This window comes from Poromitra crassiceps (assembly GCF_964638095.1).
Source record: "Poromitra crassiceps genome assembly, chromosome: 3".
In the NCBI taxonomy this organism is placed as follows: Eukaryota; Metazoa; Chordata; class Actinopteri; order Beryciformes; family Melamphaidae; genus Poromitra; species Poromitra crassiceps.
In genome coordinates, this window is record NC_139625.1 from 18,841,096 (window position 1) to 18,985,274 (window position 144,179).

General features: G+C 43.8%; 1 pseudogene across 1 annotated transcript; it reads left to right on the forward strand.

The window, feature by feature from the left end:
• The first annotated feature begins 409 nt into the window (after positions 1-409).
• LOC310773008 (alpha-1,6-mannosyl-glycoprotein 4-beta-N-acetylglucosaminyltransferase pseudogene) lies at positions 410-116,354 on the forward strand (annotated as a pseudogene). The gene is made up of 3 exons: positions 410-505; positions 115,759-115,956; positions 116,029-116,354. The product of its transcript is annotated as an alpha-1,6-mannosyl-glycoprotein 4-beta-N-acetylglucosaminyltransferase pseudogene (transcript).
• The last annotated feature ends 27,825 nt before the right edge of the window (positions 116,355-144,179 follow it).

Below are 144,179 nucleotides of genomic sequence, written 5' to 3' on the forward strand. Positions count from 1 at the left end.
ATTAAATATGCATAGGTACTGTAGGGCAATACAACCTCCCACATTATAAACAAGAGTCACACTCATTCTCCTTGCGGTTATCAAACTCCAAGCTGTGATGGCAACGGGGTGTTGCACTCTACAGTTTGTCTGTGAGACCGCTATAGCTTTCTATGCAGAATGTGAACTATATTTCCAGGTGAAAACTGCCCCCGTGAACAATTCTCACTACCTACATTTCGTCGGAAGGTTTTATTGCTTGCGGGGGCGTTTATTTTATCGCCGTCCCAAAAGGGGGAAGTTCAACTCGCAGAGTTCCAGCGACGTCTTTAAAAAGTGCAAACACATTCTTGGCAAATCCGCCCAAGATTTGTGGATAATTACAGTCCCATAGGCGACATACGGGCTCGCCTCTCCTCTGTGAGAAATGATGGGTAATGCCTACCTTGTGTCTCCCCCGCTGGCAGAGGATCAGACAGATAATCTAAGTGAGGCACAGAGGCAGACTGAAGTGGGGGGAACGGAGGTGAACCTATTGTACTCCCACAGTCGCCACTTTCCATGATGCTTGTGGGCAGCTAGGGTTCTATCATCAAGGGCTATTTGGGCTCACAGAGCACACGCTGCCGGGCGCCCCGACGACGCTCGCGCATTATCAGGAAAACGCATTGCGCCCGACGCACCTCTCAGTTCTGATATTGCAAGAGAACTTGAACCCATTTTTTTTCGTCAGCCCCCTCGCCACCCGCTCTCGTGTGCCTGCTGCTGCCTTTGCAGGATAATCAATATATCCTGTGTCCTGCAGCAACAGGCCTCATCACAGGCATAATAAGCCTGGGTGAACCTGTAGTAAAGCGCTGTCTGCGTCTCACGAGGAGATGAATGTTTCAGCGAAAGGGGGCGTGGTTGTTAACCTGGGGTGGTGGGGGGGGTGGGGTGGGGGCTGGGGCACAAGTCATGCCTAAGACAAAAGGCTTCCCTTGGTTAAAAACCCAGCTGCCATCTTTGTTTTTGCCACTCGATTTTCCAAGTGGGATGGAAATGTGCAGCGGAGGCATTCATTGACGAGTGCGTCGGGGAAGAGAGAGAGAGTGATTGAAGGAGGGGAGTGAAGAGCACTACAGAAAGTGCAAGGCGTGCACCATCATGCCACAGAACATGTTGACCCATTTGTTCCAGAAGATGTTGGAGAAACCCACTGATTATGCGTTTGCGTTCGTAATTGATTCCCTTTGAGAAGCAGGACCAGGCTGTAGAGCAGTGGTCTTCAACAGGGGGTCCGTGACCCCCAGGGGTTCTGCAGATGTACTGCAGGAGCTCTGCCATTTTTTTTGTCAATGTAGTTTGTGAAAAAAAAAATATATATGTATATTAGACAAAAAATAATGTTGAGTAAACTTAATAGGCAATGATAATGATAATCTACTTTTGACAAAAAGATCTACAAAGTGGATCTGATGAAGCAATATGTGAAATATTATCTCTCCCTCTTGCTTTTTTTTAAATGTAATTATTAAATAAAAAGACATGTCAACCCTGATATCCTGGTAGGGGTCCATGCTCTGTTTTTCTATCAGCCAAGGGGTCCTGGGCTGAAAAATAAATTTGTAATTCTATTAAACATCATAAAGGGACACAGATTTCAAGCAAAATAAATTCCCATTACCGGGGCATCTGGGTAATGTAGAAGCAAAAGTACTGGCCTTCCACCGCGGAGACCTGGGTTCAAATGCTGGCACCGGTACTTGGTCAGACATTCCTACAGACACGAGCCGGTGGGGTATGAGTCCTGGTCGCTGCGTGGGATCCTGCGTGGGAGGAGGTGGAGCCACGACCGGGACAGCAGGAGGAATTGGCCAAGTACAATTGGGAGAAAATGGGGTGGTGGGGTGGGTTGGGGGTGGGACGAGAGAAAAAGTTGATAAAAAAAAACATAGATCAGCAGTGTGGTCCTTTCTCCTAAGATAGATCAGCACTGTGGTCCTCTCTCCTAACATCGATCAGCACTGTGGTCCTCTCTCCTCCTAACATCGATCAGCACTGTGGTCCTCTCTCCTCCTAACATCGAGCAGCACTGTGGTCCTCTCTCCTCCTAACATAGATTAGCAGTGTGGTCCTCTCTCCTCCTAACATAGATCAGCAGTGTGGTCCTCTCTCCTAACATAGATTAGCACTGTGGTCCTCTCTCCTAACATAGATCAGCACTGTGGTCCTCTCTCCTCCTAACATAGATCAGCACTGTGGTCCTCTCTCCTAACATAGATCAGCAGAGTGGTCCTCTCTCCTCCTAACATTGGTCAGCAGTGTGGTCCTCTCTCCTCCTAACATTGATCAGCAGTGTGGTCCTCTCTCCTCCTAACATTGATCAGCAGTGTGGTCTTCTCTCCTAACATAGATCAGCAGTGTGGTCCTCTCTCCTAACATAGATCAGCAGTGTGGTCCTCTCTCCTAACATTGATCAGCAGTGTGGTTCTCTCTCCTAACATTGATCAGCAGTGTGGTCTTCTCTCCTAACATAGATCAGCAGTGTGGTCCTCTCTCCTAACATTGATCAGCAGTGTGGTCTTCTCTCCTAACATAGATCAGCAGTGTGGTCCTCTCTCCTAACATAGATCAGCAGTGTGGTCCTGTCTCCTCCTAACATAGATCAGCAGTGTGGTCCTCTCTCCTAACATAGATCAGCAGTGTGGTCCTGTCTCCTCCTAACATAGATCAGCAGTGTGGTCCTCTCTCCTCCTAACATTGATCAGCAGTGTGGTCCTCTCTCATCCTAACATAGATCAGCAGTGTGGTCCTCTCTCATCCTAACATAGATCAGCACTGTGGTCCTCTCTCCTAACATAGATCAGCACTGTGGTCCTCTCTCCTCCTAACATAGATCAGCACTCTGGTCCTCTCTCCTCCTAACAGATCAGCACTGTGGTCCTCTCTCCTCCTAACACAGATCAGCAGTGTGGTCCTCTCTCCTAACATAGATCAGCACTGTGGTCCTCTCTCCTAACATAGATCAGCACTGTGGTCCTCTCTCCTCCTAACATAGATCAGCACTCTGGTCCTCTCTCCTCCTAACAGATCAGCACTGTGGTCCTCTCTCCTCCTAACGCTGGGGACATACCAGAGGCGAAAATTGCGCGCATGCGCCGCGCAGCGCACCTCCGCGCAGAAGTCGCTTAAAGTGTCCACACAGAGAGCGCAGCTCTCTTTGCGCGCTCTGCTCGTCCACTATATATTTTGCCCCAGATCTCCTGTCTTCCTTATCATGGCCAAGTAAATGATGACATAAATATCTAAAGTAATATGTTTGGGATAACAGTTAATGGCTACCTTCATTATAAAATGCAATTGCATCATTTGTCTGTTCTCCTCCCGTTTTCCCAGTGCCTGCTGTTGTAGAGAGAAGGCGAGTCCTAGCTCTCTACTTGTTGCTCCGCAGGCAATGAGCCCCTAGAAGCCGCTCCCCCTCTCCCACTGCTCTTTCTCTCTTTTCACACTTCCAAAGGGGCAATCAACAACGTAAATAAACATTATTTCACTTTGAAATTGGTTTTATTTGACGAATGTCCGGTTTCGGAGTTCCTGTCTGCCCTTATCTGATCTGTTCAACTTGACAGAGTCGCTCACAGGCGCAGACGGCCGCGCAGGAAAATAGAACTCCAGGCTGAGCTGAGCGGCCCTGAGCGTCCGCGGAGCTGAGCTGAGCGGCGCGCTGCGCGCAATTCAGTGTGGACTGACAGATCTGTTAACATGGTGTCCTAATGAAAACTGGCTGCGCACAAGGTCGCAAATGGTCGCGCAGCGCAGCTTACGTGCAGGAGACGCGTGCAGTGTGTTTTCACCGTAACATAGATCAGCACTGTGGTCCTCTCTCCTCCTAACATAGATCAGCACTCTGGTCCTCTCTCCTCCTAACATAGATCAGCAGTGTGGTCCTCTCTCCTCCTAACATAGATCAGCAGTGTGGTCCTCTCTCCTCCCCTTCAGAAGCCAGCTAAACTCAGAATGCGTAATTGGTCCACTAGCCCTGTTACACCTCAAAAGGCTTACCATCATTACTGCCAAGCAGAGGAACGAGAAGAAACGGTGAGCAGGATTCCCGACAATTATCTTTCCCTGGTGAGCGGGGCCTGCAAGAAGAACTAACGGGAAGGCATGGAGAGTAGGAGGCATATCAAAGAGACCCGTGGTGCTTTTTTCGTCATGCAAATGTGCCGTCGTTTTGCAGCCGAAGAGGGAGAGCCTGGGAGAGATGCTGGTTGCTGGGTGGGAGAGGAGGAGTTGCATCACCATGTTGTCTGGGGGAACAAAGGCTTTCTTTCATGCAGCAGCAAAACTGTGTTTGTTTACGGAAAAAATGCTTTGTGGTGTGAAACTTTGGGAGGTGTTACTACAGCGTCTGTGCAAGGCTGCTGTACAGCACTGCAACTCACAAATGCTGCACTCTCTCCGGTCAGAGGTTGAGAAATTCTTTCCTTTTTGTTAATCCACTTCCCCCAGGTCGTTGCTCCACTCCCTCTGCCGATTTGGGGTGAGTCCTAGACTATGCTTCTGCTGATACATGTGCAGTCGCCAGCCGCTTCTTTTCACCTGACAGCGAGGAGTTTCACCAGCAGGACATGGGAGGATCACGCTATTCACCGCAGTTCCAATCCCCATCCCCTCCAGAGGCGGCACTAGTGCAGCGACCAGCAGCAGGAATCAGAATCAGAATCAGAATGATCCCCGGGGGGAAATTGGGACAAGTTGCAGTTGCTCGCACTCAGGCATGAAATATCCACATAACACAGCATAACACAGTCTCACACAGTATCTCCCTAAACATAAAAAACAGTCAATAAAATACAATAAAATAAAATGGGGTCAACGGGATAGTAAAAGTAAGTAGAATTGTAGAATAGCATTCAATAAGTAGTTACAGTTACAATCTATGTACAGTACGTGTCAAATTGCAGTTATTGCACACTGGAATTAAATTAAATCAAATTGCACATTATCTGTGACGTAACTAAGGCACAGCTAACCTATCGGCTGACTCAGTCTCAGAGAGACTGAGTGTCTCCGAGGTGCTCTTCTTAGTGAGGCGTTAAAGAGTCCAATGGCCACAGGCAGGAATGATTTCTGTGCCTCTCTGTGGTGCATCTGGGTGGGATCAGCCTCTCACTGAACGTGCTCCTGTGTTTGACCAGCACGCCGTGGAGTGGGTGAGAGTCACACCCTTAATCCGGCTTCCCACCTGCAGACACGGCCAATTGTGCCTGTATGGACGCCCGACCAAGCCGGAGTTAACATGGGGGTCGAACCTACAACCCTCGTGTTGGTATAGGCAGGGAATGCACCACTGTACCATCCAGACGCCTTTTTTATGTCTTTTGTTCGGGAAGCTGGGTGCGGTGGGTGCTGCAGCCCCTGGTGGCAAGAGATGTAACTTTTTTTTTTTTTTACAGTGCACCTGAACGCAACATGCAAAATACCCGCTGAATAAGTGTCCAAATGTTCATGTAATTCTGGCCAATACTCCACTTCTGTTATAACATTTCAGTCTGGAAGATATAATCTTTATGACTAAAAGGCTAAATGAATAGCTTAGAAAATTAATAGCCCCGGGGGCCCATGGTACTATTAATCCGGCCCTGGATATATGGGAGGAATAGCAGGTAGGCCATCACTGTCCCTGATTCCTGAGGGTAAATTGAGTAATGCTGCAGAGAAGAGGAGAAGACACTGAATAATGACATCACAACAGTATAATCCTAATGTTAATTTAAAATTTAATATTCCTCTAAATATGGCTAAAAGTCCAAAAAGGGTAGGAGAGAGAATGAGGATTCCGACACAGCAGTGGGAGCAAGTGGTGACATGGAGGTGAGTGAGAAAAGGTGACTGAATAATGACACAACAGTCTAATCTTAATGTTAATATTACTCTAATCTGGCGACAAAGTGGCCAACTTTTTGGTCGCCGCCAAATTTTCCGGCAGCCGTCCCCCCCAATATTGAATCAGTGGCTACGGCCTTGCAGCACCCCCTACCTAAAAGTACTTCCAGCGCCACTGCAAGCAGTATGCAGCAGCTTTGAAATGTTAGCACCATAATAATCCATGATCAATCAAGCACAGACAGTGCCTAACAATAAAGCCACCTGTACTTCATGTTGTCACCTGTGTTCTATATTCCCTTTCATATGATAAATCATTAGCCATTAATTCTATGTATCTAAGATCAGTTTCATTTCCATAAGCCATTGTGCAAAGTGGGGTGACAATTCATCATTAAACCTCAGCAGAGGATTACCCTAAAATGATTAATTTTATGTAATTCTCTGGTGCCTCTCTTTACTGTTTTTGTTTAGGTCAGGTGAAAGTAGATCGTCGTATTGAGGGATGACACAGGGAAACAAATGCAACCCACACATGTTTTATGCATGAAAGTGCAGTGCCACTCATTTTAAAAATTCACATATGTTACATGGCCTGCGGCGGACCTGTCAGGATGTGAGAGCATGAAAGAGTGTCTCCAGGCGCTGAGCCTCTGATCTGTGATGTCAGCCCAATGCACAGCCCAGAGCACTTCTGCAAAAACACTGGAGATAGGGGAAAATGTCAAAATTAAGTAATTACACATTTTCCCAAGATGCTTTCTGTCATTATAGTTCTTATCACGCTGATGTATGTTCAAGTGCTTTTTTTTTTTAACTTGTTATTTGACAATATAAGCTGGGACAGCCACTCTCAAACCTCCATCAGAGGGCGGGACAGCTAGGGGAGGGGGCACAGACTCCGTTTACAAATAACGTCACACAAGCAAGATTGCAGTTCATGGAAACAATATAGTTTAGCTTCACTTTTGCGTAGCAGGAATGCGTCATCCATACAGTCAATAGCTTATGCTGAAATTCTCGTGTTTATTAGACAAATATAAATAGTGAAGTTGATGTCTACATCTGAATATCTTTACAAACCCTTTGCCTTTCCATCAAGGCAAAGGGCGTCTACTTGGTCAGTTCATAGTTTTGATGTCTTTACTGTTATTATGAAATGTGGAATATAGTAGAAAACTATTGACTGGTAGTGAATACATCCCCCCCCCCCCCCCCCCCCCTTCCCCATTTTTATCCCCCCATTAGTGCTAATTTTAATTTATTTATCCTGGTTGCTGCTCCACCCTCTGCCGATCTGGGGAGAGCCGAAACTGGCTCCATGCTTCCTCCGAGACATGGGCAGTTAGCCAGCCGCTTCTTTTCACCTGACAGGGGAAGCTTCACTGTTAGGACATAGCACGTGGGAGGTTCACGCTATTCCAACCAGTTCCGCTCCCTCCGAACAGGCGCCCCTAACGACTAGAGGAGGCACCACATCAGCAACCAGGATATTGCATGTTTTGGTGAGGGGTTCCTATATGAAGGAAACCCCCAGGGGGCATGGGGAGAACATGCAAACTCCACACAGAAAGGCCCTTTTGACGAACCCACCCGGGCGGTGGGCACTCGAGGACATGCGGATAGGCACGCACTCCTTCTAATATAACATGAATGTACCAGACAAAAGTAGCTTAACTTCATACATGATACATTTGTTTTAGCTTTCATGGTAAATGCTAAATGGACTTACTGAGTATGTAGCGCTTTTATCGAAAGCGCTATACAATATGCCTACATTCACCCATTCATACACTGATGGCAGCAAGCTACCACACAGGGTGCAGGTGCAACCATCGGGAGCAATTTGGGGTTCAATATATTGCCAAAGGACACTTCGGCATCTGGCCTGATGGAGGCGGGCATCGAACCACCGACCTCCTTTATCCAAAGTGGTTAGTCGACAACCTACTGTACCTCCTGAGCCACAGCAGCCCCTGTATCATATCTAGTCAATTGTTTATTGATAACAGAATTTAAATATTAATAGTCCAATCGGAAGCCATTCCTTACACCCCCCAAAGAAATTCATTCAGATATGAAGTCTCCATTTAATTCAAGAGTTCAGTCTTTGGTAAAAATCAAGACAAGCAATTTAGCACTTTCTCATAAGCGATCTGGACTGATTGAAGCATCTGCAACCAAATTGTAAGTGTGTCTCAGAAAAAGGGGCGGGCTTAGCATCCCGCACACAGCTGAGACAGTTGCGTACACAGTCTTCACTCCCACAATTAGAGGTTATTTGGAGATTTTCGAGGAGGGGATCAATTCCAGTGTGGACTATCCACTCTGCAGTATGTCAGTGTGTCATGCTGTGATGGGGAAACCATTACATGTTGTCCCCTATCTCTTTGGGGGCTAAAAGAAAAAGAAATCTGAGGAGTTTCTCTTCAAGTGGTTCTGAGCCCTAAGAGGCTTTCCACACACGCACACGCGCACACACACACACACACACACACACACACACACACACACACACACACACACACACACGTGTGTGGATGGGCCAGAGGACAGAGGGTCTAAACACCACTGAGCGAGAGTCAGCGCTTTAGAGGCTTGATACTTTAGAGTTGAATTTCAGCTTATGCTCAACTTGACACACGCTTCTGACTATATACTGTATACACTTATGCTTGGTTCACACCAGCAGCGCTCCACAGAAGCTTTGAGCAGGAGCCATGTCATTCACAGCAGAAACACACTGTTATGTCCACGCCTCGCTCTGTTTTGCCCGACGCTGACCTGCCCCCGCTCACAACAACCTGCATCCACTTCATGCCTGGCTGCTCGAGTGCAGCGCACCGCACGCTTGAAAAATAGAACGGAAGCTGAAACTATCGCATGCAGCGTCGCTTCAGCGTGGTGCGCGGCGAGGCAAAGCGCTGCGGCTGGTGTGATCGGCATCGCCTGTTAACAAGGACGCCGAAGTGAAGATGCCTCCGTTGCTACAGCGTAGGATTGACGTATGGTGTTCGGCCCTAGTCTGCGCCCTCATCCATCTATACCAGTATCTGTTTCCCCCCCCTCCGATCCACCCATCGTGCATCCCTCCCATGGCTTCCCTCCCTCCATCCAGCCACTCATCCATCCGGACCAGGCTCGGAAAAAGTAGGACACACTTTTTAACTGCCACCACTTTACCGCCCCGGCTTAATCAAGTGGAAAACATGCACGTTGCCTGCTCATCCCCAAATTAATTAGCAGAAAAATACCTGTCGTGCATATTATAATTACCGGCCAGTCACTCTGCCACAGGCTGCCTCTGGCATGCACGGTTGACTAAGAGACGGGCGGGGGACGGCCTTGAAGTCGAGGACCAAGTCGGGGGGGGGGGGGGGGGGGGGGTGCTGTCATCATCATTGACTCATGATGTACAGTCTTTTGCATCTTCTTTTTCTTTCTCCTTTAGCACGAGGAAGGGGGGGGGGACACGTCATCATTTGTGTTAACAAGGAGGTTGATGATCGCCCACCCACCCAGTCTCCCAATATAAAATCCAAAACAGCGTTTCTAAAACACCCGCAGGCTTCCGTCCCTCGGGACCCCGCCGTATTATTCACTGACTTGATAGCCGGGCATTATATTACTATATCTCAGTAAACACGGGCCTGCGGAAGAGAAGTCAAAGACGCTGCGGCGCTTGACTCTAATATTGATATATTGAGTATAATGTACGGCTGCCTCGGTCGAGAAATAGTTTAGAATTCAGAGCAATCTATTATGAATTAATTGTACTACTAAAAAGCCACCGAAAATGTTCTGAACATTGTGCGATATAAGCTCAAACGAATGGTGTAAATAATATGCTGCAATCATAGCCGCTAATAAATCTGCCCCAATGTGCTATTCGTCGAATCGCCTTCAGTCAGTAGATATAGGATGCATCTGGCTCGACACTGGAGCTCACACACGCACTCTTCTTCTTCACACACAGCGGCTGGTTATATATAGTGACACTGATCGGGAATGATTAAAACATAACGGAGTCCCTCCCTCCCTCGCACCAATCTATTCCTCCCGCCCATCCTTCTCATCTCATCTATGCTCCGGCAGTCACATATTCTTTGAAGGAGAGCTTTAATTGGATCTCCACAGAAGGTGCTGTCGGATTAACCATGCAGAAAAACAGAGTTTGGCTGGTCATGCTTCTATCGGGGGCCTCGGATTGCTTCCGACAAGACAGTGATCCCAATAATCCCACTGCTACACGAGAAAGGGGCCAGAGATATTGGATCAAAAAGCAGATGTGCATTTTTCACCGCGCTTGGAGTGCGTGCGTGCGTGGAGGGCCGACGACGAGATAAGTTTGCGGTAATTGTATGTGGCTGCAGAGTCGCACGCCTCGATGTGAAACGTGAAATCCGATGGGCTGCGGTGGTTATTGTCTCTTTTCGTCGTGTTACTACCGCGGATTGTGCTACTGAATGGGGAAATTGCAAACAAATGGCTGAAACAAGAACATTGCATTCTACTGAAGTATAGATTGTGTTTCCGAGAGAGAGGACGTACATACAATATGTCGCTTTTGAATGAAGCGAGCGCCCTATTGTTAGACCAAGTGCCATCCCTGCTTGGCGTTCTATTCATTCTCATTTTCATAGATTTCCACCGTGCTGTCGAAGTGGTTATCTCCTTTACAGCAGTGGTTATCAAAGTGGGGTCCGGGGTCCCCAGGAAAAAAGGGGGTAATTATTTTCACTATAATTCCATCCATAAGTAGCACTATGGCAGAATGTATGACTATTTTGGTCGTGGGTTTCATACACTTTCTGTAATAAAACATCTAAAAGCAACAATCTTACCAGATGGAGGACGATGGGACAAAATCGTATCAAATGGGAGTCCATGATCTAAATTGTGTCAGTTTATGGGTCCTTAAATGTGAAAAAGTTTGAGAACCACTTTGTTTGCTCCCATGTTGTTTCTGGGTCGGCTGTATGTACATCCATGGAAAATGGCCTGTTGCCATGGGGACAGTACAGAAGCTTTGTATGGCCAATAGGAAACGTTGACAGATCTAAGAGACATGATCCATATGCGCCCCAGTCTGGTTCCCCCTGTTGAAGTGATGGTGCCCCGCTAACGGCTTGTTAACATTTTGAGTTATTGGATTGAACGCATTCCTTTTTCTGTTTTCAAAGAAAGTAAGTGGAAGTAACTGAGCTATTAAAACAGTAAGCCCTGGTTCACATAGGCATCTCAGAAGCAGCGCTTCACGGAAGCTTCGAGCAGGAGCCTTGCTATTCGCACCAGAAGCACTGTGTTTTGTCCACGCCCCGCTCTGTTTTGCCCGGCGCTGCCCTCCCTCTGCTCACAGCTTGCATTGACTTCATGCCTGGCGAGCCTGGCTGCTCGGGTGCAGCACTACACGCTGCACACTTGAAAAATAGACCAGAAGCTGAACACGCATGCAGAGTAGATTTAGCGTGGCGGCTGGTGTGATCAGTCTCACCTGTTAACAAAGACGCTGAAATGAAACTGCCCCTGCGTTGCATTGCTTCAGCGTATGGTGTGTTCGGACTGTAAGTGATTGCGTGTGGCAGCTAAGCTGAAGCCACACATGTATTTTTGAGGATGCAGGTTGGGTTAATTAATAGTGTATAAACGTACCACTGAAAAGTTTCAAATTTTCTGTCAGACTTGTCTGTGTGCGGTAAGTGCACAGATATTTTCAGGATTGGGCCTTTAAGTTTAGTTCTAAGATACTTTTTTTATGACTACATTTTCATGCAACTATTGTGATTTTTTTGACTGTGAATTTATGAAGTCACTTGTTTGCTTCATGGACAGGGTTTTGCATACAAAACTGTGCCTAAAAGCTTCAGGTCAACCAGGTATTAATTGAAACACGCTTATCCCCTTATCCTACAGGCTAATTCACAGAAGATATTATATTTCATACCGTACTTTTGTACTTTTGAAACACAAAATTGCATTTAAGAGTAAATAATTTGAAGCTTTCACAATCATTTGAAGCTTTCACTGGCTAACATGGAGGCCTACTGTAGTTTTAGCTGAGTACTATATTTCTACATTAAATTGGCTATACTTTCTAATATTTTAACCTATTATCTCAACATCACATGACCAATCAGCTAGATATCTGTTCTAGTTCCATTACTGCTGCCCGTCTACCACTGGACTAAGGTTTGTAAAAACTGGCAGGGCGGATATGTTTGGCAATGAAGTCTCCAGTTCTCATGTCATTTGATTGGGCCTGCTCACTGCTCACTGCCACCCTGGTCTGGGGAGCGCTTTGGTGTGCCCGGGCATGGAACACTTGCGAGTGGGAAAGCCAACCGTTCCGAAACACATAGACAACACACGGGCGAGGATAATCTCCAGGCATAGTTGATGACGCAAGTGCACTCTGATCGGGGGAGGGGGGGGGCAATCGTTCCCGGTGGGGTGCGGAACGGAACAAAAGCAATCATTCCCAGTGAGAAAGCACAGGGCTCATAATATGAGCATATTATGGTCACAGGGACTGTGGGAAAAACAAAGAACATTCCATAAGAAGCTCTACTTTCACAGCTATAGCATTTGTTTTGATGGAGTAGATGCTGCCACTTTCTTTCAAATGGTAAACACAAAGAACGACATGGCCATGGCCATGTCCATGGCCATGTCCATGGCCATGTCCATGGCCACACGCAACACACACTTGTATGTGTTTATTTACACGTGCGTGTGTGTGTTTGCTTTCACATGCGATTCTATTAAAAGCTTAACACTAGAAGTCCCGGAATTCTATAACTACTAAAACTCCCATAGGCAGTCATTCTGACTGCCATACATTATTTGTAGATCATTTCAATAATCATTTAAAATTCAAGAATAAATGGATCTGTAATGTTAGGATAGGTACTGTATAATAATCAATATCAGGAAACACAAATATAAATTCTAGTGAACGTGCAAATGTATTAGTTCATCAAACCACAGAACCAGCTATAATTACAGATATACAAATTCGAATTAGATCAATATTTTTTCAATTTCTTTGGAAAATAGAAATGTAATTAATCAATTAATCCTTCTAACAATAACTCATAAAAGCATAACCAATGTGCATTTCAATTCACAGCAAAAACATTTTTGGACACATGAAAAGAATACACCTCAAAATGGCCAAAACCGTCAATCTGACGGGCAAAGGAAAATACTTGCTAAACTTTTGTAAAAGAGAGAGAGAAGAGTCTTGTTTGCCAGACTACCGGTATCTCCCTAGAGAGAGAGAGGTGAGTGTATATAAAGTGCATTGGAGAGGGGTAGAGAAAGAGAGAGAGACCTGAAAGAGAGAGAGAGACCTGTACCATCCATGTTGGTGCGTGGCCTATTGCAGAATCCTGCTGATGTGGCCACTGTCCATTAGGGCTGCTCGATAAATCGATTTTGAATCGTAATCGAATTAATTAGTTAGGACAATGTTAAAAAAATTAAAATCGTAAAAACTAGGGTAATTACATTATGGCGGGGCGGCTCTCTGTCATGTACGCGTGCTGTAGCAGCACACGTAAAGTCTCTCTGGAGGCTGTGACTACTGAACTTATTTCAATCCCTCCAAAAACCACAGTGTGTGAGCACTGAGCAGTGTGTTGCACTGCGGGGCGGGCTGTGCAATATAACGATTACCACAACACACACACACGCGCGCACGAACAAAGGCGTTATCACTGGACGCTGAAATGTTGCTTTTAGTTCACATAACACGTGAGGCCAACGAGTAACGTTAGGACTCACCTCCAAAAGCGCAAATCCACCAGTGTCAAGTGACTGCAGGTTAGCAAGCAACAGCCAGGAAGTTAGGCATAGCAAGTTGGGTTAAAACAGGAAGTTGGCTTCTTCTGCCTTCAGAGTAAAAGCGTAATTTGTCACTAATGAAAAAAAGAGGAAAAAAAGAGCTCTACAAGGCAACAAATGTTTCGAGAAGTATAATAGTATAAAAAAAATCTAAATCGATACCGGGTTGTTTCTGCCTAGTGTTTTATTTGTTCTTAGTTTTGTAACAGCCTAAAACATAGAAAAAACTGTTGTTAGGCAACAGTGATGCAGAGTATCAGGAGCGGGAAAAAGTAGCAACCACTGAAATTATAGTCTCTACACCGTCATTTACAATATCTGACCTTCCTGTTCAAAAGTTAGGCCTACATTTTCACTACTGGATGGTGGCCATGCTGGATTTCTTGCTCAAAATTATGTCATAACGTCAAACTGATGTTAGAATCGGAATCCTTGTGGTCAACGTGCATGAAAAAGTGTCTTCATACATGATTCTAGGTGCTCTGGTTCAAAGTTCACTTTTCAAGTCGGTGTCAGTGGCCATCTTGAATTTTTGAGTGAAAATGATGTCAGAATTTGATTCAATTTTTCAACTCTGCGCGAGTGGCCATCTTGGATTTCTGGGTCAAAATGATGTAACATCAAACTGATGTTGGAACCAGAATCCTTGTGGTCAAATTACATGGAAAAGTGTCTTCATACATGATTCTAGGTGCTCTGGTTCAAAAGTTAATTTTTCAATTTGGGAGCTAATGTTTTATAAAGGTCCATAGAAGTGAAATCAATCATCAAAACATGTTAACCAGAGAACGGTCAATATAGACCTATAAGGCAGGCAGTCAATATGACTGCTATGGGAGTTCTAGGTAGAAATACTCTTTTGTGTCTTGTAATTTTGATAAAATAACAATGTTAGGCCCAATCCCAATTCTTTTCTTAACCCTCAATCTTAACCCTCCAGCTCAACCCTCAATCTTAGTAGCCCTCAAAACTAAGTGTTAAGGGCTATCTTGCGACTTTAAAATGGGACAGCCCTTAAAGGCAGATACGTCTTCAGACTGTGGGGGGCAGCAATATGCCAAAGCTCCGGATCCAGTCTGTCAATTCAAAAGAAGAGGAAAAAAGCATCCTTACAAATATTTCCTTGATAATATAGATGTAGAAATTACGATAACCATTGTATTATCTTAGTTTAAATGTCATTTTATGGATTTCCGTTTTGGAGCCTAACACATTTGTTGTTGCTAACTATCGATAGCCAGTAGCCGTGCTGGTCAAGCCATATTATTATTATTATATTATAACATTGTTAACGTTGTTATGAAATGCCATAATTCTCGGTGGTAATGTCGTTGTTGAGTTGTTTTTATCAAGATACAGCCTACGTGTAATGCTACGCACCACTCGTTAGCAACAACAATGTTGTTAGGATTCCAAAACGGAAATCCATAAAGTGACATTAAACTAAGCTAATACAATGGTTATCGTAATTTTTACATCGCTATTAACAAGGAAATACTTAACTTTGTAGGGCTCCTTTTTTCCTCCTTCGCCGCCATCTTCCATCTGAATGGATCTAGCTGATGACACGCAAGGCATTCTGGGATCGCACTCACCGCCAAGTGTGGTCGTGGAAAATCTCAAAACTGAGGGCCGTAGACCCCTCAAACTCGACCCTTAACTTAACAAAGTGAGAATCGGGACAGCACTAGCACTTCGCGGAGTGCGCATTTTTGAGACTGAGGGTTAAGATTGAGGGTTAACTCATTGAGTGCCAGCCACTTTTGGAGAACGGACGCTCCCAGTGCCAGAGTTTCAGAGCTTTTTACAGTGATTTCTCGAGGCCCACAGAATATTGTGTGATATTACTATGTAAACACTGAACACGCAAAAAGAACGATGAGACTCTCTTCTATCATCAGCAAAAACAGGTTTATTGATATAATTTTCCGTTCTTTAGTTATCAGCCGGAGAAGATAGCTTGATTTAACCAAAAACAGCCGTTTTTTTCTAGAAGCTGAGATAATGACCCTTTTGTGAAATTAAACATTTCAAACACATCACTGACTCTGAAGCTAATTTTCTGATGTAGTCACACCTCAAAAATAATTTCCTTCAATAAAACAGTGAAGGCCAGGGAATTTTGTTTGGCAGAATAATATTTTTTAGCTGCAACCAGCAGCGCTGGCCCCTGCGTGCGCTGCTGGTTGCAGCTTCTTGCTGGTCTTGATTTGCTGCTGGTGGGCATCGGATATTCTGGCTTGCGTTTGCCAATCCTGTCCTGCTGTCTGGGTCTGTCTGGGTCAGTGTTGTGTGCTGCTCTGCGTGCCCCCCCTACCCCTCCCACCCCTCAACTGCACACTCCTCCTCCGTATGGGAGTGTCTCTGGTGGCTCTCTGCTGAGTTTGCTGTGCACAGTGAAGGGTGCGCGACATCCAGCTTTTTTACAGCGTTCCGCGTGTGTTTGTCACCGGCTCCTATGCTTCCAGTTGAGAATAATAACAACTCCACGGCTGATCATGCGGATGGGCTGTCGCAGCGGACACGGAGGAGCTCAATTGTGGGAGCAGATTGGCTGCTGCAGGCACAGCTAACGTTAGAGCTTCATGCATATCGATGCATACGGATGCGATGCGATTTCCGTTTCCCCAACGACTTCTTCTCTGTTTTTCTCTGCCTTTCTGTAATCTGGAGAGCACTGTCGCCACCTAAGGGTTCTGTAAAATAGGTTATAGACCTCCAATAGCTACAATATTTGTACAGGAGATGCAGAAGGCTTTGATCGACGTCCCACCGTCAAAAAACGCATTGGACGTCGAAAGACGTCCTTGGCACTCTACGTCACTATTTAATTGGACGTCGAAAGACGTCCTTGGCACTCAATGAGTTAAGATAGGAATTGGGATTGGGCCTTTCAATAGAATATACACACATTTAAGAAAAGTCAGGGTCCTATAGTTACATGGGGTTTATCTCAACAAAGTTATTGCATTGCAAAATTTGAAAGCAGTCAAAATAACTGCCTTGGGAGTTCTAGTGTTAAGGGTTGTCTGACAATGAATAATACATAGCGATGATTTGCCCTCAGGATGTTATGGAAATTGCATTTTCATCAGGGATGTGTATGTATGAGTAGCATGCAAAATATTTGTGTCCTCGTCTCCACTCATATGTGTGGGTTATAATGTGATGATGATTGGGAACGACGCTATAGATTACCAAAGTGGTAGACAAATGTCTGTTGACAGTGATATCCCACCCTACTGATTAAGCAGAGATTACAAAAGTGCCTATACAGTACATACTTGAGATTCAAACAATTACATATAGTTTCCTAAATGGGTTGGGATTGACAGTGGGATGGAGTGCTACTTGTGGAGGGTGCCCATGTCTTTGGGATATCAATAGCAAAGGACTGCATGGAGATTTCCACAGTAATTAACCAAACCATCCCTGCCTAAAGTGAATTGTTCTGGTGTGTAAACTGACATATGTGGAGGAGAATTAAATTCTTTAAAGTGGCAGGTTGGCCACTTCACACGTTGTCGGCTGTAATAGCAGCGGGAAGTGGAGTATGCGTGTGAAGATTTTGAACATCAATACCCGGGAATGATGGAACGTGATGGCAGTGAAGGGCACACGGCACGCTCATGTTTGGTCTGTGATTATTTTAAACCTGTATGGTGGATCAGGGGGCGTCCGGGCAGTGCAGCGTTAGATTTCCCGCCTACCAACATGAGGGTCGCAGGTTTGAGTCCCCGTGTTACCTCTGGCTTGATCGGGCATCCCCTCAGCTGTACGAACCCTGATCCCCTGTGGCCGACACAGCCACAATTAGGGCTGCGGCACTACTCCAGCGCAAAACGGGCACCAACGCAGAATTACCGCCTTTGCGACGATAGAGCCCCTGGTGTTTGACTTGTCTTTGTGTGCATTTATGTACTGTATGTACAGTATTGTTGATAAGGGAGATAGATTATGTTTCATTCAGAGCTTATAATGTACTGTACCGAAACCAAATACCACCAAGCTGGTTGTGTGGCAATAAAGTGTATTGTATCTTATTCACTTAAAGCAGCTACGAGCAAGATTTTTCGATTGTTATTAAACAGTCTAAATGTAATATTGATGCATCACATCTTACCTATAATAGTAGCTGAGACCAAAGCCGTGTGAATCGGAGATTGCTCTCTTAATATCGAGTCTGTGTCTGTCTTCCGGCGGGCCGGATAGACCAGGAAGTGAAACGAAAAAGTTTACGGCAGCTGCCTGCCTTCAACCATTTCGCTCTGCCTAGCAACAGACCATAAACAAGGAGAACGCCATGCTCGCTACATCCAGGGGCTTGCTACTCTCACGAACATCTCTCGTTATATTCTAACAGTTTGTTTGGAAGTTATTTTGTTATTTTGTGGTAATGGCCGAAGTGGCTGCCGCAAACCGTTTCATTTCACTTCCTGATCTGCCCCGGCCGCAGACAGACTAATCATCAAGACAACACTGGCCGATTCACTCGGGGTTCAAGCGAGACTACTCAGCATTTTTCCGTCTACTATTGGAGGTAAGATGTGAGGCATCGATATTAAATTTAGACTGTTTAATAACAATCGAAAATCTCGCTCGTAGCTGCTTTAAGGTGAGTTTTGTCCATTGATCCCTCTGGGTTGTGACCTGACGCTCCCAGATGGTATGTTCTCACATAACCATCTGGGAACAAATCGCTTGGGAAACCATTTCAAAGTAGGGATGTTCATCAATTATCGAAAATCGATAATTGATCGTTAAGGATTGGAATCGATCCTGTGGCATTTGGATCGATTTTTTATAAAAAAAAAATTTATTTTTTATTTTTTTTGGACTAGGTTTGGGTGGAATTCGTTCCTCCTCGCACCACTCCATTGCACAGCCGACTAACGTGAGGTGGAGCTTCATATAGTCTCTAGTTTTCTGGCTGGGCACGGGCCTTTGTGCCAACAAAACTGTTTTAAACATGGGAAATTCACACCGGCATGCGCCGGGGACAGCAGTGTTGGAGAGGAGACACATTGAAATAAAGAGTTCATTGAGGAGAACACGTTGTCTTTCGTATTTTCTGCCATAGGCATTCATTTTGTAACAAAAAAAAAATATATATAGAAAATTTTCTAAGTATTAATATGATCGATAATCGATAATTGATCGTTAATTTTCACCAATTATCGATTTGGGAAAATTTTCAAAATGAACATCCCTATTTCAAAGCGCAGGCACTTAAAAAAAAATACCAGGCAGGTGATTGGATGAACTATAGTCTTGTCATAGGCTCGCTCTCAGTAGCATCACACCAATGATTTGTGCGAAGTGCGGTGGTTCGGATTCAAACCAATAGATTGAGGCATTGCAAGATGGATTTGTCATGCGATGGTGATCTCATGATCTGGCGTGAATCCAGCTGCCTCGCAAAGTTATCTGGGTCTATAAAGTGAAACTGAATGCATATGTGACTAACTACAATTTAAATGTAGCCTATATTATATAAAATGTATCATGTCATTGTGTATGTCCACAATTGATAGTAAGCTACAATTCATGGCCTCGGTCTGCTGTACCGCCATGCAATTTTTCTTAGGCAGACTATATAAGCTGCTGTAAGATATGGTGAACTTTACTGTCTGAGGGGTGAATTTGATTTTGCAGTCGTCAAATATGAACAAAGTACATTAGCATTAAAGCAAACAAATAAAACAACCAACCAAACATCAAATTTTGATTTTACTGGTTGCAATATAGCCTATGTACTGCAGCCAAACAACTCTTGAGGGAAAACCCATTACATTATTTATCATAGCTTTCAATCACCCACATAATAGCACGCTAATTAACCTTTTCACTGGCTTAGATGCACGGCCAATTACCCAACTGGATTGGCACAGACCGTTGATCACCAAAGATGTAAAATGGGGAAAAGTGATAACGGCGCGTGGCAGAGCTGAAGTGATGGGTTTGTTGCTGCCCAGTGTTCATCAACAAAAACACCAGCCGTCACTCCCGTCACTCCTCACGCCACGATGTTGACCAGGCTCCAGCGCCCTGATACAGTTCATCTATGAGAAATACTACGAGAAATAACTCATGAACCCTGTCAGCCAATGGTGTATTATGCATAGGGTCCTTACGGAGTATGATAAACCCCCTGTTGGAAATTACTTTTGATAAAGGTCATATGGTTAAAGACTTGCTGGATGCCGCTCTCATATTTAATTTTCTGGCTGCTGCCTCTGCTGCTGCTGCTGCTGTACTCTGCTTGGCATGTGGATTGTCAAAGTTAAAGAGAACTCATAACTATTTGCAAGAATGTCGAAATTTCTGCAGCAAAAGTCATTCAGTCCCATATTCAGTTTACAAATCTTAAAAGTAAAACAACTTGATCATTTAAAATTATGACCATAACCCCCCGGTTCTATGATTAATATGAGCGAGGTGCCTGTGTTTTAGTGCTGAGTTTTATAGAAATTAGTGTCAATACCTTGAAACCAGTCATAGGACGGCAGATCACGGCACTATTATGAAGAAAAACACTTGATTCTACAACATTCATGAAAGGTTGTATTTGCATAGGAAACAAATAATGCTTTTTTAAGCGGCGCAGCCACTTCTATAAGTGACTGTGTGTTTGAGCACGAGATTTAGCCTAGGCCCCTCCCACAAGGAAGTGAGAGTGGAGACAGAAGGCACCGTGGCTCCAAACACAAGCCGGTGAAAGATGGACGCATGCATGGGACCTGCAAAACCTGCTCCGCTTACTTCAACACCTGCATGTGATTTTTTTCACTTTAAAAAAAATTATGATTTTAGGACTCAATAATAGACCGATTTATTCAAACAAGCCATTCTTGAAACTAGTGGAATATAGCAGATCACTGTATGAGGGATCAGCCGAGCAGCATTTTGGTAAACAAACCGCGTTTCCGGAGAAAAATGGCTATGGGACCCTATGGAGCCAGCCTTGGGTGCTCACACTAGCCCCAGCTATGTTGTATACATTTTAAAAACTATGACAGTTCACACAAATTTAACATGACATGCATAAACTATACATCAGACTCTTGAGCTGCTTCTGCTCTCACTCATGTCAAATTAGAAGTGATGTCATGTATAGTTTTTGAGATATGAACGTTTGTTTGGCACAACTCATAGGCTGCTAATTAACTGCTGCTCTTCTGGGGGATTTGCGGTGTCATGACGTCACGCTGATTCCGTGTGCATCAAGATGTCCCATGATAATTCTTGACTTATTTTTTTCAGAAATATACGATTTTTACACTCAATACTAAATGACGAGTTCAGATGAAATGTGTTGCAGCGATACATGTATGCACTCAGCAAGCACTTTATTGGGAACACATAGCAGTGTAACATTCACATCAAATATCAGAAAGGGGGAAAATGTGACCTCAGTGACTTTGACCGTGGCATGCTTATTGGTGCCGGACAGGCTGGTTTGAGTATCAGAATGCAGCACATTGAACCTTGAGGCAGATATCCCTTTGGTCGCCGCTTGACAGTGAGCTGAAAGTACCCAGTATTAGTAAAGTCTTCCCAATAAAGTGCTCGAAATAGTGATATTTCCCTAATCCCTCTATTACTTACAGTATACTACTTCAAGGTCATGGAGCCATCTACTGGTAATTTTCCCAAATCCTGTGACAAAATGTGACTTTGTGTGGGGCCGACTCATGACATCCAACAACATTGATTATTCTGCATGGACCCCCTTCCCTGCTGGGCTCCATGCCTGGGACAACAGTGATAGCAGCCCCCCATCCAGATGGTCCCCCTTTATTATGAGTCTGCGGCATGTAGGGAGGCCAACTCTCAATCCCACGTATGCAACTCCTCCCTGCGGACCCACTGACACTCTGTGCTTTGATCTCCGAGACCCTTTCTCATGTCGACAAGAGGCGAAAACGCACAAGAAGGGGGGGAAATACAGACGTATCCTTTCATACGACTCAGCGGGTGGGGGCCCGATTCATCTTTGTGCCTGTGCCTTGTTTCCTAATCAGCCTGTGAAGTTGCAATGCACTGCGCCCGTTTGTGAATGGCGCCGACAACAGAGGCTACTTGGCCCATCGTTCGCTCCATCTGCCAAGATGGACGGCGCCAGATTCGAGGCGCTTCCTGGGTTTTCTCCACATGTCCATGTTCTCTCTAGGCGACTGCGGTCCACACGAAAAATCACTTGTCAGTGTTGTATCACAGAAAAAAAACACTACTTTGCCGTTTAAATTTTTCAGTATGCATGGATAATTATTCAGTAGTTAATCAGTAGTAGTAGTAGTAGTAGTAGTAGTAGTAGTAGTTCACTCCATGTTTCCTCAGCTTTTCAATGACACTTTACTAACGCCACTAAGCGAGTTTTATATCAATTCAGATTGTGCCTTCTTAACATAGTGACTACGGTACATCCCTACATGCACAGTATTCCACTATTATTCAGAAAATGACAATATTCGGAATTTGATAGCTGTCATGTAAACAGTATACCGTATTCCGGTTGGATTTTCCGAATTTGACCTTTTCGCCAATTTGAAAATTTCCGAGCAAACGTGGGGATATGCCGATATTATTCAGGTTTTATGAGGATCCTTTGACCATGTATACAGCGCATTCGGAATTATGCATCTCAATTGACGTTTTTACCACAGTTTGTGACGCACGGACATCTTGTCTGTTTGTGGTCAGCTGCATGATGCTTTTTTTTTTGCACAAATATGGCAACGCCAAACTTTTCAGCTGCAAGCCCAGATGACGTTGGTAAGAATTACGGACAAAAGACAACTAGGTAGCTAGCTGGCTCGTTTAGCTGTTTGTAAATGGTGTGTATTTAGGGTTGCACGGTATACCGAAATTTCAATACTTTTTATTTAAAACGGTTCGGTATTGGAAGTTCCCAAAGTTCGGTACCATCACTTTAACTGGTCGTTGCTGTGCTTTTAAAATTAAGTTGCGGGATGCCTCCTTTAATTAACGTTACACGCGACGCAACAAATAAACACACATTTCCCAGTGTCTCTGCATCACACTGGACATCAACACTAGGCTAGCGGGAGACTTCTCCCCCTCCATATACACAAATGTTATGCGTAACGAACATGAATCTTACCGAGAGGGAGAGAGCTAAGCTAAAGTAGCTAACAGCTAAGCTAAGTATAACTAGCGTGTTAGCGTTAGCTAGCCGATCGGAAAAGCATGTAAACAGCGGTGAGATTAGTGAGAGTCGGTAAAAGGAGGAGAGACAGTGTTGCCAGATGGCAAATGTTGAATTATCGTACCAGAGGGTCAAAATTATCGTTTTTGGAGTGAAATTATTGTACGCCCCCTCCCCAGCGCGGCGCGCCTATAGCTTGTGGCATACTCTTCGCGCCCAGCCAAGCGTATAGGGCGCACGGCGATTATGACGTCATCGCACAGGGCGTGTCGGGGGGCGAGGCCTGAGCGCAGCGCGGCGCGTCCATGGAGATTTTTCTATCAGCGCGTCGGGTTTTGCTGCCTGTGCCTGTGAGATCTCCGTGGTAGGCTATCAGCGGATATCTGCTGTGATTGAGTCCTCACCGTCGTAAAGTTGCCTTTGAAGCATGGCGTTCGATTATAACGAACTAGTTGTGTGGCTTAGCCTTCCCAAATGTTGAGGGTCGTTTTTTATAATTTAATACATAGAATTGGGAACGTTACATTCAATTTCATTCAGACTGCCTGGAGCCTGGAGCTGCGCACTGAGTATGTTCTGTTTTGGCCTGCGCAGAGTGCGCGCGCCCTCCTCGGAGCCCCGCCTCCAGCGCGTGCGCGAAGAGTATGCCAGAAGCTTATGTCCGGGGGGCTGCGGCTGATCACAGGCTACTTTTTGGACTTGGCATGATTTTTCAACACTGTGATCTCAGCCTGCGTTGCAACAACAACAAAACACCCTGCAACAGCTTTGAGCCAGCCAGTGAATAAAGCGTTGCTTTCCCATTCAGTCAGGGTACATTTGTTTTCTGTGCTTACTTTGTATAAACAGATAGAGTGATAGACGTAGGATTCGACTGAGTGTCACAAAATGATGAAATTATCGTACATTTGGGGGATTTGGGGATTATTGATCGTACATCGTACAGAGGTCGAAATTATCGTACAAATACGATAATTATCGTACGTCTGGCAACGCTGAGGAGAGACCCGCGAGTGCTTGTGCAGAACTAGTGGACGTTGTGTACAGCGGGTAATGAGCCGCTGTTATGAAGATTAAAGCGAGATTCATGGAGTTGAGAGCAGACAAACACTTGCGGCTGCATCATCCTCTCCAGTCAGCCTCCTGCACATGACGCCTTCAGGACCCGTCGGTAAAGCACGCGAGTGTGGCCTTTGAGTGACATCTGTAATGTATCACAACAAAAGAAATAACCTGGGTTACCCTTACTATGTTATCGTGTGTTACTGGACAGACACACTAATAACTTTTCAGTCTGAGCCATCTTACATAGCCTACAGTGTGCTGTGCCAGTGCTGCAGTTCATATTTTTCTATTGTGTTTCTATTTTCAATGAGACAGGCAAAGGACCTGTCTCAAACTTTGACTGATATCACAGGATTGTGAAGAGTGCAATGTACATGGCTATATAATTTGTAAAGAGTGTAAAGAGAAATATTGTATTAAGAGATGCATAGAGATAGCCTACATCAGTGGTTTCCAAACTTTTTGTGCCCAAGGCACACCAATGGCACGACAAAATCTCAAGGCACACCTATATAGCCTAAGTCTATCGGTGCAAAATAGCCTCTATTACTCTTAGCACTCTAAATGTTTTTTTATTTACTAATGTCAAATAAAATTTGACAAAATATATTACTCTAGGAATTAATGTGAAACTTTGCAAAATTACTACATCAAAGCAGCAACACACCCACTTTTTGTATAGCTTAAACTTTTAGGCTACATTTGCAATTGCAATAATGCAAAATCCCAAGGCACACCAGTGTGCCTAGGCACACCATTTGGGAACCACTGGCCTACATTATGGCGTTGTTCTAACATAGAGAGACATTCAGTTAATATGGCGTTATTCTTCTAACACAGAAACATTCAGTTAGTTATTCTTCTAATACAGAAACATTCAGTTAATATGGTGGTCTTCTAACACCAGAGAGGCACATTTCAAAAGGTGTCCTTCAATCCCACAGTCATAGTTAAGGGTGTTACTAAACCTTGAATTTGTGAATGTGATCAACCTTGTGGACATTATGTTTCTTAGGTATCGAGTATCGTATCTGTATCGAGTATCGTATCAGTATCGAGTATCGTGATACTAAACTTGGTATCGGTATCGAGGTCAAAATTTTGGTATTGTGACAACCCTAGTGTGTATAGCTTCATGCACCATAAAAGCCATCGGGGGACAGATTAAGAATATGGGTGAGTGAATGGATGAATGGAGCAAATGTAATGCACTTCTTCCTAGTTGCGACTCCAGGCAGCTGGATTTGCGAGATCATGATCACATTAGAGTAATCTAATGTATGTATGAACATGTAAACAAGAATATTTGTGGATTATTAATTTTCATTAGACATGTAAACAGCATAGTCGGAATATTGTCTTTTTCGGATTAAAGGCAAAACCAGGAATATTGTGCGCATGTAACCATAGTCAGTTGCCCTTTTCCCACATGCGTACCGGAAAATTACCTGTAAGTCAATATCGGACATTTCCCTGAATTTCCCTTCACACCTCGGTCGGCAAAACTTCACTCAGTCCTCCGTACTTATTCGCAGCAGCCTGACACAGGACAGACGCAGCGAGAATGGCAGAGGCTTGCAAGGCAAGCTGCCCAACGCTTGTAGCCTATGTATGTAGAGAAAGCAAATGCACTAAGCGAAATGTGGAAGTAGTTTGCTTTGATGTGCGCGAATGATTAGATGATGCACTTTGAAGAAGTTGGGATCCGTGTCTGAGAGAAATAGTTGCTGGTTCGATGTTTATCCGTTCACCTGCGTCGCGTTGAAGCACTTTTTACAGACTGGCTTCGTTTGATGTGTCCGGGGTTGCCTTCGGAAATCAGCAAGCTGACATACTGCTCTTATTAGGCTATCACAAGATCATTTCGCCAGTTTGCTTTAATGTGCGCGAATGATTAGATTATGCCCGCTGGAACATTAAGCAACGTGTGTAGGCTACACTTCGCCCATGATTGAAGGACCGCTGTCGCGGAAAATGACTGGACCTGTTTCCACTTGCGTCCCCTTAAGAGCATACCGCTCTTCTGACTGGCTCGAAACTGGTGAAATGTCGGGGACGACGGGGTCGCGCTTATACCGGCACGGCGCCTTTCCCACATGCAGGCATTACACCACGTTCCGGTCATTTTGCGGTACAAAGCGCATGTGGGAAAAGGGCTAGTGTGTCCCAGAACAAAGGCACACTGGAAGAGAATGCTGACTCCTGCTTCACTAGTCACATATGTATCTACTGATGATGAGACCTACACAGTGACAGTAATGTTAGTATACATTTTATAGTACAAATTCCAAAGCACCTGCCATCATGCAACACATTCTCATTCATGTTTTGTCACATGCCTTGTGCATTGGATGTTACATTACATTACATTACATCATTTGGCAGACGCTTTTATCCAAAGCGACTTACAATAACAAATTTTTGTCAGCAATAGAGCGATCAACTATGCAACACAGTCTATGACAACTACAACATCTGAAGGAATAGTGGTAAAGTATTTATTTATTTATTTTAAGAGAGAGAAAGAAGTTAGTTCAAGAAGGGCCCAGATGGAGCATGAAAAGGTGTGTCTTTAGTCTTTTCTGAAAGATCGGCAGTGATTCAGCCGTCCTGACTGAAGGTGGAAGCTCATTCCACCATTGAGGTGCCAGGGACGAGAAGAGTCGCGATCGGGATGAGCGACTTTTTAGCCCCCGTAGCAAAGGAGGGGCGAGGCGTCCTGCGCTAGTGGAAGAGCGAAGGGAGCGCTGAGAGGTTTGGAACCTGACCATAGATTGCAGGTACAGAGGAGCTGTCTGGTGTACTGCCCTGTGTGTTGTTGATGTTGATGCACGCACACAGACACACCTGGATGGCACAGTGGCTCAGTGGTTAGCGTTGTTGCCTCACAGCAAGAAGGTCCCGGGTTCGAACCCCAGTCTGTCCCACGTCCTTTCTGTGTGGAGTTTGCATATTCTCCCCGTGTATGTGTGCATTTTCTCCGGGTTCTCCGGTTTCCTCCCACCATTAAAGACATGTATGTTAGGGTTAATATACTCCTGTCAGTGCCCCTGACCAAGGCACTGGCAAAATAACTGCAGTTGGTCCCCGGGCACTGCACTTCGGCTGCCCACTGCTCCTAGTTCTAGGAAGGTTCCTAGTAGAGGATGGGTCAAATGCAGAGGATGAATTTCCCCATGGGGACAAATAAAGGATAACTTGACTTAACCAGAATGAATCAACAAGGATCAATACCCAGGAGTAATGATTCAATACCCAGGAGCAGTCCTCTCTTTCAATTTCAATTCAGATGGGCACGAAAAAGTAGGAAATGCAGTAAACTAAAACACTCATTTCATGAAAGATGGTTGAATTTGAGATTAAAGATGAGGAATGCCATACTGTATGAAGGGATGATATGAAAAGCTTCTGGAGGAAGAAATTGGGCTGGGGTGCTATTTCCTACATGGTTTTGGTCAAAAAGAGATGGCTTTGAAAGCTGCCGCCATCCTTGATCCTCACTCCTCCTTGAACAGTTTAGAGAGTTCACTGCAGGGGCAGTGAGACATTATGGCTTTTAGGTGCTATCCTACATGGCTTTCATCTGAAGAAATGGCTTAGAAGGCTGGGAGTAAAAATATAGGGACTTAAAATGGCCAAGTCTGTTTTACCTATTACTGTAATAAAACAAGTCGGGGTGGAAGAGGGGAATTTGGATATGTTCCACATGATTTCAAAATAGATTGATTTGAATGCTGGGATCACAGTTCTGGCAGTGTCAGTTTATTTAAGCATATTGGATATTGGAAATAACTTCAGCTATCAGTGTAACCTTGAGGAGTCTGTTTGTGCCGGTCCCTTTAGTATGACACAAAACAACATTTTTCAATTTAGACGTTTTCAATTTACCCTCGAGCATAATTTAAGTGGTAATCAACTTGGCAAATTGTGATTTTTCTTCTTAGGTCATGTTCTGCTCTGAAGCGCTATATGTGCCACCCAACTAAATTATGGCGGTACTAAAATTGACAGAGGAGGTGAGAGTTGTCAACTTCCGTCTAAAAAGCCATGTTTCAGTCTGAATCCTAACCCTTGGTTCACACCAGGCGCTATGCAGAAGCAGCGCTTTAACAGAAGCTGAGTGACCCGCTAAACCGGTCACACCAAAAGCACTCGCCTTTCCTCAGCACCTCGGTTGGCTCGCCCTCCCCCCGGTCAAAACTTGCATTGACTTGATGCCTGGCAGCTCGGGGAACAGAAGCTGAAACTGTCACTGCGGCGTGGCGTGCAGCTGGTGTGAACGGTCTCGCCTGTTAACAAGGACGCCGAAATGAAACTACCACAGCGCTGCGTAGCTTCAGCGTGGGATTGGCGTATGGTGTGAACGAGGGCTAACAAAGTGCACCGCAGTTTGCTTGGAAGGGGACTGAGACTGGCATTCTCAGGCCGGCTCACTGCGATTAATTGGTCCTACCCAAGTTCGAAAGTTCGCAATTGCACCTGTTCACCTGTAAATAAACTGTTCCAAAATGTGCTTGGTGTGAACACACCCCAAGGCAGATTAAAGAAACTCTTGACAGCAGCGTTTGTGGCTCCTATAAAGTGACTTTATTGTGTTGTCTTGGCAGTTATCTGGAGAGTTAATAGGTAATTAACATGTCTTGGTAAATGAGGTTGCCACGTCGGAGGTAGGGTAATGGCAAATAGAAAATGCAGGGGGATTCATTTTCAACCAAATAAGTGATTTCTTTTTAAAGCAGGCAGGGAGATAAGGCAGGATTTAAACATTTTAAACATGAAATCACCCTAAGAGTTAATTGGAATTATAGTCAAAAGTAATTATTGCTGATGCTCATTGATAACTCCCACCCACAGTATCCAGCGTGTTCACTGATGCATTACGTTGATGTTCAGTCGAGTGGATAAGCTTGAAAATGTGTTCTCTCCCCAAAAATGGGATAACTACTTTGCTATGTAAATGATGCTACTGGACCGCCACTTGCAGGATGTGTTACATCGCTGCTAATTTATCTACGTTATTCATGATGCATGGAGTATAGTGCTGACGCTGACCCGAGAAAAGTTTCTCTATTGACTTTTGTATGAGAACTCTGATTCTCAAACAGTTAGAATTTGAACTAAGTGGCCATTCATTCATCCACCCATATCACATCACATCATCATCATCACACAGCTGCATATGTAATCGGCGTCAACACCAAAACGTTTCATTAATTTCAACCACAGTGTACTGTGTGCACACACAACAGAAACATGTCATACATGTCACATAAATGACTCAAGACATGCATATTTCAACGGTGGGCAGATTCAAATGACTCACTCTCCAAACACAACAGCTTGTCTGATCTAAATTTAACTCATTCGGATTCATTTATCCGATGTCTGCTCTCCCGCGCCCCCACCCCCTTCCGCGGAGACTGAAGTGAGTTTTATTTCCTCATTCATATGAACAAGATGGGAAAATGTTGAATATTCCAAAGAAATAATCATTTACTGACAGAGAATTGGTTTAATGTTAATCAAGACATGTGCAATAAAGCATTATGAAGACATTCATCTGAGGGGAGTTGGAGCTTACTGTCAAGCGCACGTCACACTTACTAAGCTTATGACAAACAAAACAAAATGCAACCCTCAGTTACACGTCTGTCTATTGGCTGAATGAGCCATGTGTTGAGCGCTCGACTCAAGGACTTTCCAATGCAGTCATAACTCACACAGCTAGACACAACGCTCCCAGCTGCTTCAATTGACTAGACACCCCCCTAATGTTGCCCAATTACTGGCTCACAGACCTCAGCTAGACATGAAAGGCGACAGGGATAAGCTGCAGTTTAAGTGTTATTCATCTGAGGTTAACAGTGTGCTGCTGCTGCGAGGCTCAATGGCAAAGTGAACAGAACCAAATGACCGAGTCAAGGAATTTGCAAAGCCCTTTGTGAAACAGCGATGGTTCTGTCAATTTCATTTCAATTATTATTTTCTTTATAAGGAACACGACATGAGCAAATTATCTACTGTATAATAAAATTGCCCAAGCGGGCGGGCGGTGTCTGTTAGTCACCATTTTGGAGGTGTCTTTCAGTCACGAACGTGATGTGAATCGTGACATCATCAGTGAGCTCATGAATCCCACAACATGTTGCGCCCATGGTGCATCGTCTCCAGAGTCTCCACCCTAGAATTGCTAGTATAGAGTACATGTCCATGCTTTACTTGCAGTCAGTGGCCTAGGTATTGGGCAAGTGAATGACTTTTTGTTGTTTTTGTTGCCTCTGACTGTTGCACCAGTTCAGCTTCATGTGAGGAGATCTTAGTTTGTGTGCAAGAGTTCCTCCTTGATAGCATTAAGGGTGGATGTATCATTTATCATTTACATTTTCCTCTGGGCATTGTGAAGCTCTTGGTGATACATATGCAAATAAACATGACTTAAGACTACTTGAGTTCACATTCATCAGTTACCTGGTAATTGTACCACCGCCGCCCGCCACCGCCGCCCGCCCACTTAACTCATTTTTGTGGCTCCAACGACTACAGGCCGGTAGCTTTGACATCCCACATCATGAAGACCCTGGAGAAACTCGTCCTGGAGCAGCTCAGGCCTATGGTCAAACCATCCCTTGACCCCCTCCAGTTCGCCTACCAGCCCCGACTGGGAGTGGAGGACGCGGTCATCTACTTGACCAACCGTGCCTACGCCCACCTTGACAACCCTGCCAGCACGGTGAGAGTCATGTTCTTTGACTTCTCCAGTGCGTTCAACACCATCAGGCCGGCTCTACTGGGTGAGAAGCTGATGGCGATGCGAGTGGATGCCCCCCTGGTGGCCTGGATTGTGGACTACCTGTCTGGCAGACCACGGTATGTTCGCCTGCAGAACTGTGTGTCAGACAGAGTGGTCAGCAATACGGGAGCACCACAGGGGACGGTCTTCTCTCCCTTCTTCTTCACCATCTACACCACGGACTTCACCTACCAGACAGAGACTTGCCACCTTCAGAAGTTCTCTGATGACTCTGCGATAGTGGGATGTATCAAAGATGGTAACGATGATGAGTATCGGGATGTGGTGGCCAACTTTGTCACATGGTGTGAGCAGAACCACCTGCAGCTCAACGTGTCAAAGACAAAGGAGCTGGTGGTGGACCTAAGGAGGGTCAAGGCTCCGGTGACCCCTGTTTCAATCCACGGGGTCAGTGTTGACATAGTGGAGGATTACAAGTACCTGGGCGTGTACATTGACAATAAACTAGACTGGGCTAAGAACTCTGATGCACTCTACAAGAAGGGGCAAAGCCGTCTCTACTTTCTGAGACGGCTGAGGTCCTTCAACGTCTGCCGGACCATGCTGAGGATGTTCTATGAGTCGGTAGTGGCTAGTGCCTTCCTCTATGCTATTGTGTGCTGGGGCAGCAGGCTGAAGGCAGCGGATGCCAACAGACTTAACAAATTGATCCGTAAAGCCAGGGACATTGTGGGGCTGGACCTGGGCTCTCTGACTGCGGTGTCAGAGAAGAGAACTTTATCCAGGCTACGCTCCATCATGAGCAATGACTCGCACCCACTCCACGGCGTGCTAGTCAAACACAGGAGTACATTCAGTGAGAGACTGATTCCACCCAGATGCAACACGGAGAGGCACAGGAAGTCATTCCTGCCTGTGGCCATTGGTCTATTTAATGCCTCTCTTAAAAGAGCACCTCGGAGACGCTCAGTCTCCCTGAGACTGAGCCAGCCGATAGGCTAACTGGAAAAGTGCCTGGCTGAGCCACGTGTAACGTATAGGGCAAGCCGAATAATATAACTTCAGTGTGCAATAAAGATAGGCTAACTGGAAAAGTGCATGGGTGAGCCACGTGTAACGTATGGGGCAGGCCGAATAATAATATAAGTTCAGTGTGCAATAATGACAATTGGCACGTAAGGTATACTTACTCTACGTATTGCTTACTTAGACGTACTCCACTTTTTTTGCTTTTTTTGCTCCTATTGCATTTAATACTGTTTACTGTTTATACTGTTATACTGTTTATTCCATGCTATGTTGTGTTCTTTCTTCTTCTCATTCTGCTTATTTTACTATCGCATTACTACTGTGTATTTTATTTTATTTTATTTTATGCTATCTGTGTTATGTGAACGAGCAACTGTAACTTGTCCCAATTTCCCCCCGGGGATCATTAAAGTCTTTCTGATTCTGATTCTGATTCTGATTAACTAAGACAAGCATACTCTACCCATGTGACCAAGTAACCAAATATCTTTCCTTCAATGACTTTCTTGGGTTAGGGTTTGATTTCTACTGTAAATGTGTTATATTCATTTTCTTGTCAGATATTGAAATTGGAGAAGTTATCTTGTCCCTTCAGGGCTCGACGTTAACTTTTAAAAGTGGTTGCCGGAGTGGCAACCATATTTTGAGTAATTAAGATACTATGCAGTCATAAGCCGGCTTAATAATGACGATGTGACAGAAAAGTAAGTATAATAGTCTATAGTACAGTATATACATATACATATACAATACATATATGTATTTGTAACAGTTATTGTTCATATTGTGCTTAACTTATTAATTAAAAGCGTTATTGATAATTAAGTAGCCTACGCCTCCTCATGTTCATTCAGGGATACTATGATGACAGTGGTTTGGGGCCCCCACTCTAAGATGTCGCATAGGGCCCCAAAAGGCCCAGAAGCGGCCTTGGCCCGCCCTGTCCCCCCTGCGCTCCATCTCTCTCTCACCCCCTATGTGACAGGCAGACGAGGCATTCCTCATTTCTCAGCACATATACGTGGTGGTAAAACATTTTTGAAGGATGTCCTGGTCGAGGTGTATGCTTGTTGTAGGCTACATGCTTTGCAGTATAGCATTAGTTTTCCGTCCCGTTCAAAGACGCAGGGGTACCTCGATGACTTGACAAATAATTTCCTCGTCCTTTGTTTCTGTGCAGGCGGACGCGGTTCTTGTTCATTGAATTATCATCTTGCAGCTCGATTTGTGATCTCGATGCTGACGCAAGGTTAGCGACAGTGTTATAGAGAGCCCCGAGGGATGATGTATTTTTGTAGTCGGAACGCGGAAGTCCCGGACTTCCGGGTTCTTCACTGTTTCTGCCTATGGGATTTTTGAATGGGTTTTTGGCGCGATGCTTCAAATAAGGTCTCTGGGCAACGCAAGCTTAATCAAACACGAACCAGTGTTCAGCGGGATCATCTTCACACATGAGGACCACTTTCATGAGTTTTGTAGCGTAAATGCGAGCCCTAGAAGTAAAATGCTCGTGCTAAGCTAATCCAGAACTACACACAGTGTCGCATAGGCTTCCACGTCACGTCACCGCTCAACCTGGAGTGTTGTTGATGTGTGCACTGCTGTGCACTGATTACCCCGGGCTGAACCAGGTGAGGGAAAGAGAATGTCCGTGTTGTCCTTTGAAGTGATGACGTTATTGACGTATAATATCCCCGTCGTCTCAACAGTGTAGTCTCATTTAGCCGTTTGCTAGCTAGCCGCCCTTTTAACGGCACGTAAAAGCTTAAACACTCATAAAAGTGGTCCTCATGTGTGAAGATTATCCCGCTGAACACTGGTTCGCGTTTGATTAAGCTTGCGTTGCCCAGAGACCTTCGCGTCAAAAACCCATTCAAAAATCCCATAGGCAAAAACAGTGAAGAACCCGGAAGTGTTAGCATCGATGTTTTCCGGACTCATTCCTGGGGGCTCTCTATTAGTCGGGGCTTGGACCCATGCAGCCAGACTTCATCTGCTTTTGACATCTTCACGGTGCGTCTTGCAGCCGCTGTGATTGTGTGCGAGCAGCCACCTGTCCGAGTCAGTATACTCGTTAAACACACCGCACGTGCAGCATGCATCACGTAGGTTCCGACTGGATTAGTAACATCGTTCCGATTGGAACAGCAATAAAATGTCAGATATATGTCACTCACAAGTATTAAAACATATTTATTTGGTGTATATTTTGCTGTTTGCTGCTGTAGGCTACATATTTTTTTGCATGTAGCAACCAAAGGCCAAGAAATGGTTTCCTTTTTTTTTGTGGTTGCCCGGGGCAACCGGACATCCGTTAATGTCGAGCCCTGCCCTTGTTTTTCTTGCATCAGTGCTGCCAGAAACGGTTCGTGTTAGTGTTTTAATGCAAGCGTGGGACAAGTATTTTATAAAATTTGTATAAGGGTCAAAATGATACAGGGTTTAACTGAATGCAATTGTCTTCTGTGTACAGTAAAGTATAGCACAACATTATACAGTATATACATGGTCCACCAAACATAGCTGCTTTATGCATGGGCCTGTTAAAGATGACCTCAGCTTGGTAGATAACCTTATTGTTAACTCCAGAGTCCTGGTAAGACCTACTGCCAACGTCTTCTCTCACAAACCCCTGCTGCACTTGAATAAAACATAAAGGTCATAAATCACTGAATCCATTTTTAATGCCACAAAACAGAGTGGGCAAGAGAAATATGATTAGATGTTGTTTCTGCCTGACATAACTCAAATAACACTCTTTGGAATATTTCAACACTTGGGCAGTTTTTGCAACCCCTGTTGTGGTAAAGCCGATGTTCACGTTCAAAATCAAATGTTGACCCCATCCGAGAGAAGGAGTCAGTCACGGTTAGTTATCTTTAATATTTTCATAACTGAATTATAAACTCCTCAAAAAAAGTTTGGAAACCTTATTTCGGTTCACGGAACACACCCAACATTTTGGGAGATTCACATATTTGCCATAGTCCCGATAGTAAAACGAGAAGATAGATGTCCTTCGCCTCTGTACGTGTGCAACCAGATGAATGTGAGTCCCAAGTTAAGGTAGCCATAGAGAGCCGCAGGAATGAGTCCGGAAGTATACTTCCGGGTTCTTCAGTGGAAAATGCGTAAATGCGTTTTTTCTTTTAACGCGATATTTATAAAACCCTTCAAAAGGCATAAAAGTTATTCAGTTTGTGAAGAGTATCATGCTGAACCCAAATTCGTGTTTCCATAACCCTTTGTTAACCACAGACCTTATTCGATGCATTTAAGTGAAATCCCCATTCTAAAACGCCATAGACTTTTCCACTGAAAAACCAAATGGCAGGGATTTTTGGATAAAGCCTACAAAAATACGTCATCCCTGCACATAGGCGACGATTTATGTTTCTGCCAGTGGGTGCACATGCCAACACAAGCCACATGCCAAACCCCTCCCCGCTGATCTAATCTCATCATGCAACACGTTCTCATTCCGAGTGCGTAGCATATTGACGCTTTGTCCCGTCCCTTGTGCGTCGCTTGTTACTAACACGGTACCCTTGAGCGACCCATGAAACGACTTGGGCTTTCCGACTAAACTCCAATGTAAACCCATGGAAGTCATCTTTGACGCTCATGGCAACTGCTCCCCCATTAGTCAACTGCTCCCCCATTAGGGTCTGGGGGGAGGTTAGGTTTAGGCGTGGGGGGTGGGAGAGGTTAGGTTTAGGGTTAGGGTCTGGGGGAGGTTAGGTTTAGGCATGGGGGGTGGGAGAGGTTAGGGTCTGGGGGAGGTTAGGTTTAGGCGTGGGGGCTGGGAGAGGTTAGCTCCTCCCCCCAGACCCTATAATGGGGGAGCAGTTGCCATGAACGTCAAAGATTACTTCCATGGGTTTACATTGGAGTTTAGTCGGAAAGCCCAAGTCGTTTCATGGGTCGCTCAAGGGTACCATGTTAGTAACAAGCGACGCACAAGGGACGGGACAAAGCGTCAATATGCTACGCGCTCGGAGTGAGAATGGGTTGCATCATGACATACAGGGAAATATATTTTGGTAACGATGTGTTTGAGAGCATTCTCACTTTATTTTGCTATAGTGTAGCATTATATTTGACATGCTTGCTATTACACTGCAGTGAGATTTGTTCGTGGAGCATGGAGACAGACACGGGGATGAAAAAAGGGGCTGCGCAGAGACAGAGGGGATCATGGATGTATGGCTGAGAGAGCTGAGAGCGTGTCTGGTGCCTCTATAGTGCGTGTTCAGCAGTTTAAAACAACAGGTGCACTTCAAAACGCCAGCATCAGACGCTTCCAATGCGTTTGGCAACTGCGCTGACATCTTGACAGGACCCAGCCACAGGCACATGCAGTAGGCATATAAATTCTCTCTCTCTCGCTCCCCCCATTTCCCCCGTGGGTGCTCGGCTCTTTCCATGGGTGCTCGGGCCCCGCGGGGCCCACGGTTTCGGCCCCGGTTTCCTATGTCCCTGCAGCACTCTATCACTGGTAGTGAGCGAGAATGGCTAGTCTACCACCGTTAAGTCACCAAATACACATTCGAACAGCGCCAAAACACTCATATTATGTACATGTTGTGACTCATGTACTCACGTTATTAAATAATAATGTAAAATTACGAGACATTGTAATTTTCCAAGCAAATACATAGCCGGAACTGCTTTCCTGACAGAAGTTCTGGCTTATCTAGTTACTGCCTTTTGATCATTTTGTCAATTATGCAAACATCTGTTTAATGTATAAAACTATCCATGATATTGCTTCTCCTCCTCTGAAAGACTTTGTTTCACTGTGTTCTGACAACATCAGACACCAGAGGAAATTGTGCAGTATGAGATGCACTGAATTTGGCCGATCGGCTTTTTCCATCAGAGCTACAGTACAAACATCAACAACATAACCTTACAAGTTTTACACACCAACTGAAATCATGACTGAAATCCAAACAATCATGTAGTCATTAACACCCAATACAAAGCAGTGCACCCATGCCTGTACCGACCATTGAGATCACAGAGGTCTGGACCTCGGTATTTTTTCTGACCTAAAAAATAACTTAACAAATATTCATGTTTAAGAATGAAAGAATGTAGTGTTGAAGGCAGAGAGACATGATATGAGAAGGAGCAGGTTATGGGAAGCAGATACAATTACTCCCCCCCCCCCTCCCCCCCCTTTTTTTTTTTTACAATTACAGTACAGATTTGAACTTGTTACAGTAAATGTTCCTTGTTTCCTCAAATGTTTTACATTGTAGGAGGAAGTGCGTCTCTGTCTCTGGTCTAGCTGCACGACCCACATTTTTCCTTAGTCATTATCTCGCGACCCAAATGTACGTTTTTTTTACGACTATTTAAACAAGTTTAAACTGATGGGGCTCATCAAGTTTCAAGAATCTAAATTGAACTTTATGAAATAAAAAGGCAGACTTTACTTGAATCAAAGGTAGCCCATATTATGCTTTTTAAACAAGTTAAACTGGTGATGCTCTTTTCTGAATGGTCTTCTGAATGGTCTAGGTTTCTAGTTTGTGGTTGTAAAGTTCAATGAGGCTGTGATGAGGTTTAAAAGTGAGCCCGCCAGCCTCTGAAAGACAGAAATCTCGACCGTGTATATATATCTATATATATATAGATATATATACATATAGATTAGGGATGTCAATTTTCGGTTAATTTCACTTTCGATTAACCGACGCTAATAATCGATTAACCTATCGGTTAATTCATAATTTTTTATATATATATATATATTTTTTTTTTTTTTTTTTTTTGTCTATTTACTCAATGAACTCATGCCCAAACAAGGCGTGTCTATTTAGATGCTGAAATGTTAATGCTTTTTGTGTTAGAATTTCTAACACAAAAAGCATTAACAAGCATTAACAAAAAGCATCAACATTTCAACACAAATTCTTTTTGTGTTAGAATTTGTAACACAAAAAGCATTAACATTTCAGCATCTAAATAGACACGCCTTGTTTGGGCATGAGCTCATTGAGTAAATAGACCAAAAAAAAAAAATTTTTTTTTTTTTTTTTTTTTTTTTTTAAATATTAACTGATAGACCGACAGCAATAACCGAACAACGACGTTAGCGACGGTTAATCGATTAACGGTTAACCGTTGACATCCCTAATATAGATATATATATATATACCGTATATATATATATATATACACTCCATATAGTCATGGACACATCTGCCACCCACTCAAAATGGCTGGCACCCCCCCCCCCCCCCCCGTCTCTCTTGCTCTCATTCCTGCAGAATTCAATGCTTTCCTCTGGCAAACAGCTCAAGCTGGTGCTGAATACGCAGAGGCAGAACACTTTCTTAACTCCCTTCGCCTTCCTCCTCCATTGGAGGCCCTGATGTATTTGAGGCGGACCACCTTGTTATCAGAGTTTCCATGCATCCACACGTCCAAAACACTTGTTTCCTTTCAATTAAAGGCCTTTTGGACTGCAGCAGAAAGCCCGCTCGCCTGTTTCACAGCCTTTTCCTGTCGGTCTTTCTGCTTTGCCTGCAGCCGCTCTGTCAGTCTGTCACTATCTGTCTGATTTGGCCTTCTTTGAGTTTCTCTGGCAGTATGTCTGTCTGCCCACTGTATCTGTTAGTCGACACGTCTGTCTCTTCAGTTTGTCTATAGCACTCTGTATGTATATGACAACATCCATCACAGAAATGGCCAATCATGCATTAATAATGGAGGCGCATCTGTACACATCGTAGTCAATCTTCATGCAGCTATGCATGCATAGCAATAAGTGTGACTATCTGTCAGTATGCATACAAAGAATGTCTGTTCGCCTGTATTTCTGTCTGCATGCTTTCAGGTGGCATAAATCAGCCATAGTGGAAAAGATTGGCTCTTGTTGAAACAGTGCCTATGAATAGCTGGTCAGTGTTGCCACGTCTATTTTCCAAAGAATGCCATCAAACAGTTGTGAGAAGTCCCCCAGATGGACGCTATCCACCTTATTTCTAGCTGCCATGATGTGACGTGGGTGCTTCTTCCGGTGCCCGCCCCCCGTTACGTTGCTGACAGCCTGACGCATAGCAAGTGCCCGTCTGTAAACGACAGCTGCAGGCGAACGGAGCAAATCACGTCCAGCTTGGCACAAATCTCGTCGATCAATATCCCGAGTTGTTGAAAGAGCAACAGAAATAGCGGATGTGATAGTTAAAATTATTACATTTCCCCAAATAAGTCGTCAAACAAGTGACAAGCAACTTCCCCCCCCCCAGCGTCGGAGTTTTGACGAGGAAATGGCAAGCTGCGACAATCAGTCACCTTCAGACCGGGCCTTGCACCCATCATTATTTTACAGCAGGGCATTCAAAAATAAGGTGGATAGGTACATATTTTGCACGTCAATATTCTAAGCAAAGAGAGGGGCTTCTATGGGAAGCACGATCATCATAAGATCTATCTTGATTAGACGAGCAATTACTGCAAATCAGGATCAACTGTGCAGCTTTTGTGCCAAATGAATACTGCTCATGGTCAGAAGAAGTCGCTACATTTGTTGCTAGTTGCAAGAGGAAGTCGCCATGGTGAAAAGTTGGTTGATCGTCTCAACAGAATCCAACACACATGGTTAATTATATGTCATTTTTGATGGGAGTAGGAGCTGGTGGTAGTGGCTAGTAGTTGTGTTAACGTTATCATTGTTTGCGTGACTAAATTAGCCTGCTGGGTATCTACATTATAAACAAAAACGCTTTGTGTACCTCTCAGCTGCAGGTGCGCTGCTTTCCAATATACATGCACAAGGCCAATGCAAAGTCCAGAGTCTCACCCGTGTGTTACAGTACCTTACCTGGCTCTAGGTTGGAAAAAAGGTGGATCCACACAATTAAACATTTATTCAAAGTAAAAAAAAAAAGAAAAAAGAATCCCACCCAGGTGTCAGCTCGTACACACACACATCTCATGCTCACATCCCGTGTTCAAACACACAGTCACTTAGAAACGGCTGCATATAGCGGATAAAAATAATAATAATAAAAATAAGTTTTGGTCCGAGTGAAATGTTATATGGTCTCACCTGATTCTAAATATTGCTGAATTGCTTGGTTTGACCTAGTAAAACTATTGTATAAGCATTTTACAAAATGTCTATGGAAAAAAGAATGGCGGGTGAAATCCCTATGCCTAAACCGGAAGGGGGCGTGGCTTTGGCTCTCTATTTCACAGAAAGACAGTTCAAATCCGCTCTGGGATTTCCCGCGGATCACGAAATCCAAATTTCATTCAACAGCGATTATTTACAACAGGCCCGGCTCCAGCATGAAGGAAAATGGCCATACAGTACCAGTTTTCCCATCGCTAAAATTGACCATTATTAGCATTATTGCACTCCCTTCCCGACAAGCTAGCATATATGGTACCATATTATCAGTGTTGGGGGTAACTCATTACAAAAGTAACATATTACATGTACCGGTAATATATTACTTTTAGCAGTAACTCAGTAATATAACTTATTACTTATAGGATTTCTGTAATATTATACCAGTTACTTTGTCAAGTAACTCAAGTTACAAATTGAGTTACATTTTATTAAATCAAAGCACATATTTAAAAAAGATACAATCATTTCCTAATCAAACTGTGTTTTTATGCAAATAACCACTATAGATGACAATAACAAAGGAAAATAATAACATTTAGAATTTTGGATTATTTACACTGACTTCAAGTTGAAATGATCTTTCAGGATGTTCCAGAGCGGTTATGTCATTCTGCTGCTGCTGTTGTTTTAGTAAAAGTAATGCAAAAGTAGGTTAATAAGTAGCGAGTTACTCTACACAGAAAGTAATATTGTAAAGTAACTTATTACTTTCAAATGAAAGTAACTAGTACTATGTAATATATTACATTTTGAAAGTAACTTGCCCAACACTGCATATTATGCACAGGCACAGCGACAGTGTAAGGTTATATGGTACCATATTGTGCACAGGCACAGCAACAGTGGAAGGTTATTCAATCATGGTAACGTTACCGTCGACCAGTCAGTCAGGATTGTCAGCCTGGGCAGCTCCGCATCGAGATACATTACTTGCCCAGACCAGACGGACAGCTGCCATGATGAGGCAATCCTCTTCAACCGTCCACAGACTTCAGTTGGCCCGGGCAACTTGATGTCGAGACCTAGCACTGTGTGTGTGTGTGCGTGCATGCATGCGTTCGTGTGTGCATGTTTCACTGGCTTTGTGCCTTCTGTCTCCCGTCACTATCGACGCTCCTCTCTGGAGGCGGGGCGCTGATCGCCACAACATGGTTCCATGTGTGTTGGCTACGATCTCGTGACCAAATCCCAAACTACATCCTGTCCACATCCCGTGCTACGAGCGGATGGCCAGGCACACATGTCACGTTTATAGGCGCCTGCACCGCTAAAAATAGTAGTAGATTGTGGTGGTCTGTAGAAGTGGTGTGAAGGTGCTGATGTGTGGAAGTAGGACTGTGAAGTGTTGTGCGGGTGGAACATGAGCCATGTTGCTAGCCTGCTGTCCAGCCGAAGAGGGAGGGAGAGGAGCAGCTCACATGCAGCCGCTACAGTCTAACGAGCCCCACGCACTCTACCCCAGCCTACCTGCTGACACAAACATGTATTGTAGTGGACGGCACGGTGGCTCAGTGGTTAGCACTGTTGCCTCACAGCAAGAAGGACCCGGGTTCGAACCCCGGTCCATCCCAGGATCTTTCTGTGTGGAGTTTGCATGTTCTCCCCCTGTTTGTGTGGGTTTGCTCCGGGTTCCTCCCACCACCAATACATACAGTATATGTTAGGGTTAATATTCCTGTCAGTGCCCCTGACCAAGGCAATGGCAAAAGAACTGGAGTTGGTCCCCGGGCGCTGCACTGCGGCTGCCCACTGCTCCTAGTTCTAGGAAGGTTCCTAGTAGAGTAATTTTAATTTATTTATCCTGGTTGCTGCTCCACCCTCTGCTGATCTGGGGAGAGCCAAAACTGGCTCCATGCTTCCTCCGAGACATGGGCAGTGGCCAGCCGCTTCTTTTCACCTGACAGGGGAAGCTTCACCGGTAGGACATAGCACGTGGGAGGATCACGCTATTACGAGTTCCCCTCCCTCCAAACAGGCGCCCTGAACGACCAGAGGAGGCACCACTTGAACTTGAACTTGGAAATGATTGAACCCAGGACCTTCTAGCTGTGAGGCCACTGCGCTACCACTGCGCCACTGTTCCCCCTGTGTTGCTGTAGAGCATTTTAACTTGTTGTTCCATTGCCTGGTATTTTCCATTGTCAGTGATTAATAAATACAAGTTGCATAAGATAGTCAATGGGCTCTATCGTTGCATCGGCGCAGTTTCTAGGCCGAGCGGCAGGCGCAGATCAAAGCAGTGGGCGTGGAAAGGCGCACTTGATATCGTCGTGCTGGCGCTAGATGCAGCCCAAAGCATTACAACCACGCCTTTTAGGCGTAAAATTATGCACCGTCATGCTCATTGGATAAGTGCAATAAACGAATCGCACGCTTGCCTTTTTAGCTCCAATTCCAGTGATCCCGCAAAACCAGACGAAAGCCAAACGCTCTGCCCCCCCCCCCCCCTCCCTTCATCCAGCCTGTCTGTCTGCATTATAGGCTATTATTCCATATTATTATGCTTCTCAAACCAATCTAACTGCAGTTTCAATACTGCAAGCATGTAAATACGCTACACTATAGCAAGATCAAAGTGAAAATAATGTACTAAACACATCAGCTAGAAAAATATAGCCTATTAGATTGGTGAAAGTTTGTCCAGAAAGATATCGTTTTCTCTCCCCTGCTGCAGGTAGAATGATGCACATAAATATACCCTACATTATGTAAAGTCATTGCATAAATGTGTTTTTATTGTAAAACTAAATGTGGAGTAGGGCGAAGTTATTGGAGCGCACATCACAGTATAGCAGATGACAGTAGAAGCTTCCGAAGCGCGTTCCGCTGTCACTTACCTAAATCACGTTAAATCCACACAGGGTATATATAGGCTCAAGAGGACATATATGTTTCACATAGGGTGGTGTTTCATTTCATGTTTTATTTGGTCCAATATTGAAATGTTCGACAATTGCAGGTTGTCTTACCATTACACATTATTTTAGATCTACCTTTTATATCTATTTCGGCTCATTTAGTTGCTATTTAGTAGCGAAATGGAGGACCCAATTGCATGCTGGGAGTGGACATTCACAGGCAGTAAACTTACAACTGCTATTTCCTATGGGAAGCTGGGTGCTGCTATGTGTTGTGTCTGTTTGAGCGAGGGAGTCAGAGAGAGAGAGAGAAGGGTGACTCAGAGGCAGAAGAGCACTGGCGCACTGAATAGGCCTGGTTTCAGAGAGAGACAGAGAAGGGTGACAGGGGAGAGGCACAAGTGCACTGGCGCAGTGAATAGGCCTGGTTTTCAAAGGCGCAAAGCGCTAAATTTAAGGCAGGTGCCAAGATATCAGTACGCCGAGATTTAAGGCCGACACGCCCACTTTGGCGCATTCAGGGACTCCGCCACGCCCATTCGGCCTAAAGCGCATTTGGCAGCCTAAAGCCTATTGATATTTTCCCGAAACAGGCGCAAGGCACGTTTTTTTGCGTTTAAGGCCCGTTTTAGCGCCGAAGGCCTGTGGGAGAATAGGGACCTATGGTCCCTATCGTTGCATCGGCGCAGTTTCTAGGCCGAGCGGCAGGCGCAGATCAAAGCAGTGGGCGTGGAAAGGCGCACTTGATATCGTTGTGCTGGCGCTAGATGCAGCCCAAAGCATTACAACCACGCCTTTTAGGCGTAAAATTATGCACCGTCATGCTCATTGGATAAGTGCAATAAACGAATCGCACGCTTGCCTTTTTAGCTCCAATTCCAGTGATCCCGCAAAACCAGATGAAAGCCAAACGCTCTGCCCCCCCCCCCCCTCCCTTCATCCAGCCTGTCTGTCTGCATTATAGGCTATTATTCCATATTATTATGCTTCTCAAAGCAATCTAACTGCAGTTTCAATACTGCAAGCATGTAAATACGCTACACTATAGCAAGATCAAAGTGAAAATAATGTTCTATGCATCAGCTAGAAAAATATAGCCTATTAGATTGGTGAAAGTTTGTCCAGAAAGATATCATTTTCTCTCGCCTGCTGCAGGAAGGATGATGCACATAAATATACCCTACATTATGTCAAGTCATTGCATAAATGTGTTTTTATTGTAAAACTAAATGTGAAATAGGGCCAAGTTATTGGAGGAACATCACAGTATAGCAGATGCCATTAGAAGCGCGTTCCGCTGTTACTTCTCTAAATCACGTTAACTCGACAAGGGGTATATATATGCCCAGGAGGACATATATGTTTCACATAGGGTGGTGTTTTCATTTCGAGGTTTTATTTGGTCCAATATTGAAATGTTGACAATGGCAGGCTGTGTTACCATTACACATTAATTTAGAACTACCTTTTATATCTATTTTGGCTCATTTGGTGGCTATTTAGTAGCGAAATGAAGAAACACAATGCATGCTGGGAACTCAGAGAGAGAGAGAGAGAAGGGTGACAGAGAAGAAGCAGTGAAGGCACAGAATAGGCCTGCTTTACAAAAGCGCAAAGCGCTAAATGTAGGCCAGCTCCCAAGATATAACTAGGCTGGTATTTAGCGCCGACACGCCCACTTTGGGACTGCGCCACGCCCATTCGGCCTAAAGCGCATTTGGCAGCCTAAAGCCTATTGCTATCTTGCCGAAACAGGCGCAAGGCACGTTTTTTTGCGGTTAAGGCCCGTAATAGCGCCGATGGCCTGTGGGAGAATAGAGCCCAATATGTCCAGTAAGTTGTTATGAAAAATCTAAAATAAAATATGGGAAAAAAATATGTCCAGTAAGATGGCAGGACAGCAGCAGAGTTGCATTATGATGATCTGTCAGTCTTGAGTGGTGAGGAAAGGACAAATAATTAGCAGTGACATATCATACCCCTTATTTGGAGAACTAGGAGCTGTTAGCATCCGGCAGGCAGACGGCATAGGATTGTCGTCCCTCCGAACCAGCCGAGCTCACAGATGAAGCAAAGCTGAACCTCTGTGTGTGACGCTGCTGCACCTCATTATAGAGAAGCTGAGTGATATGTCTGTACGTATGTAGGTTTGTGATTATTGTGATGATGCTGTCTGTTGATACCATATCTATCCATCTTTCATGAGTGGCAATTGTTAGCAATAATGTGTGTGCTGCTAGCTCAGATATGTCCCACTTGGTGTCCACAATTGTGGAAGTGTTTCAACACAAGCAGTAGAAAAATAGCAAAAGAATGCACCAATGTTGGCAAGGTAATATACATCTGAATTCTCTGTGATATTCACACTAATACAATGAATCCCAAACATCTGCTGCAGTTCATTTATGCTTGATTTCAAATTCATAAATACAAATGATTTTGGATGTGGGCGTTCGAACGAGTAAAATGCATAAAGAACGCTCTCAAGCTGTAGCAGTGAAATCCTGTTCTTTCGCATCTTCCGGATTGACATGAATGCAGCAGAAGACCGGCAGCTGAAGGAAGTGAGCAATGCCAATAAAGTATATGGACTATTATAACTGAAATGTACGACACATGTTCAATCAGAGCTATTTACATTTAGATGTGCAATTGCAGCGTGAGCGCTATATTGTGTAGAAACTAAAAGGCATGTTTTATTTGGTTTCCGGGGGTGGGGGGGGCACTGCCTGTATGAAGCTCTACACTAAGTGATGCGATTTTAAACAATCAATCGTCATGATGGCAAAAACCAGGGAAATAAGGCCCGTTGAAAACGCAACACAGTCGCTATGGTACAATTTCGGCTCCAAAATTGTATGGTAACGTTTTTTTCAATGGGTTGAGGGGTGGGAGAGGTTAGGTTTAGGGTTAGGGTCTTGGGGATAGTTTAGGGTTAGGGTCTGGGAGAGGTTAGAGGGGTCCGTGGGGTCGGAGACCCCCGGGAAAAAAACGATACCATTTTACAATTTAGGAGCCGAAATTGTAACATAGCAACGTTGGTCCAAAACATTAGTATTTTACAATTTTTTGGCGATCAGGTTGCGAAAATAACCAGCCCGATCTCCCCCAAAAAAGATAAGTAAAATAGCAACTTTATAATAGCAGGTAAAATAGCAACTTTTTCTGCAAAATTTCGGCTCCGAAATTGTAAAATGATAACGTAGGGTTTAGGGTGGGCGTGGTTTGCGGAGATTATCGGTTTTCTAACCTCTCCCAGACCCTAACTCTAAACCTAAACCTCTCCCCAGATCCTAAACCTAACCTCTCTCCAGACTCTAACCCTAAACCTAAAATCTACGGAAACCACAAATTGTAACATAGCTGTTGGTCCAAAACGTTGCTATTTTACAATAGTCTGTGAGACTGTGCTGAAAATAACATCTCCTTTAACAATCTCCGTGCATCTACCTTCCTCACTCTCATCTCTCCCCTCCGTTAGTTCCCAAAAATCCAGGCAACATTTATGAGTCGGAAGCTGCAAGCATAACAAACGTCATAAATCAACATTAAACACCATCTCCAGTGCACTTCCGTAACTATTTTGCCGGGGTCATTTGTGATCATGTAATTACACAGTGTCCTGCGCATCAACTTTTAAGAATGATTTACAGTGTGGGGTTCATCTGGGCGCATTAATCATTCTCAAGTTAATAGGTTCCAGTGCTGATTGTCTTTTGCAGGGCCCAGGGTGAGCAGAGGGAGATATCGCACAGCTCCAAATGAATCGTGAACTTTCGCATGCCCATTACTCACTGAAGACTGTATTGTCAATGTGGCGCTTGATTGTGAGCAAAATTAAAATGAAACGTAGTCATGTAAAGGCCATTATGCTATGTATGCATAATTTATGCATCATATCATACTACAGTATGCTGGGCACAAAGAATGGGTTGTTTTCATCCGGTGTGGTTTTGGTCCACTCGCCCCGTAGAAGAAAATGTCAATCCCATTCATTTTACAGTAATGATTTATATTTATATATATATATATATATATATATATATATATATATATATATATATATATAATGATAGCAGTGAAAACTCACAATCTCACATGTTAAGTTGTTATCATTTCTGATACCTCTTGAACATTTTGACCTTGTGGATTCATAGTCTCAAGACAGTGTCCATTGAGAGATATAGTACAGTAGAAGAAATCACAATGTTCACCACAATCATTATGTTTATGTGTTAAGATTTTGCCTAGCTTTCTTAGAGATTGATCATGGTGCTGGTAAAGACCCAAAAATATTCCCTATGGTGTGAATGTCAATGTCTCATTTGTTTGAACCATACCCGATCGATATATATATATTTTTTATATATATATAAGCATTGTAACCAATTTTAAATCATATCATTTGAAACCACTTTTTTTTCTGCACCACTATTGATTTTTTGCAATTTGTCCAAAAAGAGCAACACTCCACAGACATAGATAGAAAATAAAAGCTCTATGTAACTGAAAGGGACACTGAATGCAGTGTTTTAATATCAAATTGATTTTAATATTCTAAAATCTTTTAATCAACAATGTTTCACTGCATGCTTTCCAATAAAAAACAGGGGTTCTCTACAATTTCTCGGGGCAGAAACACTTCTTTTAATTTAAGATTACATGCGTTTTCAATGGGCTTCCTGAGCCTGAAGGTCATGTGGTTCATATTTTTTATTATGACAATAGCATTTCATGTGCATACTCAGTGTTTCCCACAGGGTTTTGAGTATTTGTGGTGGGGGACCGCAGACCCCCTAGGGGGGTGCGGGGGCATGCCCCCCCGGGAGATTTTTTAAAACATTTTAAAGTAAAATGCATGAATTTGGTGTACTTTGAGAAAGCTTAAGAGCAAAGTTAAAAGGCTAGATCTATGAAGAACATGTCATCATTACTGTGCTGTGGGTTTACAATGATAAACTAAATTTCTCCCTATAGGTCAGGGATACTCAACTTGCTTTGCCACTTTCGTGAAATGATAGAAGGCGAGGGGCCAGTTAATAAACAAACAATATACATTTTTCTGTAGCGGATTGTAGGTTTTTGGGGTGTCAGCCGGAGTTTAGGCTGACAGTGTTGTGCACACCGGATAGTTAGTTAGGTTGAGTTAGTTAGGTTAAGTACATACCGGTACATAAGTGCCTGGGTAGTGAGCAGATGGCAGTATTTGACAATTTAGCAGCTAAATCATAGATTATTGAAAAATATTCCATATTCCAGACTGAAATGCTATAACAGAAGTATTGGCCAGAATGACATGAACATTTATTGGACACTTATTCAGCGGATAATGATATCTTGCATGTTGCGTTCAGGTGCACTGTAAAAAAAATATATATATATATTTTTTTTTTTGGTCAACATCTTATTGTGGCGGTCAAAATATTATTGTGGCGGCCCGCCACAAATTCCTTTATGTATGGGAAACACTGGCATACTGTACCACTTTAAATTGAGATTACAGTTAATACTCCTATCTTGGCCCATCTAATTGTAATAGCAAGCTATAGAAGTGGCAGTTGCATGAGATCTGACAGATGTTTTGGTCACGGCAGGTTTTTATGTAAAAGTCCAGCCATGTTATCAGCTTAAATCACAACTTCTGTGTAATGGAATTACAGAAATGTGTAATATGATTACAGTCATGTGTAATATGATTACAGTAACAACTGCCAACGTTTGTGGAGCCCAATTCACACAGTAGGGGAACTGGCCTGTGGTCTCCTGTGTCAAACCTGTAGCAAAACGGGTTTAACTCATTCAGTCTGTCCATGTTCTCCTCCACCGTTTGGCCCGGCCAATAATCTCCCTCACCCCACTGCACATCTCTTTCACACTGTTGCCTTTGAAGTTTCAATTTTCTCTCCGTCCATTATCTTCTTCTTCAGCTCTGTGCCTCCAAGCCTCTGAAACCACACTCACAGTCCTGGAGGCAGTGTGCCCCCGGTGGACAATTGGCACATACCTGAATGCCAGACGGATAAGGTTGTGTTCTAATCTGGCGAGGAGGGAGGGTGGCGGAGCTTTGTGCAGCCATTTGCATAGAGCAGGGCCAGTGTCTTGTTCTCCCAAGTCACTTGGCACACTTGGCATATTGGGAGAGGCTGAACAGGGTGGAGGATGAAGAGGCATGATAGAAGTAAGTAAGTAAGTAAGTAACTCTTTATTTATATAGCACCTTTTAAAACACAAGGTTACAAAGTGCTTTACACATGGACAAAGTAAACAGTACAATACAACATAATACAGTACAATGATAAAGAGCAAAAACAAAATGATCAAAGAAAATATTTATAAAAAGGCTTGCCTATAAAGATGAGTTTTTAGAAATTGCTTAAAACAGCCCAAAGATTGAGCAGATCTAACAGATTGGGGGAGTTGATTCCAGAGGGTTGGGGCTAAAACAGAAAAGGCACGGTCACCTTTAGTTCTAAAGTTGGACGATGGAACGGATAAAAGGCCGAGGTTTGAGGAGCGGAGTGGTCGAGAGGTGGAATAAGGAACAATGAGTTCTGAAATATAATTAGGGGCGAGGTCATGCAGGGCTTTAAAAGTAAACAGGAGGATCTTGAATTGAATTCTGAATTTTACAGGGAGCCAGTGAAGAGAAGCAAGGACAGGGGTGATGTGGGACCTACGGTTTGTTCTGGTTAATAACCTGGCAGCTGCATTCTGAACCAGCTGTAACCGGTTCAGGGCAGCTTGACTGAGGCATGAGTAGAGGGAGTTACAGTAGTCTAATCTAGAGAAAATGAAGGTATGAATTAGGCGTTCAAGGTCTGAGAGAGATAACATGTGTCTAATTTTGGTAATGTTTCTTAACTGGAGGAAGCAGGACTGGACAAGTTTAGTGACATGATGGTTGAAATTTAAGTGTTGATCGAAGATGACTCCAAGATTCTTAGCAGTCGGACTGATATTTGGCTGAAGTGGGCCGATAAAAGGATTGACTGTGTTAACAAAGTTATCTGGGCCAATTAAAATGACTTCCGTTTTGTCAGGGTTGAGATGAAGGAAGTTAATGGACATCCACTCTTTAATGGAGGCTAGGCAGTCATGGAGGGAGGACAGATGGTTCACGTCATTAGAATTGGCAGAAAAATAAATCTGAGTGTCGTCAGCATAACAATGGTAAGAAATATTTACAAAGCGGCTGAATAAAATACCCAAAGGAAGCATATAAAGTGCAAAGAGTATTGGTCCAAGGACCGACCCTTGAGGCACTCCACACAGCAGGGGAGCTAAAGAGGACACAAGATTATTAATACAAACATTAAAAAATCGATTTGATAAGTAAGAACGAAACCAATTAAGAGCTGTACCAGAGATGCCAACCCAATTTTGCAGCCTATCAAGTAAAATGGCATGGTCAATGGTATCAAAGGCAGCAGTTAAGTCAAGTAAAATAAGGATAGAATATTCACCTTTGTCAGCATGCATAAGAATATCATTGGTTACTCTAAGTAATGCAGTCTCGGTACTATGTCTCTTTCGGAAACCAGATTGAAACTTATCAAAAATATTGTGACCTTCTACCAAATTTAGGAGCTGATCTGCAACGACCTTCTCCAGGACTTTAGAAATGAAAGGAAGCTTCGAGATTGGTCTGTAGTTCTCCAGCTTGGAGGGATCAAGCGTGGGTTTTTTAAGGAGTGGCTGAATACTAGCAGTTTTAAAATAATCAGGAACAGATCCAGATGAGAGTGAGAGGTTGATTATAGAAAGCAGACTAGTACCGAGAACAGGAAATACGGATTTGAGAAATTTAGTGGGAACTGTATCACAGGGGCTGGATGAGGGACGCATATGTGATACAATATTGGAAAGGGACTGAAGGGAGAGTGGTGTAAATTCAGAGAGTAAGGATGGACGGCTGAGTGTGACAGGAGTTAAGACAGTCTGGGGAAACTTAGACCTCAGATTATGGATCTTATCAACAAAGAAGGAAACAAATGTGTCACAGTCACCAGAGGAAGAGACAGGAATGGCAGGAAGAACAGGATTAATAAGTTTGTTGATGGTGCTGAACAGAAACCGAGGATTAGATTTGTTACTGTTAATTAGGTTAGAGAAGTAGGCGGCTCGTGCATCCCTAATAATGCTGTTCAAATTTAACAGTGACTCCTTCATAAACAGATGGTGCACTAAGAGTTTTGATTTCTTCCAATTTCGTTCGGCTTTCCTATATAGCCTTCTTTGCTGCCTGATATTTTCATTTATCCAAGGGGTTCTGTTAATAGCTGTGACAGTTTTGGAAGAGTATGGAGCACAAACATTAAGGGCTGAAGAACACGAACCATTAAACCAATTAACTAAATCATTAATATTTGTAGAATCAGGAGGGCAGTTAGCAAGACCAGAGAAGTAACTGGAGAACGTGGCTGCAGACTGGTCATTGAAGGTGCGAGAGTAAAATGAACGTTTCTGGGCCACAGTAGTAGGCACTAGGCCTGCATTAAACACAATACATTTATGATCAGAGACAAAATCAAACATATTTAAAGAGTTAAGAGGCATGTTCAGAGTAAAAACTAAATCAAGAGTATGGCCAAGAGTATGAGTGGGCCCAGAGACATGTTGCACAAGGTTAAATGAATTACAAAGTGTTAAAAAATCAGTGGCAAAAGAGTTAGAGGGATTGTCAACATGGATGTTAAAGTCGCCAACTAATATGGCCCTGTCAAATTTAAGTACCAGAGAGGACAGTAATTCTGAAAACTCAGTGAGAAAGCCCGTATTTGACTTTGGAGGTCGGTAAAGGGTTACACAACAAATTGGATTATCACACACAATTTTAAAATTTAAGATTTCAAAACTGTTAAAAGAACCCAAACTAAAAGAAGTACAGATGAAAAGGTTCTTGAAAACAGCTGCGATACCCCCACCGCGGCCTGTCAACCTAGGTGCATTAAGAAAATTATAGTTGGGTGGGCAAAGCTCCACTAGGGGGGAGCATTCACCAGGTTTAAGCCAAGTCTCAGTAACAAGTAGGAAATCAAGCTTGTGGGTTACAATCAAATCATTAATAATAAAAGTTTTATTGGACACAGACTGAGAGTTTAAAAGAGCAAAGGTAGGTGGAACGAGGGGTTTAACTGAACAGGGAATATTACAGCCGACCGTAATCAAATTATTTAATGGTGATCGACAGGCAACTAAATATTGTGGGGGTCTGTAATTAATGATGGTAGGGATGGGATGGACGAGAGGATGAGTAGGCTCAGCCAGAGTGGAAAAGGGCTGAGCCCTGGGGGAGAGAGCAGCAGGACCCAAGGAGAGCTGTTCAACAGAGGAGGTGCAGTCTGGAATAGGGTCATGCTGGGGACTGTATCATTCAGAGTTGAAGGCAATGTGCTGGATGAAGTTATTTGTTAGGAGTTTTGCACCTTTGGCATTAGGGTGGATGCCATCCTGTTTATAGAGGTCTGGTCTACACCAGAAATAGTCAAAGTGGCCAATAAAACCCAACCCAGTAGCAGTGCAGAAATTTTTCTGCCATTCATGAAGGCCAAACAGACGGCTAAAACGTTCGGGACCATGTGAGACTGAGGGAATGGGCCCGGAAAAGACACAGTTTTTGCCTAGGCTCTGGATTGTGACAGAAAGAGATTCAAGATTGTTACGGAGTGTGACAGCTTGTTTATAGCTGACGTCATTGGTGCCCACGTGAACAATGAGTGTGTGAGCTGAGGTATGTAGGTCAATGAGCGCTGGAGTCAGACTGATAATGTCCTCAACTTTGCTACCTGGGAGACAGTAGGTGATGGCGCCTGGGAGTTCAACAGATCTGAGAATGGAATCGCCAATAATGAGGATTTCTGGTTCTCTGTCCTTACAGCCCCCATTGAAGACAGTGAGTTTGGGGTGATTGAGAGTAAACAGGTTGCTATTAGCGTTATTGGGAGCAGCTGGGAACAGAGAGGCAGAGGCGTTGGTTGTGACGTCACCACTAGCCATAGCAGAGTCCAGTGGTGTGTGGAACAGGTGGGTCACGGGCTGGAGGCTCAGAGGAGAGCACACGGAGTTGGAACTTGGGTTGGTGGGAGATGGAGGGGACGCGAAACGAGAACGTTTTCCATGTGATATTGGAGGGGACGTCTGGTGAATACGACGCTTCCTCGTTGCCTTGGAGTGGACCCGGATCGGGGCAGGCTGATTCGGGGAAAGCTGCGAGTTAATGCTCGCGTTAGTAGCATTAGCGCTAGCCGCTAGCTCAGTTAGCTGCACAAGTGGAGTATAGAAATTTGATAGTGGGATAGAATCATCGTCGTCGCTGGGGGAAAACAACGGGAGAGAGAGCCTTCTCCCCTTCTTCACCACATCTGCCCAGGATGGGCCAGGAGTGGGACCGCCAACCGGACTCCCAGGGTCGGAGGTAGCGTCCCTTTGCAGACCAGCCAGGCGGATGGAGAGTACGGATTGCCGCTGGAGAACATCGTGGAGGAGTGACTCAATTGATTGGATTTCGGATCTCACGCAGGATAACTCCGATCCAGCTAAGGTAAGTGGAGGCATGCTGTGGATAGAGAAAATAAATGCCAGTACACAGAACTATGGGCAATAGGCAATGTTGTTGTTGGTATAGCAGACTACTAGCAGGAAGCTAGCAGCTGTTAGCAACTAGCTTAGCGGCTCAGCTACGGCACTTACTCGCGAGGGCTCCGTTAGGAGCCCACTGCGATGATCGGTCTAGTAGTGGTATTTGTGCACAGATGTAGAACTTCATAGGTTTAAAACATACCGGCACGGGCCCAGAACTGGGCCCGCTGCAGAGGTTAGGTGTCGCAGTAGAGTGCTGATGGTAGATGAAACCGGGGGGATGTTGATCCAACGTAATCGTCCAGTCCCGGGCTTGTGTGTTGACGTGAGCTAGCTCTTGGTAGCTTGGCCCAGTTAGCTTAGCTCGGTCAACGATATGGGGTTGAGTCCGCTGCCCTACCTGGGGCAGTAGGACTGGGCTGAGGGCAAGCCCTGCCACAGCCCAAGGCAGACACACAGGTTTAGAGTGTTCAAGGCTCTGGAAGATTCAGAGATTTCCTTGCTCTGGTAGGATAGGTCCTGCCTGGGAGAAACCCGTTGAATCAGCTAGCTCCGGCTCGCTAGCGTACTCAGTAATTGGCGGCTGAGTCAAAGAATATAAAATCGAAAAATGCAATCACTAAAACAGCACGCCCGATTTGGGTATCTGGTACAACACAACAAGATGGTTCAAAATGAAGCGTAAAATTGTTGCTTAAAACCAGATTAAAAGCTGAAACAACGCAGGGCAAGACAGAGCTTTTGGCGGCGACATCCAGCATCGACGCATGCGCAGTGTTATGACAATAGGGCAGAAGTCACCATAGCAACCCAGTCTCACAAAGAATTGTGACATACTGTAGTAACGTTGGTCCACACACCCCAAATATGTACCGTAAATTCCGGACTATAAGCCGCGGCTTTTTCCCCGTTTTTTGGCCCCTGCGGCTTATATAACGGTGCGGCTTATCTATGGATTTTTTCAGCAAAAAATAAAATAAAAAACGGAATTCTCTCTTCTTTAGCACTCTTTCTAACTATAAATCCACTTCTGTTTTAATTTCCTCTCTTGCCCTCTTTTCACCACACCGCGGACACTGTGTGCACTGTAAAAAAAAACACAGGTGGTGTTGTGTTATGTTGTTTTGTTGAAATGTTAATAAATGGGAGCTTCCTCAAACAGCCATCTCTTTCCCGACAATCCCCTCTGTGCACGAACCCTTACATATGGTAATTAAACATTAAAACACAATAAAAAAAATAAAAAAAAACATTAAAACACCCGCGGCTTATAGTCCGGTGCGGCTTATATATGTAACAAACAGGCAATTTTGCTGCTGCGGCTTATACTCCGGTGCGGCTTATAGTACGGAGATTACGGTAGTTTCACAAAACATAATTTTTATTTTATTTCTTATAGAAGGTTGCTAGAAGGTTTGGCCTTTTTCATATCAAGAACCCCACATAGCCAACATTAGAGCCACAGACCCCATTTTGTGTATCTGATCCAAATCTGATAATATTTATATTTCCAGATATGATTTTGTCCAGAGTTCCATGACTATCTGTATTGTATAGAGAGATAAGAGAGAAACTATCATCAAAACACTAATACGTCAGACATTAATACAATCCTATAATTGTGTTCACTTTGTGTAAATGAAATAATGGTGAAGTTGCTGGGGACCCCTAGAACCCCCTTAAGGACCCCTGGTGGTCCGCAGACCCCACGTTGAGAACCACTGCACTAGAGGACCTCCTGCGGTCAGTTAACGTAATGACAGGTTGATATTAGCTGATGCATAATTAAGGGTCAAGGGGTGGGATGGGCAAAGAGGCAGTGTCCTCGACTTACAACTTTGTTGTCACGAGAGACCCGGTTCAAGTCCCAACGTCCCGTTTTTAACCCCAAACCATAACCTTAACCAAGTTGTTTTAGTTGCCTAAACTTAACCGCCGACTCGCTTGGTCATGCTTAACCAGGAAGTAGCGGTGGACTGAGCTGTCGACACGCTGGACCGAGGCAAAGCGTGACGTTGTTCACATTCAACAATGTAAAGCCATTACTGTGAAACATGGCGTGGACCATAGATTTCCATGAAGGTTTTCTTTTTTCTCTCTCTGCTCACACCAGTTGAAAGCGACGGTGGAGTTCAGAGCACAGTTGAAGCTATATGTCTCAGTGAAACATTAAGCTGCGCTGCCGATATTCCCAACGTGCCCTGGCCAATACAGAGAGCTCATCCATCTTGTTATCCAGCGATTTCACATTCTCTGTGATAACAGATGGAAGCTAGGGTCTTCTCCTTTGCGTCTCTCTCACCTGCACCCCCCTCCCTCTCTGATGAGCCAGGCGGTAGAGTCTTTGGACCGGGGGGCAGCTGCTGGCCTCAGGGATCAGATCCCGAGCTGTTGGCGAGTGTATGACAACAACACAGCGTATAGTCCAGCTGTGCCGTAGAACGGTGGTAAAAGAAGGTGAAAATGTGCTAAAAATAGCAGTAAACGCAAAGCAAAGCAAAGCAGAAGTACTTTTAAAGGAACAGTTCACCCAAAAAACTAAATTCAGTCACTAGGCTATCTGCTCACCCTCAAGCCGGGCAGGGGCGGGTTTAGCCCCTTTTTGGGTGCTGAGATAGTCTCAGCCCACCCTGGAAGATAGAGGGTAATATATATATATATTTTTTTTTTTACAAAAATAAGAATAGCTGGCCCTCCTCTATTCATCTCTCATTCATGCTTTAAAGCTATACAAATAATAATAATAATGGTATTGGTGATTGGTGTATGCAACATACAACCTTTATTTTGAAAATATGGTTAGATCTAGAGGAAGTTACTTATGTACACTCCTGGAAAATTGATCACCCAGGAAATAAGGAAGTGTTCTATTTCTCCTTGAGAGCCTCAGACTGACAACAGAGACCACCAGCAAGCCAATGTAGATTAAGTCTCTTTTCTATAGTGAGTAAGGTGTTAAACACCATGATCATTGAGTTGGTTGAAAAACGAAGTCTTTATTTTAAGTTATATTTTGTAAATGAACTTCTTCATTAGTCAACCAGAGTTTACTATGAAGTGAATGGGAGCAACATCATGCATCTAATGTATTGGGTACCTGTGATCATCATTGTGGGGCTACTGAGCTGAGGTGTAAACTAGGCTACTAGTGCTAAGCTGTTTGTTAATGAGTCTGTTGATATGCAAATGCACACTAGCATAATGCTAAGTGGCCAGCCATTTTGGTAATGTGTTAAATCGTAGCCTATGTTTAGAATAGCCACGGATATGCCTGTTGCAGTGTTGCTTGCTATGTGTGAAGGTTAGCTTTATTCATGGTTGCCATACAGTTTATAAAGTGAATTCATTTAACTTCTTTGGTACCTCATTAACCTCAAGTCACTCATAGATTATTGTTTTATTGATTTTGTGTGGAGGTGGAGAACAGGAACTGTGAGAAGAAGCTGTATCTGCTAAAAAGTAAACACACAGAAGAAGAAAAATAAGAAGACTGAATCTGATAAATTGATTAAGCTTTCTTCATAGATCTAGTCTCTTCATTTTGATCTCAAAGTGCACCAGATTGATCAATTTTTACTTTGAAATGTACAAAATCTTCTCCCGGGGGGGCATGCCCCCGAGCCCCCTAGGGGGTCTGCAGTCCACCATATACATTCTTTGGGGGATGAGCCCACCCAAAGGTGTCATCCTAAAACCGCCCCTGATGCCGGGTGATGTTTTTTAGTCCACAAAACATTCCCAGCCCCCCCCTTCCCCCACCACACACACACACACACACACACACACCAGAATCTTCTTCTTCTTAGCTGAAGTCGTCACCCATGAGCTTAAAATGAAAATTCAAGGCTACAGTTAAGATTTAAGCTAAAACCAGGTTGTTCATGTCCACGTGGCATCTCTGGGCTTCTGGAGACTTGGATTACACCAGACGAGCAGTTACAGTTACTGCTGTCTTTGTAAGGTACCGCTGAGTAGAAGAAAAAGGGGAAACGTGAATAATAGAAAAGAATGGAAGAACAACTGAACCAGTGATCCATAGTTCGGCACCATCCTCAGGAAGTATGAAATGTGGAGTTTTCTTTAAAAATGTAGTCTTCAGGTTATAAGGACAAGATAGGGAATGGGTGTTTTCAGGAGGGAAGGTCTATTCCACCTTCCAATTTTCGCAGCTCATGAGGGAGAAAAGTCAAGGCTGGGTGGAATGATGGACAGATTATCACAGGGAAGGGACAGCTAAGCACTTAGTATTAGCAGAGCAGATGGAGTATAGGGCAGGGCCTGGGTCTGGAGGTATGGGGGTGTTCCCTTTATAGCCTTGTAAGCCAGCACCAGGGGTTTGAATTTGATATGAGCAGACATGCAGTGGACGAGGAGGTGCAAAAGGGTGGACTGACGTTGGGAAATTTGGGGAGTTCGAAGACATGGGAAGCTGCAGTATATAGTGGCTGAAGAGTGTAGACAGGAGATCATTAGCGATTGGACAAGAAGCTGGGCAGAGTCCCCGGCGCAGGATTGGTTTACCTCGACCGACGATTTAAAGTGCAAATCTCCAGGATGGGTTTGTGGCGGAGATGTGGGCCGCACATGTCCGTTGGCTGCCAAGGATCACACCAGGATGTTTAGCAGTGTGGGCGGGAGTCACTGAGGTGTTGTCATTGGTGGTGATGAGCTTAAAGTGGTGGGCAGACGTCCAACTGGATATGTCAACTTGTCAGGCAGAGATGTGCACCTGTGTGTCAGAGGAGGAAAAGGAAAAGTAGGATTCTGACTGTCAGCATTGTAATCGTAGGATAAATTGTGGAATATGACGGCGGACTCGAGGGATTTAAGTATAGGAGGAAGGGGCTTAGGAATGAACCCTGGGGAATCGCAGCAGAGAGGGTATGGAGCAAGGGCATGGACCCATGGTTGGTCATGTAGGAGTCCGACCCGGAGATTCCGAGGTCACCACGGGGTCGAACAGGATAGACCTCTTTCAGCCCCAGCAGTGCAGAGTCCTTTATTGACAGCAAGGAATGCAGTCTTAGTAGAATAGAAAGCAGAATCTTTGAAGTGGTTGCGCGCTTCATTTCTGTGAAAGATGAAACAGTTGATAAGTTGATTGAAGCAGCACATTCAAGAGTTTTGCAAAGACGGGAGTTTTAGAAAGAAGTTTGACAAAGAATAGAGAATTTAACTGGCCCACAGTTTTGTGTTTGAAAGAGCAGATGCTACATCTGCTGCATACAAGAATGTTCAAGCTGCACGGGGCAACTTTGCGCAAAATGGAAGAGGTCACTCTTTGAAAATCTGGAATTTCATTAACTGAGTCCAGCTTTTTCTGAGTGCTGCTCAGTTTATGTTTTGCTCTTAAATGTGACCTGGATAGGTTATGTGGATAAGGAAAAACGCAAGGTCGGAATGTCATCAGATCTGCTTGACCACATCAGTCTGGCTCACATTGTGTTATGGATCTCTTACACCCCATTCACACCTGGTTTTTAAATGCGACCGGACCATGATCCAGAAAACGTACCCAGATACAGGTCACATTTAAAACCCAGGTGGAAATGAGGTGAGAGTGAGATCACTGATGACAAGGAATCGGCTCTAGCCAGAGAATCTCCGGTTGAACGTGCAAAGAGAAACACATGAGTTGGCATGAGTTTGGTCACACCCAAAAAAAAGTGTGCCCATGGCCATGGCACATCATCTCCAGAGTCCCCACCCTAGATATCTTTAGATGAACAGATAACAGGGCAGCTAATGTGCTGACTACCTTTTAGTAGTAGTATAAAAGTCACGTTAATATTTTCTCTAGAAATGCATATATAATCAGAAATTCAGAATAAGTAAATGATGTCGACCTCTTCATACCTACTGTAATCGTTCATAATACCATATGTCCTGTGATTAAATAGCATACATTAACCATGGCCCAAGGCAACCTGAGTCATTTCCATTATGTGTGCCTGACCCTGGGTGAACACATTTGGATTTTATAGCCCACGGCAAATTATAGTTCAATTAAATACTTCAAAAGCAATTGTTAGTATGTATATTTGGCTTGTACTGCTATTCATTGCTATTTATGTTGCTGTTATCTACGTCAAACATTCTATATCCTCTTATACAGTGAGAGAAGGCCAGTGTCATATTATACCACTGTTGTTTTGCAGAAATTGCATGGCCAGTTTTTATTGAAAAATAAATACAAGTGAATGTCTGTTCTCATGCCCCTAGATCCCATCCCAACCATTGATACTGCAATAGAAAAATACATGGGCATCAATGAGATTTCCTTAGTTCCAGAGGATGTGACATTCGACACAATGCCATGAGGTTTTGCAAGCATTTGTCGGAACACTGACAACATTATGATACACTGTATAATGGAACTAGTTTACTTGGAGATGCTACAGTACCCCTGAAAATAATTGCATCGCTATCAAATGGTGCCGCATAAGGGTCTTGTTGAAGGCCTCCCAAACCTTCTGTTTTTGTTAAGAGCAGAAATAATTTCTTATTTTCCTTGGGTGTCCCCATTATGAAGAAATAACGTGGCATTATCTAGTGGCAGTGGCATGCTGTTTCAGTGGTTAGTCCTATCCTAGCTCAGCAAGGAGCCATCAAAGCAGAATAATCCAGCCCCAGTTGCATTCCTCCTAATTACCTTGCAGTGGACTGTAAAGTGATTCTGCCGGCGTGATGTTTGAAACAGTCTGAGAACAGAGAAGGCCGAGAAACAAGCAAACACCTTTGTTTCCCATGAAAAGAGAAAAGAGAAAAAGAAAGAAAAGAAAATAGGGCGAGGCAGGGAGCCGGTGATTAGGTGTGCCGGTTGATTGTTGTGGATGATTGTTAAGTTTCAAGGTTGTCTCAATGGCAGTGTGGTGTTCTTAGATGTTTTTCTGTCAACAGCACAGTGCACTAGGGCCAAAATATTTGATTGGTACTCCAAGGCCTACAAAATAACCCCGCAGCCCGGAGGCAGAACTCGCCATCTTCGGCTGCTCGCCGGAGTCCTCTCTGAACTTCCCTACAGCTGTGCAACAATCTCTGACACAGGGGGCAACTGTCGCCAAAAGACTCATTCTGAAGGAATGGAAGTCCTCCTCTTCACCTTCTTTTTCCATGTGTGGCTGATGATGACATGATTTCTGTATATATATGCAGATGGAGAGACTCAGGTTCCTGAGAGCCAACTCGCTCAAATGATTCTCAGCAATCTGGGACCCGTTTTTGGCGTACTTTGATGAGGTTAAGAATGACAAGTGATGACAAGTTTGTGTGTGTCTGAGCCTGTTCGTTCGTCTTGTTCATGTGTTCTAAAAAAGATTGAAAATAAAATATATTAAAAAAAAACAGCACAGTGCACTAAAATCAGACACAGATTAACCCCCGGTGCCCCGGGGCCTCTAAACGCCCATCAGCTGTGGTCTCATCCTGTCTTTGCATCCATGGCCAACATGAATGTCTTTCAGAGGCTGTAGCGGGCTAATTCCTAAAGCTAATGTGAAGATACTTATATCATATGGAAGTAGAAGACCTAGGGCATCCATTGGTACCAACATGCTAGCTTGTCGGCTTTAGGCAAAATTTGGGCGAGAGAAAAACTGGCATGACCATTTCCAAAAGGGTCCCTTGACCTTTCACCTCAATATATCTGAATGAGAAGGGGTTCGATAGGTACCCACAAGTCTCCCCTTTACTAGTCTCGCTGGCCAGCCTCCCATCCCTTCCGTGAGAGGAGTCTGGTGGCGCTGGTCACCATTCTGGAACTGCTTAGCGGCAGTGCCCTTGGAAAATAGTTGTCAACAATCCAACTTGGCATTTTCAGCATGTAGCAACGAGCTAGCGTGTCGGTTTCTGCCGTTAGCTTGCTAGCTCGTTAGCATTGTTGTTTTCAGTGCAGCGGCAGGGGACTATTTACAGCGACACACAGGGAGGAGGGAGCGGAAGCCACTCTGATTGACATGGTCGGAGCCAATGACAGAGCTTCTTAACACATTCACTGCCAGCCGTTTTTTCAATACTGTAGGTAGGTTCTGCCAAGTTTTTTTTTTGAGGATTCTGGCTCATCTTTCAAGAGCCGAGGATTCTTTTCTGCTAAGATTTTGTGAACACAAATGATCTCAAAAGAACTAATAGAATGTGTGCTTTCTCTGTCTAAAAGAGTTAGTTTGTAGAGTTAGTAGTTATGTAGGCATTAGCAGTAGAATACAGCATGGTTTCAGCGTCTGAAAATTTATTCTGAGATAAATGGCTTTTTGTGAAATTCGATAGAACAGTCACTTTAACCATTTATTTTTGGCGTAAGACGTCAGACATCTAAACAATAGTTTTGAACAGTAATTTCCTCCATAGCAGCAGGAAACCCCCCTCTCCTTCAAACTCCTCCCTCCATGGGTGTGTCTCTGGTGGCTTTGCAGCGTTTGTCACAAGCGAGGCTCTGCCTGTCTGTGCTGCCTGGCTGCTGGCGGCTGCTCTTTGGGCGAGTCTGCATGAGTCGTTTCGGTTGTGAGCTCAGCTGCAATGAAGCTGCTGCGATTGTGGGCTTTCTGCCGTGTTTCAAAGTGTGTTGCACGCATAATCTATTATGCAAATTTGCAATCCCCCACCGCCAGCTCCCAGCGCGATAATGCGCGAAAGCGAAAGCGTTTTCGCCAATCCATTTTACAGTATGAGAATGGTTTCCTCGCGTGTTCCCCTGCAGTTTTGGCTCGGCTTTTTCTAGTCTGGAGAGCACTGTCGCCACTTAGTGGGTCGGTGGAATGGGTTGTACACGTTCGGTGGCTCCAATATTTTTATAGGAGACGTGGGGGGCGTTGATCCACGTCCCACCGTCAAATTTTTTTTTATTTTTTTTTTGACGACTCAACTCGTCATTGGCAGTCAACCGTTGGATTTTTTTTGACGACTCAACTCGTCATTGGCAGTGAACGTGTTAAGTGGGAGTGGAAATCCGGCAGCATCTGAAATCGACGCCTCCAATGGGAGAGCAGCTGTAGAGCAGGGGAGGGCTTATGCCAGCAGCCTGTTTCCGTGCAGCCAGACTCCTCTCCCGGAAGGCAGGGGAGGCTGGCCTGCGAGACTACCCCTTTACAGACATGTCCACTTTATGCTAATCCCATGCCGTTTTTGGCAAAAAAAACATGCAGTGTTTTTGCATGCTGTATAATGTGTTATTTCCGCCTATTCTATTTGAATATTTCTGCATACTGGGTTCCCTAAAGCGTCTTGGAATTGCATAAATTGGGTGTGACTGCAGAGCTGAGACCCTTATGGATTCAGTGAGCCAATTATATTCATGGGTGATATTAGTGCCCATACAGTTTATTGTAGTCCTCACTGTATAAGATGACCTATACTGTATTGTGACCTAGGATAATCACTGCCCCATGAAACTTTGTGACCACAAACTTGAGGGCATTCAGTGGATGTATGGCTTTCCTATGGATATTGACGATAAGATAAGGGGGTTTCTGAGCAATTTCGAGAAATCACAGAAAAAAAAAATCTTACAGAAATCTCCAAATGTAAAAGTTTTTGATACAAAATCACAGCTTTAACTTTTATTATGGTGTTTCTCAAGGTCTTGGGGCCCTATCTTCGCAAAAGCAGTGATTTAGCGTTTGTGCACACCGCGCGCAATGCAAATTGGGGGCGGGCACAAGCGCATGCCTGTTATAATTGTACTGGGCATAGGCGTGCCACATGCCAAAGCAGGCGTTTCAGCATGGAAATGTGGGGATAGATGGCATTATCCTATCGTCAGCAGCATGCAATTTGCACTAAGAGCTTTGAAAAGGACCTCTTACGCGCTAAATACCTCGCTGCGCTGGAGCGCACCATAATCTCAGTGCAGAAACGTCATTAGGCACGGACGTGCCACGCCAGGACATCAAATTCTGCTGCTAAAATTGGGTAACCAGCAGATTATTTGGTGAGGCAATCAACTATAATTCACTGAGAAACTTTTATCACATCGCAAGGAGGGGTTATGGTAAATTAATTGAATAAACGTGTACATTGTAGCCTACGAATAGGCTATTCACCTTCACCTGCTATCAACCCGGAGGGTCGTTGGCACCACAGCTGACCTGTCACAAGCTCTCTCCATCTCTCTCTGTCCTCGGCAGGAGTCGGCAGAGTTGTAATTGAGTGTAGGCCTACTGTAAATCCTCCAATCTTTTCTTTTGTCTCCGCCGTTTACCCGCTGCAAACACGTTTCTATTGTCCCACCCAAGTCAACAAAATAACCCGAATTGCATCAAAACACAGATGTTTTTAACATGTATATGATGTGTCATTATGAGATAGGGATAATATATACAGTCAATAGGCCTACACCTAGCATGCCAAGACAAATTCCAATCAATCTTGGTTGATATGGCAATAAAACTATTGAATCTATCCAAATTACACATGGGGAGAATTACAGCATGCCTCACGCAAACTGTATTACAGGGACTGCAAGAAGGGAATCCAGTCATTGGCAGGCCACACCTGTGAATATTTCTGGTGGTTAACACCACCCAAATCCCGTTTGCGCCGGGCATAAATGATTTGGCACGCCTCTAATCTGCGTTTGCGCCTGTTGTTGTGACGAGTTATGCTTCCCCGCGAGTAATTGAATCGCCACCATATTTTTGGTCCGTTTTAACTTAACACATTCACTGCCAACATTTTTTTTTTTACTGTAGGTAGCTTCTGCCAAGTTTTTTTTTTGAGGATTCTGGCTCATCTTTCAAGAGCCGAGGATTCTTTTCTGTTAGGATTTTGTGAACACAAAATATCTCAAAAGAACTAATAGAATGTGTGGTTTCTCTGTCTAAAAGAGTTAGTTTGTAGAGTTAGTAGTTATGTAGGCATTAGCAGTTGAATACAGCATGGTTTCAGCGTCTGAAAATGAAAGGTGAGAAAAATGCCTTTTTGTGAAATTCGATAGAACAGTCACTTTAACCATTTATTTTTGGCATCAGTAAGACGTCAGACATCTAAACAATAGTTTTGAACAGTAATTTCCTCCATAACAGCAGGAAACCCCCCTCTCCTTCAAACTCCTCCCTCCGTGTGTGTTCTCCTCCTCCCTCCGTGGCTGCAGCGGATGTGTCACAAGCGAGTTTCTGCTGCCTGTCTGCTGCCTGGCTGCCCCTCGTCGGGCGAGTCTGGATGGGCTCGCTCGTTTCTTGGGGTTTCGGTTGAGAGCTTTGATGAAGCTTTTGCGATTCTGGGCTTTATGCTGCGTGTTTCAAAGTGTGTTCCACCCAGGGGCGTATCTACGGGTGGGCCTGGGTAGGCACAGGCCCACCCACTTCTTGCCCTGGCCCACCCAGGGCACATCATCTCCAGAGTCTAATGCATGACAACTTCATGACATCTAGGAATTTTGTTCTCTCTGTGGATAAATAAACCAGAGGGCGTCTTGTTCAAACTTGAAGCAGCCTCAGTGTTGTTATTTTTTAAACTCACAGCAGTATATGGATCAGTGGTTCTAATTTCTGTATAAAGTAACAGTATACACACAAGTATAAGCATTCATGTATGCAACATTTGGCACCTATATGTAACCTTTTAAGGTTGAGATAATTGTATTATCATTATATGGTCCAAATATTTCAGTAAAGCACTTGAAACACTTGAAATATTCTTGCTTGGGTGGCATCTGCCCCCCTTCCTATCCAGGCCCACCCAATTTGATCCAGGCCCACCTATAATTCAATTTCTGCATACGCCCCTGGTTCCACCCAGTCTATTTTTGGAACCCCCACCGTTGTGCGCCACCGTTGTGCGCCAGCGCGAAAGCGTTTTCGCCAAACCATTCTACAGTATGAGAATGGTTTCCTCACGCTTTTCCCTGCAGTTTTGGCTGTCGCCACTTAGTGGGGCGGTGGAATGGGTTGTACACGTTCGGTGGCTCCCATATTTTTATAGGAGACGTAAAAGGGTTTGATCCACGTCCCACCGTCAATTTTTTTTTTTTTTTTTTTTGACGAGTTAACTCGTCGACGGCAGTCAACGGTTGGTTTCTGTTTGACGAGTTAACTCGTCGACGGCAGTGAACGTGTTAAAAACAGGGAGCTCATGTCTACACAAACAATTCTATCATTTTTAAACAGTTATGTTTCTGTATAAATCATTACAATATGATGTGAGGTGGGGATGCGTTAAGCTGTTGCCGGGCGGGGGTGCAAACCTCAGCAACACCTGGACAGCGGACAGCAATTCTCCCTGCCTTAAGGCACGCGCAAACAGGTATGCAAGCGCAAATAGGGGATATCGCCTGTACCAAGATAGGGCCCATGGTGTCTTAATGTGGTCCATATTAAAACAATTCAAAATAAATAAGGGTCAGGGCGAGCACTCATAGCGTGCCAGCCTGTGAAGCGGGCGAGACCTCCAGGGCAAACCAACGAGGCGCACACCCACCCGCACGCACGTAGAAGAAGTTGATGTTTCATTCCTCTACATTAGGGATAATTTTGTTCAAATTTTCTCCCCAATTGTACTTGTCCAATTAGTAGGACGTAGCATGTGGGAGGATCACGCTATCCCCCAGGTTCCCCTCCCCCCGAACAGGCACCCCGACTGACCAGAGCAGGTACTAGTGCAGCAACCTGCAGGACTCATATCCCACCGGCTTCCCACCCGCAGACGCGGCCAATTGTGTCTGTAGGAACGTCTGACCAAACCGGAAGTACCGCTGCTGGGAATTGAACCCGGGTCTCCGAGGTGGTAGGCTAGACGAGTGCTTTTAGGTACCTCTACTCCCAGATGCAACCTGGGGTCGGCAACCTTTTTGATATGAAGTGCCATTTTCAAATCTGCTTGTCACTCAGTGTGCCCGAGTTTTTTTTGTTGCTGGAGGAGTAGTGTGGGTCACTAACGTAAATATCCTAAATAAGAAGTGTGCAACTGAAAATGGCTGTGAAATAGGTAATATGTCAATTCAACATTTCTACAAAAAAATCTCAACTGCGCACTTATTGCTACTGTGTGTGTTAACCCTTCGCATGTCAGAGGTGCCACCAAAATTCCGGCTAAACTCGGCTCACAAACGTACATAACATATAAACCCATTCCCCCGTGGTAAATCCTAGCCATGGCCAGTGTTTGAAATGTATTGTTTGTACTGGATTTACTGACAAGGCCAGCACTAAATGGAGATTTCTCACATCTAAGCCCAACAGCAGATGTGTGGAGGAGGCCCAACAAGTCGCTCCAATGCGTCTCGTTTACTTTGTCTTACATCAGGCATGCCAGAGACTTTTCAATATAGGGACACCTCAACTTCCAATCACTTCCTGTATCTGTGCCATGTAGGGTTAGCTATAGAGAGCTCCAGGGATGACGTATTTTTGTAGGCTGAATGCGGAAGTCCCGAACTTCCTGGTTCTTCACTGTTTCTGTCTATGGGATTTTTGAATGGGTTTTTGGCGCGATGCTTCAAATAATGTCTGTGGGCAACGCAAGTTTAATCAAACGCGAACCAAGGTTCAGCGGGATAATCTTCACACATGAGGACCACTTTCATGAGTTTTGAAGCGTAATTGCGAGCCCTAGAGGTAAAAAGCTCGTGCTAAGCTAATCCAGAACTACACACAGTGTCGCATAGGCGTCCACGCATTGATTGCGAGAGAAAGAATTTCCGCGTTCACTCGTGATGACGTATAATATCCTCGTCGACAGTGTAGTCTCATTTAGCCGTTTGCTAGCTAGCCACCCTTTTAACGGCACATAAAAGCTTCAAAACTCATAAAAGTGGTCTTCATGTGTGAAGATGATGTTACTAAACACTGGTTCGCGTTTGATTAAGCCAGCGTTGACCAGAGAGATTATTAGAAGCATCGTGCCAAAAACCCATTCAAAACTCCCATAGGCGAAAACTGTGAAGAACCAGGGCTGTTAGCATCGATGATTTCCGGACTCGTTCCTGGAGCTCTCTATACTGCCACGGCCACTTAGGAGACTGGTCAGCCAATTAAGTTTCATACCATTGACAGACAGCCAATCACAAGCTGATGACCACACCCATTTAGGAGACCAGAAGGGTAGCATTTCTTACTATTGGCGGAGTCTGGAGTGGGGTGTCTCTAAATGATCCGTCTCTGGGCGCGCTCACGGGGCGCTAAGATGATTGACATGAATAAGCAAAGACGCTAACTGCTCTCTGAACATCCCGACGTTCGCACCTGAACACGTTGCCGTTACACGATAGCGTGCTTCAGAAATGTCGGGTCACGTCATGTTTCCTTGTACAATAAGACGGTGCAGCTGTCAACAGGCGCAACCTTAATTGATCCACCTCAACCACCTCTGGACATGGCATTGTAGTTCTCTCCCTGCTCTCTCTCTCTCTGCTCTTCAGTCCACCCCTGCTCTCTGTCTCTCTGCTCTTCAGTCCATTTATTTTTCAATTGAATTGGGGGTGTTTGTCAAGATCTGCTGCAAGCTGTGTTCGTGCCCCGCGCTGAGGCCGACTATGGAAATAATCGAAAGCGTGTCACCAGAGCCGGAAAGGTTAATCTTGGCAGACCGGGAGTGGGCAGTGCAGCTGAAGAGATGGACTTTAGAGTTTACGGCCCTGCTATTTGTCATACTAAGCCCTCGCTTTAGACAAGGCAACTGGACACCTTGATCCGCTTAAATTAACTGTCAACATAAATGCAGCGCTGGGGAAAAAATAAATAGGACTAAACCCCCACCCCCGGCCTCCCAAAACACAAGTGCTCTTGGATGGGAAAGGTCGAAAGTGTGCCGAGCGGCAGAGTTAAGACAGCTTACAGAGATGAGTTTGAGATCTATAACAAGCCCTTAAGGGGTAGAGACCTACAGAGCTTGACCCGAGCCTCCCCGGACTCCCCTTGTATGAGGAATATAATTGGAAAAAAAGGCGTAAAAAAAAAAGTCTATGCCTGCCAGCACACCAGCAAGGCCTGGTTAATTCCTGAACAAGAGCAGTCTGCAGGGACGCTGCAACTCCTTTTATGTAGGGGGTACTCCAAGCAAGATGCTCCCAGGGGTGCCACCGGATTTTTTTTTAACGTTTTTTGGACGTTTGGATGTTTTTTAGACATATTTAGAGGAATATCTAATTTTAAATTAACATTAGGATTATACTGTTGTGATGTCATTATTCAGTATTTTCTCCTGTTCTCACTCACTTTCATGTCACCACCTACTCTCCCTTTTTGGTCGTTTTACACTATAACAGACAGCAACACAGGCAGAAACACTGAAATTATTATTATTATATTTTATTATCTTATTATTATAAACCAAACATCAAAGATAACATCTCCACCCTCTTTGCTTTGCTCGTAGTCTTCAACTAAACCCTAAATATCGCAGTATAAAGCATTATAAAACACATTTTATTTGTATTTATTTTTTTTATGTTGCAATTCCAATACAAAACAGCAGAGGGTGCTGCAGCACCATACGCACCCCCACTTCCCACGTCCTTGCAAGTCTGTATGCCTGCCAGCACACCAGCAAGGCCTGGTTAATTCTTGAAGAAGAGCAGTCTGGGGCGAGGCAGACACTTAAACCAAGATGAGAACTTATGGCCGGCGATGTACATCTTCAAATGAATGGAGGATTCCTGGTCGATTTATGCACGGGAACGGTGCGGCGTACCTCGGCAGGTGGTGGTTTCATCCATCATTTTAAGGAGCCAATTAGAAGAGCCGGGAACGATGAAGAAGTCTGCGGCACATATTGCAATCTTTACTGAGATACAAGTCTTGCGACAAAAAACAAGCCTGAACTGTTGCGGACCATCCACAAATAAGCTGAATACATATTTCATGATTCCATGAACAGCAAATGCATAGCATAAACCCTGCCCATGTCCATTGCTGTATAACACCTGGTAACTTTGTTTCTCCCCCTGAGTCAAATTCCTCCTCCTTTCATCACCCTTGGACCCACGCACCTCATTCAAAATCCACTGCACTTTTTTTCTTAGTTCCTCCAAAGGACAGTTTATTTTAGACCTGAGACAGCAGCCGTGTGCCAAGTAGCTGAGGTTCCACCACCCCGCCCCCCCTCTCTCTCTCTCCCCCTCTCTCACATGTACAGTATTCCCTGACCCACCGTGTATGGTAATCAAGAATGAAAAAGCACTCAAATCGCATTCCCTGTCTTGCGATCTTTCATCTTGCTCTCTCTTCCACATAAATGCGCCTCACTGCGGCTGCCTGGGCATTGTAGATTTTGTTTTTGTTTTTGGTGGGGGGGGGGCTTCTGCTCGGTTCCCTACAGGCATTTTATTTTGGACCCCCATGGCGTCGAGAGGTTTGGGATCCAGTAGCGTCTCCACTCCATCTGCCCGGCTCTCTCTGGGTGCACCGCGGCACGCTCACAATTTGTTCCGGAGAAATGTGTGACCGTATGGCACTGTACCACAACTGTCTGTTTGACTATACCTTAGGAAAGGTATAAGGATTTATACTTTAAACACAAACACACCCAAACTTCTCCTCAAGTTAATTCTCTCTTACAGCCCCCTTGAGCTCAACTCTGATTGGCTGTTGTCAGGATCACTGTCAGGATCACAGATTTCAGTGTGGGAGCATCTCGGATGGCTTCACGCTCACCCTGTACATCTGGTGGCCCTAAGCAGGATAGGTTTGGTGGGCCCTGCCTCGCAGTGGATAGACAGTGAAGTATTCATACAGTAACCAGCTACTATATGCAAAATACCGGTATAACCCTTGTGAATTTTATTTGTACCTAGAGCTATCAACATGATGGTTCTTATACTGCCAATTACAATTCTTATACTGCTAATTACAGTTCGTATACTGCTAATTAAATACATTCATGGAAACAGTCAAAGTAAAGCTGACTGCACTTGCCATTTTTACTTCTGTATTTTGTTTTTGTCTGAATGCTTAGTGTTGAAATAACATTTTCATGCATGCAGAACACTGGGTTTTTAGGACCCTGGCTGACATTTGTAAAAAATGGCTGGAAATGACTCCAATTTCATCTTTTATATTTGATATGGCTTGTCTGTACTTTTGCACTTTTTAATTGCAAATCTTTTACCTTTACTGTATCATTATTTTTGAATGGCCCCAGTAAGTGCATGCCTGCTGTGACATGGCATTCAGAGGTTACTCCATGTGGAACATGCACTACACAATAGGGGTTTCTATTAACAGCAACTCTATTTGATTACAGCCAGACCAGCCTCAATTTGTATTTGTTTAAATCTACAGTAGCCTAAATGGAGGCAACATGGACAAAATTATTGCCATTTATAAGAGGGAAAGTTTCTAAAAAGTTTTTGTGTGTGCTTTATTACTTCCTGCTGCATTCACTACTGATGGTGTTTGGATGTACACCGAAACATTTTCTGCCTTTTTTAGTCCAGTGTTTTTAAAAATAAATTATTTTTAAAACTTTCTATCAGTGTTTTTAAAAATAAATTATTTTTAAAACTTTCTATCACCTGGATGTTTGAAAAATAACTTGCACAGATAAGAAGGAAAAGATGAATCTGTAAGGCAGGGTTGTTGTATTTAAGTTGCAGCTTGATAGCCTATCTTAATGTGAGAGGTCAAGGGACCCATTTGAAAATGGTCCTGGCCATTTACCTTTGTAAAAAAAAAAGCTGAATTTGGAGCTATTTTATGCCCACTTCCCAGTGAGCTAGCATAACATGATTGGTCCTGACGGATTTTGTCTGGATGTCTAGTTTCTGCTAATACCAGAAGCTCTGCGCTAGTCCAGCTAAAACATTGTAGCCTGATATTCAAACTGCATCGTCAATTCATAAACTCATTGCCTCTTCGTCTGATATTGCACTCACTTGCACTGAGAGCATTTCTATGAGGGGGCGGGCTTCGTGTGTGTGTGTGTGTGTGTGTTATTGTCTCCCAGCAAATATAAGCAATTACACACACTGACCATTAGAGCTAGTGTTAAGAGGATCTGGCTAATGAAGTGAAAAATCTCTGCTGACGCAAACCCCAACCACTGAGTAAGCCAAACAAGCAAGCAGAGAGGCCATATGAAGATGGAGCTGTTTACACCAATGGTCTGGAGTCAAACACACACACACACACACATACTGTAAACGCATGCACGTACGCACTCATGCATGCGCACATGTGCGCGCACACTCACACACACACACACACACACACACAGTATTTGAGTCCACAAATTATATTAAAATTTCTTTGTATCAAATATAACAGGATAGACCAGTAGTAAGTGGGGTCGGCTGGAATTCAAATAGGGTCGCTTGAAATTTCAAAAGAAAAAATACATAAATTGTTACGACACACAATTCAAAACTATCAAAGATGATTAGGGTCACTTGTGATTTATTATTATTATTATTATTATTATTATTTTAGTTTAAAATGATAATCTCTAAGATTTCAGTTTTGTTCTCTTGGGTATCACCTATGGCGATGAGCGGTAACCGTTCACATTTGAACCGATACGTACGTTACCCAAAACGGTACCTTTTTCGGTACTTTACACACCCTAATAACAAAAAAATTACAGTTGTGGGGAAAAAAAGTCCAAACTTCTCAATTTCAACATTGTTCTTTATTTAGAACATTATTTATTTAGCACCAGACAAAATAAAACTCCTCCCTCCCTCTCCCCTCCCAAACCAAGATTTGTAGCAGCAAGGTTAGTTTAGTGGGGTTGGGGAAATGGGGGGAATAGTACTTAGGGCCACTGATGTCCACCACAGCTTCCAGCACAGCTAAGCCTGGTCTTCATCTTCGAAGAGCTCCCCAAGTGCTGAAAGTTTCTTCTGCTTAAGGAGTGGTATATGGGAAAAAAAAAAAAAAATCGTGATTCATCAAGCATTATTTGTTATCAATAGAAAGAAGTGTCAGTGCTATGCACATCTTAATAGAAATAACAATGTATTGTTAGTAACATAGCTTACTAGGAATAACACACCCATTATCACTCATTATGCATAAATAATAATTTACCTGAACCATATCCACCGCTGAGAAGACAGCTGAGTAAACATCCCGTTTACAATGAATGCAGTCACTGCCCTGTGGCACTCATTGACTTTCTGCCTGGGTGAAGAAGCTTTCTTTGTCAGGGTGAATCGTGTCTCCTCCTGTGTGGCTGTCACTGTCACATGGTGACCTAGCAATGAAAGCAAGAGTGCAACGTTAAATAATACGTCTCACAGTCGGTGACACGAGCTGATGATAATTGTTCTATAACGTTAACAACGCTAGTTACGCTCCTAAACATGCTAAGCTATAAAGCTAACTCAGCCAAGACAGTGAAAAGCCCCGTTATCTAACAACCACAACGACAGTGAAACAACTTATCCAGCTAACGCTAGCTAATTAAATAACGTTACCTGATGTTGTAGAAGTCGATGCCTCTCTCAAGTTCCGTCAGCATCGTCCTCCAAGACTTCAGCTAACGTTAAGCGCAAATTATGCTCGAGCGAAATCGCCGCCGCAGCTGGGCGTCCTATCGGCGGAGGGGGCGTGCAGCTCCTCGAAAATGTGACTCCGCGGCGTCAACTCCTTGTTGTGAGGAATGAGGAAATGCCATTTCCTCATTTAACAGTGCTTGTCCCTCATCTAGCAAAGCCTTCTGCAGGCTCACCGGAATGAGTTTTGAAATGGAGGGACAATAAAATGTCCCCCCACCGACATGATTGCAAGTTCTTGGTAAACGTCATAACGTTTTGGACGTGTTCTGCAGCCAACGCTGCCAACGTTCGAGTATGCACAGTCTCGCTGTCGCCGCTAGTCAGCGGCAAGGCTCCAAGTCGAGGGTGCGCAGAACCCTGTCAGTGCCTTTACAGCTGAGGAGGTGCTGCTAACGTTAGCTGCGGTGCGGTGTCTGCTTCATTCACCCTCAGGCTATCGAACACGTTACAGTCTTCAGCATTTAACTAAATATATCTTGTGTTTGACCATGCTTCCTCAAGTTTGAGGTGTTTCTCTGGCCAGCTTTGCAATTCACATCACAAATGTTGCAACCAGTGTTGTCTGAGTCTATCTTGGTAAAGTGTAGCCACATTTTTGGACCGCTTTCGGCTTGTCCTGTTTGTTGATGTTTGCTTTCAGGTAGAGTGACGTACTGACGTAACGCGCTCTCGCGTGTTGCCTTAAGGTTCCGTCGGAATTTCTATTTTACCCACTCTCTATTACTCACATGTGTTCAAGTACCGAAATTTGGTACCGTTTGTTTTTATGTGAACTGGTACTCGGTAGTACCGACCTCATTCCGTCGGTACCGGTAAAAGTACCGAGTTCGGTACTCATCCCTACTTGTGACTGGTTTCAACATCAACAACATCGGGTGTATCGGGGATGCAGGTAAAGACATCACAAGTATAATTGAACCATTCTGGTAACACTCTTGAATGTTTATGCTTTGCTGCACTAGATGTGGCTGTGAGATATAAATATATTAAATATTGCCTTAAAAACTCCAAGTAGCTCCACCTTTTTTCACTTTTCTGCACTAGATGGTAAAATCTTTTGTACTGCATCAGACACAATGTCAGCAATACGGTCACACGCACACGCACACACACACACACCTGTATGCTCGGGACTATACTGCAGTCCAGATTAGAACCACAAAAGCTCTGGCTTCAAATCTCAAAGTGTAATGCCTTTGTTCCCTCGTTTTCATCTCTGGATTTTTTTCTTCTTCAACCCCCCCCCCCCCCCCTCTCTCTCTCTCTCTCTCTCTCTCTCTGTCTCTCTCGCTCTCTCTCTCTCTCTCTCTCGCTCTCTCTCTCTCTCTCTCTCTCTCTCTCTCTCTCTCTCTCTCTCTCTCTCTCTCTCCTCTGTGAGGTGCTTTGAGACACATATTTCTTAAATGAATGGGACTTGTATGGTTTTGACTCTGGAGTCGACTGAGACGTTCTGCCCAGCTGGTGATTCAGTGCATTACTCAAAGCGCTTGGAGGGGAAAGGCAGAGTGCTGTTCGGTCACTTCTCCCAGCCGGACCGCTGATCCTTCCCGGTCAGCTCGCCGCTTTACCCGCCAGGCGGACGATGAGACGCCACATGTTACGCTCAGCCACCGAGGGTCCGCTTTGGAAACAGTATGGAAGCAGCTGATGGGTGTGCTGTGGTACCCAGAGCAGCTACTGGAAGCTTTCCTCCCTCGTCGTGCGATGTAAACTTGGAAAATAACTCAGAACTTATTTCTGAGAGGATTCAGAAGTCTGGTGGGTTCTGTTAAATGGACAATAATGAGGAGATTCCTAACTGACAGCATTGTGTGACACTCTTGATCCCCAAAAGCCATAATGTATTTTCTCCTGATGCAGAGTGTGATGGTTTGAATTGACCTGATGCATGAAGAGAGAAGACTGAGACTTGACTAACTTGTACTTGAAAAGGTTGCTAAAGTCTTGACTTGAGATCTTGTGTTTGACTAATTACTGTAGATAATTAGATTGAAAGTGATGACATTTGTTCCAGCAAATGACAGATTTTTGTTTTAATTTATTGAAGTTGAAACTGATTATTATAGAAATCAAGCTCATGATGCGCTTACCAAGTTTTTATCCTATTAGAAACACATTGAATTGAAAAGTCTGATATATTTAGTTGTCTTTCAGATATTCAAATTGGAACATGGACTCTTGATTTGTTCTGACCTGACTTGCTGTTCTAAATTTAGACTCGAGACGTGTGCCTCAGGACACGAGACTGACTTGAGATCCCTTTGTACTTGAACTGAAATACACTCTGACAACACCTGCTGGCCACAGTCTCACTGGATCAACAGTGCTGCAGTGTGTGTGATGTCCATGGCAGAAGCATAGCCTACAGCGTGAACCTTCCAATAGTAATTGTTCTTTCACACCTTGTGAATGACTACTGTGAAGGGGCTACAGGGTTTTATTTTGGAAAATGTTTTCCAAAATAAAACCCTGTAGCCCCTTTGAGGTTTCAGAGAGAGAAACCAAAGTGCAAGCGAGATGGTGAAAGAGTGGCAGAACGCATGCTGGGCCACCTTATAATTAACTTGCACGAGTATGTTAGCGGTTTCAGGGGCTGCTCTTATTGAAGTGTTGACCCCGATCACAAACTGTCCTTTTCTTCTTCTATTGGATTATTAGTGCTACCAAATGCTACAGCACGCACCACTCTTTCACAGGCATTGTTTACATGAGCGTTATCATCCATCGCATGGGCTTCTCCAGTTGAAAAGACACTTCAAACTGTCATTATCTCGATTAAAGCTCGAGCTCCGAAAAATCTAGCTCAATAATCCAAGAAGCGATTTGCGTCACGGTTAGCCTTGTGGGGAGTTTTGATCATTTATTCATATGTCTTTGAGAGCATCGGGGAATGCAGAAGAGAGAAGAGAGAAACAAAGGAGGACAAGGACTGTGTTGATGTTTTTTTTAAGGGTTGTTTTTTTTACTTTTATAATGCTGCAGAGAAATGGAAGTGAGAAATCTCACTGGGCAAAGCGTAGGAACTTGCAGGCCTCGGCAGTAATGCATCGGTAAAGGAGAAAGCTCTATAAAGTAGTAACCTTGATATTTGTCTGAGTTTGAGTTAATTTCCCAGCATTCATGTAGGCAGAGTGATTTTCATTCGGCCGGGGTGAGCAGTAAAAAACGGAGCGCGCGGGTTGTCGAGGTCTCAAATTGTATGCGGCAACCTCATAAAAGATGGGAAATTGTGTTGGTTTCTCGGCTGATATGCAGAGCGAAGGTGAAGGACATGGTCGGGCCAGAGCAGCCACGCACACACACACACACACACCTACACACACACACACACACCTACACACACACGCATACACACACGCACACACACACACACACGCACATGCATAGGTACGCACACACACACATACACTGGAGGCTGCTGGAGGCAATTGTCTTTATCGTGCTATTGATCTATTGGCGGCGTTTTGCCTTTGGGAATTACCGTATGTAAAGGTGAGTTTATGTGAACAAAAACGGGCGCGATTGAAAATTCATGGGCTCTATTTATAAGGACCGTACAAATATAGATCATAACCTCGGGCCTGTGTGTTTAGTCTAGGCCGTATGGGGTCCAGATAGGGCTTATTGGAGTGTGGCTGAATGGTGCCGAATGTTTGAATGACGATTTGCCACGGGCTGGTAGTGGAGGCTGCCTTGGTTGAGTCAAAGTTCAGATCGACTTGGTTTTGAAGCGAGTCCGATTCAAGATTGAAATGTTGCTGGAAATGCTATTGAAATAAAGTGCAGCACCGCAGACCGTATAATAAATAGTATGGACGTAGCCACCGTGACGTCACCCATTGGTTTTTTGGCTCCCGTTTTGAAGCCTCGAAGTCGGGATTTTCACTGTCGCCATCTTGGTTATTTGGAGCTAGAAGTGAATGTAATTTTGGATGAGAAGAGGCGCAGCGCCGCCTGCTGGTGCGTGATGTGGTGTGTCGGCCAGCTGCACGATTACTGGACAAGCAACCCAGTGTTTCCCATACATAAAGGAATTTGTGGCGCACCGCCAGGCGCGGACTGCATAATCGGGCACGTCGGGCAAATGCCCGGTGGCCTGGCCTGCAATTTTTTTTTTTTTTTTGTCCGCAGTCAGGCCACTCACTGAACAGCAGGCCAGGCGCCGCCTACTGCTTTACTAGTGGTTTTATTACTTTATTAGTTAGTCTGAAGTAATAATTACACTTCAGGGTTAAAGTGGGTGCATCTCATCTCAATCTCAGCCCAAATTGGGCTTCAAACGGCCCAAATTGGCCCAAATTGGGCTTCAAACGGCCCAAATGTTTCGCCCTGCGCATCGGCCTGGCCTGCTTGGTATCTAATGCCTGAATTATGATCCCAGTCCGCCCCTGCGCACCGCCACAAAAGGATTTTGACCGCCACAAAAGGATTTTGACCGCCACAAAAAAAAAAAAAGTGCACCTGAACGCAACATGCAAGATACCCGCTGAATAAGTGTCCAAATGTTCATGTCATTCTGGCCAATACTTCTGTTACAGCATTTCAGTCTGGAATATGGAATAACTTTCTTTCTGCTCGCTACCCAGGCACTTATGTATGTACTTAACGTAACTAACTTAACCTAACTAACTATCCGGTGTGCACAACACTGTCAGCCTAAACTCCGGCTGACACCCCAAAAACCTACAATCCGCTACAGAAAAATGTATATTGTTTGTTTATTAACTGGCCCCTCGCCTTCTATCATTTCACGAAAGTGGCCCCCGGGCAAAGCAAGTTGAGTATCCCTGACCTATAGGGAGAAATGTAGTTTGTCATTGTAAACCCACAGCACAGTAATGATGACATGTTCTTCATAGATCTAGCCTTTTAATTTAGCTCTTAAGCTTTCTCAAAGTACACAAAATTCATGCATTTTACTTTAAAATGTTTAAATAAAAAACTCGCGGGGGGGGCATGCCCCCGCATCCCCCTAGGGGGTCTGCGGTCCCCCACCACAAATACTCAAAATCCTGTGGGAAACACTGCAATCTGTCAATCACGCCCCAAAACATAGTGTGCTTTATCACCTATTTTACTTGAAATGGGGCCATCATCATCATCATCATAAAGGGAGTAAGTCGGCTCTGTTTGTTTACATTTTTGTCCCACATTGGAGATATCAGTTCCACGAACGGAGCTACCCCCTTGTATGTAACACATTTATGTGTGATGAATTGTTTACACTTTCGATTATGGCATGCAGGAAGCCTTGTAAATGCATTTTAATGATTTACACATCATTTATAACTGGTGAGGAACACTTTGTCAGTAAGTGCTGACTACTCTGCATGCCTGAGGAGGGTATAGACAGACAGCTGTCTTCTCTGACACACATGGAGTCATTAGCCCCTGTTCACCTGCATGTGAGGAGCTTCACTGACAGTTCAGAGGTTCACATCTGCAGATCCCACTCACTCACATTAAGAAACCCAAGTCTCTGAATGTATTTAACACTGACCCACCTGGATCCTCTCCCTAAATCATTTATACATGTTTATTCACTTAAAAACATAGCATTTACTATTCATTAAAAACAATAAGTAACAACTACAGTAGCAATCGCTTACTATAATAATGTGTTGTGTTCATGATTAACAAATGTCTAGAGATACTGATAGGCTACTATAGACTTCAAACAGATTTGTGGGGTATCAAATCTTGAATGACTTACAAATGATCCATAATATATCAACTAATTACTTATTAATTTAATCATTTGTTTATGATCCTTTCATGATTTACTAAAAGTGTATATAGATGACTTAGGATACATTTTGTGATATGTTAACATAGCACTTATTAATAATCTACAATGTGTATTACTGTTTTGTAAATGATTCATTCATCAACTAAAGGCTTATAAATGACTTATAACTGAACGTTATTATGAAGTGTTACTGTAACGCCCTGTAAAAGGGCGATATGTGTGGAAAGAAGTGAATGACTGCTTTCCTAGATCAAACTGTATTTTGTCTCAAGTCACAAAAACATACATGTACAAATGTCACAGTGGCTCTTATTACTAAGTTACTGAAAACAATATAACAAAATATCAAATATACTGTCGCTACATCAATAGACCATAATACAATATTAGCCTACTATTGGAATGTATACAGGTAAACCAGTAACTTAACATAAATTCACTCATACAATAAAACACCAGTAACTTAATATTCATATAAACTCACTCATTCAACACAAGACTAGTAACTAACGTGTACATGGCCACAAAGAACTACTGTTAAAAGACCACATGAGATGCTAGTTAGCTTTGCACACTGTTCTAAACATGCACCAGACGCTGCCGGTGGCTAACGTTAGCTTAGCCACATTAGCTTCGCTCCCCGTCAGGTAATTAACTGCATTCCTTAAAGGATGGCTTTACCGATAATCAACCCACTTTGTATCATATATAATCTCAGTAATATAAGTACATGGGCAGTGTTTACCTTCTCTCTCTGTTTACCTCACGGAGAAAAATCCTCCTGCAGAAACTCTGGCCGACCAGCTGCAAGTCATTAAGGCTCATTAAGGCTTTTGATGTGATTCTCCGTGGAAGTGCGCATACTTAAAAAATAGAAATAAACAATAACAGCCGCCCTCGGAGCAGATTCTGACTCTCCAGCAGAACTTCCGCAGCTCCGTTGTGACGTAAAACGCGTCACAACGGAGCGCTTTGCCAGAGGAGGAAATGAGAGATCTCCGTGAGCAAAACAGAGAGAGAAGGTAAACACTGCTCATGTGCTTATATTACCAAGATTACGAATCATACAAAGTGGGTTGATTATGGGTAAAGCCATCCTTTAACAATGCACAAACATGTCACACTACAAACAGTTTCCCGAGGGCATACATACATTCACAAAACATACCAGACAATATCAAATGTTACCATGAGGGATAAATACCTGTAAAGGGCGATATGTGTGGAAAGAAGGGAATGACTCTGCTTTCCTAGATCAAAGTGTATTTTGTCTAAAGAGCGGAAACAGTGCATCCCAAAATATCCCTCCAAGTGCCTAGGCGCCGCCTGCTGGTACCCTCCAGTAATTACTACTGTTGTGAAACTTACGAATCCTGAGCATAGTAAAACAGAAAATGTATGCTGTTCTAAAATGACTAAACATAACTACAAAGACAACGATGAAACATGAAACACACATGAAAATGCCCACAAGATAACTGAAATCAATATAAAACAAATGCTTTGTTTTATTCTGCTATATCCAAATAATATGAGTTTTTACTGCTTTTAATTATTCTAAATATAAGCTACTTTATCGATTGTTCCCAAGCATTTTAACCCTTTTAGTGCCATTTTAACAAAATATGAGTTTTTAATGCTTTTAACTATTCTAAACATATTTTTTACCAATTGTTCCCATGACTGTATGATCTTTTTAATCTTAGCACAGACCATGAATTTATTAGGCTATACCCGAATTGCATCTATCACATTACCAACACAACATTGTTTTCAGAAAGTGCTATACAAATAAAGCTCATATTTGTATTGTTTCAAATACATTTATTATCATCATCAACTTATTAGAGGTGTTGTAAATAATTGATGGAAATGGATACATTTATTTGCGCGAGATTTTCTCTGCCCATTGCCTCCCCAAGTCAGATGCAGCCATCTTTTATGATAGAATCAGTACCAAGCAAAACATAAAACACAACACATATAACACTAACGCTGGCCGTCAAAGAAATGGCAAAGAGTGCAGCGGAGAGTGCCGACAAGTTCAATAGAAAATGTTCAATGGGCTATTGAATGGTGTCATTAGGAGTGGATTGCACCATTTGCAATGCTTCAAAAGGCCGGGACTGTGTTTTAAGGTCGCGGGGAGAGTGTGACACAGACCTCACAAGTGTTTTGAACGAGAGGAGCAACGCTGCTGTTTTGCTGCCATCACTGCACTACTTTATACCCAGAGGATCTGTGTGTTTCTTATGTTTGAGCCCCATCTCAGCAGATCAAGGCACCATGCTGCACGGCAATAGTTATGTTATTGTTCACGTCACGTTGTCTTGTTTCATCTTCTTCTCTCTCTCTTTCACTTTACCTGGTTTCTCTCACTTTATATGTAGGCTATTATATATTAGGGCTGTGGCGATTCACTTATCTCCCGATTCGATACTATCACGATTCTTGGGTGCCGATTCGATTTATATTGCGATTCTTAACACATTCAGTGCCAGCGACGCCATATGGCGTCATTAGAAATTTACCGTACAGTGCCAGCGACGCCAAATGGCGTCATAACTCGATTTTTTTTTTTTGACGGGGGGGTGTCGATCTATGCCTCTTACATCGCCTCTTACAATATTCAGAGGTATTGAATGTGTCTAACCTATTTTACAGAACCCTTAGGTGGCGACAGCGCTCTCCAGATGAGAGAACGTGGAGTGAAACACACAGAAGAAGTCATTGGGGGGAAGGAAATCGCATCGCATCCGTCCGTATGCAGCGGCTTCATTGAAGCAACGTTTAGCTGTGCCCCTGCAGCAGCCAATCTGCTATCACAATTGAGCACCTCGATGTCCGCTGCAACAGCCTCCGTGTCCGCTGCAACACATGATCAGCCGTGGATTTGTTATTATTCTCAACTCGAAGCATGGGAGCTGGTACACGCGGCTGTAAAAAAGCAGGATCTAGCTGACTTTTTCAGTGCTGAGCACAGGCAGAGAAAACAGCAGAGCAGAGAGACACTCCGCCCACAACGGGGGGGGGGGGGGGGAGGAGGAGGGGGGGAGGTGGGCACGCAGAGCCAAGTACACAACACAGACCCAGACAGCAGGACAGGGTTGGCAAACGCAAGCCAGAATATCCGATGCCCACCAGCAGCAAAAGATCAGCAAGAAGCTGCAACCAGCAGCGCATGCAGGCGCCAGCGCTGCTGGTTTCAGCTAAAAATATTATTCTTCCAAACAAAATTCCCTTGCCTTCACTGTTTTATTGAAGGAAATTATTTTTGAGGTGTGACTACATCAGAAAATTAGCTTCAGAGTCAGTGATGTGCTTGAAATGTTTAATTTCACAAAAGGCTCATTATCTCAGCTCGTAGAAAAAAAGCTCTGTTTTTCGTTCGATCAAGCTATCTTCTCCGGCTCATAACTAAAGAACGGAAAATGGGATCAATAAACTTTTTTTTGCAGGTGATAGAAGAGAGTCTCATCGTTATTTGTGCGTGTTCAGTGTTTACATAGTAATTATTAAAGAAATTATATGACTGTTTTAAAATGCATTGCGGCCTATGTGGCACAGCAAGCAACCTTTTGCCCAAGGGCCGTGGCACTGAAAGTGTTAAGTATTGCGATTCTACGATTATTGCGATTCGATATTACGATTTATTGCGATTTTTGTTTATTTTTTTCTTTTATTTTTTCAGTTTGTTTGCTTTTTTACACTAGATTAGAACATGGGAAAAGTTGAATCATACACTAGAGACTGTATATTATATATCATGAGTAGGGCTGGGCGATATAGTTAAAAACAGGGGCGGACTGGGATCATAATTCAGGCCGGGCATTAGATACCAAGCAGGCCAGGCCGATATGGGCCAACGCGCGTGAAATTTGGGCCGTTTGAAGCCAGATTTGGGCCGTTTGAAGTCCAATTTTACAATGAGATGCACCCACTTTAACACTGAAGTGTAATTATTACTTCAGACTAACTAATAAAGTAATAAAACCACTAGTAAACCAGTAGGCGGCGCCTGGCCTGCTGTTCAGTGAGTGGCCTGACTGCAAGCACCCACATTTTTTTTTTTTTTTTTTTTTTTTTTTTAATTTGCGATTATCGATTCTGGAATAAAAGATTGATCCAAAAAATCGTGACATTAAAAATCGCGATACTTAGGTGAATCGATTTTTTCCCCCACCCCTATTATATATGTCTCTAGCTTGCCCCTCCTCCTATCTTTCCCTCTCCCCAGAATGGAACAGAGCCGAGTCCAATTTGATTGTAATAAAACAAAAAAAAAACGGTGCACAACAGCACCCCCACTGACCGAAATAATATGGACACAAACACCCACTATTTTTTGGACTCACGTTTTGCAGCAAAGTGTTGTCTGTCGCCATATTGGGTTCCTTGCACAGCTCACGTGAGATGGGGGTTTCCCAGAGCCGCAGCTCCGCCTGCCATTGGTCCGTGATCGGTATGCTGCGCGATCACTGGACATGCAACCTGTCAATCACCCCCTTTTATATCACCTTTTTCATCATGCATTCATGTGCTCTTCGGATGGTTGGATTTTCCGAGTTGGCCAGTCGTTCTTCCGACGCGCGGGTGTTCATGTGCTTGTAGTGTCGGGAGGATCGGAAATATGGAAACCATAGCAACCTGCGGCAAAAAAATAGAAACAGCGTCCCACTGCAGGGTCATGTTGCTATCCACGTAGGCTGAAACAATATGGATCTTTATATTAGTGGTTTTGAACTAGACTGGTTGTAGTCTGCAAGCAATATCTATGGGAATGTAACGTTACTGGTGGAGGCACACCTTGCAGATAACGTGATGACGTGAGCAAATAGTTGCTGCAAAATGCACTAATTACATAAAAGGTGTCTTAGCATCAACAAAACATCCACTCTTGTCCGCCATGTTTTCTGCATATACAGTATGACGTCAAGTCGGCAACTCGTGTACCAAAATTCTCACAGAGTTGCCAACTTTTTCCGACTTGAGCGGCCGTTCACGTTCCGATGACTCCGACAGCACATGAACACACGATTACTCCATAATTGGGTGAGTTACAGTATAAGAAATGACCCACCTCCAGTTGTTATGAAAAGATGAAATTAGCTATATAGACCAAAACTGTGCTTCGGTCCAGGCTGTAATGATTTGTGAGTGAAAATGTATTTATTGATTGGTTGCTGATCATTACTGTAGCGACTGTCCAGGTTGAAATTGTCCATTCAGGTCATCCATCTGTCCCATGGCTTCAGGACACTCCTTAGCCCAATGTCCATGGCTTCAGGACACTCCTTAGCCCAATGTCCATGGCTTCAGGACACTCCTTAGCCCAATGTCCATGCGGGGACACACCGCATGACAGCCAGGGGAGCGACGTCCGTGCCTGGGACACAGTCAATAATTATCAGCAAACAATCAATCAATAGATTTTCACTCACAGATTCTTAATCACTGTTACAAAGTGGGGCATTTTAACATGGGGGTGAACGGGAATGACGGGACTTCTGAGTCCGGCCTCAAGGGGTCATTCGAGGACCTACAGCTTTCAGGATTACTTCCACGTCCTCATGGGAAAACCTCAGAGCTTGCCCACTGCACCACAGCCTCCCCCCACATACACACCCCACCTCACCCCACATACACACCCCAGAGTTACACAGACGTCATATTCAGTGATGTCCATATTGTCTTCTATTTGGCTTAATGTTAAATGTCAGCAGTGAAGCTGAGGGATTTGCCCAACGTGCCCCAGGTCTCCCCAACTCCAACGGCAACGGGGCCTAAAGTGTAATCCGCTCAACTTTTGTTTATTATTATAAAAAAAAAACACCCTCAACTACGGATTTAGAAAATACTTTCAGAGACTAAATTGACACGTTCTGCTTTCACCATAATCCATTTGCGGTGAAAGGCATAAGTAGTAGGCTACTGGGACAGTGAGCTGTCGCATCGTGATCGAATAAAAAGATAAGAATTTCGCCTCATATTCATGTTTCGATGTGAAATCTGGATTGCACTGTCAATGAACTCACAGCAAATAAAGACTTACTGCATTGACGATAAAATCCCACAAGAGACCCACCAGTGAAACCCAAATATCCACTCCAAACTCAATCTTCAACTCAACGCGTTAATGGTTCCCAGCATCCCGCCATTCAAATCTGCGCTTCACAGTCCTGTGTGGCAAAGTTACGTTAGCCACACTACCACGCTACATAGGGCCGACTGCTTCACAAACCTTCTCTCAGAGAGCCTATCATACCGAGACAGATTACCGCATGCATGGCTATAGCACTCAATATGGATAGCGAGCGGAGGGGATGTTGTTTGAGTTAAGCCTTATGTAATGTCAGCGGCGGTGCCTCGGGATTTGGTGATCGTGCCCCTTGTCTGAGGACCTCTAACCACAGAATGGCTTTACAGAGCGTAATCCTCTGAAGTCTTGTTTACCATTCAAAAGCACCCTCCACCGCGTCGAGCCAGGGCTTTAGAAAATGCCGGGCTAGAACTGAAGCGATGCTCTTCAGTTGTCACCCTAACAACCTTTGTGGAGAATGGCACAATTGTAAAGTGTGTAATTAGAATAATTGGCCCTGAACGGCAGTGTCAATGTTTGAAAACATACTGTACTGTAGCCTACATACTGGTCGGTATGTACATGATTTGTGTCGGTGCATGGGCTACGTGTCAAGGGAGAGGACATATACAGTAGCCAGTGTTGGGGAGAAGTGAACTACTGTACATGTAGTTGAACTACGTAGTTGAACTACATTTTGCAGTAACTTGCTGGTAGTTCAACTACATTCATATTTATGTAGTGAGTCAAGTAGTTAAACTACTCCTTGGTCATTTTTGAGTAGTTGAACTACTCAAACTACAAACTACAATTTTGGGAAATAAAATTGAATGAATATACTGGATACATGTTTATTTTATTTTACCATTACTGATTAACCAGAACCCCCCTTGACAGGACTGCCTCTTTTTCTTTCGTGCTGATCGCTTTGAAGGCAGACCGTGAAGGCAGCCAGGATCCCACTAATGTTACTGTACTTCTTGACAAGAGACACAGCCTACGCTGCCTCTGATTGGCTTGCCCTGATTACCCTAACCTTAATCAACAAGAGACACAGCCTATGCTGCCTCTGATTGGTTTGCCCTGCGTTTCTTACTCTAACCTTAATCATACCTAGTCAAGTCTTTACTGTTTATTTGGCTGACAAAACAAAACCCAGAAGAACCCAGATTTGTTGACAACAAAAATATAACATTGAATGTATTGGGTGTCAACTATTGCAATTGAGAGGCATATTTTTGCTGGCATTGTGCTTTTTTGTAGGCTATTATATTTTTATTTCATATATCACACATGTACCTTGTTAATTTAATGTTTTTTTTTTTTTTTTTTTTTTTTTTACAAAGTAGTTTTAACCAGTGGTGGAAATGGGGGGGGGGGGGGGGGGGTGGTTGGGAACAGAGTTCCCAGAGTAAACATTTAAAGAGAGAGTATAGTGCCCACGGAAGTCAACAATGCTTGCGAGCCTGCGAGGTAATAACGTAGGCTACTAGCCTTGGATGCGCAACGCCTAGTCTCTCCACAGACTCATATTACGTTGAGTCGCTGCGCTCCGCTCTGCAGCATGCGGTAACGTAGTGTATCAGCGTAAGAACTCTCATGGGTCTGGTGTTGAGACTACGCAACGCCAAACTTTTCAGCAGCAAGCTCCTGAAATGGACCAAGTGATGCTCGTAAGAGAATAGCCCTGCTCTGTTTATTCTCAACAGAAATTATCTGGTAATCTTATTTTATCGTCTCAAAAATATGTAAACAAAAATGCTGAGGTCAAGAGCTAATTAGCTGCTTGCATGTCTCATGTACTCAACTAAATATGAGAAATGGAGAGCTCTCTCTGAAGCCACTCACGTCTCCTCTTCTTGTCCAGCTTTTCTCGGTCCGGGGACCCCCAGGGATCCTTTAGGGGGTTCCAGGGGGTCCCCAGAAAATGTTTTGAACTTTTGAATATCAGGTCTGTGTCTGTAGCTTCAGCACTCCTCTCCTTCAGCAGTCCTTCAACACGGGAGAACAGAGACATCTCTCTCTGTGCTTCTTCTGTATTCCCTCAACTTCCTATTGTCATAAACATACAAAGACACACATGTACACACAAAAAATATGACGGATGGCGCCTGTGACTCACTCACAAATAATACCTTGTCACTCCAAAACACGCTTTTACCATAGCAATCTCAAAAACCAACTCACAAATCACAAATAGAGCTGAACAGTCACGTGACGTCTCTTGCCCCGGAAGTGAATGAGCCTCGCAGTTGGCTGTCGCTGTCAGCACATGGGCAAAGTTAGCCCCCAAGCCAGAAAGCCACGCCCCGAACATATTTGATTGGTCGCCGAAACGGCTTCTTCCTGAAAATGTGTGGCAACTTCTGGCAAGTAAAAAACATGTGCTTAAGATTAGGGTTTTCTCTTATCTAACCACGACCAACTAAACAATAACCAAATTGTTGTATACTTGCCTAAACCTAACGTCCCTAATGTTTTATAAAAATGTGAGAGGTTTGACCAGGAATTTAACCCATCCTCAGATTGGAAGGCAAGCACCTTACCCATTAAGCCATAGGACCGAGCACACTCTGAGCTGCACTTTTTTCACACCCTAACCCTAATCTTAACCAAAACATTTGTACTTGATATAGCCTACATACTGGTGGGTATGCACTATGCATTATCTGTGTGGGTGCATGGGCTACGTGCCTACAGTACATACTGCTGGGTATGCATTATGCATTATCTGTGTGGGTGCATGGGCTACGGGCCTACAGTACATACTGGTGGGTATGCACTGTCTATGCATTATCTGTGTGGGTGCATGGGCTACGGGCCTACAGTACATACTGGTGGGTATGCACTATGCATTATCTGTGTGGGTGCATGGGCTACGTGCCTACAGTACATACTGGTGGGTATGCACTATGCATTATCTGTGTGGGTGCATGGGCTACGTGCCTACAGTACATACTGGTGGGTATGCACCATGCATTATCTGTGTGGGTGCATGGGCTACGTGCCTACAGTACATACTGGTGGGTATGCACTATGCATTATCTGTGTGGGTGCATGGGCTACGTGCCTACAGTACATACTGGTGGGTATGCATTATCTGTGTGGCTGCATGGGCTACGTGCCTTCAGTACATACTAGTGGGTATGCATTATGCATTATCTGTGTGGGTGCATGGGCTACGTGCCTACAGTACATACTGGTGGGTGTGCACTATGCATTATCTGTGTGGGTGCATGGGCTACGGGCCTACAGTACATACTGGTGGGTATGCATTATCTGTGTGGGTGCATGGGCTACGTGCCTTCAGTACATACTGGTGGGTATGCATTATGCATTATCTGTGTGGGTGCATGGGCTACGTGCCTACAGTACATACTGGTGGGTGTGCACTATGCATTATCTGTGTGGGTGCATGGGCTACGTGCCTACAGTACATACTGGTGGGTATGCATTATCTGTGTGGGTGCATGGGCTACGTGCCTACAGTACATACTGGTGGGTGTGCACTATGCATTATCTGTGTGGGTGCATGGGCTACGTGCCTACAGTACATACTGGTGGGTGTGCACTATGCATTATCTGTGTGGGTGCATGGGCTACGGGCCTACAGTACATACTGGTGGGTATGCATTATCTGTGTGGGTGCATGGGCTACGTGCCTTCAGTACATACTGGTGGGTATGCATTATGCATTATCTGTGTGGGTGCATGGGCTACGTGCCTACAGTACATACTGGTGGGTGTGCACTATGCATTATCTGTGTGGGTGCATGGGCTACGTGCCTACAGTACATACTGGTGGGTATGCATTATCTGTGTGGGTGCATGGGCTACGTGCCTACAGTACATACTGGTGGGTGTGCACTATGCATTATCTGTGTGGGTGCATGGGCTACGTGCCTACAGTACATACTGGTGGGTATGCATTATGCATGATCTGTGTGGGTGCATGGGCTACGTGCCTACAGTACATACTGGTGGGTATGCACTATGCATTATCTGTGTGGGTGCATGGGCTACGTGCCTACAGTACATACTGGTGGGTATGCACTATGCATTATCTGTGTGGGTGCATGGGCTACGTGCCTACAGTACATACTGGTGGGTATGCACTATGCATTATCTGTGTGGGTGCATGGGCTACGGGCCTACAGTACATACATACTGGTGGGTGTGCACTATGCATTATCTGTGTGGGTGCATGGGCTACGTGCCTACAGTACATACTGGTGGGTGTGCATTATCTGTGTGGGTACATGGGCTACGTGCCTACAGTACATACTGGTGGGTATGCATTATCAGAATCAGAATCAGAATCAGAAAGACTTTAATGATCCCCGGGGGGAAATTGGGACAAGTTACAGTAGCTCGCTCACAGCATAGCATAAAATAAAATAAAATAAAAATAAACCGTAGTAAATGCAATATTAAGCAAATAAGCAGAAAAACACAACATAGCATAGAATAACTAGTAAATGCGATAGAAGCAAAAAGCAAAAAATAAGTAGAATGTCTAAGTAGCAAAATACAAATACGTAGAGTAAGTATAGTATACATTCCGTGTCAATTATCATTATTGCACGTGACATATTGCACATATTGCACTTGATTTATATTAAGTCGGCTTGCCCTATACGTTACACGTGGCTCAGCCAGGCACAGTTAACCTATCGGCTGGCTCAGTCTCAGGGAGACTGAGCGTCTCCGAGGTGCTCTTTTAAGAGAGGCATTAAATAGACCAATGGCCACAGGCAGGAATGATTTCCTGTGCCTCTCCGTATTGCATCTAGGTGGAATCAGTCTCTCACTGAACATACTCCTGTGTTTGACTAGCACGTCGTGGAGTGGGTGCGAGTCATTGTTCATGATGGAGCGTAGCCTGGACAACGTTCTCTTCTCTGACACCGCAGTCAGAGAGCCCAGATCCAGCCCCACAATGTCCCCACAATTATGCATTATCTGTGTGGGTGCATGGGCTACGTGCCTACAGTACATACTGGTGGGTATGCATTATCTGTGTGGGTGCATGGGCTACGTGCCTACAGTACATACTGGTGGGTATGCATTATCTGTGTGGGTGCATGGGCTACGTGCCTACAGTGCATACTGGTGGGTATGCATTATCTGTGTGGGTGCATGGGCTACGTGCCTACAGTACATACTGGTGGGTATGCATTATCTGTGTGGGTGCATGGGCTACGTGCCTACAGTACATACTGGTGGGTATGCATTATCTGTGTGGATGCATGGGCTACGTGCCTACAGTACATACTGGTGGGTATGCATTATCTGTGTGGATGCATGGGCTACGTGCCTACAGTACATACTGGTGGGTATGCATTATCTGTGTGGGTGCATGGGCTACGTGCCTACAGTACATACTGGTGGGTATGCATTATCTGTGTGGGTGCATGGGCTACGTGCCTACAGTACATACTGGTGGGTATGCATTATCTGTGTGGGTGCATGGGCTACGTGCCTACAGTACATACTGGTGGGTATGCACTATGCATTATCTGTGTGGGTGCATGGGCTACGGGCCTACAGTACATACTGGTGGGTATGTACACAATTTGTGTGGGTGCATCATGGACTACGTGTCAAGGCAGAGGGCAAAGCCAGGGCTTGCAAATGCCACAAGCAAAGAGGGAAAGGTCAGGAGCATTCCCTCCAGTGGTATTTTGTCTGAGAATGGCAAAGTTTTCATGTTTTCCCATGCTCATTAGTTCGACACATCAACACCTTCAATGCACAGCCTGGGTGTTGCAAGTTGAGAACAACTCACCACAATCTCATGCATTGCATCCATACAGTATGTAGTCAGACGCCAGAGCCATGAGAGTTGGTTAGGTTTTGGCAACTACAACAACTTGGTTAGGTTTAGGCAACGAAGCAACTTGGTTAGGTTTAGGCAACTAAACACCTAGGTTAAGGTTAGGGTTATGGTTTGGGGTTAAAACCAACATTTAAAAACACTCAAGAGTCGAACATGCGCTTGATGTATATCCAGTTGAATCAGGATACAGGCTATTGGGGCAGGGCATAATGTGGGGAGGGATCATTCAAAAGCAGTGTTGGGGTAACGCACTACAAAGTAACTCATTACTGTAATCACATTACATTTGTCTGTAATGAGTATTGTAAGGCATTACAGTTCCTAGTAATCACATTACAGTTACTAAATCAAACACCATTACATAAGTTTACATACTTATCTGAGGGATGGGGATTGATTCTGCAGGATTATGGAAAAAAATGGTGCTTTTTCATGCACGATTGCACAACACAACAGCTGAATGTTAAAAACCATTAATTGCTAGAATGGATGGGCTGGAGGGACTGGGAGGAGTGATGATTGGTTAGGTTTTAGGCATGAGGAGTGACGATTGGATGGTTAATGCCAATCAGAGGCAGAGTCGTCCCTCTGGCCGATCGTAGCACAAACTTTCATAGGAGTTCCAGGCAGATGGGGAGGGGGGGGGGGGGGGGGGGGGGGGGGGGGGGGGGGGAATGACAGTGCGGTCGACAACTCTTGAGGGGTGGAGATACGGTATGCACATTCACATCTCAGGCAACGTTACCCGGCACAAGTAATGTAACGAGTAGTCTAACAAATTACTTTCTCCAGGGAGTAATTGAGTAAAGTTAAAGTAATATAATAGTTTTTTGAGTAACGACCCCCAACACTGTTCAAAAGTGTAAACCAATGGGGTATTGGCCGGGGAGAAAAAGGCAGCATTATTTTATGGGACATTAGTCGCGTCATTAGTTATTACTTTATGACGTAAAGCAAAAGTAATGAGAGGAAAGAAAAGTAATGAGATTTTAACATACAAATATAAACAACATTTCTGTAACCCCCCCCCCCCCCCCATTGTCAAACAAGTGCATGTTATGATAGAACGAGCTACAAAGGACGTCCCCCCCCCCCCCCCCCCCCCCCCCATTGCAGTGTGACTGTATGCTTTGGGGTTAATGTTCACCAATGCAGATCTGCCCTAAGGCGTAATGATAATGTAATGCAATTTGAAATGCAGCTCTATTCCCAATAAACATGATTTGTTAAATACATACGACACATTTACTTTGAATATGGTTCAAGTAGAAACAAGTTCAAAAGGTAGTCACCCATTTATATTTCATCGTGACATTTAATTGAAAGTCAACATGGGTCCCCCTGACAGCGGTTGTGTATAATTGATATCATAAATGAATGGATACAAAGTCAATACAATGGCTGTGGATTCTCCTTCATCTCTGCTCTGTATGCATGGGCGGAGAGACCAGCACTTGGAGATGGGGGCGCGGCGGGTCCGAGAGGGCCCCTTGATGATGGAGTACAGCGCTTGTGTTCGGTTGTGGTGGAGACTCCATTACTTCGCCATATATAGATGAGCCGCTGGTGGCGGTGAGGAGCGCGGATCCCCGGCAAATTTGATCAGTGAGATTACAAAGCCCCGCGTACTAGATCATTTAAACCTCATCTCTGTTGCCTGCGAGGTCCACAATAAGTTATTCCCTCTGTGCGCTGCATCTATCAATCCCTCCTCCACCCTCGCCTCCCCCCCCCCGCTGCAGGTCTCCCAAGATCAGATGAAGGCAGAGGGAAGAGCACGCTGACCGAATGGAGGTCCCGACCCCGCGGGGTCGGGAGAATGTGACAGCGCTCAAATGACTGTTTGAATGGCTGCAGATTCATCACGCGGGGGCCGGCAGTCAGTGGGCAGGCAGAGGTGGCCTCGATGGAAGCTATCTGTAATGACAGACGGCCGTACAAGTGTCTCAAAGCCCTCTGAGAGTGTTTTCTGTTTTTTGCTGCCCCGGTCCGCACATCGCAGAAGGACACATCATCTACTGCTGTAATTGGACACCAGCAAAGGGGGGGAATTGGTTGTATAGCGGCGCCAAAGGGGATATATCATAACTGCCATCGTTTTCAGGAATGATATGGCATGCATTGCTGTTGCTTTTGTACCTGACGTATTACTTCACAGAAATCACTTTTAGGACAATGATATAATAGCGGATGCACATCGGAATTCTCCCTGTGAAACGAAGCAAATTCGCTTTCATCGGATCATCTCAACCCGTGTGACTTTAATGAGGGTTCTCTCCAAAAATTCAAAAGAAAGGTCCTCTCTCGATTTGCCTTCATCTGCGACGCTGACGGTGTTTCACATCACCCATCATCACCATCTTCTAATTATCCCATTTGCATGTTGGCCCCGTTTCAATGTTAACGTTAATGGCCAAGGGATGTAAACAGCGAGGGGGGGTGGGGGATCAATTATTCATTTATTTGCTCAGATGCGTGTCCAGATTTGTAAGCACTTCATTAGTCCGACCTGGCTCTCTTTGTGAAGGCACCTGCGCTAATATTAACCATCTGCCCCGCCGGAGCCCTCGCCCCAACGCAAACGGCCACTCTTGACTTCTGCTGCTGTGTTGTCGCTGCCAAACCGCTTTTGAAGGGGAATGAGTCTGGCACACACGGCGGCACGAGGCGCGGTTCAGTTACACACGCGCGCGCGCACACACACACACACACACACACACACACACACACACACACACACACACACACACACACACACACACACACACACACACACTTTTGGCTATGCTCGCCCCGTCCTCTGGAATAACAATGATCATCTTTTTACCATGACTTTTAGGAGTCGCCACAAGGCTATGCAGGAAGAATGAGACGGAAGTCCTCCCGCCAAATAAACCAGCGTGAATATGACATTGTGACATTGTGACAGCATGCGCCCCCGCTGAGACCTCGGGACTATCAGTCGGCTTCGCCCGCGACACTCCGCCCTTTTTTGCTTCCCTGCATCTCCAAACATTTTCTTTGCAGCTGTTTGAGCTAATATAATATATATATATATATAATACTGTCATTAGACTATTGGATCCTGTAGCCAAATTCTAATGTGATCTCCAGCAGCATCCATTCTTCTCTTCCCTCTGAGCTGATGAATAGCTTAAGGTCAGACTATCAAATTACTAGCTCCCATTACTCCCCAGACACTAATGGCATCTTTATGAAAGGGAAGATATGTAATCTCTCCAAAAGCCTTTTGGAGACCAAACAGTTTGTCTGGAGATGAAATGTGAGTGCAGTGCTTGGTGAATTGTAAATGAATTGGGGGTGGGGGGGTGCGGGGTCTCGTTGTAGCGTATGCCTCCAAGTAACCATCTCTCTTCCTGTCTGTCTCTCTCTCACACACACACACACACATGCGCGCGCACACACACACACACACACACACACACACACAATACAGTGTTTTCAATTCATCAAAGTGTGCCTGTGTTTGTCTGTTAATCTTTGTGCGTTACTGTGGCCTCAATTATGGAGCGCCACATTTCAAAACAAAATCAAACAAGGTCAAAAATCTATAGAGCACAGAACAACAAAGCGGGCACGATTATGTGATCATCAAAATGGGAGCGGGTTAAAGGCAGATGCACCAGCCCCCCCTCACCCCCCACCCCACCCCGGTTGATCAGATCATTAAATGTGCTGCAGAGGACACCCCCCCCCCCCCCCCTTCCTCGGTTGATCAGATGGTTGAAAGTGATGCAGATGCCATGCAGGCCTAATTTGAGGACAGCTATCAATGGCGTTTGTGCTCGCTTCATCCTTATCTGCATGTGGAGGATCTGGAGGCCAGCCAAGGACAGCTAGGCTGTGCGTCCCTGACAGGGGTCACAGTCAGGATCCATGCCGATCCAATTGTGTTTGATTTCGCCGGCATCCGGAAAGAGGAACCCGGAACCAGACATGGCTAATTGTCAGACAGGGAAAGTGGCTAATTACATTTACTCAAGTATTATACAATTTGAGGTGCTTGGCACTTTACGTATTTACATTTTTGGAGACTTTACTTTTACTCCAGTACATTTATCTGACGGCTGTAGTTACTTTGCAGACTTAACACTTTACATGCAAAACATGAGATAAGCTAGTAATCTGTTGCATTATTAGAGTTTAAAAGTATGGCGTACAGTTTAATTACTGGTAAGTGGTAAGTGCATTTTTGAATGCAGGACATTGATAGATTGATAGAGTACATTCTCCATTATAGTATTGCTACATTTAGTTCAAGGATTTGAGTCCTTTTCTTTTTACTTTTCCCACTGCTGTTAATTCTGTTCCATTAGCAGAAATACAACAAAACTTAGGTGATCAAAAGATTACATTTATTTTATTTTATTTTTTACTGTTTATTGGAACATCATCGGTCACTTAAGCTGCACCAAATGAGAGCTGTCACATCGACACAACTCGATGCTTTATTTTGGTTATGTTTAGAACTGTAAAGCAACTCCACATCCCGAAGCAATTCTATTTGAGTTGTCCTGAGCCCCCGGCCTCCGGGAGGCTGATCACCAGGGCTGAAATCAAACGGCGCGTGGCGAGACCCCCCAGACGAGACCCCCCGGACAGCCGCAGTGAAAGTCCATCACTGGGTCACAGCCTCCATCCGTCACTGTCTGCTGCCACTATCACGAGCGGGTCCAAGGAGGAGACAGCAATGACTCAGGACCGCAGCGCTCAAGTTCATCTGTCTGAAAGGCAGTTCCACAAAGTGGACCGTGCCACTTATAGGGTCATGATATTTATTTAATGGCAGAATATGATACTCCTATTGTAGTGTTATTTTTCGACAGTAGGGGGCCACTAGTCTTTTCATGAAGTAGCCTACGTATGAGGTGAATCCAGGTAAAAGCCATGATCCCTCATTGATTTCCCTTATCAGTCACAAAGGAGGAGAAGTAGATACAGAGAAGTAGAGTTAGGCAAGCATCTATACCGGCATCCGGGCAGTGTAGCAGTAGATTCCCTGCCTACCAACATCAGGGGTAGGGCTGGGTTCAAAAAATCGATTCTCCGATTTTTAATCGATTTTCATTTTAATCCTCGATTATCGATTCATATGTCCAGAGATCGATTTTTTTTTTTATTAAAAAAAAAAAAAAAATCTTTTTTTTTTTTTTTTTTTTTTTTTACTAAACAGGCTAAAATATTGTGCTGTGTGTGGTAGTTGAAACATAGTTTCAAGTTGACGTTTAATTATGTTTGTAGTTGAAACAAAAACATAAATACTGTAGGCTACATGAATGGAAATGTTTGATCATTATTAATATCTACTTTTAGAAATGATATAGGCTGAAATCAAATCACTGTGCATAATTGTGAAAGTGTCTTTATTGACAGATGAAAAGGCTGTTATTTACCCTTTGTCACCACGTGGTGAGTAAATATATGTGTAACTAAAACCATTAAAATTGACAACAGGTCTGCAACTTTTTTTCCCCATGTACTGTATCTACTTGGCTGGTTGGAAACCCCTGTGTTACATAACTGGACAGTCATGTAATTCAGGGTACAGCTCAAAAACCACGTTTTGGTATCACTAACCAAATCAATATTGAAAATTGATCGAATCGGAATCGAATCGAATCGAATCGAATCGAATCGAAATTAATCGATTCGCAACCTTGTGAATCGGAATCGAATCGATTCTTGAAATTTGAACCAATACCCAGCTCTAATCAGGGGTAGGCAGGCTGGCGCCCCCGTTGGCGCCCCCGTGCTACCGGCTTGGTTGGGTGTCCACGCAGGCACGATTGGCTGTGTCTGCCGGTGGGAAGCCGGATTAAGGGTATTCTGGTCGCTGCACTAGTGGCTCCTCTGGTCGGTCAGGGCGCCTGTTTGGTGGGCGGAAGGGAACTGGTGGGAATAGTGTGATCCTCCCAGGTGCTATATGTCCTGCTGGTGAAGTGCCCTGCTGTCAGGTGAAAAGAAGCAGCTAGCAACTGCGCATGAGTCGGAGAAGGCATGGTGCTAGTCTACGGCTCTCCCCTGATTGGCAGAGAGGGTGGAGCAGCGACCTGCTTGGCTTCACTCGGAGACACCGCCCACCAGGGGCTCAGGAAGTGGGGGTGCTTATGGTGCTGCAGCACCATAAGGCACGGCACGGTGGGTCAGTGGTTAGCACTGTTGCCTCACAGCGAGAAGGTCCCGGGTTCGAACCCCAGTCCGTCCCAGGTCCTTTCTGTGTGGAGTTTGCATGTTCTCCCCGTGTTCGTGTGGGTTTTCTCCGGTTTCCTCCCACCATCAAAGACATGCATGTTAGGGTTAAGACTCCTGTCAGTGCCCCTGACCAAGGCAATGGTAAAAGAACTGGAGTTGGTCCCCGGGCGCTGCACTGCGGCTGCCCACTGCTCCTAGTTCTAGGAAGGTTCCTAGTAGAGGATGGATTTCCTCATGGGGATAAATACAGAATAACTTAAACCCTGTGCTGTTTTGTATTGGAATCGCAATGTCTCTCTCTCTCTCTCTCTCTCTCTCTCTATATATATATATATATATATATATATATATGACTATATATAAGACTATGAACAAAGCAAAGGGGGTGGAGATGTTATTTTTGATGTTTGGTTTCATAATAAGATAATAAAATATAATAATAATAAGTTCAGTAATTCTGCCTGTGTTGCTGTCTGTTGTAGTGTAAAACGACCTAAAGGGAGAGCAGGTGGTGACATGAAAGTGAGTGAGAAAAGGAGAACATACTGAATAATGACATCACAACAGCATAATCCTAATTTTAATTTAGAATGAGATATTCCTCTAAATATGGCTAAAAAAACATCCAATCCCGAGTCCCTTCCTTGCAGTACCCCCTACTTAAAAAGAGTTCCAGCGTCCCTGCCCACCCACCGAACCCAACCCGCACCCCCGACAGCTGCAATGGAGGTCCGGGTTGCAACCTCAATCCCCCGCTCTCAGGCTGAAGATATGGCTGCGTTCACTTTCCATTCAGCCGGCTATAATACGCTGTATACATTTGAAGAGAAATGGCTTGGCCGGCATCACCTTGAGATAAGCACACCTTAATCCGGACTGACCTGTAAACTTTCTCACCCCAGCCATGCCCCAGCAAGGCATACGTTTTTTTGGGGGGCAGCATTTCTTTAACTTATCGTAGTCTATCTTTTTTCTCGGCCTTGGAGCGGTCCAGGCGACTCGTTGAAAGCGGCATGCATGACACGGCCTTTCATCAATGTTCTGTTTTCACCCACTGTGCCTCTTTAAGCCTTTCAAGTGGCAGAGCTGCACTGTATTCCACTAGCGGCCATGCCTACTTTGTTATTTTGGCTCGTTAATGATACTTTGGGCACAGGGGACGGGGATCAGTGATGGGGGCTAATTCCAGTTACTTCCACAGGGGGAGTAAGGCTCCTTTTGGATTTAGCAGCAGACTTCTTTAGACTGCTTCTCTCCGGGGCCTGAGTGCCAATTGGGGCAGGATTGGCAGAAGTCCCCCCCCCCGCCCTCAATTCTGACAGAATTCTTGATGCCTGATATTATTCAATCTGCAGAAGAGGGCTCTGGAGATGAAATGGTGTTATGCCAAAATGAGATGTATTAGAGTCTGCGGGGAGCCGCTTGAATTTTGCAACCAGAAACAGGTTAAAGGGGATATAGCGGCGCGCCACCCATTTTTAAAATTCACATGTTTTATTCCTGTGCCCCAGGACACTCCGGTCAATACGTATGACCTCGCACCACTCTTTCCCAAAAGCTAGAAACAGGAGAATTCTAACCCGCCAATTCTTTTTTTATTGCCAGCAGGATGTACAAGAAAGTTGGCACTGCTCCAGAGGCAATGAGCGGGTTGACCCTGTACGATTTTTGGGAGTTTGTTGCACCCAAGTGAGGTTCAAATTCTATTCACCTTTTAGCATTGCTAGAACCTAAACTTGACAACTCGACTTATAATGGCCAGTGGCGTAGTGGCGCCTGGAGAAGTAGGTATACTTATAATTTAGGCCTCCCCAAAGCGGCCGGACCAGCAAAACGATAAACGCCCTGTGTTATAAATGGTGACATGTAAGACTACTCATGCATTTTAGTTCGCCCAAAAATGGACCAGTGGTATTTATAGTGTCACTTAACTTCTACTGCTTGGCTTGGGAGTAAGGATGTTGGTCATTTCAGATAACCACATGGCTCTGACATCACCTCTTATCACAAGGATGCCAGTTAGGAAATGACATCGCTTCTATGGCATCAACAGGTCCGTCTCCTCTAATCTGTGGCTCCTGCCTCCATTTGGCTCTGTTAAACAGATCAGTGCATATTCAGAAGTTACTTATGGCTGTCTATAGATTACTTTTTAAATGACTATACAGTGCACATTATTGCTAAAGCTAATTTTCAAACAACAATATAGATTACTATTCCTTCACTCTCCTTGCCCTGCTAGGTAGCAATTATAGTTCCACTAAAGGCTATAGAGGGAATTTAGAAGGGTACACTACATTCCGAAATTATTGTCTACTCCGTACGTACCCTGCACTACACCACTGCTTATGGCTCCTCAGAGTCAGCGCACTATTCACTGTCTATGGAGCAGACACTGTTGTCAACAACTCCGCTGGTTGCATACTCCTGTTGTGTGTTGTTGTTGAGTCTTTTTCTGCAATAACTGCACTTTATGGCTGTATAAACTTGACGGACGTTGACGTTACTGCTCAGGCCGAAGAGCCACAGGAGGCATCCATTTCTGTTTTGCTAGCGGCATTCCTGATTGGCCGGTTACGATATCAACTACGAGGCAGGTCCCTGATTGGCCCGTCCGCGTTGGGGCAGCTGAAAGAGCGGAGGCCAGATGCTCTTGCAGAATGAAACAGAATGTGAGTTCACGTGACCCGATGGTTTACCAGTGGCAAGGTCACCAACATTAACGTTCAGAAATAACGTGGGTTCTTAAAATGGGTGGCATTCCCCTTCCATCTTGTACGTATTTAAGTGTGTGTGTGTGTGTGTGTGTGTGTGTGTGTGTGTGTGTGTGTGTGTGTGGAGGTCCAGTCCACTAAGTCATGCCCCACATGACTACTGCATGGGTTTGAGGCTCAGCTCTGACTGTACGGTCACAGCTCTATAACCTCTCTCCAGCCTCTCCCCTATATGGCCTTTGAAAGACTAATACAAATACAGAGAGATGTTTGACAGCCACTCTCCTTTTAACAAAGATGACAGCGACAAAAACAACAGCAGCAATAAAACAACTAAACAACAGCGACGACAAGATCAACAACCAAATACCGCCGGTTACAATATACCGGTGCCAAGATGGATCCTGTTGGCTTTGAACTTGTGGCCGTTATTAAATGATAACGGGGGATCAAATTCTCTGGGAGGCAATAACTTTGTAAAAGCTGTAGGAAGCCAACATTTCATTTAGTCTTGTCTCTTTTTTGTCTTGCCCTGAGTGGAGGGATGTCGTTAAAGCGCGGTGATCTTTGCCAAAATGAGAAAAATAATTCCTGGCACACATCTGAGTCAGATCCTCTTTGACATGAATGAAGATACTCCACACAAAAAAAAAAAAAAAAGAGGAGAGAAACACTAGCCTACTTTCAGACTCGCTGTGAATCATCCCCCACCCCCGCACCCATCACAGAAGTTTTCTTGGATTCTTAAATGCCATCATTCTACTAGCGACCCCTTAAATGTGGAAAAGTCGAGGGGAAAAAATCCACTTATCCCGGGATCCTTTGAGCTGGAAGGTTTCTCATCCATAAAGCATTACGGTGTCGGGGTTCACAAGCCAACGGGTGCCTTGATGATTGTCTCTGACAGATCTCGCCTTGGCTCAATCTCTTGGTACCTCACATGAGATCGTTTCTATTTCTGTATGATCTGAACAGGAAGTGTGATGTTCAAAAGGCCTTCAGAAATGCCCACTAATCCAATAAGACTTATATTTGAAGATACACTTTTTACCCAATTTTTACTGTCCAATAACTGTTGTAGTGCAACTGAATATTCTTCTAGATTGTTCGCTGATCATAGCCATCTGTGATAAGTTATAACCAAAAATTCCAAAAGGAGAAATAATTGAAATTGAGTTAAACTAAAATCAATTATTGGTTCCAAATTATATACCGAAGGATATTGTATTGTATTTTTGAAACAGCCAGACCTTTAGAACTTCTTTGAGAAGTACAAAATATAACTTCAGTTCCAAAGCATGATTGATTTATCTTGTCAGTTCTTAAAGGATTTTCCTTCCGGATCTCTAAAGCTTTTGTAGGAAAAGCCTGCTAATACTCATTATAGAGACAGCAGATAATCGGAGATAGCAGCGTGCGGATAGATACTCATCCTCCCCCCACTCCCCCCCCAGAACATTTGGGCTTAGATGTTTGTTGTATCTCATGATATGAGCTGGTTTCTGTGTGCGGTGTGAAAGCAGGCTTGTAATGTAGCTCCAATTACACACTTTGCCCAAAGGGAAGAGCAACGAGGCTTGCTTCAGCATCTGCTACCTCCTGATGCAGTTCCTGACCTCACACTGTCTTCCCTTTGGGGATTTATTCATGATTTTTGGAAAACACAAAAGACAATAAAACTAAAAAAGAAAAAAAAAAAGCTGATGCTCCTTCATCTTCAGAAAGAGTGAGAAAACTGTGCCTTACTAAAATAGAGAGGTTACATAAACAACCTCCATTATTTAATTCATTCATGCAGCCACTCAGTTGTGCTGAGTAAGGATTACGTGATTAACACTGTAGATTGCATGACCAGAATTGAGCTCAAAACACAGACCATTCCCATTTTCACATGACTGCAACATTATGTACTAAAATGTATCACTAAAACGTTAGTCTGAAAATAATCGCCATCCATACTTTGCGCACCAATATTTAATGTGTTTAAAAACTGCTGCAATGTTCACAAGCGTAAGGAGGCATTTGTCTCAATGCGGACAAAGTGCCAAACGAATGCATCAAGTCAACGAAGCAGGTTTTTCAAACTCTCTGTATTTAAGTTGGCTTCCTAACTTTTCTCAAAAGAAAGAAGAGAGAGAGAGAGAGTCACAGTTTCACTTTGTCATTGAATCGTGGCCAAAGACGGGCGGGATAATGATCACTGAACTTGGTGAGTGTTCGTTCGCCCTTTGCCTGTGTCATTGTGATGTCGAGGCAGCTCTATACTGTCATCTGCTCAAAGAGGCTTTTCATTCCAGGATGTCCGTGTGACTCTAGCTAACATTATGTGATTCTGCCACTGAAACATCTGACAGACTGGAGGAACCAATTTTCACATTGCTAAGAATACGAATACGAAGTGTCCAGTCCAAGTTGTTTGAAGCCTTGAGACAAAGAGCCTTTGAAGTGCACAGATTTTTTTTTTTTTTTTTTTTTTGGGTGTTTCCAAATCTCATTATTTAAAGGAGGACTTACCCCCTAGATATGTATTAGAACAGTGATTTGAAAATACCTATGGAAAAAACCAAGAAATTACATATACTCTTGTCTATACTAGACTCTTTGGCTGTGTTAAGTCAAGATTTTTTTTCGGAAATCGACGCCATTACAGTTTGCCTACTGCCTCAAAAATAATTTATTTGAGAGGGGCAATATCTTTATAAATATCAACAACTAGCCAACGCTGGTGGCCTGTATGGAAACAGAAAATCCTGAAATGGTTGATAGTTATATCAATTTGGCCATTCAGTGGCGAACTAGAAATTTAATTATTTTTGTCCCATTTTGTCCCATGTGTGTGTGCGTGGCTTGTCTAAACTTACGTTAAGAGCCTCGCTGCTCGCAGCACACAGCACACAGTGAGGACAAACCTCTCGCTCTGGGGTAACACAATGCGAGATTTCTCCACGTAATTCCCTCGTCTAACTAGAGATAAACCGCGCAATGAAATCCGTTTTTAATTTGCGTTTTGGGGCTTTTCGTGATTCTTGTTGAAAGTTACAACACCTCTGATTTTTCCTCTCAGGGCGCAGGAGGCAGCGCAGAGCTCTTCTCCTCCTCACACTGTTCCCATGCGAATCCCCCCGAGCAGCACACACACACAGACAGAGCCAGTCGCTCTGCTCTGCTGACTTGATTTCCAGAAAAGTTGGCGTTGCTTGTACACAGTGATTATATTATATTAGCCGATATGTTTAGAGAAGCTTTGTCACGTCGTAGTATAGCGTTATATTTTACATGTCCGCTAAACTGCGACGAGATTTGTTTGCTGAAATGTCAGACTGTTGAAAGCCCCCGCCTCTCACTGCAGCTGTGTGCTGCTGCCGCGCGCCCCCGCGGGTGCATGAGAGAGCAGACTGGCCGAGAGAAAGTGCTTCCAAGTCGGACTGATAGCCGCGGAAATGTCAGACTGTGCTCTCTGTGCTCTGAGAGCACAGAGCTGCTGCTGCTGCTGCTGCTGCTGCTGCGCGCGCGCGCGCCCGGAGCTTGGTGCTAGTGCATGAGGTTACAGTACGACTCTCTCCCGCCCGCTCCCGCCTGGCTGGGCTGGAGACAGTGCTTCCAACTCGGACTGATAATATAAACATCATCATTCGAGCTTATCCAGGTAAGATATTAATAAAGTAGTGACACATTCAGCGGGAAACTAACTATAATTAAGACATGTGCCAACTTTGACGACGTTTGGTTCAGTATTTTAAGAGCAAACTTCAATAGTAATAGGCTTGGAGTTCTGAGGAGCCAAAAGGGTACAGGGGGGGTAGGGGAGTAATTATCTTGAAATCCCATAGTCTTTGGGGGCACTGTGACGTCAGTGTGCCCCTAATCTCCCATTCATTTGAGAAAAAAAAAAAAAGCAGTGTTCGACCTTTAGAGGGCGCTTATGCCAGTTATGCTGCTGAAAAATGATACAAATGGTAAAATGGCAACAGTTTGGTGTCAAATGTGGAAATTCTGACCAGAATTCTTCACACATCACCCCCAAAGTCATATATATTGGTTAAAAGCTGAAAAAAAGTGTTTTGGAGGTAAGTTCTCCTTTAAAGACAAGTCACACGCATCAAGGGGAACGGGAGGTAACGTTATCGTTAACAAACTGTCAAACGAACTTGCATAAGACTCCAGTAAAGTTAAACAAGGTGAACATCATTAAAGACACTTAAGCTGCACAAGCGGGAGCTGTTTACATACAGACACAGCTGGTGTCATGTGCTGGGTGCGGGTTGGGCCGTGGAGGTCGCATGCACAGTGCCTTGTGGTGTGGCCTTCATGCTCCGGTCGGAATCCGGTACATGGCGGCTGCCTTTTCTTTCTTTTTCTCTTTTCTCTCGCTCTTTCTTTTCCCCCACTAACAGAGTGCAATTTCTTCTTACTGAATAGAGGACTAAACGGTAACCAAACCCCAGTTTAGACATGGAGTCAACGGGAATGGGAATTAACGTTAACAAACTGTCAAATGAACCTGCATCATACAGGAATCTAGCAACATTAAGCTTAATGATGACGCCTGAGTGACACATGCAGGAGCTACTGTCTATATAAACCTCGCTGCCTCCCATTCTCTCTCTTTTTCTTTCTTTTATTATTACTATTTTCCCCTTTTCTCTTGTTGATAGAGCGCTTTCTCATGTGACTGATTAGAGGCATATACAGTAACAGCCCAGTGTTTTCTTTCCGGTCCTATTTTAATTTTAATTTGTTAACAAAACATTGCTCCTAACACATAGAGAGACTATAGATGACCGACAAATAGGGATGAGAGTTTTATTTTGGCGTGACGTGTTGAAGTGCACGAATTACACTCTTGAAAAGAGGGTTACGCTGCACTTGAGGGGGGCTCTGGGAGCTATCTTCTAGACTACTCCCCCCACACCAAGAAGTAGTTTTACTTCAATGGAGGTCTTTTTGAGTTTTGTGGTTTACTGGTTTGTTTTGTATTTTCTTGTTTTGAATTCATCTTATAGTTTTTTGAGAATAGTACAAGTTTGGTCACCGATAACATGTAACTTACACATTTCAGTTAGCTGTGGGACAAAATGCAATGTCAGGAATACAGGGTAATTACCCTTAATGTAAACGGTTTACACAATCCAATTAAAAGGGGGAAGCTTATTGCAAAAATGAAGAGGGAGAAGCTGCATGTAATATTTTGGCAGGAGACTCATCTCAACAGCATCGAGCATGAAAAGTTTAGAAAGTTTGGGTTTAAAAATATATTTTATTCATCCTATAAAAACAGTAATAAAAGAGGGGTAGCAATACTAATTCCTAATGCAGTCAACTTTCAAATGACCTCTGAGTTTTGTGATGGGGAGGGCCGTTACGTCTTAGTCAAGGGACTCCTTGAACAGAAAGAAGTCACCCTAGTCAATGTCTATATACCACCGGGTGGAGATAATTCTTGTATAAGGGAAATTTTTGATTTGATAGCCTCTGAAGCCTCTGGAGTGTTAATATGTGGAGGAGATTGGAATGTCCAGATGCAACCTAAACTTGACTCCTCGAACACACTAAAGAGGTTAGCTCCCAGTGCTAGGATAACAAAAAAAATGCTGATGGAGCTGGGGATGTTTGATGTATGGAGGGATTTCCACCCAACAGAAAAACAATATACTTTTTACTCGGCAAGCCATGACACTCATTCCAGAATTGATTATTTTTTTACCTATAGCTCGGACAGACACAGACTTAGAGACTGTAGGATTGGAATTAGGGACATTTCTGATCACTCAGCTGTTTACTTGACACTACACCTAGACAATAAAAAGAAAAACACACTTTGGCGACTTAACACAGGTATTTTGAAGGATGGAGCATGTAAGGAATTTGTACAGAAACAATTTAAGGAATATATGGATAACAACAATAATGGGGAAGTGTCGCCAAGTGTCTTATGGGACGCCGCAAAATCTGTGATTAGAGGAAAACTTATAGCCTTCACCTCACACAGAAAAAAAGAAAGGGGTAAGAAACTGACCGAGCTACAGGAAAATTTGAAAGTCTTAGAGAAGGAACACATAGAAAAGAAGGGAACCCACATACTGAATCAAATCAAAGAGGTTAAAAAGGAATTAAACAACCTATACGAAGAAGAATGGGAAAAGAAAGCCAAATTCGCTAAGCAAAGATACTATGAGAATGGCCCAAGGGCCCTGAAACTCCTGGCATGGAGGCTAAAAAAACAGCAGGCAGAGAGGGCTATTTTCGAAATCAGGGACCCTACAACTAAAAAAGTGTGTCATAGCTTAGAGGATATTGAACGTATCTTTGAAGATTACTATAGAAATTTGTATAGCGAATCAAACACAACTACCCCCCAGGAAATATCCACATTCTTAGAATCATTGGATCTACCCTCCATAGGTGAAGACCAGAATAAAGCGTTCACAGCCAAGATCACAATGGAGGAAATAGGAGCAGCAATTTCTAGATTAAAAGCTAATAAAGCGCCGGGTACGGACGGCTTCCCAGCCGAGTGGTATAAGGCCTTTAGGGAGCAAATAGCACCTATTCTCTATGAGTGTTTTAACTACACAATTGAGGGAGGCGAACCCCCAAGATCGTGGAGGGAGGCAATAATATCAGTTATTCCTAAAGAAGGGAAGGACAAAAAAGAGTGTAGCTCATATAGACCGATTTCCGTACTGAATATAGACTATAAATTATACGCATCAATACTAGCTAAAAGATTAGACCATATAATTCCAGAACTAATAGATGATGACCAAACAGGCTTTGTACATGAGAGGCAGACACAGGATAATATTAGGCGGGTATTGCATGTAACTGATTATGTGACTAGGGAGAACACCAGTGCCGCAGTAATCAGTCTAGACGCGGAAAAAGCATTCGACTCGGTGCGCTGGGAGTATCTATACCTAGTGCTGAAAAGATTTGGCTTTGAAGAAAATTCAATTAACTGCATTAAGACACTATACACCTCACCGAACGCCAGAATAAAGATTAATGGACATCTGTCCAGGACTATCAACCTAGATAGAGGTTGCCGTCAAGGTTGTAATCTTAGCCCCGCCCTCTTCGCCGTATTTATAGAACCGTTAGCACAAGCGATCAGGGAGGAGGAGGGGATAAGAGGAATAATGGTTGGGCGGCTGGAGCAGAAAATTTGTTTATATGCAGATGACGTTCTGCTGTTTACCGCAACCCCAGACGATAGCATCCCTACACTGATGTCTGTACTAAAGAAATTTGGAACATACTCTGGTTATAGACTAAACACGCAAAAAACACAAATTTTATGTTATAATTATACCCCTCAGAAAGAAATAATGGAAAGATTTGAACTCAGATGGAACACGTCAGTCATAAAATATCTGGGGATTCAAATCCCCAAGGATTTATCTAAGATATATGAGAGTAACTACGGCCCCATAAGTAAAAGTATTAAGTCAGATATAGATAGATGGTCTCAGTTGCCCTTTGATATGCATAACAGGATAGAAACTATAAAAATGAACGTACTCCCCCGATTCTTATACCTTTTTCAGTCCCTACCAACCGAAATAACACCAAAACAATTTAACGAATGGGACAAGTGGATTTCAAGATTCATCTGGGGAGGTAAAAGACCAAGGATTCAATTCAAAACATTGCAATTGCCTAAAGAGAAAGGGGGTAGATCACTACCATGCCTACTAGACTATTACAAAGCGGCACAATTAAGACCACTTGCATGCTGCTGCAACCCAGAATACACTGCAAAGTGGAAAGAGTTGGAAACATCACAGCTAGATATACCTATACAAGCTATGCTGGGTAGTAAAACACTGTACGAGAAACACTCTAATAGGTTAAATCAATGGTCCAAAATCCCCTTTAGAATCTGGTTTAAGGAATGCAAACCACCATCACTTGAGAGACAGTCTAGACAGCTGAGATGGGTTGCTTTTGATCCAGACTTTAAACCAGCAGGGATCGATGGAAGGTTTAAGCAGTGGTTTAGACAAGGCATCACTTCATATTGCTCAATTTCATCAAACTGTGAACTGGTCAGCTTTCAGGAAATTTCTGATACATATGGGTTAGAAAAGATAGACTTCTTTAGGTATTTACAAACCAGGGCTTATTTTAATGATAAGATAAAACATACAAAGAAAGATGACACTAATATAGTTGACGTATTTACCAACATGTATACAGTTAAGAGTAACAGGAAACTTGTCTCAATACTGCACTCAAGTATTCAATCCATGAAGAAACACACAACAAATAAGGTTAGACTAAAATGGGAAAAAGAGGCTGGAATTGTAATCTCAGAGGAGGACTGGATGAATATGTGCAACGTACAATCTACCTCCACCAGCTCGGGTTTTTGGAGAGGATTTTGTTGGCGGAATTTGATGAGGTATTTTATAACCCCTAAGTTAAAAGGTTTACAGATGGGTGATTTGGGAAGGAGTCTATGTTGGAGGAAGTGCGGAGAACAACTGGCAGACCACTTCCATATATTCTGGAGTTGCCCTTCCATCCAGACATACTGGCAGGAGGTATCACAAGCAATAAAGGATATATTTGGTAAAGAAACTGATTGCTCTTTCCCTACAATCTACTTGGGTAACATCGCAACCGATTTGATATCACAGGACAGATATCTCTTAAAAATACTGCTGGCAGCCAGCAAAAAAGCTTTAACAAGAAAGTGGCTGCAGTCCGATCCTCCAACAAAGACTGACTGGACAGAAATAGTGACCAACATACAGAGTATGGAGAGAATTACCTTTTCTTTGAATTTACAGCTTGACAAGTATTCCAAGTACTGGGAGAAATGGATTGTGTTTACATGTACGAACTGAGTTGAATCCCCCACTAGTAAGTCGATGTATGTAAAGGTGACCAACTGTCTGTTTTGTTTTGTTTTTGTTTTGTTTTTGATTTGTTTTCCAGTATGTTCTACTTATGTTTTGTTTCATGAAAACGTACAAAAATAAAGTATAAAAAAAAAAAAAAGACAAGTCACAAACCGACTAAGTACGAGTGTGCTGGCAAGTGAGCGTATGATCCGGATGCGTCATCTGGTGCTGCCCTCCTGACCTCATTTCCACTCAGTATACATTACGTAATGGACATGAGGCTTGTGGCTGATGTTAATGAAGCCGACTGCTTTCCAGCCCCGCCTCCTGCTTGGGCAAACAAACATCTGCTAGAAGGCTGCTGGGCTTTTCGGGCCTGCGTGGTTCATTTCGATCCAGACTTCCAGCTGTTGTCCAAACGGAATATCCTATCTAGTGGTCATGATTGGTTATTTATGGATCTAAGACTGTGGTCCTCAAAGTGAGGCACCGTCCGGGGTAGAGCTGGGTATTGGTTCAAATTTCAAGAATCGATTCGATTCCGATTCACAAGGTTGCGAATCGATTAATTTCGATTCGATTCGATTCGATTCGATTCGATTCCGATTCGATCAATTTTCAATATTGATTTGGTTAGTGATACCAAAACGTGGTTTTTGAGCTGTACCCTGAATTACATGACTGTCCAGTTATGTAACACAGGGGTTTCCAACCAGCCAAGTAGATACAGTACATGGGGAAAAAAAGTTGCAGACCTGTTGTCAATTTTAATGGTTTTAGTTACACATATATTTACTCACCACGTGGTGACAAAGGGTAAATAACAGCCTTTTCATCTGTCAATAAAGACACTTTCACAATTATGCACAGTGATTTGATTTCAGCCTATATCATTTCTAAAAGTAGATATTAATAATGATCAAACATTTCCATTCATGTAGCCTACAGTATTTATGTTTTTGTTTCAACTACAAACATAATTAAACGTCAACTTGAAACTATGTTTCAACTACCACACACAGCACAATATTTTAGCCTGTTTAGTAAAAAAAAAAAAAAAAAAAATTTTTTTTTTTTTTAATAAAAAAAAAAATCGATCTCTGGACATATGAATCGATAATCGAGGATTAAAATGAAAATCGATTAAAAATCGGAGAATCGATTTTTTGAACCCAGCCCTAGTCCGGGGACCTCCAGGGGTTCCAGGGGGTCCCAAGCAAAATATATATATTTTTTAACTAATTCCATCCAGTAACACAATGACAGAATGTATGACTATTTTGGTCATAGGGTTTCATACTAGGGATGTTCATTTTGAAAAATTTCCATAATCGAAAATCGGGGAAAATTAATGATCAATTATCGATTATCGATCATATTAATAATAATAATAATATATATATATATATATATATATATATATTATATATATATATATATATATATTTTTTTTTAACAAAATTAATGCCTATGGCATAAAATACGAAAGACAACGTGTTCTCCTCAATGAACTCTTTATTTCAATGTGTCTCCTCTCCAACACTGTCCCCGGCGCATGCCGGTGTGAATTCCCCATGTTTAAAACAGTTTTGTTGGCACAAAGGCCCGTGCCCAGCCAGAAAACTAGAAACTATATGAAGCTCCACCTCACGTTAGTCGGCTGTGCAATGGAGTGGGGCGAGGAGGAACGAATTCCACCCAAACCTAGTCCACAATTATTTTTATTTTTTTTATAACAAAATCGATAAGAATTCCACATGATCGATTCCATTCCTTAATGATCAATTATCGATTTTCGATAACTGATGAACATCCCTATTTCATACACTTTCTGTATAAAATGGCCTGCATTTATATAGCGCTTTTATCCAAAGCGCTTTACAATCAGTAGATATTCTACATTCACCCATTCATACACCAATGGCGGCAGGCTGCCACGCAGGGTGCCTACACACCATCGGGAGCAAGGAGGGTTAAGTGTCTTGCCCAAGGACACAGCGACAGCAGCTGGGAGGGAGCGGGGATCGAACCGCCAACCCTTGCGTCATTGGCCGACCCGCTCTACCTCCTGAGCTAAAGCCACCCCTATATAATATAATAAAACATATATATAAACATATATAATAGTATAAAACATCTAAAAGCAAAAGGAATCATATGAAATGGGGGTCTGTGGTCTAATTTGTGTTAGTTTAGGGGTATTTGAGAGAGAACCACTGATCTCAGATATGGGTCAAAGGGAGGGGACTCCATCACGGCAGCTGTGTGGGATATGAGTGACGCTTCTGACCTAAATGACCCCCATTCGCTTACAGTAATAGTATAACACTGGCACAGCAGCCTAATTACTAGTCCAGGTGCACCCACGCACACACACCCACGCACACGCACACACACACACACACAGATCATGAACTCCAGTGATGGTGCTTGACTAGCAGGTCACAGATACGTTTAGCTGTTGAAACGGTGTGATTTGTAGTAAACTCTGTTAGTAAAGCCAAGCAAAGCGTGAAGCCCTTCTCTCTCTTTTGATTTTCTGATGCCAAAGTGGTTTGTTGCCCTGTGCCTGTCTTTGAAACTCAGGCGGTCCGGGAAAATTGCATTCTGGTCTTGTGTGTGTGTGATCTTTTTTCTTTCTTTTTATTATTAATTTATTTTCTTCAACTCTGTAATTTGGTCTAGAGGGCCAAAGCATGCAGTTTACACAGAAAGAAAGAAAGAAAAATACATTGATACATCGTTCTCCCTGAAATACCGCTCTCTCTCTCTCCCCCCCTCGCTCTCTCTCTCTCAAGTCGTGTAACTATTTACAAAAGTTGCTTTCCCTCATTAAATCAAGGGGAAGTGGAGAAAGAAAAACAAAGGAAAAATAAATAAATCCAACAGCTGCTTTTCAGGTTGGAGGGAATGATACATCTCCATGACAACGAACAGGAAATAGCATCCATCAGGCGAGAGAGAAGTGTTGAACCTCACTATTACATGTAGTGCTGCAGTGAACCTCACTATTACATGTAATACTGCAGTGAACTTCACTAGTGCTGCAGTGAACCTAACTATTACATGTAGTGCTGCAGTGAACCTCACTATTACATGTAATACTGCAGTGAACTTCACTATTACATGTAGGGCTGCAGTGAACCTCACTATTACATGTAGTACTGCAGTGAACTTCACTAGTGCTGCAGTGAACCTCACTATTACATAATAGTGCTGCAGTGAACCTCACTATTACATGTAATACTGCAGTGAACTTAACTAGTGCTGCAGTGAACCTCACTATTACATGTAGGGCTGCAGTGAACCTCACTATTACATGTAGTACTGCAGTGAACTTCACTAGTGCTGCGGTGAATCTCACTATTACATGTAGTACTGTAGTGAACTTCACTATTACATAATAGTGCTGCAGTGAACCTCACTATTACATGTGGTACTGCAGTGAACTTCACTAGTGCTGCAGTGAACCTCACTATTACATGTAGTACTGCCGTGAACTTCACTAGTGCTGCAGTGAACCTCACTATTACATGTAGTACTGCAGTGAACTTCACTATTACATGTAGTACTGCAGTGAACTTAACTAGTGCTGCAGTGAACCTCACTATTACATAATAGTGATGCAGTGAACCTCACTATTACATGTAATACTGCAGTGAACTTCACTATTACATGTAGGGCTGCAGTGAACCTCACTATTACATGTAATACTGCAGTGAACTTCACTAGTGCTGCAGTGAACCTCACTATTACATGTAGTACTGCAGTGAACTTCACTAGTGCTGCAGTGAACCTCACTATTACATGTAGTACTGCAGTGAACTTCACTATTACATGTAGTGCTGCAACAGTGTTACATCACAATTACATAGTGTTGCAGTGAACCTCACTATTACATGTAGTGCTGCAGCAGTATTACATCAATATTACATAAAGTGCTGCAGTGAACCTCACTATTAATGTAGTGCTGCAGCAGTGTTACATCAAAATTACATAGTGTTGCAGTGAACCTCACTATTACATGTAGTGCTGCAGCAGTATTACATCAATATTACATAAAGTGCTGCAGTGAACGTCACTAAATGTAGTGCTGCAGCAGTGTTACATCACTATTACATATCATGCTGCAGTGGACTTCACTATTACATGTAGTGCTGCAGCAGTGTTACATCTATTACATAATGTGCTGCAGTGAACCTCACTAAATGTAGTGCTGCAGCAGTGTTACTACCCTTACGGTAATGCTTTATATTAAGGTTATATTAATAAGCATGAATTAATAGGTAATAAGGCTCTTATAAGGTGGTTATTAACACTATTATTATGTTAATAATACTATATAAGTGTTAATAATCACATTATAAACATATTTATTGGTAGCTTATAAGACATTTATAAGCACTTTATAACCACCTTTACTAGCTGGCTCTGTTACTTCATTAAGCTTAATAAATAGTTTGTTATTACCTTATTAGCAGTTAACTATGCACTTATTAACAGGTAACGATGCTTTTTGCAGGTACCGGATCTAAAGCGAGAACAGTGCCTTATTAACACATTCACTGCCAGCCGTTTTTTTTTCACTGTAGGTAGGTTCTGCCAGAGGGTTTCCTTGAGGATTCTGGCTCATCTTTCAAGACCCGAGGATTCTTTTCTGCTAAGATTTTGTGAACACACAATATCTCAAAAGAACTAATAGAATGTGTGCTTTCTCTGTCTAAAAGAGTTAGTTTGTAGAGTTAGCAGTCATGTAAGCATTAGCAGTTGAATACAGCATGGTTTCAGCGTCAGAAAAATTATTCAGAGATAAACGGCTTTTTGTGAAATTCGATAGAACAGTCACTTCAACCATTCATCCCTGGCATCAGTAAGACGTCAGACATCCAAACAATAGTTCTGAACAGCAACCTCCTCCATAACAGCAGGAAACCCCCCTCCGCTTCCAACTCCTCCCTCCGTGTGTGTCCTCTTGGCCGCAGCGGCCGTGTCACAAGCTCGTTGCTGCTGCTGTAACCTCGCGTCACCAGTCTCATTGCTTTGCTGCTGCTGTGCCTGTCTGCGCGGCCGCTGTTTGAGGAAGTCTGGATGGACTCGCTCGCTTCTTGGAGTTTTGGTTGAGAGCTTTGATGAAGCTTTTGCGATTCTGGTCATATTTATGCTGCGTGTTTCAAAGTGTGTCCCACCCGCAATCCACTATGCAAATCTGCAATCCCGCACCGCCAGCAATCAGCGCGAAAACGAAAAGCGCCTTCGCCAATCCACCTTCATGAGAATGGCTTCAGTCACACTGCTTTTTGCTTGCCTTCCTCTAGTCAGGAAAGCACTGTCGCGACTTAGTGGGTCGGTGGAATGGGTTGTACACGTTGTACACGTCCAATACCTATATAAGAGATGTAAAAGGGCTAGATGCACATCCCACCGTCAAAAAAACAAAATCGAAAAACGACGTAAAAACACGTCATTGGCAGTGAACGTGTTAAGGTTAATAAATCCTTTATTATGCACTTATTATGCTGCCTCAATGGAGGCAAATGTCTGAATGGCCAAACGGCCAGGGGAATGATTCTGAGAGATGTGTGTTTCACTCAGGGTTTTGTGTCTCTAAGAGGGGCAGAATTGCATGATGGGACAAAAATGCAAATTAAGCCTTCTAAACAGCGAATAAGACGTTTTTCTTGAATAACTTTGGAACCGACGCTTGGATCTTTCTGAAATTTTCATCGCTTATCCAGGAAGTGAGCATGAGGTACCTGCAAAAAGCATAGTTAACTGTTAATAAGTGCATAGTTAACTGCTAATAAGGTAATAACAAACTATTTATTAGGCTTAATAAAGTAACAAAACCAGCTAGTAAAGGTGGTTATAAAGTGCTTATAAATGTCTTATAAGCTACCAATAAATATGTTTATAATGCGATTATTAACACTCATATAGTATTATTAACATAATAATAGTGTTAATAAGCACCTTATAAGAGCCTTATTACCTATTAATTAACGCTTATTAATAGAACCTTAATATAAAGCGTTACCTCACTTACATAATGCTGCAGTGGACTTCACTATTACATGTAGTGCTACAGCAGTGTTACATCTATTACATAATGTGCTGCAGTGAACCTCACTAAATGTAGTGCTGCAGCAGTGTTACATCTATTACATAATGTGCTGCAGTGAACCTCACTAAATGTAGTGCTGCAGCAGTGTTACATCACTAGCTGCAGTGAACCTCACTAAATGTAGTGCTGCAGCAGTGTTACATCACTAGCTGCAGTGAACCTCACTAAATGTAGTGCTGCAGCAGTGCTACATCACTAGCTGCAGTGAAACCTCACTAAATGTAGTGCTGCAGCAGTGTTACATCACTAGCTGCAGTGAACCTCACTAAATGTACTGCTGCAGCAGTGCTACATCACTAGCTGCAGTGAACCTCACTAAATGTAGTGCTGCAGCAGTGTTACATCACTAGCTGCAGTGAACCTCACTAAATGTAGTGCTGCAGCAGTGTTACGTCTATTACATAATGTGCTGCAATGAACCTCACTAAATGTAGTGCTGCAGCAGTGTTGCATCACTAGCTGCAGTGAACCTCACTAAATGTAGTGCTGCAGCAGTGTTGCATCACTAGCTGCAGTGAACCTCACTAAATGTAGTGCTGCAGCAGTGTTGCATCACTAGCTGCAGTGAACCTCACTAAATGTAGTGCTGCAGCAGTGTTGCATCACTAGCTGCAGTGAACCTCACTAAATGTAGTGCTGCAGCAGTGTTACATCACTAGCTGCAGTGAACCTCACTAAATGTAGTGCTGCAGCAGTGCTACATCACTGTTACATGTAGTGCTGCAGAACTACCAATGTGACGTGATTTTGGTCACGTTTTTGGTAGTCTCGACGCCGAACCCATGAGAGTTCTTATGCTGATACACTACGCACATACACATATACCGGCTGGTTATGGGAGGGAACCGTTCGCTTGGCCAGTGGTGGATTCAGTCCTCCCCATCAGTAACGACTTTGCGATCAGACGAGACGGGAGGCGCAGCCCATTTTTCGAACCGCTCTCTCATCGGTGCTACGACCTGTCACTCATTCAATTTCAACCCGCCTTCGAAAACCAGCAGTGGCTGTGAACTGGCACAGACTCATTTATGTAGTATGCGGAGCGGGAGCGCAGCGATTCAACGTAATATTTGAGTCTGGGGAGAGACTACGTTTTTGGTTACACTCGAGCAATTGTGATGTCGTCATGTCTATGACATCATCAGTGATGTCACTCGAGCACTCGAGGATGTCAGATGTCATCAGATAAAGAGGATGTCCAACAGTAGCTATATTCTCTCAACGTGGTGCTCATATTTCCATACTCGGATGCTTTCTATGATTTTAATGCAGTGTCATTTTATTTTAAGAGGAATATTGTTTTGGGAGTCCTGATTCTCCTTGGTGGCCTACATACTTCATCAGCCTCATTCCTGGGTCGGGGAGGCTGGTCAGTAAGGACTCCTGGGTGGATCAGTGAGGTTACCTGCCTCTCAATGTGTCTTATCAGCTGCTCGCTGGAACACCTTACCAAGGAGAGCTTTCTGGCTAGCCTCTGAAGAGGAAGAAGGGCAGCTACCTCCTCTCCACCTTGCGCTCCCTCTTCTAACAGTCGTCCCCTGAGGAGCGCTCGTCCATGGTGGTGCGGTGATGCTGGCAGACATTGATGCCAGCTGGAGAGGTTCTATGGTGGAGCAAGGCCAGCTGCTGGTGATACACATTTCTCAGCAGTGTTACCCCCCTCTGACAGGTCTGAAGAGGAACTACAATGACACTCCGGTCCAAGCAGAACATGGACTAACTCCTTCCTGATCCACTACAGACTACAGCACCAGCCTGGGCCTGTACTACCTCCAGCTGGAAGACGACGTCTTGTCCGCTGCCAGCTTCCTGTCCACCATCAAGAAGCACGTGGAGGAGCAAGAGGCCAAAGCGAGCACATGGGCCACGCTGGAGTTCTCGGCCCTTGGCTACATCGGGAAACTCTACAAGTCGGCTCAACTCCTCCTCGCCCGCTTCCTCTTCCTCTTCTACCAGGAGATGCCTTGCGGCTGGCTGCTGACACACTTCCGCGAGCCCATGACCCAGAAGGAGGCGATCCTCTTCAAGCCCCTGTTGTGCCAACACATGGGGCGGGTGCCTTTGTAACATAACATCTGGCCAGGGACAGCAGGAAACTCTGGCTCACTTAACTTACTGCTTTACTGTTGATTGGTGTACATTGTCCCTGTGAAATAAACTAATAAATAAATGAGTGATAGTAAGTGGGCTGTCTGTGATTTTGGGCTGCGATCTTTGTGATGTCATCAGTGAGTGATGTCATCAGTGATGCAAAGTTGTGCGCTGCACATGCCAATAGAGCAGGCGAGCTGCGTATGCGAGCTGCAGGGCGGGCGAGCCAGGAATCGAGAAAGCAAGATGCTTAGTAAATCAAATAGACATGAGTGACATCATCAGTGTCAATGTCATAACTCTTTCTCTACTTACCCATTGTGACATCATCAGTGATGTCATAAATCCCATCTCAACTTACCCATTGTGGCATCATCAGTGATGTCATAAATCCCATAACATGTTGTGCCCATGGCGCATCGTCTCCAGAGTCTCCACCCTAGAAATTGAGGATGTCATAATGTCCCAACTCACACTTCAGTTCCTTCATAAAGCCTTCCGTTTGAGATGTTGTCTGTTAGATAAAGGCGTACGTTGCTTGCCAGTGGCCAGAGCCGTTCCTGGGGGCTTGGTGACATCACTGATGATCTCTTCTTATTTTTTTATTTTTTTTAAATTAAAATTGCCTAGGTTGGCGGGCGGTGTCGGTTAGTCATCGTATGTTAAAAATGACAAAATACACTGGACGGGGGCGGGGGGGTCATGGGTGCAGAGGTCACTTCTAAATCACTACAATACATATACGGATACGGATGGAGCCTTCTGCCATTCTGTCTATCATTAGAGAATGTGACTATTTTGTAATCCGCTGATGGATGGTTGTTTTGAGTATTTTAATTCACTGGACTCAAGTTTAAGCACAATCTGCCTCTAACTGTATGTCTCTGATTTTCTCCACTTCTCTCGCATATAAGTGATAGAGGAGAAACAGACAGACAACAGAGAAATTAAAGACCAACTTGTCTATTTTTGACGACATAAGATCAAGTCCTGAGATGTCTAATCTGAAAACACTGTTGACAGTGTTTTGTTCTGCTGTTACAATGCAGGGGATAAATCATGCTGCCAGTGAGCCAGAAGGAAAGAACTGTGGATGAAACAGCTTATATATGTTTTGGAACACTCATATGGTGAAAAGTAATTGGAACATCTCCGCACAAAGTTATTTCTTCAGATGACTACACTATATTTTCGAATACATTTCTCATTTGAAATTTGCATTAATAATCCCAGCGTCACAATGAGGAAAAGGATTAACTTTAGCAGAATAATTGAAGAAATGGATTTTGGGATTGATGTTGCTTAGCAACCCCTTCATTTGAGTTTATGGAGGCTTGATGGAAGCTGGCACAGTTACCTCATTCCACCTTGCTGAAGTTAAATGTATTCAAGTCAGGGGTAATAAGATGTAACCGTTTAAACAGCGTATGAACGATCCGTGATACTGTACCAACACATACACATGGCCTGCCGCTGTTCTCTACTTACACTGTCTCCATTCATATCTGTTAGCATTGCCAAGCTATTAAAGTGTTTTCCAAAATTCTGCCATCAGCCTAATCCATTCTGATCAACATTTAATCAAATAGGAACTCAACCTGTTCTCATCATGTTTGTAGCTAAAGTATGGCAGTGTCATTTGAGCTAGGCCTGCACGATATGAGGAAAATCTGCGATGTGCGATAACATTGTTCAATATAGCGATGACGATACGACTTACGATAAATAAACAAATATTAAAGTATGTATATTAGCTATACAGTTCCTATGTCTTTCTGCTTTAATAATGCTAACATAGACCCCAAACATACCCTATGCCAGTGATACTCAACTTGCGGCCCACGGGCCACATGTGGCATGTGGCCCGCGGGCGCCCCCTGTGCAGCCCGTGATGGAATTGCACAAAAATAAATAAATACATTTTACAGTGCACCTGAACGCAACATGCAAGATACCTGCTGAATAAGTGTCCAAATGTTCATGTCATTCTGGCCAATACTCTACTTCTGTTATAGCATTTCAGTCTGGAATATGGAATATCTAAATTGTCAAATACCGTCGTCTGCTCGCTACCCACTTAACCTAAATAACTTAACATAACTAACTATCTGGTGTGCACAACATTGTCAGACTAAACTCTGGCTGACACCCCAAAAACCTACAATCCGCTACAGAAAAATGTATATTGTTTGTTTATTAACACTTTGAGTGCCACGGCCCTTGGGCAAAAGGTTGCTGTACTGTGCCACATAGGCCACAATGCATTTTAATATAGCCATATCATTTTTTGTGTTCCTCTTATATGGACAACCAATAGCCTCAATGAAACTTTGAACCCTTCTGTTTCATTTAAAAAAAAACTGTGTTTATAAACCGTTCCATTTTGGAAATACACCCCTCTGAAAAAGAGTGTTTTCGACCGAAAAGAGCATGCTGAAATTAGTTTCTGAGATAATCACATCTTTATGTTAGAAAGGCGACAGAATGAATTCTGCTTTGAGTTGAACAAAATGCTATAGCTGAAATGAAAGGTTAGAATGTCTAGTTTACCTGCGGGAAAAGTATGTCAAAAGAATGTTTTGTTTATTTTCTACAAATATTAGTAAACAGCTTGGTCTAACATCAAAATGTTCACTTTCATGGGGTCATGCTGGATATTGAAGTCTCTATTTACATAGGGAAACAAGATATCACTTTTTTTTTTTTTTTATGAAACTACACATTGAAAGCTTTCATTTGATGTGTAACATAATAACAATATTCAAAACACAACATGTCCTGCACTGTTTTATCTTCTTCACATGGACCTTCAAAATAGTTGGAAATCAAGACAACTTTATGTAAACATAGGCCAACATCGAGCCTGCTGCTGCCTGGGTGTGTGTGTACTGTCAATGGTCGTATGCTGTAGTGCCCTGCGTGCCCCATCCCCCTCCTCCTCCTACTCCGTGGTGGGAGGAGTCGAGTGTCTCTGCTGCGGTTTGCTCTGAGTTTGATCTGCACTGAAAAGTCAGCTGCCTGCATCCCCCCGCTTTTTTACAGCGTGTCCTCGGCTCCCAGCTGAGAATAATGTAACTTTTCAGAAAGACGCTGGTGTCGCCGTGTCGGCAACTAAATCATATGGATGGACTATCGCAGCGGACACGGATGGGGCTCAATTGTGGCAGCAGATGACTGCTGTTCACAGGCACAGCTAACGTTATGCTTCAAGCATATCGATGCGATTTCCGTATTCCGTTTCCTCATGACTTCTTCTCTCTTTTCTCCTGGCCTTTGTCTAATCGGGAGGGCACTGTCGCCACCTAAGGGTTCTGTAAAATAGGTTAGACACATTCAATAGCTCCCATATTGTAAGAGGCGATGTAAGAGGCTTAGATCGACATCCCCCCGTCAAAATATGAATTTGGAGTTATTGACGCCATTTGGCGTCGCTGGCAACCTACGGTAAATTTCTCCTGACGCCATTTGGCGTCGCTGGCACTCAATGTGTTAACTGGCCCCTGGCCTTCTATCATTTCACGAAAGTGGCCCCCGGGCAAAGCAAGTTGAGTATCCCTGCCCTATGCCCACTGAATAAAGAAATGAAATACACACTGACTCTAGCTGAAACTACACACAGCGTGTTTGGGCTTTGGCAGAGGGACGGAGTGCACTGTTGCAAGGGAAAGGTGTACGCTGGATTTACAACACAAGACAATATGATCAGATGCTGAGTGGGAATACATGACGCATCTAAATAAAACCACTTTTGTTATTCATTGCATTTCAGGCAGTCTTTGCGATGTGTTTATTGCACATGTTCATATTGCGATGACCATGAAAATACGATTAATTGTGCATTGTGCAGCCCTAATTTGAAATGACATTGAAATGAAAGAGAGGGCAAAGGTCATGCGTGTGAATCATCACTAGTAGGCTAGTCATCAGAAATCACTCCAGTGACTCTCTTCCAGTATAAGGACCAACTCAGGCAAAACTGTTTTCAGCAGTGAATACATTTTTCATGTCCAGCGAAAGTTGTTCTTATTTAACCATGACTGAAAACCTTACCAGAACTTTAACCAAAACGTTTCATTTGATGGGGAACAGTTTGGAACTGAGCTTATTTTCTGTTAGCTATTGTATTGGCAAACACTGCAACAGGAAATAAACTAGGGGTTCAAATGTTTCTGTTGTCAAGGTTCTCAACCAAAGTAGTTATATTTTTTATGGCTCAACCGAACTATCCATGTGATGGGCAATGCGGCTGGCCATGCCTCTATACGTGTTACTTCCAATATTACATGTCGCCATCACTTTGTCTCAGTCATATTTTGTAAATTTGCCCCTGTGTGCCAATGTGTGCGCCCTCCTTTACAGTTAACCAACACTGATATCAGACTTGTTGTTTGCACAGCTTGACTGATGTGGCACCAAAGTGACCTACAAAACAGCCGTGGTGGGGCCATAAATCACATTGGGTCTGGAATTAATCACTGTGTAGAGGACATCTTCTGCCACCGCTGTCCTCTCACAATCACTCTCTGCAAAACGCCGACCCCCCCCCCCCCACCTCCCTCTCTATGCATCCTTCCCTTCCTCCATCACTCCATCAGCCACCAGAGCTACCACCAGAGAGAGAGAGAGAGATGTCCTTTCCACCACTCATTTAAAATGCAGGTTAAAGTTTATGGAGTCGCCTGCCGTGCCAGCCGTCTGCAACGCTCTTCCCACAGAGAAGAGCCGGGGACACGCTGAAGACTTTGATTTCCAGACGAACCATAACATCGCTTTTTATTGAATGACCCCGCCCACCTCCGCTGACAAATATATAGGGACCATGGGAGGGGTTATTTAGTGACCCCGCCCACCCCCCCGCTGACAATAGGGACCAGGGGAGAGGGGTTGAAGCAAGAGACAGCGAGGGAGTGACATGGTGAGGGGAAGAGAGGGGGCCGGACTTGATTTATTACAGTAGACGACAGACACGGCGGGGATCCAATCAACGTTACATTGGATGCCAACGCCGAACCCGCGTGAGCCTTAAGGCACTGCTTCACTTCAAGGGCGCGCCGCTGTCGTCAAAGGAAGAGCCGTCGCCAATCTCTGCGATTCCTCGCCACCATATTGTGCCTCAGCAGTCGGCCGCCAAATTAGACATCTTGCAATAATTGTCGTTTTAGTCAGTCAAATCTGTCATAATGATCTGGAAATTAGCATAGGGTTTCTGCAGAGGGTGCCTGCCTACACCAGCGGACTCTAAAACCGGCATGGAGGTATAGACTGCCTTGGTGCTTAGCAACACCTGTATAGGCCTATCAGAGCAGATGGCCTTCATATGTGAATGTGGGCCCTGTGATTCAACATGCAGTTGTCTGTTCCCACAGCTGTATAGTTCTGACAAAAGGACCTGGCGGAGGCCCTGAGATTGAAAAGTCTGAAGACTGAAATCAGACCTTTTGGTGTACAGATTCAGAAAAATTCAGGGATGTTAGTTATTAGGTATTCCCCATTCTGTAGTTGTAGCTATATATTGCTTGAATGTTGTTTCGAATCTGCCCACTCTTCTTTTGGAGAAGCAAAATGGAGCGTAACCAGTTGACAATTCAGTCTGATATCCGGTTAGGATTGCCTTAGCCGTGCAGGATTCCCGAAAAATGTTCCTCTTGTATTTGGAGGAAAAAGCAGAGGGGGGGCTGTGATTTTCTTTGAAATAGCGACATCTAATGCCAATGATTTTGCATCCCTTCATGAAATATCTATTACACAGGCATCAGAAGAGAGAGCAGTGCTGCCTTTCACAAACAGCTGATGTTATTTATTTACTTATTTAATTATGTACTTCTTTTTGGTATTTCTTCATTGTTCTCCATCACCCCCCCCCCCCCCCCCCCCCAAATATCGAAAATGCTTCGGAATTCACATCACAAAGCCAAACTACTCTACTTCAACATGAAAGAAAGCAGGGGCATCAAGGACATCGCCCAGCTTTTCTTGATTTCTGAAAAGCTGCCCAAAGGTGCTGATGGAGAGTCTTATCTTCTTTTGTTCTATCCTCCACCAACTCTCCTTATGTCACATCTATCGGTGGCTTTCTTGAGTCGACTTGGGCCACCATCCATCACTTGCCCTGTACACTGCCCTGCCTCCTTGCTCTGTTCTCCCCCCCCCCCCCCCCCCTCCTCCTCTCTGCGGTGCGCTTCTATCAGCAGTCTCTCACTCCCTGCTGCTTCCAAAGCTAGTTATGTTTTATGTGACAGGGTTGCTCGCGCCGTGCCCAACCTTCGTCATTTCTGGTCCAGGGGATTTTGCTGTTTGGTGTGTTATTCCACCAGCCCAGTCGTTTGTCCCCCAGGTGGCCTAATGGATTACAATCTCACGCTACAGGAGACTGGGCAGTGGGCAGGTTCAGGGTGTAAAAGCAGTCTCTATACGTCAAGCCACATTTGCCACTGCTGCTGCGGGCAGAGAGGCATCTCTCACCTCTCACCCTACTGGGTCCAGGCAGATTTCACAATGCTTATAGCGGACAGCTGTCCAACATATTTCTCAGAGGCCATTCAGAGGCCTTGGTGTGTGAATAACGCCATTTTATTTGACTGAACTTATACTTTTTCGGGAATGACAGACATACTATATACTTCTTATAATTTCCGTGGCACTAGGCAGTCTGCCATGAAAAGTGTGAGAGAGAAAAGATCAGGATGGCTGGGTCAGGAAATAGACCATCTCTGTTCTGTGATTGACAGGCAATCCTGATGTAACAACAACTGTGAATTTCACCTTCAAAAGGAGATATGTTGAGATTATCACCTTATTTTCTAAGGTTTTTAGAGTTTTCTGACTGGGTGCACACGCTTTGTATTGCAAACCAGCTTTCAACACTGATGCATTCAACACACACCTCCCCAATGATCACTGCATTGCATGCAATAAAGATGAACTTGTGTCAGTTATTTCCCTCAGAGAGTAAATGGTTGCGATTCACCGCTACAGTGAATGAAAACTGATCAGTGAGCCAACCCGATCTCCAGAAAAATTGTAAAATTAAAGTGATAGGAATAACAATAAATACTCTTCTGCAAATGTCTGGCCTATCACTGCAAATGGGAACAACATTTGTCTGTGGCTAATTTTGATGTGGCTAACTTAAGTGGCTGCTGTTAGCATCATCTGATTTGTGCAGCTGCAAACACAAAACCTTGTCACCTGTTGGCCTTACACACCTGGCAATGGAAAATCCAAACAGTTTGGTGCACAAGAACATTTAGCCGTCCCAAATCTAAATCAAAGCCACATTACGACAAGAGCTACATTTCCCCAGCCTTGTTAGTATAGCCTACCTTTTTTTATGACAGCCATATTGACATGAAATAGTAAGTAAACACAGTTTTAATTAATGCAATTAATTAAGGTTCCGTTCCATTTAGTGTAGCAGACTCTTTCCAGTGAGCCAACATGCACAATAGCAGCACCCTGACTCTGTGGATCTGTATGGAACAGAATCTTAACTAGAAGAGCACTCAGAGAGTGCAGACCTCCGCCAAGGCCAATAGTCCAGTTTGCTACATTGCACATTTCCTGAGTCGGATCAGGTCCGCCCCAAAATGTGATGGGTTCTTCCTCTTCCACAAATTTTCATGAAAATCGGTGCAGGAGTTTTTCCATAATCCTGTTAACAAACAGACAAACTGCACTGAAAACAGAGGATTGGTAACACCTGTGTTTACCTATTTAATGTCAAAATGGCTGCTGTGACAAAGGTCTGTTAAGCTTTCCACACTTTCCATATCTAGCAGGTTTTAGCTACAGATGTTAATTTAGTTTGGCCACCTCACTGCTGGGTTTCCAAGGTACTGCCGCAGCAGTAAAAGTGGGCGGGGCTTCGTTTGGTACTGTATGTCCATGCATATTTTTTTCTAGCAACTGGTGAGGTTAGGCTCGACTCGATTCTGCATTTCTATGGGGGAATGAAATTACTGTGGCACACAAAGCGAAAACACCACTGGGGGGCGGGTCTTAGGGCAGATGATCATGCCCTGTCTTAGGCCATGTCCACACGGAGACGAGTTTAGGTGTAGCCGCTAAAGTTTTTTCTCGTATAGACGTTTCTTCCAGATGGAACCAGCGTTCTGGGAGTATACGTTCTGGGAGTATACGTTCTGGGAGTATATGCTAATTTTTGAAACCGGGTCCCAGAGTGAATAAATCTGAAGACGCCACCCTTGCATTTCCGTGTTTACAAAGCATACGCATCTTTCCTGAACCGATGACGCCATAGCCCCACCTCTCTCCGCCAGCAACAATAACAATCATGGCGGCTTACAGTGCACTAGCGTTCGTGCTACAGCAGCTACTGAGCCTGTTAGGGCTCTTGCAGCAAAATATAATGCTCCTCTATTACCACCGTCAGCAACAAGTGGACACGGAGAACAGCGTGTACAACATCTTCAGGTCTCCACAGCTGACTCTGCATCCACCCCTCCCCTCCCTTCATCGGATATTTCCCAGAAGGCTTAGCGGCGGCTAAGTTTTTACAATAATACAAACAAAATCAGGCTAAACGTGTTGGATAGAAATAATATTTATTTTTAATACAACATGCAATTCTGGAATATTTTAATATTGGACAAAATGAAATGAAATGAAATGTAAACCCTGAGTGTAACGGACATACTCGGGATGCTCTATATATACCCCTCGCAAATACAACGTGAATAGTGAAGTGACGGCCACTTACCGGCCTGGCATATACACTACAGCGACTTCAGTGGTATTCAGTGGTTTCATGTGGATACACACATTTCTTGAAACGATTCCGTGTTTATGGAAAACTTTTCTTAAACGAAAAAAAAAAGATTGCTTCCGTCTCCGTGTGGACATGGCCTTAATGGTTACCAGGCTCTCTCTCCTTTGAGCGAGCTTGGTGACGCGGAGGTTAACATCTAGCTCCTCAGCATCAATGAAATAGAGGAGGCAGTTAAAACTATACAATTTCATAGTTTTCTAATGCAGGGCTCTAGAAGAAGTGCATCTGTTTCGGCCACAAATACGCTCAAAATTGAATTAATTCAATTTGAGTGCCAATTTGAATCATTCCCTTAGCGCGAACATGGAGCATGTTATCTGCTAGTCTAGCCAATCAAACACCAACCTGTTCTTATTTACCTCAAAGCTGTTTTTTAATCGGCAAAAATGTATTCCCCTTCCTCGTGCCGACTGTCAGGCAGATGATAGCCTACTGACTCCTATCCAACCGGTCCGTTATGAAACTGTATTTGCTCCAAGTGTGCTTGTTGTAACACTTTTTATTAGGGCTGTGGCGATTCACTTATCTCCCGATTCGATACTATCACGATTCTTGGGTGCCGATTCGATTTATATTGCGATTCTTAAGTATTGCGATTCTACGATTATTGCGATTCGATATTACGATTTATTGCGATTTTTGTTTATTTTTTTATTTTATTTTTTCAGTTTGTTTGCTTTTTTACACTAGATTAGAACATGGGAAAAGTTGAATCATACACTAGAGACTGTATATTATATATCATGAGTAGGGCTGGGCGATATAGTTAAAAACAGGGGCGGACTGGGATCATAATTCAGGCCAGGCATTAGATACCAAGCAGGCCAGGCCGATATGGGCCAACGCGCGTGAAATTTGGGCCGTTTGAAGCCAGATTTGGGCCGTTTGAAGTCCAATTTTACAATGAGATGCACCCTCTTTAACCCTGAAGTGTAATTATTACTTCAGACTAACTAATAAAGTAATAAAACCACTAGTAAACCAGTAGGCGGCGCCTGGCCTGCTGTTCAGTGAGTGGCCTGACTGCAAGCACCCAATTTTTTTTTTTTTTTTTTAATTTGCGATTATCGATTCTGGTCGCGGAGGCAGAATCCGCGACCAGATTCTGGTCGCGGAGGCAAACCATCCTCGGCTTCGCCTCGGACGGTTCACGCCTCCACGTCGTCCCTTAAAAAGTGATAATGGACACCTCGTCGTGCATTAACCCTTACGTAGCTGTCAGAGATGTGTGAAATTGTCCAGGACTACAACATAAGGTAAACATAAGTGCGATCAGTGTTACCTACATTATTATTTTATATCACGATTTCAGACGGACAAGCCCGTCTTTTATTGTCACACGAACACTTCAACACATGCATGCGGCCACAAACACACACTCATGCTGACGGTGGCCGGTGAAATTTGTCCTCTGCATTTGACCCATCCAGGCTTGTCCTTTCCTCCAGGGGGCAGGCCAGGAGCAGTGGTCCCTTTTTCTTTCCAGCGCCCGGGGACCAACTTCGGATCATGTCGTCACTGGTCGGATGACGATCTTCTGCATGTTTTTAGTGGGGGGGTTATATACGGAGGAACCCCCTGGGGAGCACGGGGAGAACATGCAAACTCCACACAGAAAGGCCCTTACGACGAGATAGCCCACTTAGGCAGTAGGCACTGAAGATATGGGGGGAACACAACCACAGCGCTCACAGTGTCCCAGGCGAGAAGCGAACCCAGGACCTTCCAACTGCGAGGCGACAGCGCTACCAACTGCGCCAATTCCACCAGGGATAAAGCACTTCACCACATCATATCACACTGATTTGCCCCCAGTCAATCCCCGTAAATCCCTGTTGTCACAGCAATTCATCGGAAACAACTAATCAAGATCTACCGAGGGGAATCCACATCGGAACAGAAGTGCTCCCTCCTGATTGGTGGCTGGCAAATAGGAACTGGCTTTTAGAAGAATCAATAGATTCCAATTAAGTGACCTTCACTCCCAATGAATGGTGATGTCCCATGGCATGTCCCATCATGGATTGTTTTCAGTTGCACTTGCTAACGCAATTGCGTTGGGCTGTTGTTAAATATTATTTCTCAGTTTTCGGATGATATTCAATCAGGTAAGAAAAGGGGAAAAGAGAGAGAGACTGCTCAAATTATGGAATTTGGATAAAGGCACACTACATGCTAAAAGCATATGTTTTCAAGGTCAGTATGCTCATACTGAGTATGCAAAACTCACAGGCGCACGATGAATTTCAAGAAAAATGAATACGACCTGCCAAAAATGCCATCAGCTAAAATATGAGCTCTGCGAAACAGCGATGCTACGAGGACGCAATCTGTTTCAAGAGCCCGGCACGATTGGAATTGACACTGTTGGTATTGCATTTAATCAACTACACATGCACGCACGCATGCACACACACGCACACACACACACACACACACACACACACACACACACACACACACACGCATGCTTACTTTGTACATACAGCACCATAACCAACAACCCCCACCATCACCAAGGAAATTGCCAGAAGCGAGCTCCACTCCCTGAAGCCCAGCGCGCAGAGTCAATTACGTTATTGGGTTAGTAGCCGTAATGGCCTCAGAAGGGCAATAGAAATTAGGTGCTGCACTTACACCGAGGTGGGTCGGGACAATGGGTAAATGATTGCAGCATTAGCTTAGCCGCCACCCTCCTCCACCTTAGGAGGCCTCTCTCGTAAAACACGTGGAAAAATGCAATCCGATGAATCCCACTCCATTCTTGAGCGCTCAGTAAAGGAAGGAATGAGCTGCGCGCCGTGTCTATTAATGTCAACTCATGACTTACATGTCTGAGGGCTGCCGATACAGTCGACTTTTTCCCCCCCTCGTTTATTAGCACATAGGTCGGGGGGGGACACATTTTATACAGGCCCACATTCTCAGGCCCAAGGCAGCGACCAAATTGTGACCAAATCAGTCACATGTAGCACTGGCCCGTTTGTGTAGAAACATGATTTTATGCGGGGAAAAAATCATGGCTTTCATTCTGTGTAAAGATTATTGTGAAATTCAAATGTTAAATATAGTTTTGAAACTCATAAATGTTATCAGCAGAACTAGCCTACTTTGTCAATCTTTGTGGTCGTTTTTCTCAGAAACATAGTTTGGAAACAGTCACGACATAAAGCGGTGTATCTCATTCAATCTTTGAGTACAAAGATAATTTTGATATCAGCAGAAAGCTTACATCCTCTCCTCTTTCCAACAGTGTATACAACTCAAAATGTGTTTTGGGGTAAATGTGACTGATTTTGATAGAGCAGGTCACAATTTCTTTTAAATGTTTTTCTACAATTTTGGCCATTTGAAGCCAGATTTAGAGGAAATCACATTTTAAATTAACATTAGGATTGTGATGTCATTATTCAGTTTTAATGAAAGAGGAGAGCCGGCACTCACGGTAGAGTAGAATTATTCAGTTTTAACCATCAAATTTGCTTGAACTTGAGAAAAATTCGTCCGATTGACTTCAAACTTAGGGAGTGCGCTGCTCGGACCCAGATGGAGTGCAGTGCCGCATTTCATGCAATTTGGACTTATGCAGTCATAGTGCCACATATTGGCAACATAAAAAGCGGTTTACTGTATCTCGAGAACCATTCATCCGATCGACTTCAAACTTGGCGGGTGCGTTGCTGGGAACCCCAGATATTTCAGTGGGAAACTTTGTGCAATTCAACGTATAACATCACAGCTTTCAGGTACCTCCAGGACTGTCTGTCTGATCGACTTATGTATGTCTGTCCTCCGTGGATCTCGAGAACTGTTTGTCGGATCGACTTCAAACTTGCGGAATGCACTTAGGGGGACCTGACGGGAGTGCAGTGGTGGGGGGGTTGACCGCCCCCGGGGTGTTGAAAGGGGGGAAGGGACACTGCACTATATATATATCTTCTTTATACAATAATTCCAGGACTTTCACTATAGCCACTTCTTAACATGCAGTGGAATCCGGATTATAACCAGCTCCTAGCCGGTTGGCCTGCATGTTAAACAACAATTAGCCGGCTTATGCACACTCCTGCGAGTGCGCATCATTTCCATCTCAACCCCAAGTATATGATCCGCATTATAGAAAAAGCAGCTGTTGTTTAACACTGGCAGCTCATGATCCAGATCATCTAGCTGTTATGTGTGAGTGGGCGGGTGGTGGCACTTTACAAACCATTAATGTCCCATCATTATTTTCATGAATGGACGTAACTCGTTACGTGGCTGGATTATTTGGAAGAGAGGCAAATTAGGTGAGTAAACAACTAAAAGTTGAATCGTTTCTTTGTCCCCCATCTGTCAGTTTAAAGATGCAACAAGGGAGATGATAGCCTACTAGAGTTGCCGATCTTGACCTCAGTCAGATCGTCAATCACCACCCTTTGACATCGCCAATACACTGATGTCATCGCGCAAGCACATGGCTAATTAATATGGACGTTAACATCCATATTATAGCCATGTGCTTCAGCTGCATGCTGTACTTTGCTAACTTAGCATCGATGCTAGCGGGACTATCATCATTGCCTGCTTGCTGCTGCTTGCTGCTGCTTGCACTGCTGCACTGCTGCGTCACTGCTGCTTGCTGGTAATTTAATCCCATGTCAGAAAAAGTCTCCAGATTTGTCGCTAACGTTAGTCTCTTTGAGAAAGATTGTGAGGCAGCCAGCCAGTGATGTGACTGTGAGTGTCCAAGCTAACACAGCTGCGGAGAGGAGCCTATCAATTTATGTCGATGAGAGAGAGGAGCTGACTGACTGACAGTCTATATCGAGACATATGCCTAGCCTAACTTTTGTGGGGAGAAATAATTTGAAAACTAGTCAGATATGACTTGAATGCCACTTGTAAAATAAATCACCCACAGTGATTGACGATGGTGCGACCACTTTTGACTGGGCGGCTTTTGGCCATGTAAAGGCAAGTGCTCATTTTTGGCACATTGCCACCCCTCGTTATTGCCTGAATGGTCGGAATGATTCCTGCTTAAAACGGCATGTTTTTGAATGGAGTTTGGTTACGGATTTGCTATAGCTGTTTACATATCACATTTCTTGTTATCGATACACGCTACTGCACGCCCTCCCCCCGCCCACTGGCAGAGAGAATATGGACCATTTCCAGCTGTTTCTAAACACAGACTCCCCATGTCTAGAAAGGTAAAACCGGAAAATATCCTGCTCTGGCTAGCCGGACATGATCCAGACTTCATGTTTAAAAGAGGCTTATGTCTGTTCTTCGCGTATCTCGAGAACCGTTTGTTGGATCGACTTCAAACTTGGGGAACTGTGATGTCACTCAAGAAGTTGTGATGTCATCAGTGATGTCACTTGAGCAACTGTGATTGAAGGGCCGATGGCAAACAAATTGTTCAACGCACAATTGCGCAACTGTGGTGTCACTCGTACAGTTGTGATGTCATCAGTGATGTCACACGAGCAACTGTGATTGAAGGGCCAATGGTGCACAAATGCTGAACTGTGATGTCACTCAGGCAGTTGTGATGTGATTAGTGATGTCACTCAAGCAACTAAATGCGCAGTTGAGCAATTGTGTGCTGCCAATAGTTCAGGCAAGGCCATGCAGTGGGCAAGTTGCAGGCGAGGCCTCGCAGCGGCTGAAATGCTTGCGCGCGCCCGCGGAGCGGGCAATTTCCATAACTGCATCCATGGTGCATCATCTCCATAGTCTCCACCCTAGAAATCGAGCATGCGTAGCACACGAGATTTCTAGTCAAATGAAAATCCATAAATAATTAAACTATCTGTTTGGCGGTGTCTGTACTCTTGGATTTCACTGAGACCATCCCTCCTCACTTTCTCAAATACTAGCCAAAGAGATAATAGTACAGATCAGATTCCCTGTCTTGAGGCAATTGGTCCACAAGGAGAACATAAAGTTGGCCCCGGTCTCAGCAGAAGATCTGTATTAACTAATAGCCAACCATCTGTGGCGAATATCCCTCCTAAAACATTGGCACAATATCTATAAATGTATGAAAACACCAAATAGATAAAAACCCTTTATGATAAAAAAAAAAATGTATAGTAGGCCGATGCCAAAGTATGTTTACTCTATTCATTGAGCACAGACAGAGTGTACAAGGAACAAAACAACACCCACCCACACTTTGCATGTTGGCTTATTAGCAAGTATAATGCTAATACAATTCCATTTTGTGAATTGAAATTCAACCGAGGGCTCAATAGCAACGTTTTTGGAGCAAAGTTGCTATGTTACAATTTCGGCTCCGAAATTGTAAAATGGTAACGTACGGTTTATACAGGGTTGGGCGTGGTTTCCGGAGATTTTAGGTTTTCTAACCTCTCCCAGACCCTAACTCTACATGTAAACCTAAACCTCTCCCCAGACCCCCAGTTTAGGGCCTAACCCTAAACATAAAATCTCCGGAAACCACGCCCACCCCTGTATCAACGTACATTACCATTTTACAATTTTGGAGCCGGAATTGTAACATAGCAACGTTGGTCCAAAATGTTGCTATTTTACAATTGTCTGTGAGACTGTATTGCAGAATGCTGCGTAAAAGCTTCCGGTAGAGTAGGCCTACATGACAGTGGTATGCAGACAGTCTTCAACGCTTCATTCATTCTTCTGTTTGAAACAATGATTCTGCTCATCTTGGGCTCATTCCGGGGCAGCTAAATGTCCCTGAGTAGCCTATGCTCATTTATTTTTAGTTTGTCCATTTCATCAGTGGTGTAAAAACAAAAAACAAAAGTGGCCGTCCAATGTGCCAGAGGACATTTGACAATTTGTAAAAGCTACATCCATCTTCCAGACAAAGTATTGAACCTAGATGCTGGGGGAAATCAGCAAACACATTCATTTCTGTCAAGCAAAAGCACGGTGGACAGGAGTGCGACATTGTTTTGTATTTGCCAATGATCAATTTTTGATGAGAACAAAAAGGAATGTTTTCGGGGGAAATTGAAAGTTCAACGCGTTGCTTTGTTTGGCAGCATGCGATGAAAAGTCATGAGTACACACAGGCCCTCTTTAACTCGAAAAAGAGAGTTTACTGTAAGTGTGAGCAAAACAACTCCGTCTACTACCACTTACAGTACTCATTTTAATTCATTCATCTATTCATGTGAATTCAATAACTCATAGGATATGTTCACCTAAGAATTCGGTGTGTGAATGGGTGAATGTAGGCACATTGTAAAGCACTTTGGATAAAAGCGCTATATAAATGCAGTCCATTTACGATTTACCATTTAAAACCTCCGCTGAGCCTTTTTTATTTTATTTTATAAAAAAAATATATATAGAACAAATAAGACAAACAGGTTCAGACTGGAAAATAAAGAACAAAAATACATACATACCGGTAATCAAGATTCAACATTACAACATGGTGCTTATGTTTGTAAGAGATAATGTGCATGGGATCCCACACAAGGGGTCCATGAGATACCAGCCAGGCGAGCCATCCATCACCCCCAACCTCAGTCACTTGTCATTCTTCACTTAGTCAAAGTAGGCCAGAAACAGGTCCCAGATAGTTGAGAACCTTTTAAGCGAGTCGGTTCTCAGGGACCCGAGTCTCTCCATCTGTATAACAGAGATCATGTCCACCAGCCACACCTGAAAAGAAGGTGAAGAGGAGGACTTCCATTCCTTGAGAATGAGTCTTTTGGCGGCAGTTGTCCCCAGTGTCAAAGATTGTTGCACAGCTGTAGGGAAGTTCAGAGAAGACTCCGAGCAGTCGAAGATGGCGAGTTCTGCCTCTGGCTGTATAGGGTTATTTTCTAGGCCTTAAGGTCCTTACACATCAAGAGCGATGCGAATATACGGCCCAAAATTGCGATGCGAGTTTTGACCCAACGGTCAATCACAGCCACAGATGTGTACACGTCGGAAGCGAATTTCAGAAAAATTGGCCGTGGTAAATATTATTGACGTGCGAATTAATCGCACGAAAAAAAAACGTGCCTGGTGTGTAAGGACCTTTAGAGTACCAGTCAAATATTTTGGCCCAGAATCCCGTTAATGAAGGGCAGAACCAGAAGGCATGAGATAGTGTGCCCTCTGACATCTGACACCTGTCCCGCTGAGCCTTCTTGATGACGGTGCCTATGTTGGTCCCCCACTTTAGGTCCTGGGAGAATATGGATCCCAGGAACTTGTAGGATTCCACTGTAGACACAGTGATGTTGGATGATGAGGGGCGGACAGAGAGAGGGAGTGCAGCAAAACACAGAAGGACAGACTGATTTCCCCCTGAATAATCCCAGTCTATCCACATTTAATTGAAGGAGTTTGTGGAACATCTTTGACATCCGGAAAGTCACCAAATCTTTCTCTTTTTGAATCTCTCTCTCTTTCTCCCTTCACCTCTTCTTCTCTCGTCCTCATTTCTGTCTCCCCTTCTCCGTGTAGTGAGTGAAGCAGGATATCTATCTTCAGGATAGACACTGCACACACACACACACACACATACACACGCGCGCGCATGCACACACACACACACACACGCGCACCCCCATTACTCACTGGACACCTGTTAGTGATTGATATGTCCATAGAGATTTTAGGTTCCTGATCTAGAAGCCGGCGGGTTAATGACACGACCCACCCATGACCTCTTCCTCTTGGGGTTATGCATAGCATCAGCAGTTAAAACTATAGCTGAGTCAGGGTTTTGTGTGTGTGTGTGTGTGTGTGTGTGTGTGTGTGCGCGCGCGCGCCCGCGCATGTCTGTTTGTGTTTGTGGTTTGCATGCATGCATGTGTGTATGTATGTGCATTGTCTGTATGTGTGTGTATGAGCCAGCCCATCCTCACAAGGAAAATAGCAACATTGATCGATTTTCAAGGTGGTTAAAATGACCAATGTTTATCAAGGCGCCCTCTTGCCGTGGTTTGAGTAAGCGCATGCGTGCAGTTATACGCCAGAGTCGGGAGGTGTAACCAGGAAGTAGAGGCGACCTCTGGCGGTCTTTAATGTTACTACAATTAGTTAGAGAATTTTAGCAAAATGCTTGGACCTGTGAAAAAATTTACTACCAATAGCTTTCTTCACCAATGTGTTCTTATAGGTGTCTAGAATCACCTCTCAATTAGTGCAAACCCAAATCCTCGTGGAAAATCCTGGAGAGCCAATCAAAGTTAACTCATTCACCGCCAGTTTAGGACTGCCAATATTTAGCACAGGCCAAAGATTTTCATAATTGTTGGTCATCTTTCAAGACCCACAGTAAATTATCTATTAGCACCAGAGTGATTTGCAATACCTCAAAATGAAGATGTACGTCTCTGGGTTCACCAGGAAAAAAAAAGTGAGCTTTTAGCATGTTCTGTACTCTACTTATAGCCATTTATATACACCCTGTTTTCCCCCAAAATGTCTCTCTGAGAAAAGAAATTGCAGAAAATGGCATTTATGTATTTATGCACACAATCTCATGCAGAACTCGCTCTCAATTCTTTTATTTTGAACTGTATTGACATCAGACATGTAAATATTATTCGTTAGGACACAAATGACAAAAAAAAAATATATATATATATATATATACACATGAAGTGCTTTTTTTTTACATTCAACAATACAGTTTACTCTGTGTGAGTGTGCAGACAGACAGACAGACAGACAGACAGACAGACAGACAGACACACCGACAGACAGACAGACAGACAGACACACACAGACACACACACACACACACACACACACACACACACACACGATCCTTTTAGATTTCTAACCCCACATAGGATAAGCAATAACCACGCCCTGTGGCGCTGGGATTGGCCAGGAGCAACACTGGAGGGCACGCAGCCCAGCGATTACATGAACCAACTAGGGATGTTCATCAATTATCGAAAATCGATAATCGATCGTTAAGGATTGGAATCGATCCTGTGGCATTTGGATCGATTTTTTAATTATTAAAAAAAAAAAAAAAAAAATTTTTTTTTTTTTTTTTTTTTTAGGTTTGGGTGGAATTCGTTCCTCCTCGCCCCACTCCATTGCACAGCCGACTAACGTGAGGTGGAGCTTCATATAGTCTCTAGTTTTCTGGCTGGGCACGGGCCTTTGTGCCAACAAAACTGTTTTAAACATGAGAAATTCACACCGGCATGCGCCGGGGACAGCAGTGTTGGAGAGGAGACACATTGAAATAAAGAGTTCATTGAGGAGAACACGTTGTCTTTCGTATTTTCTGCCATAGGCATTCATTTTGTTAAAAAAAAAAAAAAAAAAATTTGAAAATATTGAAAATTTTCTAAGTATTAATAAAATCGATAATCGATAATTGATCGTTAATTCTCACCGATTATCGATTTTGGAAAATTTTCAAAATGAACATCCCTAGAACCAACTGAAGAGCTCTTGAGAAAGGACAGCGGGCTGCTCTGACTCCCGCTTCTGCCTTGTGCCTTGCTGTTGTGTGTTTATTTTGCACCCGTCCTCGTCCATGTCTCCCTGTCATATCCTCCCTGTGCTATCTGATCGTTCCCGTTTTCCCCTCGGCTATTCAACACGTCCTCACCGCCCTCGCAAACTGATCGATCATTTCCTCATTCCTCCGATGATCAAACACATCTCTTGATTACTTTCTCCCGTTTTCTCCTGGCTGGCACAGAGGAAGGCGACTCCAGCTCGTGCAGCGCGCCGAGGGCGTTTCAATGGCGTTTCTCCTGTCTGCACAAGGAAGCGTTACCCGTTTTGCTGCTTTTCCTCTTGCTCAATTTCAAAACAACAGCTGCGGTATGTGTTTGATCGCGTGCTGTCGGCTACCCTTTGAAGGCAGGGACCTGTGTCTGTGTCACAGGCTGGGCAAGTGTTTGCTGCAGGCGCTGCACCAATAAAAACAAAAACACGTCAAACACGTCATTGGCGGGGAGGGCTATTTCTGATAACACGTCAAAGACGTCATTGGCGGTGAATGAGTTAAGGTGCCCCGAGGGCTTGGGTGAAAAATATGATAAAAATTAAAAGTCTAAAATGAACTTGTGGGGTGTCTAACTAGGGGTTTTCAGGGGTGCTGAATCCATTCCAAACATTATTTTTGAGTAAAAATGTCTCCCTGACCATATGATATTGGTATATTGGTTATTGTTATGTAAAGCACAGTGTATAATCAATCAGGATTTTCCACGAGGATTTGGGTTTGCACTAATTGAGAGGTGATTCTAGACATAAGAACACATTGGTGAAGAAAGCTATTGGTAGTAAATTTTTTCACAGATGGTCCAAGCATTTTGCTAAAATTCTCTAACTAAATGTACTGTAAGGGTGAAGGTGGGACTGGCGGATAGGTAGTTTCCTCGTCTTTCAACTTCCTCGTCACGAGAGACCCGGTTTTGATTCAGTTGACTAAACATAACCAACGTTTAAACATAACCGACGTCACGTTTTCAAATGAACCGACGTGACATATTATTTCAAATGAACGGTGTCCCATGCGAGGCGGATCACCTGCACGCACATAATATAATTTTGCCAGTCATTGGAAATGGACGTCATTTCGGTATGATGACGTGTTGATATGAGCATGTCTGTCTGCCTGCATCTGTGCTTGCGTGTGTCTGCCATGCAGCGTTGGCAGAAGACCTAATGAGTCAGTCAACTCCTGCTGGTGGAGGGCGGGAGCTTGGAACATTTGCATGCTCTCTCCCCATCGGCGTGACGTCGGCTAAATCCAAATGTCTGTTCTCATTTCAAATGTCCACAGTCACAGGAAATGTCCTGGTAGTAAAATACATTGATTTCTTCAAGTCAGTGTTGTTGTTGTTGTTGTTGTTGTTGTTTGTGGTCTCCCCGCATAACTCTTGTCACTTTTGATCATCTCAGACATCCATATACCCTGTCCTCAATTACCACTTCTTCTGTGCTTTGTTTTGTTTTTGGCTGATAATCAAATTGTGGCATTGTCTCCTTAAATGTCAGCTTTTTTCCACTTTCATTTCGATTGACACAATTGCCACCTGAAGTCGGCATGAAAGGGCGAAAAATGCAAAGCAGATATCAAGTAACAATGACACTCCATTTGCAGTTCAGTATGTCAACGATTGAATTGGGAGCGGCAAAGTGCGTCCAGGCACTTGAGTTCAGCATTTCAAATCACTTACTCTGGGCCATGCAGCAGGCTAAGGCTTACACAATGTGCTCATGCTGTTGTAGAATTTAGAGGTTGATTGTCCTCAATTATCTCTCTTGATATCCTATAATAAGAACGCAACATCTCTGTGTGTGTGTGTGTGTGTGGGTGTGTGTGTGTGTGTGTGTGTGTGTGTGTGTGTGTGTGTGCGCGTGTGTGTGTGAGCACAATATGATGACTGATATTGAGTAGATCACGATTATGTAATGTGATTACTCATGGACTTTAGCAACATCATGCATTTATTGACCTTGAAAAATTATTTTTAATACTGGATTTCTTTTAACTTTAAATATAATTGAACTGGGGGGTGAATTGGAACAAAGGTTAAACAAAAAGATAAATGTGCTAACTAAAAGTATATAGTAATGTATAACAAAAATCATCCCAATTATTGTTTTCATAATTGTTGGAAGTAAAAATTCTAATAGAGATTAAAATTTGATTAACCGCACAGCCCTAGCCACAGCTAGGGCATTTTATGTTCGATGGCGCTAAATCTTTCGGGAAGTGTAAAGAGCACCCCTAACGGAGTCAGGTTTTTTTTTCTGACCCCCCAGGTGCACACCTGAGCAGAGTTGGAATCAGCCAAAGAAGTGTACTATGAAAACCCTCTGGGGGGAGAGAGGAGAGGCTGCATGCCAACTCTGTTAGCGAGGCCTGACTGGTATTCCTCTAGTTGTCTAAATGAAGTACAAGAAGACATACAGGGAAAATAGGACAAAAACGCTGTTATTTAACCAGGGACTGGAGGGGTTGCCCTTCATCAAATACATGCAGTTGCACACATTGACACCTGAGAGCTGCCTGGCAGAGCCACAGCCTACTGTTGGCCACAGAGCAGCTCTGCTGGAGTCATGGAGGATTGAGAGCCTTGCCCAAGGGCGTCTCAATTGGATCTGTCGATGGAGGAGAGTGTTAGTCACTTTCGCTGATACATCCCCTGCCACTCTGGGGATTGGCTTAAATGGATAACAGCTTGAGGCAATATAGGTGGATAATTCTGTGAATAATTATGAGCAACAGTTTATGTTATTTATTTATCCTTTGGGCGAGCCGCATCGATTCTGTTCCATTTTGTAATCCCCGTCCCTGCTGAGGACGAGACTTGCCGCCTCTGTTGATTCTTAAAAGTTGGTTGGTTGAATTGAATCATACTTGATAAAGTTGAACAGACGGCACAATAACTGTCAGGATGACAAAATACATTTGCATTAATTATTTTCACTGCATCCTTAAGACCAGTTGCCTGCTGTTATGAGCTTTAGCACCGCCTAGTGAAGAGAAAATATCCCATGTATAGTATTGATATTAGTTCATTTTAACAGTGTGTAGAAATTGTGTGTGTGCGCACACACACACACACATGACACACACACACACTCCTCCTACTCTGGATGAAATAATAGAGAATGACTGCTCTATCATTAACCAATAAATGATAATTGGACGTTATATTTTGAAGTGATTGGCAGTGAATTGATCCCAACCCTCGTTAATATGATACATGGAGAAGCGGTAGCGGGTTGACTAAAACTGTCAAAGTCCTCCAGCTGACCGTGTGTGTGTGTGTGTGTGTGTGTGTGTGTGAGAGTGTGTGTGTGAGAGAGAGAAAGAGTGTGTGTGTGTGCGTGTGTATAATGTGTCTGCATTCCACATTTCAGAAAGACTTCCCCCTCATAATAAAACAACATAATAGAAAAACAAGGCACACAGTGATGTTATGTAATACATATTTATAAATGATATGCATTCATAATGGATATTATCCTTAAGGTTAAGGTCATCTTTCTTTCTTCCCTCAAGGAGAAAACTGTCATCTGCATCAACAAGCCATCAATAATGCATAAGTACGATATAACACAGAATGCATGCAGAGTAAATGCAGAGATGTTGAATAAGAAAGAACACTTTGCTCTTGTTGAAAAAGCACATTGAAACAGAGAGATCACATTGAATGCGGATGATTAAGTAATTAGTGGTCTATACGACATGGGCACATACAGGGCACTAAAAGCCACGGTACATGCATGCACCAATATGCAAACACATGCGTTGGCTCTCTCTCTCTCTCTCTCTCTCTCTCTCTCTATAAAGCACAAAACATGTTCTGTGCCGATCGGTGTGTCGCAGTAGCAACGTGGCGCGGGCTGTCAACCACTGCGAGCTCTTCATTAGACACAGCCGTTTCACAGTCATACCCAGCCAGATATAATAGAATTTATAGAGTGGTAGTTGAATTACGATTTCCCTCCGCGAGGGCCCGGCTGAACGAGAGCAAGAGATACTGGGACCAGCCAGAGCCGCCGACTGCGTGCTATAAATTGATTTGAGGCTCTTTGAATTAGCGAACGGGGGAGAGGCAGAGTGCTATTTGGTTGGGGATCTTAAGTTGGAAAACTGATTGAGATTGTCATGCGCTATTAGTCCATAGCTGCGTGAGAGGACTGGAACCAGTCTTGACAAGCAGGGCCTCTGTTGGCATTGATTGACTTTGCAGCGTTGTAGCTATTGTTATGTTCAAGATGAGATGAGAGCGAGATTAGGTCTCTTTATAGCTTCTATGCCCACTAGGATTTGGGCAGATTGGAGCTTTTAAAACATTTCTCGGAGGCAGGTTTAGGCATATTATTGGTTGAGGTAAACCCCAATAGGTGGAGCCAAAGAATCACACAGTGAAAAAGGCAAGGTAAAAAGGAAGTAGCTAATAAAAGCCATAACGCTCTTGATATTAAGTTAGCTAGTTAGTCTAGCTGAACTTCCCCTAGCAATAGTAGCATTTAGCTCTCTATGATAGTAATACGTTCAATGTTCAAGACAACGAGGAACGCCAGAAGTTTCAACACGGAACCTCCGCCCCCGACATATGCCTTCACGCTGTACCTCCCGCTCAGGAGGGGGGAACCAAACACAGACTATAGGTTGCTATAGCAACCTGTGTTCAGTTAGCATTGTAGCTACTACTATAGCTAACAATGCTAACCGAACATGCTGAATGCTGAATTTCACATATTGCTCTAATCAGAGCGAAATATAGCCTAGATGACACAAACACATAACGTTAACATTACATAGACATCACATTTTGTTTTAAAACATCAAATGTCTTCATAATTCTGTGCTTACCATTAATGATAAAAGTCGCCATTTTGATGTGGCTATGACGTCAACTGGGACAAAGCGGAGCTCTGAATGATACCCGGATATCCGATCTGTAGGCTAATTCCGATCTGAACAACCGTTCATTTCACTTTTTACAGGTCGAAACCCATTTTTTCCGCCGTTCCGAGGTGTCTTGAATGCGATATAAGCTAACCTGCTGACCTTACAACATTACGAATGACATGATCAAGAATGCATTAAGAAAATAAGTCACTGCCATTCATATTTTATGTATGTTTTTGAGCACAGTTAGCTGCCATCGCCCGCCTGTTAGCTAATTTACGCTCTGAAAAACTGCTTCGTTGGCTCCGCCCATTGCAATTTAGCTCAACCAATGAGATTGAGCTGCTCTGCCTCTGAGAAAGCAGTAGAGCTAAAACTCTGAAGCATTAAGCCTTTACCCACAATGGATTGCATTACACTAAGTGATTTTCAGAGCCATTAAAAGGCTGCAGGGTAAAAACAAGTTACGTATGTCTCTTCATGGCACAAATTACTAACTATGCAATCAAGCTCGTAATGTACTACTCTGTGGATCAAGGGCACTATGAGCGTATGTGTGTGTTAATACTGATCATACTGTGAAGGAATTTCCTATCGTGGAGCTTTTGAATGTTTGGCGTAAGTTAGCATAGTTTGACAACTGAATAAGCAGAATTTCCACTCAGCATCCTTCCTATTCACCTAATCATTTGCCTATATCAGGAGGCTTCTGCATACGTCATTTTGTAATCTTTATTCCATTTTAGACCCGGAAGTAGATTACTCCTACCTTTATCATTTTTAGACTTGCCAAAAAGCTGTTTTCAAGCAAAACAAACAAACTTTTATAAAGTTTTAATATTTTTTTGGATGAGAACGTAACATCCAAATATCTGACCAGTTTATCAGAATAACGCCTATTTGGAAATTTTTAGCGAGCAGTGACGAGCGCTGGCTGTGACCGGTCGGACTAGCTAGCAGACAATTGGACTCGAGTCATAGGGACTCGGACTCGAGTCGACTCGAGTCGCAAATTTGACGACTTCCGACTCGACTCGGACTTGGAAGGTAAATACTTGAAACTCGACTTGGACTTGGAAGAAAATGACTCGAAACTCAACTCGGACTTGTGACAAGATCAGCCGAGTGCACCAGCTGGGCGTACGCCTAGGTTTACACGCTACGTCCGATGTAGAACTCAAAGTTACGACTAACTTAATTTTATGACTAGTGCACCCTGTATGCGCTGCGTCTGTGTATGGAGCAGGCGTAAAAGTTACACCCAAATGCGTAGCTACTCACTGACAGCTGTCTCATCTTGATCTGCGCGTGATGCGGCCGGAATCTAATCCAAAAATATCGATCGATATGTGCTGTAAATATAGACGTTTTGGGCGCAGGACCTCCGCTCGTCGGCGGGTTTTAAGCTGATGCGTCGGAAGATCTTTCAATTTCTTCCTGACTTCGTCAACTGCCCGCAGTGCGCAGTCTGCCATCGCATTCAGTACTGATTGCACTTGTGATCAAACTGCTTGTGTTGGCGCTGTTAAATTGAGCTGTGAGAACGTTTCTATGCTTTGAATACAACTCTATAAGTTTGAGCTGAGTTGGAGCTGTCTGTCAGCTGTCTCGAGCTCTGAGAGAAGTGTGTTGCTTGGCAACAAGCACGTATTAACGTGAACGCGCACGTCTGCAGCCTAAATAATCTCTGCCTTGTCACTTTTTCTAACCTGTGACTCGACTTGACATAACCTGTGATTCGACTCGAGACTTGACTTGAAATAACATTGTGACTTGACTTGACTTGACTTGCCGACAAAAGGAAAGACTTGGGACTTGCTTGAGACTCGGGACCAATTGACTTGAGACTCGCTTGGGACTCGGATCAGAGGGACTTGGACAATTGTCTGCTAGCTAGTATCTTTCAACCCAGCTGGCAGCGAGAAAACACTGTCGACGTGCTTAATTGTAACTAATGTTATGACATCGGCTCCTCGCAGCAGTAACGCTATGAGCATGAAGGCTAACTGTAGTTGGCCACACTCACTGCAGTGAAACTTCATTCATAGTTTACAGTTGATCGATGTTTACAATGCAACCGGCCTAAGAACTAATACAACTGCGTCTGACAAGGCAGAGAAAAAGTGGGCGTGGCAACATAAGGTGAATAGAATGCAAAGTCTCAGTGAGTGAGTGAGTGAACGAGCAGACATGATCTCTGTTCAAAAGCATTCTCTAATACAGAAGTACAGTAGGTTAGTGCACTAGCCTAGAAACTGTTTCACTAGAATTCTGTTCAAGTTGATTTCCTGTCAGTTACTGTTTGCTAATACAATAACTGACGGGAAATAAACTTGAGTCCAAACTGTTGCCTAGCAACAGAACGGGTATCCGCAAGTATACGCTTTGTTAAGGGACTCAGAGTTGTTTCAAAAGTATTGATTACACAGAAGGCAAGTGAAAAATGATGGACAGTGAAGGACTACATTGGTGCCAAGCACTTGACACCAGTTGGTGAATTCACATCGTATGCATAATCTTTCACCTTTAAAACAAATTGGCAGGCCTTGGATTGAGCACTGGGTGGGATTAAGAGCTAGTGTTCTGCATATTAGGCAGTCACTCTTGGCCAATCCAAAGTGAACATGACTTTGATTATATGCCCCCTTCCTCTGTGAAGGTGGGACCTCCCTGCTCGATGGAGATTTATCTCTACACGTCTCTTGGAAATGTAAGAATCTAATAGATATTCATGGTTGGGCTCTTTTTAATCTAGGAGGAGTAGAAACATCTGCGGTGGATTTTGGTTGAATAAGACTTTCAATTTGTCATACACATAAGAGCACAGGCGGTAAAAAGGTGTCTTCCTGGGCGTGCGGGGTGGGAAGCAAAGCTATTCAAGCGCACACGCGGTACTCTATCTGACTGACGGAACAATATTGAAGGTAATTCATTTGTGATCACACCTAAACAGGATCCATGCGTTTATGGGGAGAGCAGAAACGTTCTCATCTCTCATCCCGATGGTACCGATAGCTTGGCTGTTCCAATGCTGGCAAATGCAATGCTGTGTGCATGCTTGTTACAGCCCCAGTGGAAAGGTAAGATAGAGCCAGCGCTCATGCACAGATGCTCATTGTAATCAATTTAATCCACAGTAGCCTATGTATCATTCATACTAAAGGGAAGGAGGTTATTTACCTTATGTAGCCATGCCCATTTGACCCGGTTGTGAAAAGAAAGAAAAAGGCCGGCTGCTCCAATATCACCTAACTCTGAATTAACTAATAATTTAGCCAATTGTATGTAATATACGAAATAAAAGCAAATGGCAATGTCTAAGAATGCCACGCCATGTAACTGGCTCGTTAATTCTCGCATTGAAGGGAATTACGCTAACGTCTGCGGGTCTTATAGACGTAAGTGGCTCGAGCGCTCGGAGGAGAGAAAACCATGTGTCTTTGTTGGAGTCCACGTATGTTTTACAAGAAAGTGCTCGTCATTGTCAACGATAACGTTATCTGACCTGGCTAACAGTGGATACCCTGCTTGCTTGCTGTGTACCGAGCTCAAAGCAGTAGGCTACGTTCTTTGTTTTAACCCCTGCACTGTCCGCTACAAAAACAATTTTCTTCTTTTGACATTCTTTTGTATTTCGCGCCGTGACCAGCGGAAGTGTTAACACAACCCGGAAGAATTT